Source organism: Neomonachus schauinslandi, chromosome 6, assembly GCF_002201575.2.
Source record: "Neomonachus schauinslandi chromosome 6, ASM220157v2, whole genome shotgun sequence".
NCBI classification, from domain to species: domain Eukaryota; kingdom Metazoa; phylum Chordata; class Mammalia; order Carnivora; family Phocidae; genus Neomonachus; species Neomonachus schauinslandi.
In genome coordinates this window covers 107529403-107673581 of record NC_058408.1, presented here as the reverse complement: position 1 = coordinate 107673581, position 144179 = coordinate 107529403, and the positions used below count along the sequence as shown (strand labels likewise).

The 144179-nt window shown below is 47.8% G+C and overlaps 2 protein-coding genes across 4 annotated transcripts in view; both read right to left on the bottom strand.

Moving 5' to 3' along the window:
* Positions 1-33769: 33769 nt before the first annotated feature.
* SH2D4B (SH2 domain containing 4B) lies at positions 33770-118075 on the bottom strand. Of its 2 annotated transcripts, XM_044916505.1 has the most exons (8): positions 117878-118075; positions 93587-93750; positions 92364-92511; positions 77555-77702; positions 62253-62469; positions 60031-60158; positions 38075-38295; positions 33770-33862 (listed from the first exon to the last, which is right to left on the bottom strand). In XM_044916505.1, the coding sequence occupies exons 1-8, from the start codon at positions 118073-118075 to the stop codon at positions 33770-33772; spliced, it is 1317 nt and encodes a 438-aa protein (XP_044772440.1). The 2 variants fall into 2 exon arrangements, with proteins under 2 accessions (XP_044772440.1, XP_021555782.1); XM_021700107.1 differs by lacking the exon at positions 38075-38295 and having other exon boundaries at positions 33774-33862; positions 60031-60155.
* Positions 118076-135308: 17233 nt separating this feature from the next.
* The window catches only part of TSPAN14 (tetraspanin 14), a 53551-nt gene continuing 44680 nt past the window's right edge, over positions 135309-144179 (bottom strand). For both annotated transcript variants that reach the window (XM_044916504.1, XM_021699597.1), the window contains exons 5-9: positions 143643-143813; positions 141585-141710; positions 140453-140497; positions 138025-138144; positions 135309-137031 (exon numbers count right to left, since the gene is read on the bottom strand). In XM_044916504.1, coding sequence (XP_044772439.1) covers positions 136960-137031; positions 138025-138144; positions 140453-140497; positions 141585-141710; positions 143643-143813 — 534 coding nt within the window. In that variant the 3' untranslated portion in view covers positions 135309-136959. The remainder of the gene's footprint in view (positions 137032-138024; positions 138145-140452; positions 140498-141584; positions 141711-143642; positions 143814-144179) is intronic.

The following is a 144179-nucleotide window of genomic DNA, read 5'->3' as shown; positions in this document are numbered from 1 at the left end:
TGGTATGTGAGTCCAGGTTCTTTGCTCCTAGTTGCTGCACTTTTCCAATCCAGCTTCTCTCGGAGGGAGGGAACGGCGCCTGATCAAGAACGCGCTCTCTTCCAGCTGTCTTACATGCTTCATCTCATCTAATCCTTGCAGTGGCCCCAGGAAGCAGAAGTCATCACCCCCAATTTGTGAACGAGGTGACTGAGATACAGGGAGGTCAAGTCACTTGCCAAGATCACCCTACAAATAGGTGATGAGAGCAGTATTCCAGTTTAGGTCACCGGGATCTGAACCTCATGACTTTGCCCTTCACCACGTTGCCCTGCCATGTAGAAAACTCGATGTCTTAGGACTGCCTCATTTGAAAAACAGCCCTCACGCTACTGCAATCCTCATAAATAAATTACCTCCCCAATCAATGAAATAACGAGCAGCAAAGGGTGCTTTAACTCTCAGACTTCCAGCCAACCAAGTAGAGCCCTCAGTGTAGCTGATAGGTGCTGTCCCTGTGTAATGTCGCACCAATTCCCAGCTGAATCACCACAAAATTTCAAAAGTTAACAAGTGCATTAGCCCAAACAGAGACATCTTGAGACAGGACTGAATGCCCTTCCACATCACCGAAGTACCTGAAATCACCAAACTTGTAGGGGTTTGACTGGAAATTGAAAGGGTCATTGTGAAATCGTATTTGGAGAAACTTTATTAAGACACAAATTATGCCCGCTACAAAAATTATGCCTGCTACAAACTCGGATTTTTGAGCTCATTTTCCAGATGGGCAGTAGCACAGACTTTCTTAGATCTTCCCTCCCACAGTCCCACTGGGAAGAGAAACAGGGGAAGGGAAGTGGCGGGTGAGGCAGACTTGAGATCGGGGTGGGCACAAAGTGTCTGGGTCACGGGGCAGAATGCGCCAGGACCTCATCTGGGGTGGTTCCCAGCAGACACGGCCTTGCTCTTCTCCTCATGTTTCCACCTCTCACTCTTCCCACCCCTGCCCTTGTCCTCTGGGCCAAGCGGGGTAGTAAGAGGACATTGAGGACACCAGCCCACCTGGGTGCTGGAAGGAGAAATGAGTCCTCTACCCCTGGGGCCGGCCTCCTCCAGGCATGAACAGAGGCCAGAGTACCCCCACCATTTCCCAGTGCCCTCATGCTTGGGCTTGTCCACGCTTCCTCCCTCATCTCTTCGGACGTGTCTCCTGCAGGTTCACTTCCTTTCCCTATAAGGAACTCCCTGAGGATTTGAGCACAGACTCACAGCGCACTGAGTCTGCCTTCTCAAACTCCTACATCGTTTCTCCAGCTTTCTCCTGGGGGTGCCAAGTACTCTCCCTCAAACACCACACGCCTGAAACCAGGCTGCTGTTACATGCCAACAACAGAGGCGGGTAAATGAGAGCCAGCTTCAAGAAGCATCCTAGAAAAATCAGGACAGGACTTGAGTGGCCAAAGGTTTCTGAAAAGGCAGCACCATCTTATCATGCCCCAAACTGAGCTTATTGTCTTCCTCTGCTGCCTTCTCCTCACAGGTGCTCTGTCCTGGTTAATGGACTCATCAGTCAGTCAGTCACTCAGTCCAGAAAGCTAGGGCAGGGGGGCAGGAAGGACAGACAGCCTTGAACTCCTACATCCAATCGGCAGCCAAGTGCTGTCAATTTTATCCCCTTGATACACCTCAAACTTGTCCCCTTCTCTTTATCCCTAGCTGATATTACCTGACTTCAGCCCTTCTCACTCCCCGTGTGGATGATGGCATTGGCTTCTTCTCTGGGCTGCCCCCTGAATAAGCCAATCCTTCCCCAACTCTGCTGCCTCAGGGGTCTCTGGGAAATGCAGACTCTAACCTCGGTAGCTTTCTGTCTATCCAGCCCCAGAGTGGCACAGACTCTAAGCATTTTGCCGCCCATACTCGACAACATAGAGCCACACCCAGGCGCTCAGGTGGCCGTCCTAGTTTGCACCCATATTCCTCAGCGGGGTCTGTTCTCTTCATCTAAATCCCCCTGGCCAGATCTCCCTAAAACTTTGCCAATCACCTGCAGGGAAATCCCTACTTCTCTTCAAAGTCCACTTCAGGTACAGTCTGATATATGAACACTTACCTGCCACCTCCAATCTCCCCTTAGCATTAATTAGTCCTTCCTCTGTGTGGTTCATATCCTTAAGCAAATGTGCTTACCTCCTGTCTGTCTCCCTGAACCACTTGAGAGCAGAGGGCTTGCTTTCTCTGTCACACATCCGGAGGGCCTGTCCCACTGAACGACCGGAACTCAATTCAACCCACCAACTCACTGCAGAAAACTTGAAGTTCATCACTTTGTGTAAAGGGTCTAAGTATGTACCTCTCTATCATCCCTGAAAATGATATTTAAAGGTAATAGATGGTGACATATTTTTAAGTTAAGGCCATGTAGAGAACTCCCATCCTAGGCACTGGCAAATGGCACAAGGTACCCTGAGACAAACAGGGGAAAGCTATTGAGTGGATCAGCTGTCAGGGAAACAAGTCACCCGGTGCCAAAATATAACAATTTTTATGGGAATTATTTTGGAATATTATTCTGTGGAGCAGGATATGACTCCGCAACATGGGGAGTAAAGAGGACAATGACCAAAAAGACTGCATCAGGTGGCTATTATAGGACAAGCATTTTGTGAAACATTTTATAAACATTGACTCCCTCCACAGTCATGCAAGATGCATGGTATTAACGATTTGCAAATAAAGAAATGAGGTCAAATACAGAAAATAGTCCTAGTTTTTGGCTAACAAATGACAAAACAAGAATTTAAATTCAAATCTGATTAGTTCGAAGACCAGCTTCCCAGACCAAATGTCAAATCAAAATAAGGAACATAAAAGTCATGATACGAAATGATGGGCAATAAAAAATGAAGACCCCAAAATCCTAACTATAGCGGTTAGGATTAAGTTCAGCTTCAGTTAATAGTGACACAAAGCGACAGGGACTTAAAGCAGGTAGGTGTTTATGTTTGTCTTATTTCCAAGTCTGAAGATAGGCAGGCCAGGGCTGGCTTAGTATCTGCAGAATCGTTGGTTACTCCCATTCTTAGGGGACAGCCCTTCTGCTCAAGTCCCATCATGAAGCTCCAGCCATCCCATCCATATTCCAAGAAGCAAGGAAGGAAGGAGAGGAAGAAGAGGCAAAGCACTCCAAAAGCTACTATAAAACAATGCCATTTAACCCTATTGCCTGGAGCCTAATTACATGACCTCACCTAACCGCAAAGGAAGACAGGAAATGGAGTCCTCATTCAATGCAGCCATGAGCCCTGGTAAAAATCAAAGGTTCTATGAAACAGAAAACGGACATTAGGTTAAACACATACTTCCCCTGCCACAAGTACTTAATATTAAATGTATTAGAAATACTGCTATTGTATGAATGCACCACTGTTCCTGCAAAAGAAAATGTGTACATTTATATATTAATGTGTGCTCATTTGGAAGGACCCCAGCCTTTATTAACAAGCCTGGCAAGGAAGAAAGTATGAAAGCGAATGAGGGTTAAACTTCTCATGCCTTGGGGGCAAGTCAGGAGGCGGGAAGTGAGTTTTACCATTAATTATGATAACAGAAAAAATGTGGTTATTCAGAGCACACATCACATTTAATGCAGAATTGCTGAAGGCGTTGGTTACAAGGCAAGGACGCCCATTTTTACGACTCTTACTTAACACTATGAGAGATGATAGCCAATCGATAAGACAGGAGGAGGAAACCGCAATAAGAGCAAAATAGGATGTATGGTTTTTACAACAGAGAAAAACTCAACCTACCCAATGAACAACAGAAGAGAAGAAAAACACACAAAACAAATGGAAAATAGGACATAAGATGGCAGAGATAAGTTCTAATCAAATAATAACAAAAAGGGGCGCCTGGGTGGCTCAGTTGGTTAAGCGACTGCCTTCGGCTCAGGTCATGATCCTGGAGTCCCGGGATCAAGTCCCGCATCAGGCTCCCTGCTCGGCGGGGAGTCTGCTTCTCCCTCTGACCCTCCCCCCTCTCATGCTCTCTCTCTCTCATTCTCGCTCTCTCAAATAAATAAATAAATCTTTAAAAAAAAAATAATAATAATAATAACAAAAAACCCAAATGGGTTAAACTTACCAATTTAAAATGAGAATCCCACATTGATTAAAGAAAACAGTATCCACCAACACATTATCTTAGACACATTTCAAGCAAAGAAATAGAGAAAAGCTAAAAAAAATTGTGAGAGGGGAGAGATACACCAGGCAAATATGAAGCCAAAGAAAGCTGGGAGAGTAGTCCCAATACCTGACAAGATGGAATCCAAAACCCAGAGAATAATGTTACCTATTGATCAAAAGAAATAGTAAAAAGTACATATAATTATGAATATTTATGTACCTTATGATATAATTGTAATAATAATTCAAAATATATAAAGCAATAACGACAGGGCTGTGGGAAGAAATATACAAATCAACAACTATAGATGAGAATTTAATATCCCCTTCTCAGACAGTGATAAATAAAGCCATAAAAATTGAGCAAAAATAGAGACTATCTGAATAATGCAATTATTGAAGACAGAGGACTTCACACCAGATAAATACTGAGTATGCATTCTTTCTAATTACATATTTAACCTACACCAAGAAATGACCATCTATAAGACCATGGAAGTGTCAATAAATTCTAAGAGGTATGTTCTACTATCACAGAAGTATGTATGTTCTCTACTCATACTCCAATAACATTAGAAATTACCAACAAAAAATTAAATTCAAAATTCTATGTACCAAGAAATAGGATTACACACTAATAACTTTTTTTAAGATTGTATTTATTTATTTATTTGACAGAGACATAGCAAGAGAGGGAACACAAGCAGGGGGAGTGGGAGAGGGAGAAGCAGGCTTCCCGCTGAGCAGGGAGCCCATTGCAGGGCTCGATCCCAGGACCCTGGGATCATGATCTGAGCTGAAGGCAGACGCATAACGACTGAGCCACCCAGGCACCCCCTACTACTAATAACTTTAGAGCTAACAAATCATAACTTAAATTAATAAATTCTCTAAGACTCAGCAACATTTAAGACACTCCACTTCAAAATTTGTGGGAATAGCTGAAGCAGAATTTTTTGGATACTCATAAGTTCATCAAAAAAATAACAGAAATTGAAAACATTCAATTCAAGAAATTGCAAAAAATATAACAGAGAAACTAAGATAAATAAAAAGCAAAAAAAAAAACCATAAAGGCAAAAATAAGTGAAATTGATAATTAAAAATAAACATTTTACAAAACCAAAAGGTAGTTCTTTTTTTTTATTAGATTAGGAATTATTTTTTAATTTTATTTTATTATGTTATGTCAGTCACCATACATCATTAGTTTTTGATGTAGTGTTCCACAATTCATTGTTTTCGTATAACACCCAGTGCTCCATGCAGTACGTGCCCTCTTTAATACCCATCACCGGGCTAACCCATCCCCCCACCCCCTTCCCCTCTAAAACCCTCAGTTTGTTTCTCAGAGTCCATCATCTCTCATGGTTCATCTCTCCCTCCGATTTCCTCCTCTTCATTTTTCTTTTCCTTCTCCTAATATCCTCCATGCTATTCCTTATGTTCCACAAATAAGTGAAACCATATGATAATTGACTTTCTCTGCTTGACTTATTTCACTTAGCATAATCTCCTCCAGTCCCATCCATGTTGATGTAAAAGTTGGGTATTCATCCTTTCTGATGGCTGAATAATATTCCATTGTATATATGGACCACATCTTCCTTTATCCATTCATCTGTTGACAAAAGGTAGTTCTTTTTTTTTAAATTTTTTTTTTAAAGATTTTATTTATTTGCGAAAGAGAGAATGAGAGACAGAGAGCATGAGAGGGAGGAGGGTCAGAGGGAGAAGCAGACTCCCTGCTGAGCAGGGAGCCCGACGTGGGACTCGATCCCAGGACTCCAGGATCATGACCTGAGCCGAAGGCAGTCGCTTAACCAACTGAGCCACCCAGGCACCCTAAAAGGTAGTTCTTTAAAGAAAGTGACAACACAGAACTTTGGCAACACTGCTCGGGACAAAAGGAGAAAAATTAAAATAAACCAAAGACAGAATGAAATAGGAAACACAACTACACAATAATAAATCTCAAAAACTGAGATAAAAGGAGTAGATTTCTTAACATGCTTCTGGCAGGAGCAGAACGTGGGTCTGACCCAGTGAGCAGCATAGCCCACCTCCCCAGATCCCTGCCCCACAGACTAAGGGTCTGAGCCCAGATGCCAGAAGTCCACCTGTCATCCTTTATACCCTGAGGCTCATCTCTGAGAGGACACCTACCTTCCATCACTCTAGTCCCAGAATTTTCCAAAGCTCAAATCTGACCAGATAGCACCCTTGTTTAAAACCCTTTGGTGGCTCTGAGAAATTCACAGCCAGGGGGAGCCTAAGGAGACATGACAACTAAATGTAACATGATATCTCTGATGAAATAAATCCTGACACAGAAAAGGGACCTTAGGTAAAAACTCAGGAAGTCTGAATAAAGTGTGGGCTTTAGTTTCTAATAATATATCAATATTGGTTCACTCATTGTGATCAATATACCATATTAATATAAGATGTTAATGATAGGGGAAACTGAGTATGGGGTCCATGGGAATACTCTGTTCTATCTTGGCAATTTTTCTGTAAATCTAAAAACTACTGTAAAACAAAAAGTTGTTAAATTAAAAAGAATCTAGTAGAGGGGGGGGAAAAACCCTTCAGTGATTCCCCAACACTTCTAAATTCAAGTCCCTTATCTTGGGAAATGCTGCCCTTCTTTGTGCACTGGCATTCCTACAGGGTAGAGACCAGTGGCCAGGGCACCAAGAATAGAGAGAGATGGGAAGCCTGCTTCTCATCATTTACCCAGGCTACAGAACAGAATGTGGGTGGGAACACTTTAAGACAGGGCTCAGGAAAGAAAGAAAAAAGAAATGGCTTTGGCTTGGGACGGGCCCTCATTTTGATCAGCAAAACATTCCCCAAAAGGAGCCTTGGCATGCCTTGGGAACATATTGTCCCAGCTGTTGGGACATCTGCTGCCCTACACCCCCAGTTTGAGACCTACAGCGTTGCAGCAGCCCAGGTTGGAACCCCAACATTGGCCCAACAGGGGGTCCCTCCACCATCCAAAGCATCGAGATACGGTCAATCATGGTTTAGTCATCTTTAAAGAACCTGCCTGGATCAGATGCTGCTCCCCATGGCTGCAGCCCCAGATCATTTTCAGATCACCCTCTACCCTTGGGCTGGCCATCCCAAACATAGACAATAGCCATGGGTCTTCATCCAAGCTTGCCCATTTCAGGTCAAGTTCCCAGGGCTCGGTCCAAACTAACTCAAAGATTGCCACAGTTTTATAAGAGAGTGCTGGAACAGAATAGATGACTTCTACAAACACTTTCAGCTCTAAAAAAAATTCTCTGAACTTTGGGGCACCTGGGTGGCTCAGTCGGTTAAGCATCCAACTCTTGATGTCGGCTCGGGTCATGATCCCAGGGTCCTGGGATCGAGCCCCACATCGGGCTCTCTGCTCAGTGGGGAGCCGCTTCTCCCTCTCCCTCTGCCTGCTGCTCTGCCTATTTGTGCTCTCACTCTCTCTCTTTGTCAAATACATAAATAAGATCTTTTTTAAAAAAAAAAATTCTCTGAATTTCTCCATCAACTCTACAAAGATGGACTCAAATCTCCTTCTCCTTCCTGTTTCAGACTCCTCATTTTCAATTCCTCTGCAGTTCTGTTGGAAATGAATGAAACCCCCTAAGAGCCTCCAGGTTTCTTTCTATCCAGACCCCACGAAAAGAGAATTCTATGCTTGAAAACCCAGTGTGGGCTACAGGAGAAATGCCAGGCGGCCACACATAGAAGCTACTTTGCAAGTTACATTTCATCCACATCCCCCTCATTCATCTTTTGGCAAAGAGCAGAGAGAGGATTAAGAATGAGGAGGATTCCATCAAGTCAGGCAAAATTAATTAGCTGCAATTTCACTGCTGAGCTGCCAGGTAAATTTCACAGTGTAATCACTCCAAGCTCCCACATTAACACGACAATAACACCTTATAAGCATTCAATATCCCATTTCCCTCCATCCATGATCAAGCCTAAGAATTAGGTACTAACCCAGCTGCCATGCTTGGTTTGGATCTGGGAAGAATCAAATTTTGTAGAATGATTCTCGGAAAGAAACACAATAGCTGCTATCTCCACTTTTCCTCCTCCCCACTCACCTCCCCACTCTGGAAGGAGGTTGGACTCCCATCTCTGGGCCTGTGGGCAAGGCTGGCTGGCAGCGTGCTAGAGCAGAAAGCGGGTGGGAGTTGGCCATGAACCCACTATGTAACTTGGGGCATTTCGCTCCGGCTCTCTGGGTCTTATTTTTCTCACCTGTAAAATGGGAACAATAGCAGTCTTGTGTGCCTCCAGGCTTAATAGGAGAATCACTTGGGATTATGGAATATTGTTTACACTTTGCTAACTCAACAGCGCTCCAGTCACAAAGCATCATAGCAAAAAAACAGCATGAGTGGGAAGACTCAGTTATTTATATATGAGCGCTCACACACCCACCCTGCACATCCACCTCCCAGCCTGATATCTGGCTGAGTGTCAAGGTCAGCAGGAAAACTGGGGGCTGCAGACATGGGCGGGGTGTCTATCCCCCACGGCCCAGAGCTGATGTTCAAGGAAAATCCACGTTTGTCCTCAGCTAATATTCCTTAGCTATTGTTCTTCAGAAAGAGCTGACATATCTGCTGTTGGACCTTCACCAAAACATCGATAGCTAGTTGTTTTTCTCTAATGGCTTAAGGGAAGAAAAACAGCAATCCCATAATTAACCAGTGAGGTTGACAAGACAAGTTGCACGGGAGTCTGGACAACCACAAGGAATGTAACCCTGGCATCCGGGCAGTTGTATACAGTTACATGGATAAGCTTTGGGGCCAGGCCAGCTGGAGTTTGAATCCAGTCTCTGCAACCTCATCTTTCTGTGGTCTCCTCACCTTTATATGGGAATGATAATACCCACATTACTGAATTATTGAGATGCACCTAACACAGCACCTGGCACGTAGTTAGTGTTCCGTGTAGCCTTACGCAGCAACAACCATGTGGCATCCACCCGGCTGCAGCTTATTGATGGGCTGATTTCCATTTAAGAAAACTGAAGATACAGGAAGAAAAACTGAAGGGGTTTGGGGGCATGTAGTATTTGGACTACACTTAATGGCCCAGAAAGCATAGAGGGAACTAAAGCTTGGGCGTCAGGAGTAGCCTCGCACATCTGAGAAGAAGCAAAATGAACTGGAAGGAGGACATCCGTCCACCGTGACCGTGGCTCATCAGCCTGAACAGGTGGCTAACTCAGAGAACACTAGCTGCTGGGAAGTCTCCCCTGTGTCAAAGGGAATCTTCCTGGTAGACCAGTGTAGGCTCTGGGTCTGCCCTCTGCTGCTACACAGAGCACTTCTACATCTGCTTCCAAATGGTGGCTCTAGAGAAAGCACCTCTCATCCCCACTAAGGACGCCCCATTCCTTCCTCAGTCCCCAGTGACCAGACAGAAACTGTGTGGCCCAGGACTTAATTGCACAAGCTCTGAAGTCAGATGGGTGTGGAGTGAATCCAGTTTGGCCCTGGTCCAGCTAGTTTACCTTCCTAAGACATAATGCCTCTACTGTAATATGGAGAATTTAATAGAGAAGACACCTCACAGAGTCTGGTGCATAATGTGAACACTGGTCTTAACTCATATTAAGCACTTACTAAATGTTAGTAATTTTTATAAAATGGAGCATTTACAGGAGAAGATAGCTCATAGAGTTTTATGCCCAATGCAAACATGAGTCTTAATGCATATTAAGCATTCCATTAAATACTAGTAATTATTCTTCCTTCAAACTCTTTTGTATTTATGATTCTGACACCTTTTATATATATATAATAAAATATGTATATAATATATATGGCTCCCTGTAAGTGTCTAGTTTCCTCCTACCTCACTGGCTGATACCACTCAGTGTCCTTTGTTAATTCAGGCAGTTTGGACGTCTCCAAGTGGTGGGTGCCTGGACTTTGTCCTAGGCCCTCAAACCTCCTCTATCTACCCCTGGCATTTAATAACATCCTTATGTCTAAGACTGCCCCCAATCATGTTAACTCTAGCTCAGATATTTCCATTGAGCTCCATACTCATATATCGAACTATTTACTAGACATTTCCATTTGGATATTGTGTAGTAAAAAAGTTAACCTTGCCCCAGAAAAGGTCTAGTCTTTGCTCTTCACTCCTGGGAGCTTATCTGTAAGTGCTTGGAATGTCCTGACTGATAGGAGTGTCTGTATTTGCCCGAGAGCCTTGGATCACACCAACTCGTCCACCAATGTGATTGAGATTACAGGGTATCAGCACAACCAGAGAGACTGGAAATTAAGATCGGCCACATGAGTAGTCATCCACACCTATGTGATGGAGCTCTGAACGCCAAGGCCCAGCTGAGCTCCCTGGTTGACAATACTCCACGCATACGGTCACACAATTGATACTGGGAGAGACATGCTGTCCTGACTTCACAGGGAAAGGAGAATGGAAACTCCATGTCTGGTGCCCCTGGACTCTGCTATGAGCTTTTTCTGTTGGCTGACTTGAATCTGCATTCTTTCTTTGTAATAAACCATAAACATGAGGATAACAGCTTTCAGGGAACTCTAAGAGTCCACCTAATAAATTACCAAATATGAAGGTGGTTTTAAAAGTCTCCAAACTTGCAGGTGGTGTCACTGTGCACTTTCTAACTTCACAGCGGGCAAACTCTTGTGGCTTCTAAATAGCATCTCTAACCTAGTGTATCCAAAATAGGAATCATGACCTGTCTTTCCAAAAAGTAAACTAACAATGTATTTTGTTAAGTCTCCAAAACATGGCACCTAATACCTTGCTCATCTCCATCAAACCAGCAGAAGGAAACGGGACGTGAAAATAGGCATGGGGGTTTTTTACAGGCTAGGACTGGAAGTGGCATCTATCACCTACACTCACATGCCATGAGTTGAAACTTAATCAGATGGTCACACCCAGCAACAAGGGTGGCTAGGAAATATAGAAGACTTGGGTGCCCAGAAGAAGAAAGAGCTCAGTTAGCCATCCCTGCCATGGTTCCCATGGATTTAGGACTAGCGCTCAATTCCTTATTTCTGTTCTTCAAACACACTAGGTTTATTCCTGCCTCAGGCTGCCCACTGCTATTCTCTTTGCCTGGCTCTCTGCATGGCTGGCTCCTTCTCGTCATCCAGACCTCAGCTGAGACGTCACCTCCTCAAAGAGGGCTTTTTTGGCCACTCAGTCTAAAGGGGTCTCCACTCACCAGCTGCTTTCTGACATACCCCACTGTTTCAGTTTTGTCATGCACTTATATTGGTATCTGAATCCACCTTGTTATTTTTGCATCTGTTTATTACCAGTCTCTGCATTAGATTAAGAAATCCATGAGTGCCTGGCACTGGCAGATGCTCATGAATATTTCTGAATAAGTGAATGAATGAATGCTTTTCTTCCACTTTTCTCTCCAGTGAATATCGTTATGAGCATTACTTTGAACTCTTTATCAGGCATATTGCTTATCTCTGTTTCATCTGCTTCTTTTTCTGAGGGTTTTAATTTGTTCTTTATTTGGAGCATATTCCTCTGTCTCTTTGTTTTGCTTGACTTTCTGTATTTGTTTCTATGAATTAGGCAGAACAGCGACTTCTCCTGGACTTGAAAGAATGGTCTTGTGTATGGTCATCCCTTGTGTAGACTATAGGCGCCTGGTGACTTTGGCTGGCTGGCTGAAGCTGTGGTTGGCATGAGCTGGGGGTCCCATGCACTTTATGCTGGGGTTGTCCAGGCGGGATGGATGGGGGTGAAGCGGGAGTGGGCCGGGGTGTCCCAGGGCTCTCTGCATAGAGGGCACCCTGCCAGGTAGCTGGATCCCAGATGCGTCATGGGCTAGGGGGCCCCAAAAATTATCTGTGCAGGGAGCACCCTGGCAGGACAGCTATAGCTAAAGTGGGTGTAAGTCAAGCTGTCCCAGGATGCTCTATGCAAGGGACACCCTGGCCAAGTGGCTGGAACCTAAGCCGGTGTGAGCCAGGAAGTCTCAGAGTGCTGTGTGCCAGGGGTGCCCTGGCAAGCCACCTAGAGCTAAAGTGGCATGGGCCTGAAGTATTCTGGAGTACTTTGCCCCTGTGTCACCTTGGCACAATGGCCTGAGCTGTAATGAGTGCTGACCAGGGATATGTCCCACTGTACGCTGGACTGGGGTCCCTTTGGTGGGATGGCTGGGCTGGTGGGCCTAGGGGCCCGGAGCTCACTGAGGTGGCCCTCAGGCTATGGTGCCCAGAACTTGCTCCTGTCTGCTCTATGGAGGCCAAGGGAGAATGTGAACCATGGCACTTATTAGTCCCTCCACCCCAGAGAGAGTTCCAGCAGTTCCTCCATCACCTGGCAGAGTTCTGGAGCTGGATCTTTAATATGCTAGTTGCTCTTGTAAACCATAGCTTTTTTCCTGTGCCTCAGAGCAGACAAATGTTCTCCTTCCCTCAGTGCTATCCCTCCCCACTGCAGTTCCCAGTGTCAGAGGAGGGGGGTCACTTCTCTCTTACCATTCTATTTTTTGTTGTACAGAAGCTGTTCAGTCAGCCCTCAGATCCTCTTCAGGAAGTAGCTCTTTATTTTATTTTTTTAAGATTTTATTTATTTATTTATTTATTTGAGAAGGAGAGAACGAGCAGAGGGGCAGAGGGAGAGGAAGAAGCAGACTTCCCGCTGAGCAGGGAGCCTGACATGGGGCTCGATCCTAGGACCCCAGAATCATGACCTGAGCCAAAGGCAGATGCTTAACTGACTGAGCCACCCAGGCGCCCCTAAGAATCACTTTAGAAAGAGTTATAGATTTGGTGTGACCATAGAGGAGGTGAGTTCAAGGTCTTCCTATATCGCCATCTTGGACCAGAATCTGAATGAATGTTTTGATTGACCAAACACCATCTGAACAGTACAACGCATCCCACAGGATGAGATCTCCATAGAGCAAAAACACCTATCTTTTTTCTGGTTCTGCTATATTTCTCCTAGCAGAGCCCATGACCTGATGAGCACGGAGATTAAAACCTTTCAGCCTTTTTTGGGTAGAGCCTAAACTCTGCCTTTTCTGACTGACTTGTACCTGTCTAGTTGATGTCAAGGACCGAATAGTGAACTTGGGAGTTATTCATGCTAAAACTCATTTTATTTTATCTAAATGATACAGTTTGTCTCTGAGCGTCTGTTCAATGATCCGTTGTATTGGTTCTCCCATCCAAACTGGGTCAGTACATGAACTGATGCTCCCCACAGAGAGAGAAAGCAAACTAGGGCTCTTTCAGTCCATCTATCAACCTTGCCCCAAACAGCAGGCAAACCATGTCCTTGTTCAATTAATTCCAGACAAAATTAAATAGGCCCTTGAGCCCACCTGCTCTTGGCATCCACTGTGAGTCTCAGATTCTCAGGGCTCTGTTCACCCTGACACTGCCTTGCAAGACCAGGCTCTGCCTCTGTGCCCCTCCCCCCACCCTTCCTACACGTGCCCTATGGAGCCTCAGGAATTTCTGCAGGGGCTTCTGATGTCCATCACTGGGCTTGGCATCACAGGCCAAGTTTTTAGACATGGCTCCTTCACCTACTAGTTATATGACTCTGGGACTCTGTGTCCTCTTCTGTAAGATTAAAGAAGACAAAATGTGTAAAGCACAGAGCCTGGCACAGAGCAGGACCCCAACAAGAAAGTTCATGTCCTCGAAATAATACATGCTTCATGGGTTCACCGAGTCCTTTACGGTGCTAGCATCCTGCACTGTCTGGGTTGAGGGAGGACAGCCAACTGTCCCTCCATAGAAAAGTTCAGTGTTGCCAGACCTCACCATCATCTCATGCACTCACTACCTCAAACAGGGGCAGAGCACTGACTCCTCTCCAGGGACGGGCTTCTGGTTCATGACAATGCCTAAAAACAGGGTTCGGTGGGGTCAGTCCCTGCCGAGGCAAGGGTCAGGGGTCAGAGATGAGAGCTGATCAGAATGTAGAATACACCTGCTGACCCAGGGGTTCTTACTGAATAGTTCACCCCTCTGTCCATAGACCTGAAAGACATCAGGTTCTGGAAGCTTCCATAGGGCAAGCAAGAGAGCCTGCCAGCCACCCAAGACATGGTCCTCCAAACAGGCCTGGGTCCCTAGCAAAAGGCAGACTGTGCCACAGGGTGAGAAGGCTGCAGGGCTGCACGCTGCTTAGGCACGGCTGGAATGAAGCCAGGTGAGCACGGGAGTTGACAAGAGCCACCTCACACCTTCCCATCTCTCTCCCCTGGGGGATGCCCTCTGCACAGGTTAAAGAGAGAAGGCCTTCACAATGATGGAATAAAAGGCAGCTCAAAGATCTTTCCTCCAGGAATAAAGGTAGCTGGATAAGAATGAAAGAGAGAAATCTTAGTCCTTTCATTGTAGCATTTTTTTCCTTCTCTGATAAATTGTATCTGAAAGGTCACTCTTTGAGATTGATGGCTTTCTTAGGAATGTGCTTTTTCTCCCCTCCTCAGTCGTGGGGTCTGCATATCACAAGACAGAGAGGCTGATATGCAGTGGGTCCTCTTACAAAAACTTAGACTGCAATGACATAAATAGCTAAAATAAAACTTTCCAGGACTCTGAGATTCTGGCCTTTTTAAGATTTGAATTTATGGGATGCTCTGCTTTCAGACCTCCCTCCCACTCTGGCTTTTGAAAAGAACCATAAACCCTGAGTGAGGGGCTGGGTCTCCGGAGCCTCTCAGGAAGCAGTGATTCTGGTTCTTCCGGCCATATACTCATCATGTCCCCACCCACCCATCCGTCCATCCATTAAGGCATTCATCTCTTCTTGCAACAACTGGTTGAGCACCAGGTTCTGTCCTATAAAGGAGGGATATAGCAGCAAATTCCCAGACCTGGTCACCAGTCTCAGGGGAGTGCCGCTCAAGGCGCATACAGACAAGTAAACTGACGTAGCAGCATGCTTTGTCAGAAATATACTATAACCTGGTTTAGAAATAACTGTGTCTTATTCCCCCAAAGAGACAGCCAGGGCTTTCTGTCTGAAGCCTCAGGCTTCCTTTACCCACCAGATGAGTGTATGAGTAAGCTTTTGTGTCCAAAAATCTGGGCAAGTGATCTAACTCTGATCCCTGCGGGCCAGCCTGCACCTGCTGTCACAAGCCTGCACAAAGCTTTAAAAGACACCGGATCCGGGCAGGTGGGAGCCTTGGCGTCCTGTGTTGACGGTAACCACTCCCTCTCTGCCGCCGGGTTTGTGAACCTTCTCCATGCTCAGCGAAGAGGAATTGGGCTGGCAGCCACTCTCAATCTTGACCACAGGTTAGAAGCACCTGGAACTCTTAAGTCACTATGCCCACACTACATCTAAGCCTATTAAGTCAGGAAATCTGGAGGTAAGAGCCAGTCACCTGAGTCCAGGTGAGAACAGCTAGTCTAAGGTGAGGTGTTGGCCCCGTTGAACATTAGGGATTCGAGATCGGCTGCATTAAGGGGAAGGGTTTGGGTTTTTCCTTCTGCTGGGAACTAGAACATCATCACAGCAGACTTCCCAGGGAAGCAGCAACGTCATTAGCAGATGAAGCAAAGAAGCAGGGGCGCCTGGGTGGCTCAGTCGGTTAAGCGTCTACCTTCGGCTCAGGTCATGGTCCCAGGGTCCTGGGATCAAGCCCCAAGTCAGGCTCCTTGCTCAGTGAGAATCCTGCTTCTCCCTCTCCTCCCTGCTTGTGCTCTCTGTCACTATCTCTCTCTCTCTCTCTCAAATAAAATCTTTCGGGGGGGGGGTGGTTTTTCTGGCACCCTTCAGTCCTCCACAGGTGCCTTGCCCAGCTGCCAGCCATCCCCACCAGGTCATATCCACGTGGCAAGGACTGGCAGTGGTACAGAGGGGCATCAGGACCCCCAGGGAGAGGGAGACTTTACCTCGAGGTAGAGGGGAGTGGAAGGTAAGAACCTTGGGCTCCAGGCAGCCGAGTCCCCCTCAGATGACCAGAGTTCTTCCCGTGACTACAGATCCCAGGGTAGATGCCATTCGCTCAGCTCCCCTGCCTCCTGCCCTCTCGCCCACTGTCCTTCCCACCCCCTGCTCCAGCCTCCCTCCCAGCACAAGGAACTTTAAAACATCAGTAATGATGGCTCAGCCCCTTTTCCTTCTGCAAAGAGACTTCCATCCCATTCTTCTGAATTTCTCCACTTGACAGCTAAGCCCAGACCCCAATTTTCTCCTGAAGCATATGGCTTTAAGAACCTTCCCTTATTTACCATTGGGACTACTGACTGTATTTTATAGAAATAAAAAACTCGAAGCTTGTTCTCTCTGTTGGCACAGCCAACAAGGATCATCTGGCAGCTTTGTAAATGACTCCATTAAATCCCAGCTCTCTCGTGGGGCAAAGAGTCCCACAGCCCAGGGCTTCTTAGCCTCGGCTGCAAATGGAATCACCTGGGTGGGTTTTTAAAAATAAGAAGCCTGGGTCCCCACCCCCCAGAGATTTTGTTTTAATTAGTCTGCAAGAGGTGAGGCACGCCATGCATGAGGATTGCCTTTGAAGACCCCCTCCATGGGATCCTGACACGTAACCAGGGGTGCAAAGCACTGCAGTAGAGCAGATCAACGTCTTCTCTGCCAGGAGTCTTGCCTCTTCACTGAGGAGCGCATCTCGGAAGTGCCAGTGTCGGGGGGGAGACATGATAAAAGCCACGTTACTCATTATCCTCCAGGGTATCTGCAGGTCCCCACCTGGTGTTTTCATTGCCGCCACACACCGCTTCCGTTGGTTACAGGCACTGCTGGGGCCAACCCCATCTCTGTGCACATGCATTTTCCAGGATAAATTGTCTTTGCCTGGTGTGTTTCTCAGTCAGCAAAACTTTTCTGAACATGCACACTAGGAGGGATGCATCAGACCCTGCCCCCAAGTTGGAGAAGAGCAGGTGACCAAGGGCTGGCCTGTATGTCCATGCCCGTGAACTCAACGGGAATACAACGGGCTTTCAGAGAAGGGGCCGACGGTGGAGGAAGCTCCCTGGAGGAGGCAGGCCAAAGGTGGGATGGGATGGAATGCAGAGAAGGGTAAAGCCAAAGAAAAGGCTTCCAGGAAGAGGCAACACAGTAAGCAAAGGCTGAGGGCAAGAAACAGTATAACCTTAAGGGGAGGAGACGATGGGTGAAAAGGAAAGAGAAAGTGGTCCTACGGGTCATCCCTTCCCACTAACCCTGTGGCCACCCCCTTGCTGGGGCCGTCATGCTCTCCTCTCTGGATCTGTGCATCTGCCTCCGCCCTCCCTGTAGATCCCCTACTGTTGGGGTGATAGGGGGTAGTAGGAGGTGACCATTTGCTGACCCATCATTTACACTATCAGCACATCTAGCCTGATTAACAAAACTTCCTAGGCATCAACTGATCTCCTGACTACATCCAAATGTCCCCTCCGTGTGTTTCACAAATACCCTTTTCATAGGTGATTTGTTCAGCTCAAGATCCAAACAGTGTCCACACATGGCATCCGGCTGATCTGTCTCTTAAGTTTCTTCTCCTCTAAAACTTACTTCCCCACCCCAATTTTTTACGCCGTTTCTTTTTTGAAGAAGTCCCATCATTTGTCCTATAGAATTACCCTCATTCTGAATTCAGCTTACTACGTCGTTATGGAAGGCTTAATTAAAAAAATAAATAAATAGGCAAAGAATCACCAGCACAGGTGAGAAGCAGGAAGACCTACCTGGGAAATACTCTTGAGAGGAACGGAATAACCAAAAACATTGGCTTCCTTTTATACTAATCCTTCAAGTTGTGGTTTGAAGAGAGAGGGAAAGTGGGATGCAACTATTTCTATCCCAAGCCCAAAGCTGCAAAAAGAAGCTTTTCCAGTGGCCCCATCCTCCACTGGAACCTTCCCTGGGGAAGATCAAAGCCTTGCTCAGCCATAGCCAGTGGCCTGCCCTGTTCCCTCAGCGGACTTTCTTCAGCAGTGATGATGGAATCTCAGCCTGGATTTCATCCAGAACCTTGGAGAAAGCAAGAGTGCAAGAACGGCTTCCAGAATAGTCTACATGCTGACTCAGGTGACATCCTCTCATGAAGGTGGAGGACCACCCGTTCCATCACCCTGTGAACATGTCCTACTGCACCTGGCAGCAGACATCAATGGAGAATGGAGGAGAAACAGGTCTGAAGATGCTGAGCCAGAAGTCAACCTGTGAGAAAGTTCTCGAGCCATCACATGTATACAAGTGATGCTGGAAGAAGCCAGAATGCTCACCGACATTTCCTCAGAATGGAAGTTCTCTCCTTTCAAAAATATACTCAAGAGTGTAGCGTATGGCATTATAAATGCACCATACATTTTCTCTGTGTTGATGGGAATTGGGTGAAATAACATTTTTGGATTTCCTGTTTGAAAAGCGCAATCCTGTAGCAATACTACGAACAATGAGTATGTGAACATCTGAAGTCACGTGGTTGATACAAAACACATCTCAAGAATACGCCTTAAATTTTGATCAACTCTGTTAGCAGAAACAATAGATTATCCTATTAATTCTTTGTATGAGAAATGACAATTCTACGGAGAGATGATCAAAGAATACGAAGCCAAAAAAAAAGTAGGAAGATGTTAAGTACTATAAAGGTGTGTTAGGCAATTATTTAGTAAACATTATCTGGTATCTGGCACAGAATACCATGTTTGTGGTATTTGGCCACTTACTCAAATTTGTGTTGTGTTGTGATCTTTTTTTCATATTTTAATACTCACTTTTGTACCTGGAAAAAAGGCAAAAAAAAAAAAAGCGAAAGCTATAAAAATCGATGAATTAAGGAGTGATAATTAGCTTCGCACAGTTTCATTTAACAAAAAAATTCCTTCAAATAGAGAGTGTGTTCTCCCAGGGCTTTTTGATTATGGCTTCATAGAATGTTACAGCTTGGAAAGACCTTCGAGGTGAGTCCTCAGAGAGCTGGGGGAACTGAGGTGGAGAAAGGAACCAGGAACGAAAATCACACTGTGAGTCTGTGGCAGAGGTAGAGTCAGAACCCAGGCCCCTTGCCCGCGACCACAAGCTGCTGCCTCCGGGTGCGCGCGGATTTACAGCCTTTCCAGGAGCGCCTGGACTCATCCGGGGCTTAATCCCATTGTTTACTCGGAAACACACATATTGACAAAAGTCCCCCAACACCTCTGCGCCACAGAGCCAGATCCCGAGAAAGCGGAGAGCAAAGATTTTCCACCTCGGCCTGATCTACTCCACACATGGCACTCCATGTTACCAGGGTCTGAGCCTCCGGTCTGTCTTCCCTGCAGCTAGGGAAGCTGGCAGATGCGGCAGGCGCCCCCTGCTGGCGAAGACGAATAAAACAGGCCTGGCTGCCCTCCCCATTGCTGATTTGGCCCCCACCCTCCTTGGTTTAAAACCTATACATAAGGGGGGCGCCTGGGTGGCTCAGTCGTTAAGTGTCTGCCTTTGGCTCAGGTCATGATCCCAGGGTCCTGGGATGAAGCCCCCCTCATCGGGCTCCCTGCTCAGGGGAAACCTGCTTCTCCCTCTCCCACTCCTCCTGCTTGTGTTCCCTCTTGCTGTCTCTCTCTCTGTCAAAATAAATAAATAAATAAAATCTTAAAAAAAAAAAACTATACATAAGGGACGCCTGGGTGGCTCAGTTAGGTGCCTGCCTTCGGCTGGGATCATGATCCCAGGGTCCTGGGATGGAGTACTGCATCGGGCTCCCTGCTCAGCGGGGAGCTTGCTTCTCCCTATACCTGCCACCCCCCCTGCTTGTGCTCTCTCTCTCTCTCTGACAAAAAACAAACAAACAAACAAACAAAAACCCCCTATACATAAGCTATGGGGCTAATGTGGAACAATTCTCCACATGAGGGGGAAGGAAAAGTTCCATGAGACTCCGTTCTGTTCATGTTCGGTTGAGACAATGGCAATCAGAATTACATCCACAAGACCCTGAAAGGATGACGCCCAGGTAGCGTAGCCCAGAGCAGTGCCTTAAAATTTAATGTGAACAGACATGTTCACCTGGGGGTCTTGTTGAAATGCAAATTCTGATTAGCTGGGTCTAGGGTGAAGTCTGGGACCCTGCATTACTAACAAGTTCCCAGGTGATACTGTTGGTGGCTCAAGGACCTCACTTTAAGTAGCAAGATTGTGGATGAAGAAGGTGCATGAACTTTGGAGTCAGAAGGAATGGTCTGAGCCCCAATTTTCCCACTTACCAGTTGCATGGCCTCAGACAAAGGACTTAACCATCTTGAACCTTGAATTCCATATTTGTAAAATGGGCATGTCCACACCTACCTCGTTGCACTTTGCGTGGATTATATGGATACCATATATATAAGTACCTAGGATGGCATCTGGCACAGAATGGTCAGGCGTTCAGTAAATGGTGACTATTACCAGTACTAGTATGTGAATTTTCTCCCAACAGTTTCATGTCCTCAGCAGCTCACTGCTCAGCGATACTAGTAAAAGGCTTTGATTTACGCGAACATGGAAATCATAACATCTCACTCTTATGGGTGATGTCATTGTCATTTATCAGCCCCCTCGCTGCCAAGGTTAGATCCACCTGTAACCACGAGCCCTGAGGCTTTGGGTCAGTTAGAGCTGGATCCTTAACAGTGGTCTCAGGTGTCCCTGATGAATCTATGCCTTCTCTCACATCCAAACTGGAAGGACACAGAAGAAATAAGATTGATGCCTCATCACCACACTGCAGGTGAGCCGTATTTCACACTGGACACTGGAACGTGACCTGCAAATAAAATCTTCAGTGAGCCCGTGGGGAAAGTCTCAATGCGGTGGAGCTAGAAGGTCTGGGTTCACATAGCAGCATTCGTGTTCTGTCATTGGGCCACCTCAAGAAAACCTTTAAGTCATCTGAGCCCCATTTCCTCATCTGTAAAATTAGATGATGAACATAATATGTCTACATTAGACATAAAATGTGGACTGCTTGAAAATGATCATCCCCAAATAAATTTTTTAAAAGGAAGAAGAAGAAAAAGAAAAGAGGAGGGAAAAGAAAAGAAGAAAGGAAAGAAAAGAAAAGAAAAGATGAACCCCGTTCCATTACCTTGGCTCCTCTTATGTCAGAGGGATTGGAATTCAAGATAAATCAGGGCCTTTTCTCCACAGTTAGTTCTGGAACCAAGGATCCAGGAAGTTAGAGGCAGTAGATGTGACAGAATGTTCTTTTGAAAATTAAAGATATTACAATTTATTTTATGGCTAAAGAGTTTAGGTCACTGAGTATTGAAGGCCTATCTCCCCATCTGGGTTACATTTGGAAGAAAAAGCAACAGAAACATAAGGCCGATCTCCATGGCAGAGCCCATGAGATCCTTCTGCACTGACCTCTGCAGCTCATCCCTGACTCCATCCCCAATAAACATCAAACTTCGTAGCTCCTTGTACCCTTTCTACCTCCGTGGCTCTTCACACGTGGCCCCCATCCTTTCCCTCCATCCTCCCCAAACTTTTGACCCAAAGACCAGTCAGGGCTCTTGGCTGCAACAGAATCTGCCTCCAGGTGACTTAAGCAGTAAAACAGCCTATCAGAGGGTGTCAGGGAACTCCCAGCATCACTGAGAAACATGAGCAGGTGGTTGGGAATGAAGGAAAGCACAGTCAGAACCATGGCCACGATTGCAGTGCAAAACAGTGCAGGGGTGACCCCTCTGCTGCCAACACCAGGCACCAGAAGCTACCGCGGTATGTGCTGTCAATACCACCACCAGCACCCTCCACCCCCCACAGGCTGACTGTGCCCCCTCACTGTCACCATCACCAATCCAAGAAATGTGACTCATCAGCCACAGTGCCAAGTTTCAGACAGATCTGCCCAACTGGGCAAGTCTGGGGGACTTAAACTGAGCTTTTCAATTTCCACAGTGAGACCTGCAGCCTGAATTCTAGCCAGACCCACTCAGGTAAAGGGCTCAGACACCGGGCAGCCAGAAGACAAGAGACACAGCAACTCTTCCTGAACATCATGGCGGCACCAAAGCTTCCCTGACGCGCTTTTCTCCCCATGTGTGTCACACACACGCATTCACACACAGTCCCTGATCTGTGCTCCCAGCACCCCTTAAACTTAATCATTTGGTTTTGTCCTTTTCTGACTAGTTTTCGGTGACTGCCTTAGGACGAACTCCCCAGAAGTAGACCTGAAGAAGAGGAATCAGGTACCAGTGTTTTATGAAGGCAGTTCTCCTGGGAAGATCAGTGTGGGGAGAAGGGAGGAGCAGAACAGGAAGAGGAGGATGCTGAGCAGGGAGGAGATCGCAGGCAAAGGTGAAGCAGAGGGGGGTTTCAGGCTGACCCCTCAGGGGAACTCAGGAGGGTAATCTACACCTCAGAATTGTCCCAACCCAAGACAAAGGGCTGGGGTCCCACACTCCATACCCAGGGAAGCAACAGGGATGAGCACAGACCCAGACAGGGGGCAAGCGAGCACAGGTCAGGGATTCCAATCTGAATTTACATTCCCTTTATTATCTTGCAAGTCCTGGCCACACTGTCTCTGTCCAAGGGAAGTTTCCAAGGTCAAAGGACCCCTGTCATTAGAAAGGATCCAGTGTGGAGTGAACATTTGTCTCTAGAAGGTGAACAAGCATATGGACTTCTCAGACACAGCTAGCCTACAACGACCCATCCTCTTAGAAGGAGGATAGAAGCTGGAGCTAATGCAGATGGCTTCCAGAAGTCACATAAAATACCCAAAGGACACGGGCGATTTGCTACAGCAGCTCACTTCTCTTTACCTACTAGTGAGTGGAAGGCAGGACTGGACAGGCTCATAAGCCCCTGACAGATGTGCTTTCACGGAAGAGCCCCCAGAGGAATTCATCCAGACTGACTCTGGAAAGAGGGCTGTTTTTAATCCTATGCCTTTGAATTGGCAACCTCAGAGAAAGAGCAGAGCCCCACGGCAATCTCTCTCTCCCATTTTAGGATGAAGAAGCAGGGTGGGGTGATCTAACAAAGGCACGATTCAGGATGCTAGAGAGATCTGGGTCCTTCCAGTCTGAGGCATAGATGTGGCAGACCACCAAGAGAGGGAACCACAAAGTAGGGCCCTCCTTAGGGTCACCATGGCCCAAGTCATGTCATCAGCAAGTCAATGCTTTTAACACTGCCATTGGCTTCTGGAGTTCAGGGCCACTGTGATGGTTATTTTTATATGTTAACTGATGGTAACATATAACAGTGCCAGATATGTGGTCGAACATTATTCTGGATCTTTCTGTGAGGGTGTTTTTGATGAGATTAACATTTACATCAGTGGACTTTGAATAAAGCAGATTGCTTTTCATAATGAGGGTGGGCCTCGTCCAATCAGTTGAAGGCCTGGATAGAACAAAATACTGACTTCGCTTGAGCAAGAGGGAATTCTGCAGCAGACAGTATTTGGACTGAACTGCAACTTCAGGTTCCTTCCAGGTCCCCCAGCCTAATGGCAAACCCTGCAGATTTATATAGAGAGAGGCTACATGAATGTACTTAGAAGGATGGACCCAGGAGGTTGCACAGAGTCTCCACGCATCTGGATATAGAGAACTCAGAAAGCAGACAAATTTTTTCTTGGGTCTTTGAGAGAAGGTGGACCTGCTGGGGCTTTGAAGCCAGAACAAGACTATCAGTAGGGGCAGTGTGAATCTCACGGCTGGGAACAAGATGGGAACTTCCACCAGGGTCCAGCAGGGAAGCAGGAGAGATCCCAACATCAGATGGGGCTACATCCGGTGGATGTGGACTGGGAAAGAACATCTCCCACCAGCCCCATCCCACACCAGGAGTAGTCACCAACCCCCTGATGCTGTAAATCCACCCAATGAAGAAGACAGGATTGTGAATTGACTAATTTTAACCTGAAATAACCAAGTTTAACTCAGCAGAATGGGAACTTGACAAACTAGTTTTCATTACAGAAAATTAAAGTTTCATTGCTTGCTCAGCTACCTGAAGTTATGAAGACTGTAAATGGCATCATCCCCACCAAGACAGCATGTCCACACTATCCTGTGCCCCACAGAGGGGACACTTAACCTCTGACACATAGAGTCCCTGTTTCCTTAAAATACACTGATACAGAGACCCCAGCCCAGACCAACAGTCTCAGCATCTCCAGAGCAGGAACATAGCTTGTCTGCTTGCTTGCTTGTTTGTTTGTTTGTTTGTTTTTAAGATCCCTGGAATATTGTCATGCGATTGCCACTGGAGACTATCTTAGACCTTCCCGTTCATGCCTGGCATGTAATCCTGCATATTAGACCACTCACTGGATGGACAGACATAAGCAGACAATTGAGGCTCTTTCTCCTCCTTGCTGGTGTGTTTTCTATCCTTCTGTTGTGGCCCAAATTTCACACACAGCCATATCAGGCTCAGCCAGAAGTCCAAACTATAGTTAAATTTCACTTCTTTCTAATTTTCCAGAAATCACACTAGTGATTCATCCCATGCTCAGATGAACATTCCCAGTGAGGAAATGACAACTGCCATTTTGCATGGCCATCCCTTTGTCCTGCCAAAACTGTAAAGCAACTGCATGGAGAAGGTGGACAGAGCTGCCCGGTGGGTGGGTCCATCTTCATGCTCCCCCAGCAGCAGGGTCTTGAGGGACCTGCGTGGGAACCCTCAGCCGCAGGCTCAGCTGAAGAACCTCTAGAGATGCTCAGAGGGTACTGGCTCCCGGTGTGTACTTCTGATGATCCTCACAAATCTCCCGTTGTTACTCTGTCTTTGTAGACCCCTAAAGTGGTCAAATGGCCACAGCCAAGACAGAAATGTACCAAGAATGGGTTCATTACTAAACACAAAATTCACTGGAAAATCCATCAAAATGGGCAGGTCAGAGTATGGAGGATGAAGCAGCCCACCATCCCAGGGTCCAGTAACCCCTGCCACACTGCCTGTCTCCTCAGGTACGGAGGGCAAAGTAAGGGTCACTTGCACCCGAAACACGACAGCCAAGTTTAAAAGCCAGAAGTTAAGTAATGAGATAATGGCGTCGGCCTTCAAGATGAAGAGGCCCATTAACAGACTCTGCAAGAGGAACTGCAAAGGTGACAGAGGCGGATGGAACAAGAGAGCAGGCAGAGATATGATCTCTGAGTATGTGAGAGGACGCAAGGTTGGCAAGGAAAGCTGGGACAGTGTTGGAGTAACGTTGCCCCCCTGGTGCACCTATGGCCCCCTCTACCTCGGGAGGCCTACCTGGGTAGATTTCACCAAGAATTTCAGACCCTCTGGCTTGGCTTTAGGCCAGTTCAGCCACTGGGCACGCTACAAAGAGTAGAAGGAGGAAGTAGGGTGAGGGCAGGGTATTTATTTATGGTGGCCTGCCCGGCTCTGTCCCTGGACACAGTCCTGACTCTCTCAAAATGGCCATCTGCATGTGTATCTCCCTCCTCATAGTGCAACTGCTTCCTCCCCTGTCATTGGGGCGGGGGCGGGGGGGGGGAGGGCGTAGCTGGGAAGCTACTAAGCCACAGGTCACTGCACTTTCCAGTACAGCTCCTCTGCACCCCCACCTTTGCGAGTGAACCTCATCAAATGACCCTGCACCCCCACCTTTGTGAATGAACCTCATCAAATGATAACACCAAAGAACCTCATCCTCTTCCTTATTAGGGCTCTGACTAATATAGACACCAACAGCCCCTAGATCTTTTCCTGGCCACTCTCAGGGTCTCTGGACAGAGACAGATGACATACTCACTGGCATCGAAAAATGATTCCATCTGAAGAAGTAACAAACAGAGACAAGAGAAAAAGCCCATGAAATGTGTTTCTAACTTTTTCTCCCTTTTGAGCCACCATCGTACTTTTGAGTACAATTGGCTAAAAAATTAGTGTTCAAGGCTTTTTAAATTGCTGGGAGAAATGGTCCCTCCCTCAGACCAATAACTGAACTGCTTAATTGAGAACATAAATCTCTATTGTGTTTACTGACAGTTTCTCTTTAAAGGCTCTGTGTGCTACATCGTCCAGCTTGGGCTCCATTGTTTTATAGACGTGTCAGGTAAGTGCTTTAATGCAAAGTATTCCTCCCCTGGTATGCACTAAGTAATAAAAGTTAAGTCGTTCCTAAAATGATCTTGCGTTTCTGTTTCAGCTATGAGTTAGCATCTGCTTTTTAAGGTTAAGAATGTGTCTAAAGCAGAGTGTCATTAATTAGTTTCCCGATGGCCCATTTGTTCAGGGATTCCATGCCTCTTGAACAAATTGCTAAGCTGTTAATGGAAAACGATATTTTGTTAGGCAGACTTGGGGAGGTGTCGGATTTATTCCTAAAACAGTATGCTAGAGTCAGACTCTGGGCTACTAGCTCACAGATGTTTTTTTGGATTTAGTTATTTATTAGAATCTTAATTTTTGTATTTCGTTGCAATATTTTGGCTCCGTAGAAACTGGAGATGAGGGGAGAGGCTTGATTACCCCAAAGAACTTTCTGTAGTTGTGTTCAACAACCGACAACCAGTAGAAATATGACACTGTAAAGAATACCCACACCACATATAAGAGGGTGGGTCCCTCCTCTCATCAAATTGCCGAGCAGCTGCCCCGGGGGAAAAAAAGGACCTTCACGAAGGGCAGTCATCTCAGCCAATCAGAAGAAGCCCAATGGAAAAACCCACCAAAACTCGATGAAGACGTGAGAATAAATGAGAAATTACCCAGAGACATGCTAGCAGAGGACATGAAAGGTAGTCAACAATATGCAATATTGATGAACAGATTCAGGAAGACAGATTTAAGGAAGGTCTATGCTGAATTTTTGGTCAACACAAGTTTTAGGTACAAACATCTGTTGCCCCATAGGCTTGCAGAAGTGTCCAAGGCGCTTGGCTGGTGGCTGAGAATCTGGGCAGAATGTGTCCCTTGTGAGGAACTTGGTTGTGCAAATGTTTAGTTTGTATGATAAAGGAGGGGTGGAGGATAGGATGCTGAAGAGCGCCTATTAGGACTTCTTCATTCACACACAAACACACACAGCCAAGGTCTGGGTCTGAACAACCTCTATGGATCATATTTAAGGCTTTTAACCTCACACACACATGCACAGACACTTATGCACCTTCCTGCCTCTCTACCTTTGCTGATGCCCCTTGTTTCCTCTTTGCGGCAGCCCCTTCTGTTCTTCTTCTGCCATTTAAATTCAGATTTACATTGATAACACCAAAGAATTACTCTTCCCACTAAACTTTGCAATCTCCTCCTACCCACAGGGCAGGAGAGGGAAGAGCAGGGGAGGTATCCAGGGAGAGAAGAAGCCCCTTAGCAAATGGGTTAATGGCTCACCAGAGATGAGCTCCGCTGGCCTCCCCATTCTACAGAGCATGGGGGCTCCTGAAGCCTCCTCTCCTCCAGCTTCTCTCGAGGGGGTCACTTTGCTGGGCCTCTGACATTGGGTGCCCCTGGGGCAAGAAATTTCCCTTCAAAAGAGCAGCAGGTGCACCATTTCTGAGTCTGCCTCTGGCCCTGCAACCTCACCATCCTCCGCTTTACGGTCTCCTAGGGGGTGAGCTCGGAGTTCAGGCAGGCGTGAGCTCATTCTCTGAGATGAGGCTGTAAATGCACATAATACCACTCACGAGAGGGCCTTACGCAGCCGCTCCCAGCGTGGTCAAGGGGGAGGAGACATTCAGCTCTATTAAGTGCTTATCATAGATCCCATGCTTTACAGATACCATCTTTCTAAAGCCCACCTGCTAAAGGCCACCCAGAACACACACGTAACCAAAGTTAGGTTTATTAGCTTGTTGCAGGAGGGAGAGCACATACCAGAGGAATCGTGGAACATCTCATAAGGTGGGAGTTAAGCAAGATTACTTATTGAGATCAGGAATGGTTTTGGCAGGGATTGGTCAGAATCTGTAAACTAGGGACTTGCAGAGCACACAAATCATACAGACATACACCCATGTTCATAGCGGGATTATTTGCAATAGCCAAAAGGCAGAAGCAGACCCAATGTCCCCTGATGGACGTATGGATAAAGAAAATGTGGTGTGCACATACAAGGGGATATTATTCAGCCTTAAAAAGAAAGACAGTTCTTACACATGCTACCACTTGGGTGAACCTTAAAAAAACATGCTAAGTGACAAAAAGCCAAATACGGAATGATTCCATTTAAATAAGCTACCAGGAGTTATCAAATAAATACAGACAGAAAGCTGAATGCTGATTTCCAGGGGCCAGAGGGAGGGGAGAGTGGGGAGTTCTTTTTTTTTTTAAGATTTTATTTATTTATTTGACAGAGAAACACAGCGAGAGAGGGAACACAAGCAGGGGGAGTGGGAGAGGGAGAAGCAGGCTTCCCGCCAAGCAGGGAGCCCGATGTGGGGCTCCATCCCAGGACCCTGGGATCATGACCTGAGCCGAAGGCAGACGCTTAACGACTGAGCCACCCTGGCGCCCGGGAGTTCTTGTTTAATGGGTACCGAGTGTTAGTTTTGCAAGATGAAGTGTTCCATGAACAGGAGATGGTGACAATTGCATTAAAATGGTCAATTTTCTATTACATATATTTTACCACAGTAAAAACCAGTCCTGCAGAGTTACTGCCAGACCAGCTCGTCTGATGTCCTCTGAGAACACACGGGTCTGCACAAACCGGCAAGAAGCGTTTGAGCTCAGTTTCTTGTGCCTGCTATGGCTTAGCTCAGTGTCTGTTTTGCGAGTCATAGAACAGCTTTGCCAAGATGTGATTTCTGTTTCAATTCTCAGCTCACACATCTCACGTTAGCTGGTAGCAGAGCTCCCTCTGACGTCTGCAGTCTCATTGGCTTGTTTGTTTGCTTGTTCCTCTTAACGACTGAAAGTAGAGGAGTCGAGATTCCAACCCAAAGCAGCCCTAATGCTCAGCCTGGGCTTTTCGGCTGCAGGGCTCCTGTAAAGGGTAAAGCAGGTCTTTGAAACCAGCAAAGTCCATTTGTCCCTAAGCTGTAACAAACGCAACTCAACATCCACTGCTCCACGCGTGATAAAACACACCAGTAAATACGGCATCGTCGGACCTCCAGGACCACATAGATTGAAGAGCAAAATGGATAAATACACAGTTAAGTGTAGGAAGCATGATAAATTCTAGAAAGCAAATGACTCTGTGCCCATATAAAGTATCTATATAACTGTGATAGAACCAGCTTACATTTGGTTAAAATCCTCTGACCAAAAAAAAAGCCTCCTTTGTGGTTACTTGAGAAGGGGTGAGATGTATCATATTTAAAAGGGAATTCTACCGGAAATGTAACACATTCACTTCGGCTTCTCTGAAGTATAAATATGGTGTTAGAATCCCTCCTAAGTAGATTTAGATCAAGCAGAGCAAGACAGCAAAATAATTCCTAACATACGCACATAATTTAAAACCAGGGTCAGCAAGCTTCTTCTGTAAAGGGCCAGATAGTAAACAGTTTAGGCTCTTGCAGGCCCTACACAGCCAACGACTCGGTGTCAACAAATGAGCGTGGCTATATTCCAATAAAACTTTCTTTATGAGTGCTGAAATTTGAATGAAATATAATTTTCACAGGTCATAAAATATTATTCTTCTTTTTAATTTTTTCCAACCAGTTGAAAATGGAAAAACCACTCTTGGCTCTCGGGCTGTGGAAACACAGGGCAGCAGACCAAATTTGGCCGGCAGGTAGTTTGCCTCACCCTGCTTTCAAAGCTTGCTTCTCAAAGCGTGGCAGACAGGCAAGCAGCAGAGACAGCACCCGGGAGCTTGTTAGAAATATAGGACCTCTGGAGTGCCTGGGTGGCTCAGATGGTTAAACGTGTGCCTTCAGTTCAGGTCATGATCTCAGGGTTCTGGGATCAAGCCCCACATCAGGCTCCCTGATCAAAAGGGAGTCTGCTTCTCCCTCTCCCTCTGCTGCTCCCCCTGTTTGTGCTCTCTCGCTCTGTCAAATAAATAAATAAGGTCTTTAAAAAAAAGAAAAGAAAAGAAATACAGAACCTCCAGCCCCACCCCAGATCCACTAAAGGAGAATCTGCATTTTAAGAACACCCCCTCTGTGTCTAATGTGCGCAGCCCTGTTTGAGAAGCATTGGTTCAAGGTCTACACAGACTCCAAAGCCAAACTGGCGAATCCCAGTTCTATCATACGGCTTCCCCGAGAGCTGACGCTGGGGAAGTTTTAAACTTCCCTGTGCCTCAGTTTCCCCATGCACAAGGTGGAGAGGATAGTCTTGTCTCCCTCGGCATGATTGCGAGAATTAGACATACACACACACCCACATACACACAGCTTAAACAGTATTTGTCACTACGATTACAAAATCTCACATTATGTGACAGTTGACCCTTGAACAACATTTGGGTTTGAACTGCGCGGGTCCACTTAGGCATGGATTTTTTCCAATAAATACGGTACAGTACTGTAGATGTATTTTCTCTTCAGTATGATTTTCTTAATAACATTTTCTTTTCTTTAACTGACCTTATTGTAAGAATACAGTATGTAGTACATAAAACGTACAAAGTAGGTGTTAACTGACTGTTCATGTTATCCATAAGGCTTCTGTCAACAGTAGGCCATTAGTAGTTAAGTTTTGAGGGGAGTCCAAAGTTATATGTGGATTTTCGAGTGCACCCCCACATAGTTCAATTTCCCAGCCACCGTCTGAGACAGGCATGGTTTTACCCCATTTCATAGAAGAAACTGTGGCCCAGAGAATTGGAGACACTTGCCTAGGGTCACAGAACAAAAGTCCTTCTGGCTCTAAATTTAGTCCTGAGGCTAATGAAGGGTTCAAGGGTACAGAAGGGGGCCACACTCCCCAGGAGCCCAGATCTTCATGTCCAGGGCTCCCTTCTAACCCCAAGAAGCCACTTTGCAGCCTATGCCCCTTAGACCCTGGCACCCCAGGTGTCCAGCTCTCTGGCTCTGCCACTTGGGGCCCTCCCTCATCGAGACCCCAAGTTACCCTTCCGTTCAGTGACATTTATCTTCCATTAACTTGCATAGTGTTTTTCACAACTTCTCTTTCTAGTTATAGACTGTAAATTTTCTCTTTGCTGAGTCTTGTAAGCTGACTGACTATTTTTCATTATATTTGTAGGGCTCAGGGAAAAAAAAAAGGCAATCCCTTTATTTGAGAATCCTGACATTTATTAGCATAATAAAACTCTCAAGATGAAAGTGCAGTTTTCCAGACAGTAATTTCATTTGCAGGACAACTTACAAGGAATTTATTTTAAGGCCAGGTAAAACCTAAAATATATGAGACATGCAGAAAGTGCAGGCCCCAAATAAAATGAAATAAATGTGTTAGGCATAGAAACCTCAGCTGTTGTCTCTCACATATTAATTAGGGGTGACAGGAACAACAGCTCAGGGGTTCAGGTTCTCAGCCCAGCCTGCTCGGCTCTCAGAGCTGCTGCTAGTGCTTGGAATAGGAAGTTTCTTCCAACACCTTGAAAATCATCACACCATATTCCCCTGCCACATCACTGCTAATCCCAAAATAATTGTTGCTGTTTCTGTGGTTGTTACCAGCAATGCTTCTCATTTAGACAGAGCTTTCATATTGCTCATTTAAGTGACCCACCAAAAAAAAAAAAAAAACTAGTGGCGGCCACACAGAAATTCCTCTTCTCGGGTAGACTGAACCTTCACAAGTTTGAACGTCTTGAACAAAGTCACATAGTTTGTAAGTAGCATGGCCAAAACCAAAATTCGGTCCCTCTGAGGCTCCTAGAATGGAAGACTATTACAAGAAAATCTAACCATAATCGGTGAAGGTTTTAAAGCATCTTAGCATTCAAGAAGCAAGTTTCCGCCTTCTCTTTTATTAATTCGGGGGCTCTGGGAGAGAGCAAGACAGAAGCCAGGTTGCGAGGCTGACATTATTGAACACATTTATATGATGGGTCCTTACCCTGGCTTCCCTCAAAGGCAGAGCCTGTAGCAAATGCCTATATGCTGCCACTTAATTCAGGGGTGGCCAGCCCAGAGGAGCTGGAGAAGGAGGCAGAGGAGGAGGAGGGACAGACAGGAGGGGGCGGACCTCATCTGGCCACTCCTTGGTTTCATCCTGACGAGTTGCTCCATCTTGCAGGACTGTCTTCTCAGAGGTCGTCAGAAGAACTGCCTGTCCGAACAGCCCCCCAGCAGGAGGAAGGGGGAAGAAGTAATCTACCAGCTGCTGTCTCCCATTGATCCAAGGTTCGCTGCACATGCAGAGTTAACTGCCCTGCTCTTGATGGGTGCACGGTGTCTTCAGCAACTGCAGCAATAGATGAGGGGCCCAAAGCACCACATGGGGCAAGGTGGCATTGGCTCATCTCACATGAAGCTGATGGCCCCCGTAAGGAAGAACAGAGTCCAGGCAGAACGCCTTGCAGTGGTAGTGACCAGGGTGAAGCAAGTGGCCAAGAATGTGAAGAGGAGGGGAAGCAGGAGGTGAAGGAGAGCGTAAGTGGTGTGGGACATGACTGTCAAGTAAGGTATGGCTGTCCACTGACAAGGATCAGAGCCCATCCACCCTTTCGCTCCCACCAATATGATGCTGCCAACATTAAAATACTAGTAAGTCCAGGGTAGGGAGTTGAACACAAGTCTGCTTGATTCCACTAAACTATTCCCACCATAACACGCTGTCTCTGATTGTCCATAAACGTGAGAACCTGAGTACGCACGAAGACACTATCCCTGAGAGTTACTGACGAGTCGCTGGAAGAATCTCATTGATATGAAAACCATACTCAGATTAAGTGAACACAAGGATCAGACTCAAAATGACCAGGAAGGCAGAAGTAATCATTTGGGTAACCTACATCAAGAGGGTAAACTCCTAGAGAGCAAAGGCTTTCTTGAATTTATAATTCATCCCAGGTTTTGGGCACATCTATGCAAATAAACGAAACCACTGACTCAATATTGCAAAACCAGGGTCAAGATATGCTTCCAAGACCAAGGATGGGTGGCAGAAGAAGAGGCAAATATAGAAGGCAGGGCAGTATCAGCCGCCTATTCTGGAAGCTGGGTCTCAGAAGCCTTAGGTAATTATTCCAATGATAAAATCAATGAGGGCAATAATGTACATCATTAAAGATGTAGCATCTATATTTTCCATATAAATCCTTTGCAATATTTCTTCTATACTCTCCATGACTTTATAGACAGAACAGGTAGGAAATAACTTACTAGAAAGCATTGCTGATTAGTGTTGGAAGACTTTCAGAAGAATTGCATTCATTCAACAAACATTTATTAAATGTCTACCATAGGTTAAATTCAGAGTTCGGCACTGGAATTATTTTGGATTATTAAAACATGACCCATGTGCTCTAGGGGCTCAGCTTAGGGTGGCCATGGCAAATAGGCTTCATGAAGTCATAACTAAACTCTTCATGAAAGAGTTGCATCAGCTATTAGCAATTTCTGTCCTGGGCATTGGGACAGGGTCCAATAGCACATATATTTCATATCCCTTGAGACATATTAATCTACTTAATCCTCTGGATGGTGGTAGATCTTCCAGAAGGCCATAAGGATTTGAGCTGGGAAGTTCTTAAGTTGAGTTCAAAAACTGGATGCCCAAAGAAGTCCAATTGATAAGGGAGAGGGGGGAAGGAATCATTCAAACAACAGATGGTAGTCTGGTGGGCTGTCCCTCTGTCCACAGGGTTCCTGCAGCAGCTCTCCCCCTGAAACAGTGATAATTTCCTCCTAAAAGGAAAAACAAAAAGGAAGAATTACTTATAACCAAGCAAGGGAAATAAACATCCACCAGAGAGAGGCCAGTTCAAGATAGAAAGTCTATGAATATGTATCTGCCTCCTCCTCACTCAAATTTATAGAAATGACAGAAAAAAAATCTGCGTTTAAAAAAGAAATAGAGCCATATTGGGAAAATGGAAATAAATCCAATATGGGAAAATAAGAAGGAAGGCCATCAACAAAGCCAAATGTTAAAGAATACTTGAAAACCAAAAGACCTACAGGATGAGATTGTCAGAGGAGTGAAGGTGAGGCAGGGGCTGGAGCAAATATCGGAGGGACAGGCTGGGGAGCCCTAGACAGTAGAGGTCTTTGCCTCGGGCAGATGGGAAGTGAGGAGAGGCACTGCCCTTCGTTGGGAGGCCAAAGAGTCCACAAAAGCTCAGACATTCCCATGCCCAAAAGATGAGCTGTCTTTAGGGCTGTCAACTCCAACCCTTACAGCATGGAGAGAATGGATTCGGGAAACAGGCACTGTATCCATTGATGGATAAATAGGAAATTCAAAGTTCAGACACCACCTCATAACTCAAAATGTATACATACTTAAGGAAAATCACACCCATAAAAGAAAGATGCCAACTCAACAATAGAACTGACCCCCAAGAAAATATCAAGTTTATAAAACAAACTGAAAGAGCTTTTCAGGGATGGGTATGCATCTCCTCAATGGAATAAGAAGATAAATCATTCATGAAATAAGAATGGGCTATTATTTATGGGGCATCTGGGTGGTGCAGCCCATTAAGCATTGGACTCTTGGTTTCGGCTCGGGTCATGATCTCAGGGTCGTGAGATCGAGCCCCGTGTCAGGCTCCACACTCAGTGCGGACTCTGCTTGGGATTCTCTCTCCCTCTCCCTCTGCATCCCTCCACTCGTGCTCACTCTCTCTCTCTCTCCCTCCCTCAAAATAAATAAATCTTAAAAAAAAAATAATGGGCTATTATTTTTTTTAATTAAAGAAGCTGCAAATGAAAAGAGTGCCCATTAAATAAAAATAAAAATTTCAAAAGAAGACCTGAGAAGCAGGATAGACATAACTAAAGCTCAATTTAATTGCTGAAAGAACTGACAAGTCAGTAAGAAAGGAGACATCTAAGTAGAAAATGGACAAAGGACAGGAACGAACAATCCACAGAAGAAATCCAAGTGGCCATTAAACATATAAAAAGATCCTCTGTGTCAGTAGTAATTGGAGAAATGCAAGCTAAACAACAGTGAGATAGAGCATCTGCCCGTCTGATGGGAAAAAATTAAAATGACTGATAATCCCCAGTGTTGGCAACAGTGTGGGGAAAAAGCCTCATCAGTTTTGGCAGAAGCACAAACTGGCGCTATGTTTTTGGAGGGCAATCTGGCAGATCTTTTCAAATTAAAATGTGCATCATCTTCTATCCAGCAATTCCAGTACGATGGATCCATCCTAGAGAAATACTGTGCCCAAAGGGACCTAGACAAGCAAAGCTCTGGGGCCCCGTTTGTGATCATGGAAACCTGGAAGCCATGTAAGTGGCCATCAAGAAAAACCATGGGGCACGCGTACAGATGTGGTTGGTACATGTACTCAATACAAGCATTTCAGTAACAGCCAACGTCCTGATAACTTACAAATGTCAGCTGTACTGTTTCAGGACTTTACACAGTGATATCTCAATGAAACCTCCCAGGGACCCTAAGGAGGGGAGTGCTATTTTGAAACCCATCTTACTGATGAGAAAATCAAAGCACAAAAATTTCAGTAGTTTGCCCAAAGTCACTCACAGTAATGAAGTTGGGATTTAAAATTCAGCACCCCACTTCCAGCGACCATGCTTTGAAAAAAAACACCATATGCTATCTTGATCCTGCTAAAAAATCAAATTGCTGAGCTATTGGTACAGAATTGTCCGGTTTAATCTTACCCCACTATCCTTATTTTTCAGAATTTCCCTGGATAAACTGGTACATTTCAGTTTTTTCTGGAAAATCCTATCTTTTTTTTTTTTAAATCTCTATCCTATTGGTATATTTGTTGGGTAGAGAATTGAATTAAATTTTTTTTAAAGGTTTTATTTATTTATTTGACAGAGAGAGAGAGACAGCGAGAGAGGGAACACAAGCAGGGGGAGCGGGAGAGGGAGAAGCAGGCTTCCCGCCGAGCAGGGAGCCCAATGCGCGGCTCGATCCCAGGACCCTGGGATCATGACCTGAGCCGAAGGCAGACGCTTAACGACTGAGCCACCCAGGCGCCCCTGCATTAAATTTATAATTAGAAAAAAAAAAAAGCATTGTCTGGTTTATGTAGAAAATAACAAAACTATGTACTTCCTTATGTACATAAATTTCTGTGTTAATGCCCGGGAAATATTTGGATAGGTACATGGCAAACTAATACTTTAAGGTGGAGGATGGAAATGGAGATTTGAAATGGACAAGGCATTCACCTTGTATTGTACTTCATTATTCTTAGAACATAATCATAAATTAATTGTGTAATTAAAACTTTAATTTCTATACACTGACCACCAGATCTCCACATGGGCATAGATGAACCCCCTCTTCAGTGTAAGAAACTACATTGGAAGTCTCCAACCCTAGATTTGGAAGAGAATAAAGACCTTCAAAGACATCTGTTCTAACCTTCCAATGCAAGAACAATAGCATAGCTTCTCTGAGAGATGGACTTTTTTCCTGTGTTTGAACACTCCTGGGACAAGCAGCTCATCACTGCTCAAAGCAGCTTATAGTGGGCAGGGAAACCAAATATCATGGTAGAGAGGAAAAAGCCCAATCTTTAGAGGCAGACGGCCTGAGGATTAACTCTCAGACCTCGTGGTGCCAGCCATGAAAACTTAGGGAAGCTATTCAAGCTCCCTGGCTTTGGTCTCCTGATCTGTGAAATGGGACTAGTCTACCTCCCTCACGGAGCTATCATGACGAGGAAGCGAGAACATGGATGGACAGCACTAGGCATCATGCCTGACACAGAGAAGGTGCCAATATCCACACATGCCCTCCCTTTCTCTTTCCTAGAGTTGTTAGAAAGCTCTTCCCGACACGGGTAGAAAACTGCCCTGAACCTGGTTAGTCCAGTTTTCCAGGAGTCCTATCCACCCAGCGTCTAGGTATTTGTAAATAGGTAATTTTCTATGTGCTTTACTTAGAAGGTCAAGTCAAGAGCTGTCCCTAGAGCCCTGGGGACATCCATGAAGAAAAAACAAAACCAATCCAAGAGTTCCTATTACAGCAAAAACCCAGTGAGATGTGAGTCTGTGAACGTTGCTACAGCTGCAAAGCTCAGGTAGATGGGGAGCGACCACGACTCTGTCTCTCAGAATCCTTCTCCCACCCTTGTGGCTCACCGAGTTCCACCTTTGGCTTTCTCCCAGTTACTACTGTGCTGACAGTCACATTAACACAGAAGTTGCTTCTTTCTACATATATCGTTTGGAAGGCAACATCTTTCCTCATGAGAGGTCTACAGTAGGGGGACAAATAACAAAGAGAGTTCTGGAGAACAAGAACTTCCACACCACTTCACAGTTACAGAGTGCTGTTATGGACATTTCCTCATTTAACAATCATGGGATCTGAACTATTATTTACATCCATTTGCCTGGTTAGGATGGTCAAGTTCAGTGAGACTAAGGAACCTGCCCAAAGTCACACACGTACCACACACGTATGTATCCTGGTAGTTGGAACAAGAGGCATGGTAACTCTACTAGAAAAGCTTCTCAAGCCACAGGGTTGACAGCTAGGCTTCAGCTAACTCTACAAAGCTGCCAGAGGCCCGGCTAGTATGTCCTCAAGCAGGACATCCTGGGGATGTGTCGCAGGTAAGCTGCGGGCTTGGACGGAAGGTGCATCAACTAGTCCCTAAGTGTTGACCATAGGGAGAACTCGGATACTTGAGGTGAGAAGAGGCTTAGGGACCAGGGCTGGAGGGGCCTGCATTAGTCAGAGGGTAAGCCAGAGAGAAGAACAGCAGGCCCCAGAACCTGTCTAGACCATCTCTGCTCTCTCCCACCCCGATGTCCCATATCCCTGTGATCCTGCAGACCTTCTGGGGCTGCCTGCTCTCTCTCCACCCCATCTCTTAGAATACCTGCAGCCTGGCGCTCCTTCACCTCAAGTTTCTCCCAGTCCTATCTCCTGACCAGCAGCTCTGTGAAGGATACCTTGTGGAAATCAATGAGATCGGTGAGCGTTGCGTGGCGATTGGGGTCCACTCCCAGGAAGCTGTAAAAATCCCCAGAGGCGTCCACAAGAAAGTGCTTGAACCCTTTCTGCAGGCGATAGGAGAGGGTGTAGCCCCAGATTTTCTCACTGACCCGGACCAAAAATGCTCCCTCCGTCATGTTCTTTAGGAGATCTTCTGCATCTTCTCGGCTAATAATTCCTGGTTTAAAAAAGAAAAAAAATAAGTCTGTAGGTTCAGCAAACTTTTCCCCTGCCACTCTCCCTGACTCACCCCTGCCCCTCATCCTCCTTCCATGGTGTCAGGAAAGAGGGGGCCTCAGGAGCTGTCCAGCACTTACTTACCTCATTCCACCCAGAACAACCAGCTGTGAGCCTGGGGGCAGAGTTTCTACTAGCACCTGAGTTTAGCACGCTTTCCTCCAAATTAAGCCACACTAATTTGGATTAATTGGGTAAGCAAAGAATTAGCAATGAGCCAGAATTAGAGCATCTATCGATTACAAATACAAGTCAGCAAGCACTGCCCCGTGGAGAGCCTTAAGAGTCCTGCTTTAATGACAACAGCAGAGTGACTCAAGATTACTACCCCAGTTATCTTGCTGGTACCCATGAATGAGCACCTGAAAACAGTAGGTCCTCTTAAGAAGTGAAAAGACTTCCTCCACCCACCTGTGGGCATTGGGAAACCAGCTCAAAGGACAAAATTTTCTCAGGTTCTGTGGTCCTTCACGAGGATGTGGTTTCACCACAGTATGGAGGTCGGGTCCAGCCCTGAAGTTACTGATTACTTGTCAGTGGCAATCCCCAGAAGGGCTTTTTGGGAGCTGCTGTCCTCTGGATAGAGCATAGGAAGCCGTGTGTGGGGGGACCAGTCTCGCAGGGCAGGGCAGCGGGAAGAGGGTGGGAGCCAGAAGGCCTAGGTGACCTGTTCAACCTGCCTTCGTCTGGGCTCCATGATGGTCAGCCAACTCCTCGACTTCTCCAATGTCCTCTGACATTAAAGTGAGCATCTTAATCCATCTACATCAAGGGCACATTACAACTTTCAAGTCAGCTAAAGAATTTGAAAGCATTTCATAAACTGAGAAACACTGTGGAAATGTTGGCTACTGTTATCATCATATTTGGGGAGAGAAGAGAAACGCATGGTCCTTTTCACACACCCACTTACCCTGTGCATACACTCCGTGGGATCTTTACTGACGGTCACATAGCAAAGGGGTAGAAGGAGCCGGGCTGTTGGTCCCTGTGACCCTGAGAGGTACTGCACACTTGTGACCTCTCCCCTGCTGCACCCTGGTGCCTTTCTCAAGCTTTCCTGTATGTACTCCCTGCTCCCCGCCAAGCCCCTGCCATTGCTCTCCTATTTATAGGAGGTGCGGCAGGACTTTCCTTGTGCCCAAAGCAGAGGACATAGAGGCCACCACACTGTCACATGTCCCCCTTTTAAAGACAGCCAACACAATTGGGGGTCACCTCCGTCCTCCTTGCCCAGACTTATCAAGAGGCAATCAAGTGAGCCACCCTCTCCCCAGCCAGGCTATGTAAGTAGGAAACTAGGGAGAGGGGAGGGGGAAGGAAGTGGGGAGCCCTTCTACCACAGGACACCTGAAGAATCGCACACAATTCCCATGTAGGCAGGAGGAAGCACCGGGAGGATGTTAGTGCCTTCAGCCAGGGAAGCAGTGACAGCCAAAAGAGGACCAAAATGGCTACCTGGAATCTGTCAGAAGACTCAGCACCGTCTCTCACCCACCTCCCTGCCCCAGTGCCAGAAGACCTAGACCCTAAAGGTGGCTGGGGCAGGGAGAAAAGTAAGAGGAGACAGAGTAGAGCCAAGGGCCGGGAGGAAAAAGGACCAGAAAATGTCACCCCCATCTCCACTCTGCCCACCTCAAGCTAAAGCCCAGACCAGACTGGAAATTGGGGAGGAGAGAATTGTTGCATTGGGCAGGAGCCTGAACAGTCAAACTTGAATAGGACTCAACTTTTTAATATCTGAAAGCGACCAATAACACCAAAAGGACAATGTCATGTGTCTGCCATCTAAAACCTTTGAATAGCCTCCTTGGACTCTGGCAGACTCCAGGCTTGGGAATGACAGACACAGGGCTCTGGGACCCCACCCACCCACCTCTCTAGGCTCATTCACTCACTCACCTTGTGCACCATTGCTGCTCCTTCCCACAAGCCCCCTTGTGCAGAAGTTTCATGCACGTCCCCGACCCCTTTGTCCCAGCTAACCCTGAATCCTCCTCTTCCCTCCTGGGAAGCCCATGCTGCTGGTCACCTACACTCTACCTTTGTGCAAGTGAGAAACAGATGTCCCTCTGAGTGGTGGACTTTGAAAAGGGTGCCTCTCTGGGCCAAAATGGCCAAGCTCACATTTCCACATTTCAACCCCTCCTGCTCACAACCAGCCCCCTTGGCAGGGTCCCTTTATTCAGTGTGCAACCTGCTCCATCCTGTCAGGAAATCATCGCTATCCCAGGAGGCTGCACGGGATATCCACCTTTGAGCTTTCATAACACCTGCCCAGATGCTACAGTGTATTAGTAAACAGGCTGTGAAGGGCTCGAGGGTAAAGCTTGTGGCAACCGTGGGAGCGCGCTGCTCGAGCCTCCCTCAAGAGAGACTCTGCTGCAAGGAACAGTGTCCAGAGCTGACAGCCCCCAGCTGCTGCTCAGGATCCACCGCTGAAGCGTGTTCTGCCCCAGCTGCTTCAGGCACAGAGGGTACAGGACCCAGTGCCCCTGACTCAGAGCACAGAAGGTTCTATGAGCACGAGGCTATGGAAGCTGCCATTCTACCCAGTGTGGGACTCCTCTAGTGAGCAGTCACTGCTCAGGGCTTCCCATCAGCCGGAGCAAGACTCTCCCTGAGCTGTGCTCCAGTAGCAGGCTCTTCCTCCCAATGACCCTTCCTTCCCACCCTCCCTTCACGGGTGTCAGGCCTGCACCTCATCTGAAGACTCTCCCCACCTTCTCCTGCTCCTTCTCCCCTTTATCCTTCATGGGCATTTCTTCCAGGAAATCGCTTGTACTTCTGCTTCCTGGAAGACCCAAACTGACACTGAATGCTGACCTTTGTGCCCCAAGCATCTGGAATATTGGGGGGCTTGTTTGGAGCAGTAATCAAGAGCAAAGACTAAAATCACAGCTCAGGTGGATATCTGGGTGGCTCAGTCAGTTAAGCATCTGCCTTCAGCTCAGGTCATGATCTCAGGGTCCTGGGATCGAGCCTCGCATCGGGCTCCTTGCTCAATGGGGACTCTGCTTCTCCCTCTACCTCTGCCGCTCCCCCCTGTTCACGCTCTCTCTTGCTTTCTCTCTCTCTCAAATAAATAAAATCTTTTGAAAAATAAAAATAAAATCACAGCTCAGGGATTTGTTCAATGGGTGACCTTGGGCAGGTTACTTAAGCCTCTCTGAAACCCAGGGCAGTGTCCTCATCTATTAAGTGGTACCATTACTCTTACCTACGTCATAAGGTTGTTTGAGCCTATGTTAAATTAATGTGTGAGCATGCTTGCCACAGTGGCTGAGAACACAACGCCTATCTAATACACATAACTAGTTTGTCTTGGCTACACCAAGCGTATCACTCATGTGCCAGGGTTGGATGTCACTTCATCCTGGGAACAGCAATGGTCATAGCACTGCCAGGCTATGCTGCCCACACCCACGCACCCAATCCCTCCAGACAGAGGCTGTGGCGGGTGACCTCTGATGGGGACTGCTTGGGTCCCTGGGCCCCAACCTGCATCATCCCTGGCAGACTCTCCAGGTGTCTGGGATAATAAACATCTGCGAACTCTGACCCCACTCTTTGAAACTTACCTAGAAATCAACAGTATAATTTGGCCCAAGACCAAAAGTAATGCAGCCTCATAGTTCAGGATGGCATAGACCATTCCATAGAAAACCTGACCCCCAGGAGAATTAGTTGGTGGCTGGGAGGCCTGTAGGACATTTACAAGGAGAAGCTGTTACACTTCTCTGCCCACTCATACTCTGCACTCCTCGACTCCCTCTCTCTCTCCATGGATCACCTCTAAGCCAAGTGTACTGGGAACTTAGCACTAATCATACCCCATCCCATCCCACCTCTGCCCCTTCTAAACACTCTATAACCTCTTGGCTAAGGAAAGAAGGGAGGGCCTCACCTCACCCCTTCTGACTGTGGAGCAAGCACACTGCTCCCCAGGGATCATGGAAACTTTCTGCGTCTGCCAATGACCAGGGCTGGCCGAGGGATGCGGCCTTACCACACAGTGCTCCAGGGTAGCTGTTCTGGAATGATGACTGCAGAATGCAACTGTAGATCCCTTTTGAGCCAATTCTCACCTGCCAACATTGGGAAATGTAGCTTTTCCTGCAATTTCTCTCCTTCCTCCCTTCAATAACTATGTATTAAGCACTCTCTAGGAGCCAGGCCCCATGCTAGGCACCTGGGGATCAGCACTGAATGAAAAACAGTTCCTGCCTTCCAGAAGCTTTGACTGGACAGAAATAAAGATCGACAGGATTTTTTTTTTTTTTTAAGAAAAGGCTCACTGTAACCAGTGGTGATCAAGGCCCCAGATGCTGCAGCTCTGGTGCCAAGGGTGGAAGCGACAGCTAGACTGAGACCAGAAAGGTGAAAACAGAGGCACGAGGCAAGAACTTGTTTGCAAAAGAGATTAATTAGCACGTGGCCTGAGGGAGGGCCAAAGTAGGAGCTGGGCAACAGCAATGGTGAGATACGTAGAGGTCGGCAGGGGCCAAGCCCCCAAGAGCTCTCTATACCATTAGAAGGATTCTGGACTTAATTTCGAGGGCCATGAGAAATGACTGATGATCTCTAAACAGAGAAGAATGTGAGAATGTTCAAGGATGAAAAGACAGCTCCAGGGGGTATGAACTAGAGGCACACAAGCCAGGGATCTCAATGCAGTGAGGGCTTCATCATGTAGGGATTGCTTCATAGCTACATTTCCCCAGTTGTAGCACTGGACTCCAGCTCCCGGACTGAGTGTCTGCCAGAGATGGCTTCTATGTTGAGGCAGGGGGGGCAAAAGGACACACCGGGGGTTACCTAAGAAGGCCCCTGTCACAGCCAGCCCTGGGCACCATCCAGGGACTCTGTGGCCCTCATCCCCTTCGGTCCTCCTAACATCCCGATCATCATCAGTTCATAACTGAGGACGCCGAGGGTCAGCAAGAAAAGTGACCTATCCCAGGTCACAGAGCTAGTAAGTGGTGGGGCCAGATTTTGAACTCAGGTCCTCGGACTCCAAGTCCAGTGCTCTTTGCTCTACACCATGTTTTCACATGCACAGGACAGTAAGAGCTGCTGTGAAAGACACAGAAGGAGGAGATTAATGTGACCTGGAGAAGTCAGGACAGACCTGAGAGCAGCAACGAAGGGAGATGTGAAGCAGGCCTCTGGGGCTGGGTAGATTGTGGGTACAAGCCGTAAGCAGAGCTGATGACGTGGGAGGGGAGCAGGAGGGATGCAATGAGTGCAGAGTCACAGCCAAGACTAAGAAGGACACCCCCATGGCATATTTATATAAATGGAACATTAGAGAAGCTTAATCTAAGTCTCAGGACAGGAAGGAGACACAGAGGATGGGCTGAGAGGTCTAGCACATGTGTGATCCGGATCCCAGAGAATACAGGCGAGAGGGAGAGGAGGCCATATTTAAATATTGAAGGATTGGGGATTCATCAAAGACACGTTGCAGTGAACCTGCCCAAAGCGACTTAGTGTCTTCTGTCAGCCAGAGAGAGAAGGCAGATTATCTTCAAAGAATGAACCATTAGACTGATGGTTAACTTCTCAGTTACAACAGTAGAAGCCAGAGGACAATGGGATAATATTTTCAGTGTGCTGAGAAAAAAAACATAACAGTGTTTAATGAAACTATCTTTCAAGGAAAAGGACAAAATAAAGACATCTTCAGAAAAAAAAATTGAGAAAATCGATTATCAAAGACAATCTAAAGGACATACTTCAGGTGGAAGAAATCTGATCCTGAACAGAGAATCTGAGGGGCTAGAAGGAATGATAAGCATAGATCCTGCAGGTGAATTTAAAAAGATATATTGACTTACAAAACAATACTAGTAATGGATAATTTGAAGATTTAAAGAAAGAACTGTCATACTGACAACATCTGATCAGTTGAGAGTAGAATCACTGTTATGTGTCTTGAGGGGGAGCCTGTGTCTTGAGGGGGAGCCCGGCTGGCTCCAGCAGAAGAGCATTAGCCTCTTGATCTCAGGGTTGTGAGTTGGAGCCCCACGTTGGGTGTAGAGATTACTTAAATACATAAAACTTTAAAAAAATAATTTAAAAAATTCTGTGTGTCTAGAAAGAGGGTAAAGATATATAGCAACTCGAGAATATGTGAAATATGCATGTTACGCCCTCTCAATTAACCACTGAAAGATAGGCATTGAGAGCGGTGTAGCCTCCGAAGAGCAGAGGTGGACAAATGCAACAAGGAGAAGTTTTTTTTTCAATGAAGCGTGAAACAAGCTAATAACTAAAAAATAACTACACTATAGTTCCATTGGTACTAAAGTGAAAAGCTTACAAAGCTAAAGGCTACAGTGCTTGGAGATTAATATACAAACAATAAATGAAGCAAAGATCTGATAGAGCAGATATTCGGGAGAGAGATGGCGTCTGATGGAAGGACCAGGGCAACCAAGGTCAGGGGCACACAGGTGCTTCCAGGATGGCTCGTGTTTCTGCTTCTGAAGCTCTCTTCATGCCCTTCACATCTGTATGTGCGCACACTGTATATATTCGATGTTTAATATTTTAAGGATTTAAATATCATGGCTCTGCACCTCCCCACACATCATGCTATGACATTCATTCAAAGTTGGTCAATGTCCTTTGAGGGATGGGGAGGTTATCACCCAGAAAAAAAAAAAGGATCACTAATGAGCTTTAAATGTCAGTGTTGGCTGTCTTGGGTCCCTAGAGCACGGTTCTCTGCCCTGGCCCACTCTGACAGAGTCTTACTTAATTCATTTTGGGTACAACAGACATGAGTAACATTTACAATCTTCCCAGGTAATTCCAATATGCAGCCAGGTTTGAGACTGACTGAGCTAGAGTGTAAATGGTCTTGCAAACCAGGGCTGGCAAAGATGTAAAAAGTGGATTTTTACATTCTACAAACTCCCTCTATATTTCTAGTAGTACTTGGAGATCTGAACACAGTTTTATAGACCTACTCTAGAGGGGACAGAGGTAGGGCCTGTGAGAAGACCCTACAGACGGAAAAGAGCTTTTCCTGGGCTGGGTGGTATCCCACCTCTATCCCCTCCACCGAGGGGAAGAAGGACTAAAGGGAGGGCCCCCACTCATGTTCCTGCATCCCACAGAGAAACTAGAAGAGTCCCGTATCCCAATTTTGTGGAGAATCTAGCAGGAGCCGTGCGTCAGCATAATGTAGCCACAATTAGGCAGAACGACGGATTTGGAGACAGAACAGCCTGAAGATGATGGCTGCCAGACTCCCCAAATTTCTGTGTGTCCTGGAGGGGAGCCAGGACTTCCAACACCTTCTGGTGTGGGATTTGGAAGATGGAGGGAGAGAAACCATCATGTGTGGCTGCTGGGAATCGGGATTGGGTCAGCCTTCCGGATACCCCTAACCAGATTAACTGCACATTTACCCTCTGGTCCAACAATTACATTTCCTGGGATATATTATAAAGAAATCCTCACACAAGTCCATAAGGGTCCAGGGCAAGAAAAGTAATTGACTCTTAGATTAATCTGTGGTGGTGATAAGTTGAGGGCAATGTGGGTGTCCAGGACTCGAGGAGAGGGTAAGCAAAATTAGGTAGATGCAGCCTGTGGAATTCTGTGAAGCAATTAGAAATAATAGGCCAGAGGTAGAAACAGCGTGGCTCTCATAACAAAGTCCATGGACTAAGTTTCCAACAAAACTAGGTGGCAAGGTAGCCCCGTGAACCCCAGATACAAATGGAGGTAGAACAATCAATCAACACAAGACTTTTGTGATACCAAGCGTTTCCACAGGAAGAAGAAGAAAGAAACAAGGGTGACCAATGGACCCGAGAGCAGTCAACAGGAATTCACTGGAAAGCTGGAGGCCAACTTAAGAACAGCAACTGAAACCTGGGGAGGATCTGCCTTCCCCAATCCTGGGGAAGGGCAAGAGGCCCATGGTGACACCCTCTGGGGCCACCTCTGATCACTGGGAGTGGAATCAAAACTGAGCAAGGTAGGAGAAAAGAAAGGGATGAAGGAGAAGGTCCAGACCCACGTGGGGGAGGGGAACAGAGCCTAGATAACCCAGGAAGCAAGCTGCGCTTTTTGTGGACACATCACAAAAACAGCAGAAGTGGGGCGCCTGGGTGGCTCAGTCAGATAAGCATCTGCCTTCGGGTCAGGTCATGATCTCAGGGCCCTGGGATCGAGCCCTGCATCGGGCTCCTTGCTCAACGGGGAGCCTGCTTCTCCCTCTCCCTTTTCCCCTCCCCACTCATTCTCTCTCTCTCTCTCAAATAAATAAAATCTTTTAAAAAATTAGCCACAGAAAAGCATCAAGGTCAAATCATATGTAACGTTAGCTGAGAAAAAAAGAAAATGAGCAGAATAACTTCCCTTGAGTGATATATACATAATATATATACAAGAACCCTTTGAACAGATACTCATTATTATCAGGAAGGCTCCTTATTGAGGAGGAAGGGGAATGTGGGTGGAGCATAAAGGAGAGTAAGAAAATAAACAAATAAGGGACAGCCTTGTTTCTTTCCATAATGATAATAAAGTATGAGGACAGGGGTGGAAGAGGTGGCCAGTGAACTGAATCTTTAGGACTGAGGGTTTTTTGGAAAATAAACATCATTAAGAGCATAGCCCAGAAGAGAGGCAAGGTCACCCCAGAACCTAGGCTTTGGGGTAGATGGTCTTCTCTAACAGTTAACTGATGGCAGTTGTTGAAACTCAGAAGGCCCAGCAAGAGCCAAGGTAGGGCCAAGTCAAGTGTGGGGGATAATCAGTGTGGAGAAGGGGACCCCCAGACCCCAGCTATGCTCAGTATCCAACACTCATAGATGCTTCCAGCAGCGGTGGACCATCAGATTCGTAAAAGTAGAGAACAAGGTCCAGAGATGAGGGGCCAACCAGGGCCTTTCTTTGACTCCCTCCCAAGCCATGAGCTCCCCCTACACTCAGACACCACCTGGGGAAAAGGAGTGATGTTGGAAAGATTGAATATTTGTTAGAAAGTAACTGAGTTAAACTGAAAGAGACTCTTAAAACCAAAGGAACTGGAAATGTTGAGGGTGATTTTTTAGGCATTAGCAGGAAACAGAGGTCCTGACAAGGTAAGATCACTTATAAAAACAAATAAACAAGAAATTACACTTTTATATCTATCTTTCTAGCAACAATTCAAAAGTTTGATGGAAATGTAGAGACAGCCAAAAATGTCTCCAGACACTGTTAGCTGCCCCGTGGGGCACAATCATCCCTGGCAAGAACCGCTGACATACAGATAGACCCGAAAGATCTCTAACTGATAACAACAACAACAAAAGTCTTAACAAAATAGTCCACGGCTCCTCTGGGTGCTGAACATCAGAGGCAAGCCAACTAAGTACAGCGCCCTCTGGGCCTCTGCAGTAAAAACCATGGCCAAGGTCAGGGGCAGAAGCCTTCCAGCGCCCCCTTCCCCCCACCCCATCCGCAATTGCACAGCGGGAGGGTAAGAAGCAGGGAATGCAGAAGCAGAGATGGCCAGCGTAGCCAAGAAGTCCAGGCTTGCTCTCCCTGCTCCAATTCCCGCACATTTATATCGCATTTGGAGCCGGCAGCCCCGCGAGGTGTGGCCAGCAGCTCCTGACTCCCTTCTTACTGTATGGAGCACAAATCCCGGTGCCATCTTCGCTAAGCCTCACCTAATCATCTCCCTGCATCCCATGAAGATGATGCTCTCAAACACCACCAACAACAACCTCAAGTTGCTATCAAAATATTGATTCCATCGGTGCTAACTGGCAGCAGCCCCAGGAAAGGAAAGGCACTTTAAACACACCTCCAAAAGACGCTGGGCTCTAAGGGACCCATAAATCCATATGTTAGCAAATCCTGGATTCAGTTCCCAGCCCCTCCTCCACCTCCATCCCGGTCCCTGAAATCACTGGCTCCGAATTTAACCTGAGTAACCAAATGGGTTCCTTTTATTTCTCTGTTAGGGTTTCTCTCTGAAAAGAATGAAATGCAGGCAGGCCAGACACGACGTTTTACTTTTTATGGGTCTCAATTTATCTGATGGGCATATTTCTTACAGCTTTCACTGTAGCTACGCCTCACCAGCCGGCAACTCCTCCATCAACCGGTTAGCTATTTCTCATTCATTTTTGTGACTTTCCTTTCTTATTGCCATACTTTCCAGACGGTATCATTAAAGAGGCTGGAATTATTAAGCTCTTCATTCTCAACAGTTTCTTAAAGCATCCTAAAGCCACAGAGATTGTGATGAATGAGTTCACATGCCTTCATTTTTTTATAACTCCAAATGAAATTTAACCACGGCTAACTGCTGAGACAAGGGTTTCACGGGAAGAGCTTCTTGGTTCCAGATATCGCCATGCACAAGAGGCAATATCCCATGCCCACGACCGCCTGCTCCAAGTTGACATGCCAGGTTCAAATCACTAACGCCACTGTTGGGACAGAGGATGGCAACCACGCAGTAGAATGACTTCTGAAACTGGCTACCCAAGGATCCTGTGTAGCACTAACTTCAGCTGAAAGTATAAAACGACTATTTGTTTCAGGTCAGTCTTGCTGAGTGGACTGACAGTTTCACGAGGACAAAGAACGGGCTTTTTCCTCTCTATGGCAGACATCGTTTGGTCTTGCCCACTCGGGACCAGCTGCCCATCTTCTGGCAAGGGAATGCTGACCTCCTTTTGGGAAGCCACGCCTCTCACTCACGTCTACACTCACGTCCATGCCCTTGTAATGGGATGGATTCTATGCCTCACCCGGGATGGTCATGTGACTCACGCCTGGCCAATCAGAGAGGTCTCGTGCCTCTGGCCATAGTGACTGGTTCAGGAGAGAGCACGTGACCAAACCAGACCCAACACAGCAGCATGTGGGGACTAGTAGTGTCCGGAATATTGAGAAAAAAGCATGTCCTCTGTCTGCTGGACTTCAACCTAAGCAAAAGGGGACGTGGCAGCCACAAGCTGGTGCATTGCTTAGGCAAGAAATCATGGTGTAGAGCAACAGAGCTGAGAGATGGAGAAAGGCCAGATGCTGAAACCTTAAGTTCCCTGGATCAAGCAAAGCCTGAAGCCAGGCCTACCTTTGGATTTTTCAGTCACATGAACAAATAAGTTCTTTTTTATTATATCAGGTTTTTTTTTTTTTCTGTTACTTGCAAATGAATATAAGTTCCATGAGGCAGGGAAGCTGTCAGTTGAGTTCACCACCAAATGCCCTGTACTTAGCACAGTGTCTAATACAACAGAAGCTTAATAGTAATTACAAAATTACAATAAATTAATTACAAAAATGTCTTATACAGGGAGCCTGCTTCCTCATGCCCCTGCCCAGGTAATTCGACAATTCCCAACACTGACAATTCCCTGTTTTACTCCCATTTATTGCATGAGGACTTTGAATACTGTACGAGACTTGGAGGTCACCCTTCAGGCTTTCTGTGGGGGGGTGTGCCGGCCTAGGAAGGAGCAGACACTTGCCTCAGCCAAGAATAAGGCATGACAGCTGAAACAGCTGACCCCACGACCCACAATGCTGCGTGTCTCCTAAGGAAATAGCCATCTCCTCCTCCTCGAGGAGCTGTTCTGGACTGAGAAGGAAATGGCTCCCCTGAGTCCTGCCTGCCCCCCGGGGAAGTTACATAACATAGTCCCTCACCTGTGAGATGGTGACAAGGCTGCTTTGTATCACAGGGGCATGGACTCTAGAGCGGGATCTCCAGGGTTTGAGCCCCATGGCCCCCACTTACCACGAGTGAGCCTCAGGCAAGTGGCTTCAATTCTCTGTACCTCAGCTTTCTCGTCTGTGAAATAGGGCTAATGCTAGCAGGAAGCACACAGCGATGATACAAGGATTAAATAAGTCCATGAACGTGAGCCAGCGTCTGGCCTATTATAAACACCGTGTTCCTACCTAACTGCCTGTATTCCTACCTCTTCCAGAGAGTAGTGTGAGGAGTCAAGGAAATGTTTCCTTGGCATAGCCAGCACAAAGTAAAAATTTCATAAATTATCTGTTAAAACATAAAAGCCAGCATGACCCCATAGGGGAGGCCAACCAGCCACACCCCCTGGAGAGCAAGCTGCACCCCTGAGAACCAGTACAAGGTTAAGTGCCCCCTTTCCAGGGACGCCCGCGATCCAAGCAGTGCTTCTGTGCGTCTCCAGATGGACATAACTCCATACACCATACAGGGCTTGGCCGCAGAGACCCAGGGGTCAGCCTCTCTTCTCCCTCAGCCCCCTACCCTGATGCAAGACAAAGGCCGAACATCTGCATGGCAACCCTGCCCCCAACAACCTCCTCACCCTGGAGAGAGGCCCCAGATACTCCGATGCCTTCTTGGAGAGAAGCAGACAGGGGAGAAAATCCTAAAGACCTAGCCTCCCGAAGAAGATGACTCCACTGAATAGGACGAAGTTAAACAAAATGGACTAGAGTTTATTTTTTTCCCCTACTACCCAGAAAGGAAGAAGGGGGGGCAGTGATAACTTCACGACATGGGAGAAATGTAGAAAAATAAAGGAATTCCACTTTCTTTGTACGCTGAAGCTTGCAACTTGACTGCGCCAATGTTGGTAACTCCCCACTACCTGCAGGGGGCTGTGTATTGTCCCCATTACCTGAGGAGCCGTAACATTGATTGCATATGCAAGCCATGTTGTTCCCCTCCAGGAAGCATTGCTAGATTGTCCCATGGGTAGAGGACACCCTCCTGCCCCAGGCACCCTGGTGAGAGGCAGTGTGAATCACAGCACCCAAAAGCAGCATCATTGTTTGAAATGAAACCTGTAAGCAAATGCTCTGGCATGTAAATCTATAAAGAACTTAATTATGGAGCAGAAGGTAATTTCAGTCTGATAAACTGTTAATAATTATGCATAAATATTAATGAGTCTTCATTTCCAGAAAGGCTTCTCAACTACTATAGTGACTAGACTTTATTCTCTAGCAAATGTCAAAGCCACCATATTGGTCTCTCAGATAAGCAGAGAGAGAACAGCTCCTGGTGGGAAGGTGAGGGGAGAAGAGTCACGCGATCTGACCTAATCGCCATCAGACGGGACCATCCGTGCTCTCACTGTTTTGACTGAAGGGCTATCTGGCTTCTGTTTACACACCCCAGCAGTGGGTGCTCAGGACTCCTGGAGGTAGCTTATTCCATCTCAGGACATCAGACTGTGCCAAAGTCAGCCCTTGTGATTTTCACCTCGTGCTCCATGTCCTGACCTTGCGGTCTCTCACAGGTTGGGGGACATTAGTGGTTTGAAGACAGCAGCTGTGCCCCACCCCCCACCACATCTTTCTGTTCAACCCCGTGCCTGCCCTCAGGAAAACGGGAGGCCAATGGCTCTGGCATGAGCTGGGGTGCTGGATACCAGGGCTGGAAACAGGTGGGAAACTAGACTACAGAGCCTGGAGCAAAGAAAACCCCAAAATAGCTTGCTGGAGTTGAAGAAGGGTCTAACCTATGATAGGAACCTCCCAGAGTTAGAAAGATAGGAAGCATCTTTTGTCACCACCAGAAATATGATGGGACTGTCAGAAGAATATCAAATCAATTACATCAACAGACATCATGGTTTGTGGCTACTCTGCTTTTTTAAATCCAAATAGAAAAAAGAAAAAATTCAGTTCTCTCAAATCCAACTAGAAGTCCAAGCCCTGTCCCTTCCCACACATTTCAGTTACCCTCACCTGTGGATCAGAAGACAAATATCTCAGCAAAACAACCCAAATAAAAGTGTTAGGTGGACAAGACACAAAAGGCTGAAATCAAAAGCACAGAGCTACAGAGAGCCAAAAGGAAAGAGTTCAGATCTTGAAAACACCATTACAATCTATGCTTTCCTAAAGCAGAAAATAATGTTGCTGTTCTCTGTAATCCTTTTTTGGGACTTTATAGCCAGTGCACAATTTTTTTTAAAAGAAGGAAAAAGATTCCTTTATTTCCTAGTTGGAACAGCTTAAGCAAGAACTTAAGAGGAAAGTAGGTCAACTAGCCTACTTTTTCCCTCTTTAGAAATTTTTGCATTTGGGATCCGAGTTGGTGGAAAATTTCCACTCCATGCTCTGCTCAGGAAACTTAGCAATCTGACTTGACATGATGGATCTGCCACATGCCAACTATCCTTCCAAATGACCCGTGTGTTACTCTCACAGCTTTCAAAACACATTTCAAGATGGGGATCAGAGTCATGATGTAAGAAAATTCAGACTTGTGTTTTTTGGGGGGAGGGTGGAGGCTAAATAAGTATCATCTTTCTTTTATGCAATCATTTGATGTCATCTTTTTCTTTACTTCCAAGTGACAGCAGTGACCTGGCCTCAGGGTCAGAGGCCACCATTTACATATTCAAATCCTCATATGCATCTCCAAAGGCTACCATGTTTATTTATTCCATATAATAAATGGAAGCATTTATTTTACGTCAGGAATGTTCTAAACACTTTATAAATATCATACACTTAATCCTCATAACACCACTACAAAGTGGGTATGACTACTTTCTCTGCAGTCAGTCCTTGCTTAACATAGACTTAGTCCATGGGTCATAGTTGCCCGGGCCCCCTGTACTGGCTGCCACTTCTCGACAGCTTCCAAAGCCTCACCATGGTTCCCTCTCCTCCCACTGATCTTGGACACCAAGGACAGGGCCCGAGCTGGCTCGTTCTTTCCATCTCATCCCCAGAAATGCTAGCTTCTGAGAATAATGTCAGAGGCCAAACAGGGCATTCCCAGATTTTCCCTCCAGCTGGGCCAGGAGACCAGTGGCAGCTCCACTCCACAAGGTCACAGAATGAGCAGGGGTAAGATTTAAAATAAAGAGCTCAGGCTGCATCTAAAAGAGGTTCAGATGAAGGGCGCCTGGGTGGCTCGGTCGGTTAGCATCCAACTTCTGGTTTCAACTCAGGTCATGATCTCATGGTTGTGGGATTGAGACCCACGTCAGGCTGTGCTCAGTGCGGAGTCTGCTTCAGATTCTCTCTCCCTCTCCCTCTCATTAACTCTCTCTCTCTCAAATAAATAAATAAAATCTTAAAAAAAAAAAAAGAGCTTCAAATGAATATACAGTAAGGGACAGTGAATCCAGAGGGAAGACTTTTGGGCCCCAATCTCTCTCCCTTGGTAGCAGTATATTCAAGGAACCTCCAAAATGGAGTAGGAAAGACCAGGATCCAGAAGCCAACAGGGGTTGGTTTCTCAAGCTCTCTGGGCCTCAGTATGGTCACCAGTAAAGAGCGAACCATGACTGGGTCAAGAGCAGTTGAGAGTTCCCGTGAGATGATACCCATCAAGCCACCCTGTACATCTACACCACCATGCAAACACGCAAGACTGCACAGCCACATCATGCTAGGAGGGTCACCTACGGTCGGCCCATTTAAGTCCTCCCTGCTCTGTGCAGCTCAGAGAAGAGGAGACCTCCCAGTGCATGCCGTTGGAGGAGCTGAGTCTAGACTCCATTCCCACTCAGCCTCTGCCTTCCAAGCACAATCTTTCCCACTTCACAAGGAGCTGCCTCCGGACAGGACGGCCTGGTGAGTCTGTCTTTCGCCTGCAGGACTCCCAGAAGAGCCATCCAAAGGAGGAGGTCCCCACTGCCTGTACCTCAGCTCCTACGCCAGAAACACCACCAGCAATAGAGAAATGAGCAAGGTGAAGAAACCAACAGTCACCCTTCATTCTTAGCCCGCAGACTCCCAGGCGCCCCCTAGTGGCCCCGTGCCCTGGCCATAGTTTCCAATGCACCTGTGCACCAGAGAAAACTCTAGGGGCTCAGCAGGAGCAGAGCCCCTGGTCCTGGAGTGATGCCAGCAGAACATGCACTCAGAATCACACTGCACCCTGGGCGCTAAGGACGGAATGCTTAAAGGCCCCCAACTCCCCATCCGATGAGTCCACCAGCCATCCAGACTGCCCAATAGTAAGCTATAACCACCAGAAAGCTCTTTCTTCAAGAGAGGAGCTTGACTCTCTCTTGGGATCCAACTCGAATCCCAATGCTAGGACTCTCTTCATAAGTCCTAGCCCCCAGCTCTGGTCCTATCCTCTTAGAATAATCTTCTTTTCTCAAGACAGAACTCCAGAGATTGAGAAATGGTGGCTCTATTCTCCCATCCATCCCACACCAAGGCTTTTCCAAAACAAACATCCCCCTGGGTAGTCACTGAAAATGACCACAATGACCTCTATTTCCTTCCCTTCCCTCAAACACATTGAGATGCTTGTGATCAAGGGCAAGGTGAACAAGGAGTCTGAAGGTTTGGGCCCATTCTAGAACCTCACAGCTCTAGGACCTTCAACATTCCTGTCCTCTAACTACGCTCTGAAGTCACAGTGTGGAAAGATAGGAAGCAGTGCCCATTCCACTTGGGAGCTCAAGCTTTGCATGGAAAGCCACCCCCCACTGCTGGGGTCCCTGCAGACTGCACTGTCTATGTGGGGGAGGGAGTACCTCCTCCCTGGGGAAGCCCCCACTTTGTGCTTGTCTGAAAAGGCAGGACAATAACACCCCACCTGAATGCAGGTGAGGCCGTGCTCAAGATCCACTCCCAGGACCTGAACAGGGTCCTGTGGGAATAGTTTACCAATACCAACTACATCAGCCACTGCCTAGCACCCCCACCAAGCCCTAAGGGTAAGTGGCAAGACAGCCAGTGGGTTGTTGCCAAGACAATAAACCATGGATCACACTGTGACTGTTTTTCTACAAGTTAAGCACAGAAAGAGAAATGGGGTCCAACTGAGCCAATGTTCAGACAGAGGATGTTCTTAATAATTTTAGATACATGTTGAAGTCCAAAAATAGATTTTTCCCCCAAAGCCAAGCTCATATGCACGAGCTTTTCTTGGGAGTATTTTTGTAGAACTAGAAGTCTCTCTTATAACCCCCGGAACATGACAATGAACAAAGGAGAAAGGAGGAATAACTTTACCACTTTCTTTTTAACAGAGGAGACTACTGAGAACTCCTTGGTCCCAGCAGGAAGCCAGTTCTCCTTCCCCTCCCCGCCCCACCTCTGAACTCTGTTTCCCAGAGTGGGTGGCTTCTCTTGTGGCCCACCTCAGACTCCAAGAGACATCAGCACTCACACCAGCATGGCTCATTATGGTGGACAAAGCACATTTGTTGGCTTGATCTTCATAAGTCCTGTGAAACCAATGTTAAAATCTCAGTTTCATAGATGGGGATTTAAAGGACACGCCCAAGGTCACAGAGCTGCTAGGTTCTAGAGTGGGCCCCGAATCTTCAGACTCCTCGTCCACATTACTCTTTGGAGCATACAATGCATCCAAATGTGTTTGAGGGTAGAGAAGGAACCAGGAGTCACAGTGGTCATTTTTAATCTCCATCTAAAACCCAGCTAAACTGGGGCGCCTGGGTGGCTCAGTCAGTTAAACAGCCAACTCTTGATGTCAGCTCAGGTCATGATCTCAGGGTCATGAGATCAAGCCCCACATCGGGCTCCATTCTCCATGTGGAGTCTTCTTGAGATTCTCTCCCTCTCCCTCTGCCCCTCCCCTCTCTTGTGCGCTCGCTCTCTCTCTAAAATAAATAAATAAAATATTTTCTTAAAAAAATATTTAAAATCCAGCTAAAATAATAAGGAATGTTTTACCCAGGAAAGAAAAGATTTATTTTGGGGTTGTAATAGTTTACATTATTGGCTCAAATTCTCTCTCCTTCCCTGTCTTCACACCCTTTGACACACAGCTTCGCAGTTCCTCACAGGAAAGGAGCAGGATATACTTTCCCACCCTGAACTCTGTGACATACTGCGGCCAATGTTATGAGGTGAAAGTTGACAGTGTCCTGCTTCAAAGACTAGATTCACAAGCCTAGAATGCCACTTGCTCTCTGGTCGCTGGGAAGAGCATGCCTGGGCTAGCCTGCTGGTCCCGGGGGGAGCGTGGGAGATTCGGGGAGCAGAGCCACCCCCGCTGAGATGTCCAACCAAGAGCAGTTGAGAGCAGAAGCCCCCAGCCAACCTTGGCAAAGACTCCCTCACAGTTAAATGGGTGCAGGCTGCCTGTGGGCAGTATGGACAGTAGCTCACTCTCTGGAAGGACATGGGGGGCGGTGTGCACTCAGGGATGCTGTCAGGGAATGCCTCCATTGGGGAAGAGGTTGGACCATACCAATAGTTCCAGACTTTGGGATTTTAGGTATGAAGCAAAGTTATTCTCAAGAGTTTAGAAACCAACATGGGGCTGCTAGCTTTTTGCTTTTCTGAGCAAAGGTAATATATAAAAATAACTACCACTTACTATCACCACCCATTCATAAAAGATAGAACATTTTCACACTACAATAGAGGAAAGGAGATCATCTTAGAATACGACACAGTCCTTTCCAAGCAAAGACGGTGGGCCACCCTCCATCCATGAGCCTTTTTCTTTTCATTCTGTCACAGATCAATAAAAACTTTGTCACTAAATAGCTCCAGTCTGTGTATTAGCAACTTTCCCGCATGCTTTATGATAGAACTGTCAAGAGAACATGAAATCAGTTACATAAATTATGAGACTTAAATCATGGTTCTGTTTGTTCTGTGACAATATAAAAATTACATTTTTTTCATCAGGATAGAAAATAAAGCTAGAGATGAATTGGAGCACCTCTGTTGTGCCTTCTCCACCGGCTGCGGCAAGCACTGCAGATCCCCCGGGGCCCCCGCCCCACCCCCTCCTCCGCAGACCTTCAGAGCTGCACTACGCAGGCGCCTAAGATGCTCCTGATGTCCTTCTGTGCTTCTAATGGATGAATGAAAAGGAAAGCAGCAATTCTCAGGGCTACATAACTGGGACCGAAGTGAGAAGCAGGGAATCCCCTGGGACCAGCTTGGGGGATGTGTGCCTCAGTCACCCGTGAATGTTGACTTTTTTCTTTCTGGGCCATAAGGAGCCTCTCCATCCTACATATCCTACAGATACAGATACCTGGAGAAGGGGGCAGGCTACAAGTGGACGGCTCCCGCTTAACCTCACTCATCAGGCCCTCAGGAGACCCACACACCTACCAGACCTACCAGGGCCCAGTGTGGAGAAGCAATGGCTATTCTCTGGGACTGGGAAGACTGGATCTGATCTGGCACTTGATTCCCACCTTCACCCATTCTTTAGGCATTCAGAGAAAATGAACAAGGACCTTAGTTTCACAGGCTTACGTTCAGGTAGGAGAACAGACAAAAGCAAATAATAAGATAAATATCAATTGGGTGAGCACTCTTAAAAAGATGAGCATAGTGAGTTGAGAGAAACTGGCAAAGGCTTCTTTAGGTAAGGATTCAGGAAAGGCCTCTCTGAGAAGGGGATATTTGAGATGAGAAATAAGAATGCATCGTCCGGGCACCTGGGTGGCTCAGTTGGTTAAGTGACTGCCTTCGGCTCAGGTCATGATCCTGGAGTCCCGGGATCGAGTCCCGCATCGGGCTCCCTGCTCAGCAGGGAGTCTGCTTCTCCCTCTGACCCTCCCCCCTCTCATGTGCTCTCTCTCATTCTCTCTCTCTCAAATAAATAAATAAAATCTTTAAAAAAAAAAAAAAGAATGCATCGTCCATGCAAAAAGCTAGGAAAAGAGCAATACCAACCAGATTAAAAGCAAGTGCAAAGGGCCTGGGGCAGAAAAGAAAATGGCTTGTTTGAGGAGGAGGGAAAAAGCCAGAGTTGTGGAAGCAAGGTGGACAAAGGGAGAATTTTGGTATGAGGCTGGAGCAGGAAGCAGGACCCATCATTGGGGGCCCTGCAGGCCCCAGCATGGCGTTTGAAATTCATTGCAAATATAAAGGTATTAAGCAAGGGAGTGACAGGATCTGATTTATATTTAAAATATTCGCAGGATGCTGCGTGAAGGGTTAATTGTAGAGGGGCCAGAGTGAAACAGGCAGACCAGTGAAGACATTCCTGCATGAACTGGGTGGTGCCTCTGTGCCCTTTATGACCTTGGACAGTCCCTGAAAAATGCTACATTTCAGCCATCCCACCTGTAGTATGGCTACCACCTACACTCAATAGTTCATAAACTCTTTGGGCTCCTGAAGATGGGATGAAGGTGCACATGGCCTTGCTCACCCCTGCATGATTTCACTCCAGCGGCCTTTCCTAGAGCTGGAGCCACGCCCACAGCTTGCCTGTGAGGGCCTCCCCATTAGCCCTTAAGAACACACGGTCTCTCGTGCCCATCATGGCACTGAGGGTCATGCTCTCCATCCGGATGGAACTGAGAACCTGTGGAGGCTGCTCAGGAAGCAGGTGTGTAGTTCGCATTGCAAGAGGAGACAGAGGCCAAGGTGGAGGCTGGCCAAGCTCCCCGGAGGCAGGCAGAAGTGAAGCAAAGGCAGGTCAGGGTCTGATGGATGCTAACTGCAGCCAAAGAGACCCATTCTGACCAGGGGAGTCCTCAGACAAACCTGGGCTCAGTGCTGATAAGGGAGGGAAGACTCCGGGAGCAAGGCCAGCATGCAACTTATCCAGAGAAACCTGGCAGCCTGGCCAGGCTGCTGGAGAATAAGAAACCATACGGAGCAGAGAAGAGATGTCTCGGGCAAGTCTGTCCTGGATAAGTCAGCACCCAGCAGACCAGCCCGCTATCTGGGGACACATGAGCAAGCTCAGCTCAGATCATCTGAGCCTGGCCCATCCCAGAAGAACTGCCTAGTCGATTCGGAAATTTACGAATAAACAATAAATAATGCTTATTTGTTTTCAGCTCCTGAGTTTTGGGGTGATTTGTTATGTCACAATAGCTAACTGATACAGAAGAGGTTGATGGCCAGTAACGACTCCTAGCTCACTGTAGCAAGTCTCTGCTGAAATTACAATCCGGTTTCCCAGTTTGAGGCCTCTCCAGGTTCAGATCACTGGACTGGGATCATGAGCTTGAGATATATTCTTGAACTTGACTTTACAAGGCTATCGGTGATATAATGAAAACTTTCTCCCCACTCTGGACCTGTTTCCTTATCTGAAAAATGAGGAGTTAGACACTTCCAGGGAGCCTTCTGCTTGGGTGACTCTGACCTCTTCATTCAGCCATTCTGTCATCTAATCAACAGGTATTTGTTCAGAACCTGCTGTGTGCCAGTCTAAGGCCAGGACCTGGGATGCAGGCTCAGACCACAAGATGCAGGCCCTGTCCACCAAGTGCAAGGAGAGCTCCCTGTCTTGTGAGTATAGAGAAGACGCCTCTGGATGGCCAAGGAGGCTGTGAGTGGGGGCAGTGGGCAAATCGTGGTCATCCTTCCCCAGCAGACAGAGGGGAACGAATGCACATGCAGAATCCCTGGCACCTCCAGTCTCCTGGACTCCTGCTCGGAGATGTTTGCCTTGGTCCCTAAAGCCTTGATGAACGCCACTCAGCATTTCAGCTCATGCCCTGGGGAAATCAAACTCTGCCTTGAGCTCAGCACATTCAATGAGCAAACAGAGGGCAGCCATGGGACCTGTCTCCACGCCACTGTCGCCCAGGTGACCCAGGAGAGCCGATCCTTAACACTGGGAGACTGGCCAGTCTCTGTGGGGGCAGCGCAAAAGTAGCCAAGTCCAAAGTCCTCCACTGCCCCTGATGACAGCAGTCCCTCAGGACCTCCTCCCAACCCCGGAGAGAGGCAGACAGGTGGAAACTGTCTGCCCCAGGGGCCGAGAAAGCCATCCCACCATGGAACCAGGGGGCGATGGACTCGGTGTTCCTCTCAAAGCCAGCTCTGCGAGGCAGCTGCTCCTCCTTAAACCAGCGGACTATGACTTCTCTGGAGACAGGTCTCAGTGGGCGCTCCCAGGTCCTGCTGAGAAGAGAGATGAAGTGTGGAGAGTCGGGGAGGGAGGGGAGGGGAAGGAGGGGAGGGGGAGGGGAGAGGGGAGGGGAGGGGAGGGAAGGCCTCTGTGAGAATGAATCAGCACGGTGCCCACGCTCATGCCTGTGGAGAGAATTAAATGAGTCCAGGTACATGAAGGCACTTTGCAGATAATAATGCACCAACTAGTATTATTTTTCCCAAAAGAGCACTGTTATCCCTTGCTTCCAAAAAAGCCACACAGGTGGGAATGGAAAAGAGGACAGGAGGGGATGTTTGAGGGAGAGAAAAGGCATTTTTTTCCCCTCTAGAATTGCAGAGCACAAACAACAGCATCCATGAAGGAAGACCCTCATGTACCAGGAGCGGCAGACCCACGCACCCAGAGAGGCCAGCCATCAGCCTCCCTCCCGGGGTGGACCGTGTATAAAATGAACGTCTACAGCGTTATTCATTAAGGGCACTGTTGGTCATAACCAAGGATTTCAAACAACTCCAGTGTCCATTAACAGAGTTTTTGATAAATAATTTCTAGCACATCTGCGGAATGAACACGATGCAGTTATAAAAAAAGGAAACTAAACCAGGGTGCCTGGCTGGCTCAGTCAGTGGAGCATGGGATGCTTGATCTCGGGGTAGTGAGTTCGAGTCCCACATCGGGTGTAGAGATTACTTAAAAAGAAAATCTTAAAAAAAAAAAAAACAACTAAATAGGGTGCCTGGGTGACTCAGTCGTTAAGTGTCTGCCTTCGGCTCAGGTCATGATCTCAGGGTCCTGGGATCGAGTCCCACATCGGGCTCCCTGCTCTGTGGGAAGCCTGCTTCTCCCTCTCCCACTCCCCCTGCTTGTGTTCCCTCTCTCACTGTGTCTCTCTCTGTCAAAAAATAAATAAATAAATAAATGACTAGCTAAGAATTGACATGAAAAGACCTCCAAAATACAGTTAAATGGAAATAAAAGTCAAGATGCAGAGCCATGTGTGTAATATGCAACATTTCTGAAAAAAAAAACAAAACAAAAACACAAGACAGGGCTACGACTTTTCATGTCATCAACTACACAAAGGGACTAGGGGGGTGGTGCATAAAAACACTGAGGACAGTGCTCCCCTGCAGGGTCAGGGAGAACCAAGTAGGTGGAGGTAAGAATGGAAGGCAACCATTTTCCATATTTTTTTTTAAACTTCGTGGTTTGTGAATCATATAAATGACAAGGAAGGGAGGGAGGGAGGGAAGGAGGGAGGGAGAGAGGGGGAGAAGAAAAGGAAGAAATGCAGGTATGGTCAGCCCTCTCTAGCCCACAGGGAGAGGGAGAAGGGAGTTATGAATAATCCTAAATCCCAATTAAAGTAAAACTCAGAATGGACTCTTCTGCAGATTAACCAGGGTTCGGGGACCCAGCAGGCACTCACCACGCACCCTCATGGGGCAGTAGTTGCTCAGCAAGGATGGAGGTGTGGGGCACCAACCTCGGGGCTGGCCTAAGGTGGGCACAAGCAGAAAGCGGAGAGGCTCCAGGCAGCCTCTTGACCTTGGGTTCTGGCAATGATGGGCAGTCACCTAAGTGCCCTTGCCAAGCCACTCCAGAGACACCATTGTGTGTGAGGACCCTCAGGACTCAACCATGCTCATCTGCAAACCTGTTATCAGAACCAGGGATGCACCAGCACTACCTATGGTTAGAAAAAGCAGCCAGCCCTGGTTTCCAAGCAGCTGGGCCATATTTAACCCATCTGAGGTCTTATACTACAAGTTCTTGGGGTCTGTGGACGTTTAAGAGCTTGAAATTATATGCAAACATTTTTGGGTATTTTCATATGCACATCTTGGAGGGAAGAGGGTACACAGCTTTCTTTAGATTCTCAAAAGAATCCTAGACCCCAAAATGTTAAGACTCCCAGAACTCTGGGGCTATTAGAAATCTCCAACCAGACTCCTCAATGCCCTGCTCTGGCCCCATTACACAGACTTGAACACTGAGGCCCACAGCGGGGAAATGACTAGCTCCAAATTTCATAGCTGTTGGAGCAGAGCAGGGACTGGATCCCCCAGCCACGCTGCATTTGCAGAGTCCCCCAGACCCACCTGACAGGTATGGCAAGGCGTGGTGGAGGCCCGGGGCCTGGGAGGTGGTGGTAGAGTCTGGCCTCCTGCTCATGGCTCTGGCCAAGCTCTCGGAACATGGAGCTGAGGCCGGCGACTGTGCCCTTCTGGATGGCGCGGAGGGAGTGGCGCCGGTACTCGTCCCTGGCGCGCTGAGCTCGGCAGCTCCTCTCCTCGTCCGCGGCCTTGGACCTGCGCACTGGAAAGGGGTGGAGAGCATGTTCACCCAGACCCACAGCCCAGGCCATACACCCAGCAAGCCAGGACTGGGCCCGGAGACCCGGGACTCACCCAGAGTCTCATGATTCACCTGGATTCACCTACATGGGCTACATGGAGGTTCAGAGCCCAGGAATGGCAGGGCCGGGCCAGCCCAGCTCCGGCCAGCAGCTCTGGGCTTGCCTGTCACCGTGGAGGTAGAGACACTCATGACAGCTGAGGGTCATCTGCCTGTTCCTGCAGCCTTGGTCCAGAACGCGCAAGCAACCTTTGGATGGAAACATACATCTCTATATGTATTTCTTTCTGGGAGTACCCTGCTTAGAGCAGCTTCTCAAACCATGTGCCCACCGGCCAGCCTCAAGGGCACCTGTCCAGGTGGTCAGCATCTCCAAATACCACTGCCATCCCCAACAGTGACTGTAGGCTTTCTCTGTGCCACGCCCTTGTTCCATGCTTTCCCTACAATATCTCGTTACAGATGATTCCCCCAACCACCCAGGGTGGAGGGCCCATCACTCTTTCTACATCAGAAACTCAGCCTCCAGAAGGTTACATAACTTGTCCCCAAATAAAGAGCTAACAAGGGGCAGAGCCAGCGTGGGAACCCGAGTGTGGCTGGCTCTAAAACCCATGCAGCCATTCCTACCACCTGCACCCTACCTCTCAAGCTCCCTTCCTTTGAAAACCAGGTGTGCCTGACACCAGAGCCCCTGCTCCTTCCTACAAAAAGCCAAAAGAGCATTTAAGACCCCCCCCCCCCATCCAACCTCCTCATGCTGCTCATGTGGAATCTGAGGCCCGAGGAAGGACAGTAACTTGACCAGCTAGAGCAATGGCCAAGCCAAGCCTGGAGCCATCCTTTCGGCTACCACAGGCTGAGTTGTTGGAAACCCTGGTGTCCTGGTTCTGGTGCCCTTTCTCTGGTTTGCGGTGGCCTTGACCCTGGGTGAGTGTGTTGGAGAGAGAGGATCCTCTGGGAGCTCTGTCACTCACAGACCACAAACTCCAGATGCCCCTCTCTCCAGCCTTCCAGCTTTCTGTGTTTCCCAAGGCAGGGCCTGGTCTCGGCCAAGTGGCCTCGGAAAGACATCTGTGTGTTGCTGCTTCTAAAACTCAAAAGGGAGTCCTGGAACTGGGGAAATGCCAAGAGAGGGAACACAACCTGTTGGAGGCAAGGTCTCGAATTAAAACCAATTCTTTTGCAGTCTGATTGCATCTCGTCAGGCTCCTATCTGCCTCTAAAATCTAATTCTTTTTGTAGAGAACTCTTGGAGCTGGACATGTTCTAACTGTGCGTGACTGGTGACTGCGTGGGCCCGGGCAGGTCCCCTGCCCCCCACCCCCGCCCCGGAGTCAACTCTTATCCAGAGTCTGTTCCTGCTCCAGCTCCATTCCACACGTGTCGCAAACACCTACAACCGACCAACATCAGAGAACTGTGTTCTGTCAGTGTTTAGGAGGATACAAGGTAAATAGCCCTTGTCCTGAAAGAGAGCACTTCTACCTCTCAAGTTATCAAAGACCTTTTCTTATAGTAGAACATTTCCCCAGATCTGAGGAAGGCAATATAAAGTCTGTCCCTCAGAAAGATTTATGGAAGTGGAGGTCACATGCAGAGGATCCAGTAGGCTGAGCCCCCCAAGGGCAGGTGGGGGACTTGCTCTGCTTTGTTCACGGCCATATCCCAGTGCCTACATACACAGGTGTCAGTGAATAGACAATGCCTATTCTTGGATGACTGTGCCCAATCAAGTATTTAACTCTGAGCTGGGTGCAGACATAACAAAGACCAGACCCTTCCCTCAAGGCACTCAGAGCCTACCTGGGAAAATAAGACAAATATCTCTAACAAAAAACAATGAAATCTGGGACAGATAAAGTACTGTCAGGGTTTAGGGGCAGCAGCTCTCATATTCTGTGAGGGAGCCAACAGCGATCCCAGGAGAGGAAGCATCTGGAAAGGTCAGTAGGAGTTTTCCAGAGAGAAGAAGCCATCCCAGGGAGAAATCTAGGTTTGGTGCCCAGCTGGTTCATCTGTACATTCCAGACACTAAGAAGACCATAATGCCTGCCCCACATTGCCATGGGAGGGTCAAAGATAAGGCCAGGATGCCCGGGCGTGAGCTCTGCAGCCACTACCAGCAAACTAAACATGCAAGCTGGTGACCTACAAAAGCCAGCGACCTTTGAGAGCTTACAGCCCCTGAGAGACAGTGACACTCAATGACAGGTAGCAGAAGGAAGTCACAGGCAAACTAGGAAGGCAGGCTGTTGGAACTCAGCCAGGTGAGGCCCTGAGCCATCGGACACACAGAGACCAAACCCAGCCTCCTAAAGGCCAGCTCTAACCCGGCCATTCTCTTCCTCAAACGCCTTCAGGGGTTCCCAATGCACACAGGATAAAGGACAGCCCCCCTCTCTCCCAGCCCTTAAGAAGCGTCCTGCCTGCCCCACTTTTTCCCCCAGTCCAATGCCTTCTGAGCTCCTCCCCACTCTGCGGTTCTGGCTCCGCCGTGCTCCCCACGCTCGGCGGACTCTCCCCTGTGTGGCTGTGCTCAGCCACCCAGACCCGCTGTGACGAGCGGGCAGCCAGGGCAGCCAGAAGGGCCAAGCGCCGACGGCTCCCGGGGGTGAGCGAGCAGCCGAGGCTGAGAGCGGGAAGCAAGCGGGGGCTCTGCCGTGGCCTTGGCCAAGCCTACCTGCTGCCCAGCCACACACGCGCATGCTCCTTATCCACTTATCCCATGCAGACCCTGAGGTGGTTTCCATATCTCCGCCGCTGTGAATGATGCCGCAATGCCCGTGGGGTTGCAGGTTATCTCCCCAGGAGCCTGCTTTCATTTCCTTCGGCTAGATACTCAGAAGTGGGGCTGCTGGATCATAGGGTAGTTCTATTTTTAATTTTTTGAGGAAGCTTCATACTGTTTTCCACAGTGGCTGCACCAACTTACATTCCCACCAACAGCGCACACCGGGTCCCTTTCCTGCACGTGCCTGCCACACGCCATCCGGCTTCCCTAGGAAAGTCCTTGAATGTTCAGCCTCTAGGCCTCAGTTTCCACCTCTGGCAAAATGAGAATGACACAAATGTCTGCCTCACAGAGTGGTCATGGAGGGTAAATGGAACATAAAAACATATGAAGTATTCTGGAAAGGCAGTGTCTTATTCGATCAGGCCCCTGACGTTGATCCTTTCTTCAAATGCCCCATAGCCTGGGTCTGGAGCCAGGCTGCCTAGATTCAGATCCCAGCTCCACATTCCAGCTGTGTGACACTGGACAAGCTGCTTCATTACGCTGGGCCTGCGTTTCCTCCTACGTAAAATGGACACAACCATAGTCCCTACCTCATAAAGCGGTCGTGAGGCTTGAGAGAGCTAATAATGTCCACTTAAAACCATGTCAGGGACATATTAAGCACCATGGTTAAGTGTTAAAATTTTTCCTTTTTTTTAACAATTTTTTTTTAGGATTTTATTTATTTATTTGAGACAGAGAGATACAGAGAGAGAGAGAGAGAGCTACAGAGAGAGAGAGCATGAGCAGGGGGAGAGGCAGAGGGAGAAGCAGACTCCCCACTGAGCCAGGAGCCCGATGTGGGGTTCGATCCCAGGATGCTGGGATCATAACCTGAGAAGAAGGCAGACACTTAACGATCTAAGCCACCCAGGTGCCCCTAAAATTTTCCTTTCCATTAGCCCTGGTATTGCCAAGTCCAAACCAGAGTTCATGGCCGGTCCAGGAAGAGACACCCTTGCTGGTCGATCACAGGGAATCTGCTCTGGGTCAAGCAGCTTACCCTAAATTGCAAGTTGAAATCTTAAAAAGGTTGCTTTAGTTCCTTCTCAGAATCAGGAATGGATTCAGACTGTATCCCGTGAATCTGCCGCGAAAACCCTCAGCCAAAACTCATGGGGTTTCTTCCTTCTCACCCAGTGAAAATAACCAAAACTCAGAGGAGGAGCCACATTAGGAGCGGCCACAAGCATCTTTTGCCCTGAGCCAGCAAGGGTCAGACTCTCCGCGTGGCCCAGCGGACCCCCTGGCGGAGGAGGTGAGGACCCACACCGAGTCACCTGCTCCCTCCCCCCGCCACGCTCTAGCCCAAGATGATGCCCCACGGGCCTGTCCAGCAGACACTGAGAGGGCCTGCACTGTGCACAGGACAAAGGGTGAGCACGGCCACCCCCACTTCTGAGGCAGGATCCAGAGTCTCCTCTCTCCTGCTTGTGGGAGATTGAGGCTCATCTCCCAGTAACACCATAAAGACAACTGGGACCGCGGGAACACACTGAAGACTTCAGAAGCAAGGCTGACTTGAGAGATCCAACAGTGGACCAAGCACAATAAGACACCACTTCACACTCATGAGGGTAGCTATTTTTTTTAACTTGTTTAATTAGAAAAAATAGAAAACAAGTGTTGGCAAAGGTACGGAGAAAGTGGAACACTTGTGCATTGTTGGTGGGCATGAAGCATGGTGCAGCTGCTGTGGAAAATGGGATAGCAGTTCCAGAAAAATTAAACATACAATTACCATGTGGGCCAGCAACTCCTCTCCTGGAGATATATCCAAAAGAACCAAAAGAAGGGCTTCGGACACATTTTTGTACAGCGATATTCATAGAAGCGTGATTCACAATAGCGAAAAGGTGGAAACAACTCAAATGTCCATCAAAGGACAAACAGGTAAATGCAGTAGGGTATATACACACAGCAGAATATTATCCAGCCCTAAAAGAAGGGGATTCTGGGGTGCCTGGGTGGCTCAGTTGGTTAAGCATCTGCCTTCAGTTCAGGTCATGATCTCAGGGTCCTGGGATCAAGTCCCACATCGGGCTCCCTGCTCAGTGGGGAGCCTGCTTCTTCCTCTCCCTCTGCTGCTCCCCCTGCTTGTGCTCTTGCTCACGCTTTTATCAAATAAATAAAATATTTAAAAAAAAAAAAAAAGGAAGGGGATTCTGATCCCTGCTACAACACGGATGAATCTTTAAGACAGTTTGCTAAGTGAATAAGCCAGACACAAAGGACATCGTATGATTCCACTGATACTCCACGTACTGTACTTACAATAGTTAATTACACAGCGAAAAGTAGAATGGTGGTTCCAAGTAGCTGGGGACAGGGTGGATCAGGGACTTACTGTTCAATGGAGGCAGAGTTTCAGTTTGGAAAGATGAAAAAGTTCTGGAACGTACTCGATGCAACTGAGCCGTACACTTAAAAGTAGGTAAAGTGGTAAATTTTAAGTTGTGCATCTTACCACAATTTTTTTTTTTTTTATTTGAGAGAGAGAGAAACAGCATGAGAGGGGATAGGGTCAGAGGGAGAAGCAGGCTCCCCGCTGAGCTGGGAGCCTGATGTGGGACTCGATCCCAGGACTCCGGGATCATGACCTGAGCCGAAGGCAGTCGCTCAACCAACTGAGCCACCCAGGCGCCCACCACAATTTTTTTAAATGGACATTCTGTAACATTCTGGTTGGTGAGCGCTGGGCTGAGAATGAAGAAGCCAGAGCATAGAGGCGCCTGGGTGGCCCAGTCAGTTAGGCGTCCAACTCTTGATTTCAGCTCAGGTCATGATCTCAGGGTCGTGGCATCGAGCCCTGGGTCAAGCCCCGCGTTAAGTCCCATGTGGAGTTCTGTACTTGGCAGGGAGTCTGCTTGAGATTCTTTCCCTCTGCCCCTTCCCCTGCTCATGCTCACTCTCTCTCTCAAATAAGTAAATAAATCTTGAAAAGAAGAAGAAGAAGAAGCCGCCAGAGCATAGCTAAGTGTCGTCATCAGCTAGATGTGTACCCAACTGTGTCCTCACCTCAGCCCTCAATTCTCTCCCATGCAGATAAGGGAGTAGGTCCCTTCCAGCTCTGACCCCCTATCTCAGGGATGCACCCACACCTGCCTGGCCTGGGGCCACCTCCCCAGAACTGAGACACCACTCTCCAGGACTGCCCAGGCTGGAACCCTCCTGCTCAAGAGGAAACCAGGAGTCCCACAGGTTTTGGAGTCCAACCTCTCCCATATCAGACCGGGAAACTTCAGCTGCCTCAGGCTCAGGGATGTGGAGAGAGCTGGGCATTTGCTTGGCTTTACTCCTGTCTGTCTAGACGGGAACAAGTTTTCATCTCTCTGGGTCTTAGTTTTCCCTCCCTGGAGACAGTACCATCCTTTATCCAAGGGCTACCAAACTGCCAGACTGGTCTGGAATCATGTCCTTACCTGTGCTCAAGATAACACTACTCAGTTCTCCAACACCGAAGAGAAACAACAGAAGTTGGTTTCCCCCCTGGCAGAATCTGCAAGCAGTTACATAGCTCCAGACGTTGAGCCAGACTAGTCACTGCAAGAGGCAGAGTTCTTAACACTCTAACACAGTCGGGTAGGGTGTGCGCATTTATTCAGCACATGCGCACTTAGTACCCGCTCTGTGCCCGCTCTGTGCTGCACAGGACCAAAGCTGCGCATTGCACACCTCCAGAGAGCACAGTCCCTGCATGATCATCATAGATTTGGACACATGTAACAATTTTCTGGCAGCTGGTGGTGCAGTGTCTTTTTCTAATTTTCACAAGGTCAGCATAACAGCTGGCTGCCAAGCTGGTACAAGGAGACATGGGTACAGCAATGAGCAAGACATTGGCCTTGCTCTCAGAGAGCTCACCATCTAGCAGGGGGACCACGCCAGCAAACCGTGGAGCTGAGTTGGAGAAGGACCTCTAAACTGATGCCTGGTGGACACGTGGGAGTCAACCAATGGAGGCCAAGGAGAGGGTCTTCTGGGCAGAGCAGGCTCAGGGGCAGAGACCGAGGGGCAAGAGGGAGCTCAGGCCTCCCTCCTGGAATGGGTCAGCATGGCTGGAGGGCAGCTCTCTTACAGACCGGGCAAAAGGTGAGGATGCAGAAACAGAAAAGGCCATTTAGGAGACCAATAAATACTGGCTAATTAATTTTAATGCTTTACCAAAGGGTGACTGGAAGTCACTGCCATGTTTTTAGCAGGAGAGCAGGATGCTGTTTCCACCTCTCGAAGATTGGTTTGGCTGCAGTGTTGGGAATGAATCTGACAGGAACAAGAACGAAGGCTTGGAAAATAGAAATATAGGTGGAGCCATGGGGTCAAAGTTCAGATGGTACCAGGACAATGGGGTGGGAGGGTGTAAATTCAAAGAATAGTAAGGAAGTAGAATCCTTACCACTTGGTAAGTTTGGGGATTGATAGTGAGCCAAAAGGAGAGACCAGAATGACAGCCAAGCTTCTGCCTTTGACAGCCAGCTGATAAAGCTGGTTGGGGGGAAGTGGGGGCTTGTTTTGGACGTGTTGAAGTGGAGGTGTCTATGGGATCCCAGGAGGACATGAGGTTCTGGAAGATCATTAGCTGCTGCTCGTCATGAGACCCCTCTCTAGAGAACCTGCCCATGGTTCCTTGGGCGCTTTCTACCTCTGCCCAGATAGAAAAGAGTACTTTATAGAATTCAGATGATCCAGTTACATCCACAGAGAAACCCAATGCTTCAAAGCAATACCAATTTGTAGTAACGCCTTGGATGAATAATATATAATGTCTCTGAAAATTGAATCATATATACATATATGTATACATACATTATATATATACATATACATATATATATATACGTATATATATATATATACATATACGTATATATATATATATACGTATATGTATATATATAATGAAAAAGCAGCCATAAAGATTTAAACTGTTTGTGGGCAGTTGTGTTTAACTTCTGCTCCATTTTCTGCTCCATGTGACATTGGACAACTCGAGTTACCATATCTACACTTTATCCCCTCATCTGTAAAATGAGGGGATAAATCATCTGACTTCAGAGGGCTGCTCTGTAAATGAGGTAATGAGATATTACACAGAAGGGTCCTGGACAGCTCTGGCACAGAGCAGAAGTTCATTAAATATCATATATTGTTGTTACCTCTGTCTTCACTGTGAGGTAAGGGGACTGGAACGCCCCTCTAGAAAGGGCCCATCCCACTTAAGGCAGAAAGGGGTGGAGGCAGGGAACTGGTGTAGGGGTAGGGCTGAGTAGTGTCAGGAGCTCTGGTTGGGCAAAGGGGGAAAATGAAAATTTTGTGAAACGGGGAGTCTTCCTGGCCCCGGGGGGAGGACAACAGGCATTCCAGATATTGAAGGCTATGCACACAGGCCCCTGAGGACTCAACCTACTGAAGCAGCCATCACCTGGGGAACGGGTGGGTTTGGCACCAAGAGGATGGACCCTGAGAGATGAGCCTCAGGGAAAGAAAGTGAGGCTCCCCCACAGCTAAATGTAGCCCAAGGGAAGGAGGGCTCTCTCCTCCCTGACTCCAATGCCTCTGAGATCACCGTGAACCGAGTCCCGCTAGCAATTCCTGATGGCTGCCAACAGTGACCCCCCCGTGGCCACCGGGTGCACCCAGGGGAGAGGTTCCTTAAGACCAGAGTGCTCCCCGCACCAGGGTGAGCCCGGGAAGGACTCCTGGGACAACAGAAAGCCTCCAGAGATTCTTGAGCAATTCAAGAGGAGAGAGAAGCCCACGCAGGATACGAATCGAGCACATGGGGACTCCGGCAGGCATTATTCTGAGTAGTAAAACCAAACCTACGTGGCCCTCGGAGCTGGAGGAACGGCCAGTACTGGTTCTGTGCAAAGAGACACTGCACCATTTCCCAGGCCATCAGTGCATAGAACAGGCCCTGCTTTGTGTCAGCTTCCCTCCAGCCCCACATCCAGCTCTGCCCCACCCCATCTCCCGACCACCCGGCACCTCCCCTTCGGGGTCTGCCTGTCTCCAGCACACGGCATTGTAGAATCACCCATGTTAAACCCAGACTCCAGAGCACTCTCTTTTCTATGAACAAAGAGAACAGAACCAACATAGCTGGACTCCGTCCTGAGCCTGAGCACACATTTTTCTCCCACGGCTCTGAGCACACAGCAAAGGGTGAGACAAGCAGAGTATAAGGCGCCACCCCAGAATGACATGGTTCAAGGGAAGAGGGGAGGGGTTCATGAGAACACAGTTCCAGTATTCGGAAATAGTATCACTGACCAAGTCATGCAGGCTCTTCTCCAACTCTCTGGGCAACTAGACAGCACCTAACTCCACACTCCTACATGTTTGCAGCTGAGAATTAATTAAATGAATTTCTGCCTGGATTTTCAGAGCTTCTGAGAGGCCAGAGCCTGTTCTACTATTTGAACTGAATAACGAATTCTGTATTCAAGTGATACTAAAGGAAACAATGCCCTTTTTTTCCCTAACTCGGAGAATTTAATTTAGGTGTTTCATCAAAAACGGCTGCTCCCCGTAGATTAATGGCCCACTATAATCTTTCATATTAAATTAATTGAGGGCAGAATGGCTTTGCTGGTTTTGAATGACAGCCTCCAGAGTTTAGCTACATCATTCTTTAAGAAAGCATAAAATAAGGAACCAAAATCGTGAGGCTGGCATTATCACCTTCTCACTGTCTTTTGGAGGTTTTTCCACTTTCCGTTGCCACACAGCGCATTAATTAGCAGTCAGGCAGCACTTGGGCCAGATGATCTCCAGGCTGCATCCCTAACGAAACACCTGCCTGGCCCCTAACGGTCCGCCTCATCGTGTCGCTACAAAAAGAGGAACACTCTTGGGTGGCGCTTCCTTCCTCCTACTATACCCTCCCAACAAGCCTCAACTCAACACGATTACCCCCATTTTCCACAGGAAGAAACCGAGCAGCTGAGCAAGAACTTGCTCTCGGTCACACAAGTCCGTGGCAGAACTAGGGCAGGACTCCCAGTCCAGTGCTCCTTCTCCCACACTAGAGTGGCTTCATGTGACCTCATTTTGTAATTGTTCACTATTTTTTCAGTATAAAGCTTTGTCCCGCCTTTTTTTCCCCCTATCTCTTCCATTCTGAATTTAAATGAATGAATTCTTCTTTAGCTCTTATCCATCTTGCCTTTCCCACTTTCACCATTGTTCACTATGAACCTCAGGCTGCAGCCACGGGGAAACACATCCTAGGCACCCGATGACCTTGCTTTTGCTCAGTGCTGCTCCCTTGGCTGTGATGCCCTTCCTTGCTTCTTTACTTCCCCACTTTTCCCAAACCAAATGCCATTTCCTCCATGGGGCCTTTCCAAATGCTCTATACACCATGATCACGTGTGATTGATTCCTGGGATGCCAGGCTAGCTCAGCACCCGCAAATCAGTAGCTATGACATGCCACATTAACAAAAAGAGTAAAAATCGTATGATCATCTCAACATCATCTCAACAGACGCAGAAGAAGCATTTGACAAAATTCAGCATCTTTTCATGACAAATGCTCTCAACAAATCGGGTATAGAAAGAATGTACCTCATAATAAAAGCCGTATATGACAAGGGCATAGCTAACATCACACACCACAGCGTAAGGCTGAAAGCTTTAGCTCTAAGATCAGGAGCAAGACAGGAATGCCCACCGTCACCATTTCCTCCACCATGATACTGGAAGTCTTAGCCAGAATAATTAGGCAAGAAAAAAAAAAATAGTAAAAGGCAGGGCGCCTGGGTGGCTCAGTCATTAAGCATCTGCCTTCGTCTCAGGTCATGATCCCAGTGTCCTGGGATCGAGCCCTGCATCAGGCTCCCTGCTCCGCGGGAGGTCTGCTTCTCCCTCTCCCACTCCCCACTGCTTGTGTTCCCTCTCTCGCTGTCTCTCTCTCTGTCAAATAAATAAAAATAAAATCTTTAAAAAAAAATAGTAAAAGGCATCCAAATCAGAAAGGAAGAAGTAAAATTGTCTCTGTTTACAGGTGGCATGACCTTGCATATAGAAAACCCTAAATATTTCACCCAAAAATTGTTAGAACCAATAAATTTGGTAAAGTTGCCGGATACAATATCAACATACAAACATCAGTTCTGTTTCTATGCAGCAACAATATATATACAAAAAAGAAATTAGTAAGACAATCCCACTCACAATAGCACCAGAATGGGTGAAATAGGCAATGGGTATTAAGGAGGGCACTTGTGATGAGCATTGGGTGTTATATGCAAGAGATGAATCACTAAATTCTACAACTGAAACTAATATTACACTGTATGTTAACTAACTGGAATTTATTTTTTTCAAGATTTTATTTGTTTATTTGAGAGAACAAGAGCATGAATGGGAGGGACAGAGAGAGGAGAGAGAGAATCTCAAGAGACTCCATGCTGAGCATGGACACAAACACGGGGCTCAAGCCCAGGACCATGAGATCATGACCTGAGCTAAAACCAAGAGTTGGACGCTTAACCAACTGTACCACCCAGGCACCCCACTAACCGGAATTTAAATAAAAACTTGGAAAGGAAAAAAAATTTAATAAAATACTGACAAATAAATTTAACCAAGGAGATGAAAGACTGGGACACTAAAACTATAAGACATTGATGAAAGAAATTAAAGAAGACACAAATAAACAGAAAGATATCCTGTGTTCACAGATAGGAAGAATTAATATTGTTAAAATATACATACTACTCAAAGCAATGTAGAGATTCAATGCAATCCCTATTAAATTTCCAATGGCATTTTTCACAGATAATAGAAAAAATAATAATCCTAAAATTTGTATGGAACCACAAAAGATTCTGAATATAAAGCAATCTTGAGCAAGGAGAACAAAGCTAGTAGCATCTAACTTCCTGACTTCAAATTATATTACAAAGCTGTAGTAACCAAAACAGTATGGTGCTTGCATAAAAACAGACACATAGACCAATGGAAAAGAATATAGGGCTCAGAAATAAACTTATGCATATACAGTCAAATAATTTTCAACAAAGGCGCCAAGAATACACAATGGGGAAAGATAGTCTTTTCAAAGAAATGGTCTGGGAAAACTGGATATTCACAGACAAAAGAATGAAACTGTACCCTTATCTCCTAGCAAACACAAAAATCAACTCAAAAGGATGAAAGATTTAACTGTAAGACCTGAAACTGTAAAACACCTGGAAGAAAACATAAGAAAAAAGCTCCCTGACATTGGTCTTGGTGATGTTTTTTTGGATATGACACCAAAAACAAAAAGAAACAGGTGGGGTTATGTCAAATTAAAAACCTTCCGCACAGTAAAGGAAACATCAACAAAACGAAAAGGCAACCTGCAGAATAGGAAAAAATATTTGTAAACCACATATCTAATAAGGGGTTAATGTCCAAAATATATAGGAATCCATACAACTCAATAGCCAAAAAGAAATAACCCAATTTTAAAAAATGGGTAAAGGACCCAAATAGATATTTTTTCAAAAGGATATACAGATGGTCAATAGGTACATGAAAAAGTGCTCAACATCATTAATTATTAGGGAAATGCAAATCAAAACCACAAAGAGACATCACTTCACACCTGTTAGGACGTCTATTATCAAAAAGACAAAAGATACCAAGCATTAGCAAGGATGGGAAGAAGCTGGACGATGGCATGGAATGTAGCTAGCTTCCTTCAACCACTACGGATTTGTTTGTTTGTTTTGGCTTTGTTTTGTGGGGTTTTTTTGTTTGTTTTTTTAAATTAACATATAATGTATTATTTGTTTCAGGGGTACAGGTCTGTGATTCATCAGTCTTATACAATTCACCATAGCACATACCCTCCCCAATGTCCATCACCCAGCCACCCCATCCCTACCACCCCCTCCCCTCCAGCAGCCCTCAGTTTGTTTCCTGAGATTAAGAGTCTCTTATGGCTTGTCTCCCTCTCTGGTTTCATCTTGTTTTATTTTTTCCTCCCTTCCCCTTTGATCCTCTGTCTTGTTTCTCACATTCCTCATACCACTGAGATCATATGATACTTGTCTTTCTCTGATTGACTTTTTTCGCTTAGCATCATACTCTCTAGTTCCATCCACGTCATAGCAAATGGCAAGATTTGGGGGGTTTTTTTGATGGCTGCATAATATTCCATTGTGTGTGTATACATATATATACATATATATACATATATATATATACCACATCTTCTTTATCCATTCATCTGTTGATGGACATCTTGGCTCTTTCTACACTTTGGCTATTGTGGACATTGCTGCTATAAACATTGGGGTGCACGTGCCCCTTCGGATCACTACATTTGTATCTTTGGAGTAAATATCCGGTTACTACTACGTTTTTTTGAGCTTGCATTAATGTTTTAAGAGGTGCCAGGGGTACATTTTGCACTGAAATCTAAAGATTTCACTTAAATCTTCACTTAAAAAAACACTTCACAAAAATAGTCTTTGTCACTGCATTATTTACTCATGTGTTTGTACATTTCTGCTAATTTATGAATGATTTTTTTCAGTAAAAACACACATATTCAAGAACCACCAAAAAAAACCCCATATGTTCACAGCAACATTATTCATAATAGCCCAAAAGTAGAAACAACCCAAAGGTCCATCAACTAATGAATGGATAAACATCATGTATAATCCTATTTATAAGAAATATCCATAATGGGCAAATTCATAGGGACAGAAATTAGATTAGTGATTTCCAGAGGTGTGGCAGGAGAAGGAAAAACCAATGGGGACAGAGTTTCTCTTTGTGGTAAAGAGATCTCTGGAAGTAATAGTGGTGGTGGTTTGCACAAGGCGGTGAGTATCCTAAAAGCCACTAAACTGTACTCTTTCAAAGGATGAATTTTATGTTATGTGAATTGTATTTCAATTTTTTTTTTCTAATCTATTGAATGAATCTGGCATGTGGTTGAAAAGGCTGCGGACCAGAGGGCTGGCGAGTAGCAGTCATGCAGCATCTGTGCTCCCCCTGTCGTGGCCCTGGCCCCAGTCATCTCTCGGGGGTACCACTGCAACAGCCTCCTCCTTTCTCTCACCCCCAAACCCACATTTACAAGTGTTGCACTGCCCACCTGCAGGAACCACGCCTTTTTATTTTCTCCATGTTTTGACTTCTGGGACCTTGCTGAGCCGAGAGAGACTGGCCCTCCCAGGGATGGCCAATTCCTAAAGATACTAAAGGACTCACCCGCAAGTGTGCCTTTCATTTGCAAACCAGCCAATCCAAAATACTCCGATCACTTCCTCTATCTAGTTCTGACTGTCCACCTGCCCTCCTCACCCCAGGGCCAGGCGTCAGACAACTAGAGAGCCCCTGTGCCCCAGAGCCTGCAGACTTTATTCAAACCAGCCGATCCTACCCCTGCGCTCCCTGTCTGGCCTTACCTGCCCCGGGGAAACCACAATGCCAGCACTGTGCCCTGGCTCCCTCCGCCCCCTGACGGGCCCTGGTGCTCCTGTAGCCCCACCTGGCGTGTCCTGCTCCCTGTGAGTAAAAACTTCTTGGGGCAACGTCATTTCCACATTATCCATATGATCCAGGTGTTACCGCACCCGATTCAAACGAAGCCCGAGCACATACTGAAACACCACCCTTCAAATCTGCTTCCGCCTCCCCTCTCCCCACCCTAAAACTTTTCTCCACCCGACACTCTCCAAGCTTTGTAGCCTCTGTAGCCCGCCCCATACATCTCCACCTTCCTACGCACATCCCATTCCCATCACCATGCCCTTACGTATGCTGGGGCCTCCGTCTTGGGCACCCTTTCCCTCACCCGCCTCTTCGCCTCCGTTGTTCCTGTGCGCGCATCAAGCTTCGCTTCGTCATGCTGCCTCCGGAAGCCCACCGGGATAGCCACTCTGCACTCCAACAGGAGTGGTACTCTCTCCCTCAAAGCCGGGAGCCTGCGTGTCTGTCTGCCGCCCGGCCCGGGAGTTCCTCCAAGATAAGCACGGTGATCCCTCAATTCTGGGTGCCCAGAGCTTAGCGCAGAGCCAGTAAAGTACTGGTAACGCAATCAGTATTTTTTAGTGTAAGAAATCTCCTCCATAGGCGTATAAATAAGCTCTCGGCGGGCGGAGCCCTCACCCTCTGGGTCCTTAGCAGGGCCGCGTGCAGGGTGGGTCCTGGGTAAGCCCTGGGGCCGAAAGCGTGAACGGAAGGATGACGGAGCAGACAAGCGGGAGGAGAGCGGGGGGGGGGGGGGGGGGGGGCCCTAGGCTGGTCTACTCACGCTGTTCCTCCCACTCGCGCTCCTCGTTCTCGCGGGCGTGGCTCTGCAGCTGGGCCTGCTTCAGGGTCCAGTAGAGTTCCTTGGCCCTCTGCTCTTCCCGGAGGCGAATCTGCTCCTCTCCTCGTCTCCTCTCCTCTTCCTCTTTCCTCTAAAATATCGTGGGGACAGAAGGACGTTAGGTCAAGAGAGAGAAGTGCCCCTGTGACTCTGGGGCAGGGCAGTGCTGTGGCGGGGTGGGGTGGGCCAGGGCTGGCGGCTCAGGTGCATTCTCTGACACAGGAAATGGCCATAGGCAGGCCTGATCACAGCTGCGGGGAAGGATGCAACGGGTTAAAATCCGGGGAACAGGGGCGCCTGTGTGGCTCAGTCGGTTAAGCTACCGGCTCTTGGTTTCAGCTCGGGTGGTGATCTCAGGGTCCTGAGAACGAGCCCTGTGTTGGGCTCCTCACTGAGCGTGGAGTCTGCTTGAGATTCTCTCCCTCACCCTCTCCCTCTGCCCCTCCCTCCCTAAAATAAATAAATAAATCTTAAAAAAAATATGTGTGGAATAATGTGTAGACCCCAAAGCTTTCTGCAAAGATAAGAGGAGCCTGGGCCATCCTTGGCCATACCTGCATTCTGGGGGAGACGGAGGGTAGGTACCATTCCTTCTGGAGGCCAATTAAGCAGGATATGATCATGTCTTAACCTTCTGTCTGGATAAGATATTTTCAAGACAGGCAGGTTTCGGGGGACCCACATCTCCAATTGTCACACTTTGAAGCTCCAAAAAGCTGTGTGTGTGTGTGTGTGTATTTCCCTCTACCTTTGTTCACATCAAAGTAACCCACAGGTGTCAAACATGCATTATATGCTATAGGCTCATTTTCAGAACCAGCAATTCTCCAGACCACATCACCCCAAACTACCCACCCTCACCCGGTGCCCAGGGGCCACCATTCGCAATTATTTTAGCTGTTCCTTCATGTGGTGACATCTCTGTCTGAATCATGCAGCTGATTTTTTTATTTATCAATTCTAGACATTAAACTACTGCCTTTCCTTTTTGGTACATGAGTATTTGACACTTATGTTTGCCACACAGGTACACGCCCAGACTTTTCCTCTCCTCATCCTTACCGTGCCAACATCAAAATTTGTGGTGAAATCAATAATCAGTGTAAATACGGTTCACTGCAAAGCCAAAGTAGGGCGCTGTTTTCACCAATGATAAGAAGTACGTTTTGTAACTTTCTAACATAATGTGGGTATGAAATGTGGGTATGTCTCAAGACTTGCAAGTTGCCTTTTTAATAGGCAACGGTTTTTTCTTTCTTCTTAAAATAATGATTAATAAATCAATACTTAACTAATATGGCATTTTATATTCAGTAAAATATGATAGTATGATGGCTTTTTCTTTCCTGGGTTCATAATTGTTTTATCCTGAAGTTGCATATTGAATTTTCCCAACTTCTCTAAGCTCTGTCGTAAATCTTTCTCTGTGTTTATTATTATAACAGGTAAACAGCAGTTATCTTTTTTCAGGGGTCGCCACTGTCCCCAGATGCCAGCCTTCTTTCTTCTCCCATCTCAGTTGGTTGTTACCCGGGTCTCCTGTCTGTCCATCCACCTGGGGACTCATTTCTCAGCCCTCCTCCAGTTGAAGCTCTTGTTTCTTTGTTCCATGTTCTTTTTTGGCCACTTCATCATTTTGCAACAACATAGCTAGCAGGACTTCTCAAGTATGGACGCACAGGGAGACACTCTGAGTCTTGTCTGAAAACATCTATATGCTGCCTTCAGATATAACTGCTAATTTGTCTGAGCATAGAATTCAATTAAAAATCACTTTCCTAAAGCAGAATTTGGAAGACTTTACTTCCCAGCATCCAATACTGACACTTGGATTCTCAATTTTCTGCATGAGACATTAATTTTTCTCTTTATCACTGATGTTCTGAACATGGTTAAATGATGTGCCTTGGCGGGGATTTTCTTTCATTGATTGTGCTAGGCACGCAAGGAGCTTTCTGCCTGAAGTCTCAGATCTTTCCAGTCTAATACACCTTGTCTTAGAATTTCTTGGGTAATTTCTTCTCCTCTCATTGTTTTTCTTTCTAGAACTTCTGTTTGTCAAGTTCTGGACTCCTTGACTTGATCCTCTAGGAGGCTTAGCATTTCTCTCTTATTTTCTCTCCCCTGCCTTTGCTGTTCTACTTCCTGATTGATTCGCTGATTTTATTGTCTAAACCAAATGCTACATTTTTTATTACAGATTGCATTTGTAATTCCTAAAGCCCTCCTTCTTATTCTTTGGTTGTTCCTTTTTGCTTCATTGCACCCTGTCCTGGTTTCAAGAGTGTAATGTTTCATCTCTGAGGACTTTAGAGCTTTCTCCCCACCCCCCACCCCCATATTCTGATTTAGGTCTATTTCCTCTGTTTTTTGCTTTTTTTTCCCTTTAAAGTATGTTTTATGTGTTGCCTGTCATTGGTGTTGAGGCTTTTCTCAGATGTCTGATGTTTCCTGGCTGTCCATATTCAAGAAAGGAAATAACTATCCGAATGGGAGACTCAGAGTGTGTAGACAGGACTTCCCTGGGAAGTGGGCTTCACTCTAGGATGACTGGATGAGGAATCAGCCATTTCATTGAGGAAAATACTCAATACTCCAGTGTAAATATCTAGAGGTCCTTTGACTGAGATTATTCCATGTCTTCTCCTCTATCCTACTAGGTGGTATCTGAGCACCAGCATACCGAAGTCTGTGGGGGAGGCAGTCTGCAGGCAGGACAGCCCTGAGACCTTAGCTAACAGAACCCCTAGCTTGCGTCCCACATTTCATAGGAACACCATGCCTTGAAATGCCTTCTTTGCAAACATCCCCCTCAGGTGTCCCCCAGGAAAGGCCAAAAAGAGTCCTCCCAGGATTGGCAGGGGCAGCAGTGGTATCCAGGTAAGGTACCCTAAGTCCAGACCAGGTCCCACATGAGCCCTAGTCCCTTGTTTCTCCCCCTCAGGGTGTTCTTTGACCCTCTCCTTCATGAAAGGGGTTAACCATATGGCCCCAGGAGCTCCAAGATGCATATTTATGGAATCATCCTGAAGTCCAGTGGCCAGGCCACGTTTCCAGGGGGGTGGCCTAGCAAGCCTACAAACCCTGCCAGTAGGCACCGTATTTTTATCGCAGCATTGCATGAGATTGGGTCACCAGAAAAGACCTAACAGGCTGATTTCATGTGGCTCAAATTGATAATTTATGAGAAACAAAGACACCATGCAAAAATACTTGCTGGCCCTGTGCATCCCAGAGGCAACCCAGGCTGCAGGTTCCATGGCTCAGGTTACTCACTGCTTAAAGTAAGACCCTTCCTTAATCTTCCTGTTTCCCACCTGCCCCTCGCCTGCTCTAGACACTCAGCCTGACACACTGAGCTCTGAGCCTCTGCCCACTCCCCATCTCCTTCGGCTTGGAGGGAGGGATGTAGTAGCCTGGGTGAATATGTGGACATGAGGGTCCAGCCATTCCGCAGAGAAACTGGTCGCAAACCTGAGCTCCCTGCTTCACAGTCCCTGGTGTCTCCAGGTCCCGAGCCCATGGGGACCCAGACTGAGCCAGCTCACCCACCCACCCCCTTCCTGCAGGCGCCCCACTGAACCTCACCACTCTGTCTTCCAGCCTTCAAACCTCAGCAAACATCTTCGTATCTGTTCCCTCTTTTCATTTTCTCTCTCCTGGTGCTTTGGAAATTTTTCAGTCCTTTGCTACTATTTAAATGGATCAACAAGAGTTGGGGTGGAGAGGAGGTAACTGAGTTTTTAATCTCTCATTTGGGATGCCTGGGTGGCTCAGCCAGTTAAGTGGCTGCCTTCAGCTCAGGTCATGATTCCAGGGTCCTGGGATCGAGTCCCGCATCAGGCTCCTTGCTACTTGGGGAGCCTGCTCCTCCTTCTGCCTGCCGCACCCCCTGCTTGTGCTTGCTCTCTGTCTCTCTCTCCCTCTCTCTCTCTGACAAATAAATAAAATCTTAAAAAAAAAAATAATCTCTCATTTAATAAAAAAAGACAAAGTTTTTTGTTTCTTCTGAAACAGTGTAGATTAAGGATTTTTTACTAATTCAAAAATCTTTTTTTTAGCCGGAAAAAATAGGCAAAATTCCCACTTCCTAAGGAGTCACTCTCAAGAGTTGGGCATGAGGACAAAAGAAGCTGAGTGGCTTCACACAGTCACTCACCAAATACTTACAGAGCACCCAGAGGCTCAGGCCTGCATCGGGCTCTGGGGACACAGCTGTGGCCAAGACACATGCAGGCCCCACCTCCGCGCTTGCCTTTCCAGGGGGCAAAACACACCAGACAAAAATCAGGAAATATCAGAAGATAATAACCAGTGTGCAGAGAATTAAAACAGGAGAAAGGACAGAGAGAATTTAGGAGGCTACTTTAGGCTGGGTGACCAGAAGTCCTCTCAGAAGGGTCGATGTGATCTGACAACTGAACAGTAAGGAAGAATGCCAATAAGTAAGTTTCGGGGAGAAGAAATTTCCAGGCAGAGAAAACCACGAGCACAATGGACCCAGCATTGCAAATGGGCTTGGCATGTTTGAGTATAGAATCATCCACTGTGGTTGGAAGAAGAAAAGTCAAAATTCTATATTTGATGAGTTCAAGATGCCATCTGACATCCCAGAGGCCTGCCATTAGTAGTGGGACGCGGGAGCCTGAGGCTGAAGGGCAAGTTCAGCTGAAGGTATTGGTTCAGAAGTCATCTGCGTAGGGATGATGTTTCTCAGCCACAGGACCTAATGCTATCACTGAGAGAAAGAAAGCAGATCCAGAGGAAACAACCAGAAATAAGGTATGGAGATGAAAGTACAGCATAGGGAATATAGTCAATAAAACCATAATAACCTTGTAGGGTGACAGATGATGGGTGACTCCACTTACCGTGGTGAGCATTGCATAATGCAGAGAACTGTCGAATCACTATGTTGCACACCTGAAACTCATATAACGCCGTATGTCAATTATGCTTCAACAATAACAATAAAAGAGAGAGAGAGAGAGACAACCAGAGTGTCTTGAACCACTCCACCATTTAAAAGTTGAGAGAAAGAGCAGGAACCAGGAAAGGAGGCTGAGAAGGAAATCCAACAGATAAGCTAAAAACCCAGAAGAGGTGATGTCTGTTGGGAAAGCCAAGAAAGAATGTTTCAAGTAAAAGGGAGTGGTAAACTGAGCTACAGGCCCTGAGACATCACAGAAGATAAGTCAGAGAAGTGACAAGGGACGGCAGGCAGGTCGTGGCCTCAGGACATGATGGGAGAGCTGCCCGGTGGGGTGGAGGGGCAGCCGTCCAGGAGACATGGGGGAGGGAGTGGAAATGACCACAGACAGCCCTCTGGGGACATCTTCTGCGGACATGAGCAGAGATAGGGAGCAGCAGGTGGAGGGGAACGTGGGGTCAGGAGGGACATGGGCTCGGATGGGAAATGCTAGAGCTGAGAGTTGATGACGGATGCAAAATTGGAACCAAAGTCTGTCTGACCCCAAAGCAGAAGTTTTACCTCAAAGCCATGAAGAAAACCTCACCTTCAGCAATCACCGGCATCTCAGCAGAGCAAAAACCCACCCCACCCCAGCACAGCACTGCAGTGTATGCAGCCGGTTTCCCATGCCCGCCGCCTTCACCTCAGCTCCCTCATCTCTGACCCAGGTTGTCACAGCACCCAATACACGGGGCACCCACAAAGACAGCGTCCACCCCAGCTCTTCAGATCTGGCACCTGCCCAGGGCGGGTCTTCCAGGCAGGAACAGGTCTCAGGGAAAATACAGTCAGCCAAGGCCTGTCCGAGCAGAGGGTCTTCAACCTCCCTGGTCCTACTTTCTGGTACAGAGGAGGAGGGCACTGGCTTGTTCAGGCTGCCATAACAAAGTACCACAGACCAGGAGGCTGAAGCCACAGAAGTTTATGAGCTATCGAGGCCATAACTCTAGAGGCAGGGTGGCTCTTTTCTGAGGCTTCTCTCCTTGCTTGGTAGAGGGATCATCTTCTCTCCGTGTCTCACACATTCTGTCCTCTGTGTGTACACACGTCTGTGTCCAAATTCCCTCTTCTTCTAAGGACACCAGTCATGCTGAATCAGGGCCCACCCTGAAGACCTCTTCTTAACTTATGACCTTTCTAAAGACCTTACCTCCACATACACTTACATTCTGAGATAGTGCCGATTAGGTCTTCAACATAAGAATTTTAGGGTGACACAGTTGAGCCCATCGCAAGGAGACAGCACCCCAGGGAAGGGTCATGACTGACACTTAGCATAATGCTCTCCAAGTTCATCCATGTTGTCAGAAATGGCAGGGTTTCCTTCTCTATTAAGACTGAATAAGGGGCACCTGGGTGGCTCAGTCGTTAAGTGTCTGCCTTCGGCTCAGGTCACGATCCCATGGTCCTGGGATCGAGGCCCACATCGGGCTCCCTGCTCAGCGGGAAGCCTGCTTCTCCCTCTCCCACTCCCTCTGCTTGTGTTCCCTCTCTCACTGTGTCTCTCTCTGTCAGAAAATAAAAAAAATAAAATAAAAAAAGACTGAATAACATTCCATTATATATATATACACATAATACATATATAAACATTATAGATACATATACATTATATATACATACATTATAATATATACATTACATTATGTATACATTCTATATATATACACACATAATATATACATACCACATTTTATTTATCCGTTCATTGGTCAGCAGACACTTAGGTTTTGTTTGGCAAATGAGCACAAAGTTTCAGTCATACAGGATGAATACATTCCGGACTTGCTGCATGGTGCCTATAGTTAATACCATACTGTCTACTTGCAATTTGCTAAGAGAGCAGATCTTAAGTGTTCTTACTGCACACAAAAGAGGTCACCAGGTAAGGTGACAGATGTGTTCATTATCTTGACTATGGTCACCATTTCGCAATGTATACCTATATTAGAACATTGTACATCTTCAATATATACAATTTTTGTTTGGAAATTGTAGCTCAGTAAAGTGGAGTGGGGGGAACTACCCACAAATAAATAAATCAACAAATGGCAGAGCCACACTGTTCAGTCAGTCCTCTTTGCCCGAGTGAACAGCACGCTGGGAGCCGGGAACCCGCCGCCTCCTCCATCCCTGAGGAAAATAACCAGCCACTTACTGTGACAAAGACAAGCTTCTCACAGGGCTGGGGACAACAAAAGAAAACACTTTGCAGCCGTAGATAAAGAGCATTGCATCTTTCCCTCCACGGTCTTGCTGAAATGCCTCACCCCTCACCGCTGAAATTGCCTGGAAATGTCCCCTGTTGCAGCTGCTCTCACAGTCCTTTGGCTCCCCTGCGAGCCCTGAGGAAATGTCTATCTTTTCCAAAGATAAGGCGGCCAAAGGCAGATGGGCAAAGGCCAGCACGGCCAAAAGGCAGATGGGCACTCCCTTCTACCTTAGGAGTCGATGCCTCTTTCTGGTGGGCCCAAAGCCCTCGGAGCCGCCCGCCTTATTCAATCCCCCTTCTCCTGATAACCCATCAGTCACGCCACCCCGTGGGAGCCCACGCCCCACCCCCATGGAAACTGTCACCGAGACAGATGCTTTTCTGGAAGCAAAAGAGTCGTTTTTGTTGTGGGGAGCAAGAATGCCTGTCCCCTTCAAGGGTCCTTCTAGCTGGACTAAGAATCAAATTGACATGAGACAGATTAACACTAGAACATCAGAGGTCATAGCGTACATACGGGGAAAGCACGCAGATATGGAAGACTGTCAGGCAAAATGAGGGATATGTGTCATCCTGAACTTAGGAGAAGGGGAGTAGGGGCCTGGGATTTCAAAAGAGAGGAACGCAATTCACAGGGCAATAAAGAGAAGAGCAGGTGTTTGGTAATTCGATGTTGGCCCTGCCATACAGCTGGGTCACTCAGATCAAATATATCTCTGCTAATAAACCCCCATTCTTGAAAAGATCCGTCCATTTAGATTCTTCTGTGTAGTTAGAGGGTGGGGCAATAGTTTCTCTTGAACCCTCGGGGTCTCAATTGCCTTCAGCTCAAAATAGTCTGCTGGCCAAAGTGGCACATTCTGGAGGCAAGAGGGCTGTCCCGAGCCCCTTCAGTTAGTTGTTCATTTGGCCCGAATAATACCATCATGCTTTTCGAGATGATGTACTCCAAAAGGGCAGGGCCATGCCTGTGTCCGTCCTTCTCCCATCGACAGCCCCCAGCACGGGGCCTAGCAGAGAGCAGGTTCTCCATAAATGCGGACCGGATGAGTGAATGAACTAACGAACAACAAGAAGGTAACACAGGGTTTGTGATGATCGTTGAGAGGGGAAGGGTAAGCCACATCGTGCTGTCTTGTTGAGGCCAGCCTCATCCAAGAGAAACTGGGAGCAAGCCTCTCATCTTCGAGAGAAAAGTGGAAAGTGTCCCCACCACTGATAATCCTATTGGAAACAAGGTGGGGATTGTTTCTATAGTCGTACAAGATGGCATGAAGGGCCAAGATGAATTCCAGCCTTAATGGAGGAAAAAACAAAAAGAGAATGAGTGGCCTTGAATTGGAAATGGTGCAAAACCAGAGGACAACGTAACTATCAACTGTGCATGTTCCTTATCAGGAGCACTGGGAAGGGAGGGAGACTAAGGCAGAGGGAGAGAGCAGGATCCTTATCGACAGTGTTCTGTGGTCTTAAGCAGAGGCAGAAGCAGCCAAAAGCAGTCTTATGAGTTAAGAAAGCAGAGAAAATATGCAAATTCTGTCCGGCCTCATGATCCCTTCCTTCTAAAGGAACACTTTCATATGCATGTAAATTGCATCCAAACAGCGCCAGACACAACAGAACGGGTTTTTAAAAAACAGGTCTCCAACTGTCTGCACCTTCTATTTTGAACTTCCCTCTTTAACCTTACACAAGATTCTTGGATTTCCCCCCATTTCCTCAAAGGAATTTTCACTCTTATCTTTCCTGTGACCAAGAGAATTCACAGAACCTGCCTGCATTCTGGACACAGCCAACCCGTCCCCCCTCCACCAGCCGGCTTCCCATCCAGCTTCCCACCCTCCTCCAGCCCCCACCCCAAAGTCCGCTTCTGGTGGCACAAAACACAAACCCTCTGGGCCCAGCTAGCACATTCCCTGCCCCCCAAGCCTACCCGCCCCTTTCCCAGCTTGCCTCTGCAGCAGGGTGGCTCCCTCTCCCTACTCCTCAGCCTGGGTTCCGGTGCATCCCCTCATCCCAGCATCTAATTGACACCAAACCTTGCTGATTTCGCCTCCCATTTCTCTAACCATCCTCAGACTCATCAGTGACCACTTCGAGGACCGCAAAAATCTCCTCACTGGCCTCTTCCTCCCCCGACGCCTTCATCACCTGCATCACACCATGGCCACCAGTCATTCTCATAGAGGTTGATCTAACCATGTCCCTCTGTATCGAGATCCTCACAGCACTGCTCTGCCCACAGACAACGGTCTGCCTCTTTATCGTAGCATCAAAGGACCCCACAGCCTATCTTGCCAGGTTCCTGTCTGGCTTCCCCCATCACATGCTTTTCTCTCTCCCCCTAGCAGACCACAGTCACCATTCCACATATCTCCTGTCCATTTCCTGCTCTGATCATGCCCAGCCTCCTGCAGGTGCTCCTTTGCGCTCCATGTAGTCCCCCAGGCGTGGTGGGGGCTGAGGGGTGCTCACAGAGCTGTCTCTCTCTCTCTCCTGGCACCCTGTAAGCTTGTAGAGAGTAGGGAGTTTATTACTATTACCACCACCCTCCCCCTAAACAACCTGCACTTAGGTTCTCAGGGAAAGGAGGAAAAAATGTATGAAATTAAATGAATTCTGTTGGTGCATTCCCGCATGCAAGACTCACATCAGGTTAGAATCTTGATGTTGAAAGACACAATGAAAATGATCTAAGCCAATCTCTAATCCAATGCATAAATCCCTTTGATGAAGCTGTTCCCGTTATCTATTACCGAGTAACAAACTCCCGGAACACATAATGGCTTAAAACAACAACCATTTTATTTGCTTGTGGTTCTGTAGGTTAATAATTTGGGCAGGGCTTGGTGGGTGGCCCTTCTGCTCAACATGGTTACATCTGAGGTCAATCACTTCACTGGGGTCATTCCACAGGAAGAATCCAGGCTTCACTCACGTGTCTGGTGCCTTGCTGTCCTCCACACAGCCCCTTTCCCTCTGCCTGGCTTGCCCGGCTTTCCTTACAGACTGGTAGTCTAAGGCTGTAGAGCTTCTCACGGGGTAGCTTCCAAAAGGGAGCATTGCAAAAGGGGCAGAAGCTGCAAATCTCCTTTAGCCTGTCCTCAAAAGTTACACAATCATTTCTGTTGCCTTCTACAGATGAAGGCTAGGCACAAGGCCAGAGCCGACTCAAGGGAAGGGAAGTCAACCTACCTCTCAAAGAGAGACGTGACAAAGAATTTGCCGTCAGCCATATTTAATCCACCACAGCAACTTCTCAGATCTCGTTTCAGCCCATGCTAAGACAGTTCCTGGGATGAAGAGTTCATCACAATATAAGGGCAGCCCATTTACAGAAAACACCCCAGCTTGTAAGCCTGGACCTTCCCACCCCCAAGTCCATGAGCTGACATTCCCGGCAGACACTGCCCTGATGAGGCCCACCCGGGCCTCACAGGAGTTGCTTGCATGTCTGAGGCTCCTCAAAATGCAGACATACCAAATCAGGATTACTGTGCGTATTAAAGTTTAAATGTTCACATGCAGCAAACTAATTTTGAAAGCAAAAACAAACATAGCATTACCATAGCCTTCCTTGTAAATAACACCCAAAGCCTGCATGTGGGTCCCTTGGTGAAACTCATGGCTTTATTGAGCCCCCCATGAGCCCCAATATGGAGCACCCCACAATTTATCATCTCTGTCTCACTGAGGTTCTCAAGGAGATCATCAACCAGAAAATCTCTGGGAACTCAACCCCTCTGTAATCTCCTTGTGAACTGAGCCCCAGGACACCAGCTCCATGGAGCCACCTTCCCAGCATCTGGGGCTCAGCTCACCTCCGGGGAGGAGGGAGGTCAGAGATTAGAACAGGGGATTCTTGCTGTTAGAGATACATAGGAAGTATTGCTTGACTACTGGGTATTTACCCCAAAGATACAAATGTAGGGATCCGAAGGGGCACGTGCACCCCAATGTTTACAGCAGCAATGTCCACAATAGCCAAACTGTGGAAAGAGCCTAGATGTCCATCAACAGATGAATGGATAAAGAAGATGTGGTATATATATATATATATATACAATGAAATATTATGCAGCCATCAAAAAATGAAATCTTGCCATTTGCAACGACATGGATGGAACTAAAGGGTATTACGCTAAGCGAAATAAGTCAATCAGAGAAACACAAGTATCATATGATCTCACTGATATGAGGAAATTTGAGAAACAAGACAGAGGATCAAAGGGGAAGGGAGGAAAAAATAAAACAAGATGAAACCAGAGAGGGAGACAAGCCATCAGAGACTCTTAATCTCAGGAAACAAACTGAGGGCTGCTGGAGTGGAGGAGGGTGGCAGGGATGGGGTGGCTGGGTGATGGACACTGGGGAGGGTATGTGCTATGGTGAGTGCTGTGAATTGTGTAAGACTGATGAATCACAGACCTGTACCCTTGAAACAAATAATACAGTATATGTTAATTTTAAAAAAAGAGAAAGTATTGCTTGTCTTCTCTAGCAGACTTAAATAATTGTATGCAAAATCCAACGATATAAACCAAACATCTCTCCACTATGGGTTGATTGGATTTTTATACTGTTATAGAATTATTGTTCATTTCAACAGGTATGATAATGATTGTTGTGGCTCCAGAGGGAATGGTCCTCAGTCATGGGAGATGCACACTGAAGTACGTAGGGTTTGATCAGGAGTCGGCAAACTTAGGCTCCCAGGCCAGATCTGCCCTCTATTGTTTAAAATAAAGTCCTACGGGGGCACGTGGGTGGCTCAGTTAAGAATCTGCCTTTGGCTTAGGTCATGATCCCAGGATCCTGGGATCCATCCCCTGCTTCTCCCTCTCCCTCTGCCCTTCCCACTCTTGCCATCATTGTTTATTATATAATAAATATATTATTATATAATAATAATATTATATAATATAGAAGAGCTTGCGCACTCTCTCTCTCTCTCTGTCAAATAAATTTTAAAAATCTTTAAAAAATAAAATAAAGTCTTATTAAAAGACAGCCACACCCATTTGCTTACATACTATCTGCAGCTGCTTTTGTGTTGCAATGGCCTGGTGAGTAGTTGTGACAGAGAGGGTGTGGCCGACAAAACCTAAAATATTAACTATCTGGACCTTTACAGAAAAGAGTTTGGTAAGCCCTGGGCTAGAGTATATGATATCTACAGCTTCCTTTCAAATTGCTTCGCAAAACAATTTCGCAGTAGCAACAGAAATATACATATGTATATATGTGTGTGTATGTATCCATGTGTGTACAGATAGATACAGATATAGAGGAGAGGACAAAAGAGACAATGCAAATGTGACAAGACATTAATAATTGGTGAATTTCAGGGGAGATTCTACGAGTCCTTTTTTCTTTCAATTTTGCTGTAAGTTTGAAATTACTTTAAAAAAAATGTTTGGAGAGTAAATATTGCTTCCCTTAAAAACTCAAGAGAATCTCCTAAATATATATATAGCTCAAGGGAAAATTAAATAAGATCAATAACAATATAAATATGTAACCAGCAATTGCATTAGGTTTTAAAGTAAAAAGAACAATCTTATTCACAATCACAACAAAAAATATTAAACCTATGGTTTAACAAGAGAAGAGATGTGGAGCATTTAAGTAAAATAATAAATTTCACCAAAGTCCAAAAGATGGAAGCACAACATTATGTACAAGTTATTGTGAATGTTTGGGATTGGGTGGCCAGTGCATTTACAGGTGTTTAAAAACAAAAAATAACAACAACATCAACAACAAATCACTTCACTAAAGACAAAAAGAAGCTTTGAGTAACCAGGAGAATATACCATATCCTGAGCAGGAAGACTGAATGATTTAGTATTGGAAAAAATGTCTATCCTCCACAAATACATCTATAACATTGATGTAATTCCAATTAAAATCACTGTGTGTTTTTTTTGTTGTTGTTGTTTGGGGGAGGATAGTGACATAAAGATTCAAATGTATCTCAAGTAGAAAAAAAAAATGGGTAAAATCAGCCAAGGGCATTTTGAAAATGAAGAGCAATGATAGGTTCATACCTTAGCAGATGTTAAAACTCATTTTAAAAGCTACGGTCATTAAATGAGCAAATCTGGCTCAGGAATAATCAAAGAAGAAAAAACCCATGAAGAGGTGCAAAAGTCTGTAAGAAGAATTGGGACAGCAGGTACAATGAGAGGGGAGAGGACAGATTATATAATAAACAATGATAGAACGATGTGCCCACCATGTGGAAGGAAAAAAAGTTATAGCCCTGTATCATACCACACTCCAAAGTGCAGGAAAATTAAGTATAAAGAAATAAAATCATGAACGATATAGAAAACAATGTAGATTAATATTAGTACAAGCTTGTGGCGGCACAGATCTTTCTTAGCATGAGACAAATCATTTTTTTAAAGCTTGATATAGTTGGCTAATAAAAATTTTAATCTTCTATACACCTGAAAGCACTATAACCAAAATTAAGAAAAAAAACAAACTGCCGGGCACCTGGGTGGCTCAGACAGTTGAGTGTCTGACTCTTGATTTTGGCTCAGGTCATGATCTCAGGGTCCTGAGATGGAGCCCTGCACTGGGCTCTGCGCTGGGTGTGGAGCCTGCTTAAGATTCTCTCTCTCCTTCTCTCTGCCCCTCCCCCTGCTCTTTCTCTCTCTCTCTCAAAAAAAAAAAATCCTCTGAGATAAATATTTGCAACATAAATGATCGTAAGGGGCCACTATCCTCATTGTCTAATCATTATAGGAAAAAATATTATTAAAACGTTTAAATGTGCAAATGCCATGAATATACAATTCATAAAATAATATAATTGTTGGGATTCAGCATGGTTATTATTTTCTTCTTTTCATTTATATGTATTTTCTGAGTTTTCTACACCCCCCCAAAAAATGTATTATTCCTATAGAAAAAAATAAATTCAAAAATAGGGACCAGAAAAAAATTTTTCTTCAGGCAATCTAAGCTTCTTACCAGAGAGCAATAAAAAACTCCTTTACCAGTTCTGAACTTTCCCAGAATGAGTAGGTATGCAAGGTTCCCAACAACTCCCTTTCCAGGGCCAGAAAATATGCATTTTTCATCTCCTTGAATCTTCCAAAAATCTCAAGTTGGGTGTTGTTATTACCCTAATATTATAAACAAGAAAGTGAAGGCTCAGAGAAGTTCAGCAAGCTTCCCAAGTTCACACAGGACCAAGCAGGAGAATTGGAACTGGATCCCAGGCTGGTCTGACCACAAACTCAGCACTTTCTGGGCCCCTTTTCAAGCCCCTTGGGTTGGGAGGCAGAAGGTCTGAGTCCTGATCCTGCCTCTGTCCCCTCCTGCACGATGTCCTCGGCAAGTCTCTCCCTCTGTCTAACACTTAGTTTCCTCATCTGTCCAATGAGAAGTGGATCGGCTCAAATGGGGTGTCACATTCCTCCCTGCTCAGACATTCAAGATTTCTGTTCTCATAAAGCACTCAGTACCAACCAATGGCCAAACCAGAGATGGAAGCCAGTAGCCTGGGAGCTAGCATTGGGGGCTGCACACGGATGCCCCATGCACTGGCTTACCTTGAACTCTTCACGGATGCGTTCCTCCAGGACCTTGGCAGCCTTCCGGTCCTCCATCTCCACTTTCCACTTCTCCGCCAGGATCCGGGCTTTCTCATTGGCCAGAGCATCCCTGAACTTCTTGGTGATTTCTGCCTCCTTCTGTCTCCTTGAAAGAGAACACCAGCAGGAATGAGCTCATGTAGGCACATAACAACAGGACTTCAAATAAATACCAGGAGCAATATTTCTTGGTCTATCAGAATGGAAAACATCTAAAAGCAGCAAAACTCAATGCTGGCAAAGGTGGGGGGAAATAGTCACTGTCCTGTAGGGTAATGTAAATCAACCGAATTTTTCAGGAAGCCAGGAAAAAAAATAGACTCAGAAATCCTTTTTCTCGCTTAAGATCACAAAAGTGTAGGTAGAAGATGTTCATCAGAGGATTTTTATCATGTAACAATTGGCAAACAACCTAAATGTCCATTAACAGGACCAATAAGTTGGGTTTCTCATGTAATAGGATACCATATAGTAATCTTAAATAACATTGTGAATCTATATTAATCAATTTGTCTGAGAAAACTCAGAAAATACATATAAATGAAAAGAAGGTGTTGCCAAATGCTCACCGTGATTATCTTAGGTGGTGGGTGTTGAGTTGTTATAATTTTACAATTAAAATACTGTCATTAAAAGCTGGGTGGGAGGGAATGTTGGAGTCAACTTATATGGATTTCCAAGTTGGGCAAAAAAAAAAAAAAAGGTTAAAAGTTGTTTATGAAAGAAGGCTGACTCCAAATCTTACCAGGGGCTCAACTATCCACATTGTGTGTGAAATGCAGCTAAAAGGAAGAGAAATGAGCAGACAATAGTGAATCCAAATTCCTTTATTGTTGCAGGGACAACTCAGTGAGGAATAAAGGAAATGCACGTCATCTGTATTATCTCAGTGAATCCAAACTATGTCCAGATGGAAAGGGCGTTATGCCCACACCACAGATGCAAAAACTGAGACCCCAGACCAGCTCACTACTCACTGGTGAAGCCAGGATTTGAACACGCAAGATCTACCTGATGAAGAAGACTCTGATGCTTTGGTCACCTAATCTTAGCTGAGCTCAGCAGGGTCCGCCAGCTGCCTGGCACCTCCTCCCTCCCACCCACCACCTGTCGTCCTTCAGCTTGGACCCAGCCTAGGCTCTGTGTTCAGACCCCACCCAAGACCCATCTGCACCTCTCACCAGAGCTCCTCGGCCTCCCTCTGTGCCTGCAGCCTTGCCCTCTCTGCAATCAGCTCCTCAGAGATCTCTTCGTAGGGCTTGTCACCAGGACCTTCTCCCATGATCCAGACCCAGACTTCACCATCTGCCCCCAGGAGCCACCGGATGTGTTTGTCGCTCGCTGCCTCACAGCAGAAGGAGGAACAGGAAGGAAGAAGAAACAGGTCTGAGTTCTAATTAGTCCAGGACGGGCTAGGTTGGCCAATGGTGCATCACGTTGTCTCTACAGAACATTGTCATCTACAGAAAGCATTCCAGAGAGATATCAGCCTGAGTGCAGGTCCACCTCCACCTCTCCTCCCACTCCCTCCAGGGAGCAACGCAGCTGCCAAGTCAGCCCGTTGAAGCAGGTGCCCAAGGCTGGAATTGGTGTCGGCGCCCGAGCACTGCGGAGATGGACCGTCAGCAGACAGGAGAGCAGGAGACAGTGCATCTGGCCTTCTCTCCCTCCCTCCTGTCCACTGGCTGCAAACAAGGAATTGGAGATAGTGTTCCAAGATACAGAGCCTAGGCCCCTGACCCGCATCTGCCTGTAACATGAGCAAGAAATAAACCTGTGCCGTATTAATCCACTGAGATTGCTCAGTTTGGCTGTTGCAACAGATTCCATTGATTACCAGGACGAAAATGGAAATCTGTGGGGCACCTACAGTCGTTAAGCATCTGCCTTCGGCTCAGGTCATGATCCCAGGATCCTGGGATCGAGCCCCACATCGGGCTCCCTGCTTGGCCAGGAGCCTGCTTCTCCCTCTCCCACTCCCCCTGCTTGTGTTCCCTCTCTCGCCGTGTCTCTCTCTGTCAAATAAATAAGTAAAATCTTTAAAAATAAATAAATAAAAATAAAATAAAATGGAAATCTACTCCCAAAGCAGGGTAGGGCCAGGACAGAAATAGCAGCTGTGTGTCGCTGCCTTAGCCAGGTGGCAGTCAGCTGCAGGCTGCATGAACGGCTACGGATCCATGTTAACACAAGAGCAAAACATCTGAGAAAACGGTCAGACGCTGTAACTGGAAAGGCAGACCCTCACGCCTTCCAGACCTGCCACTCTGCCACTCTAAGGCAAGAGACTGGAAAACAGAACATTCCTAGTGCCTGTTGTGTTCAGCAAGGTGTTAAGAGAAAAGAAATGAGTTCCAGGAAGAATTGAGTGCTTTGTAAGTAAAAATAAGAGGGAATAGAGAGAACACAGAAATCTGGGACTTTGTAGGACTGGAAAAAACCACCTCCTTCTAGGGCCCAAATTACAGGAGAGGGGATTTTTTTTTTTTTTAAAGATTTTTTATTTATTTGACAGAGAGAGACACAGCGAGAGAGGGAGCACAAGTGGGGGGAGCGGGAGAGGAAGAAGCAGGCTTCCCGCGGAGCAGGGAGCCCGATGTGGGACTCGATCCCAGGACCCTGGGATCATGACCTGAGCCGAAGGCAGACGCTTAACGACTGAGCCACCCAGGCGCCCCGGGATTTTTTTTTAAAGTTTGCATGATAGAGCCCAATAGGACTTCTAAGGTGAAGAAGTGACCTAAGGCACAGAACACCGTGGCTGCCATGAGAATGTGCTCCACCGACATCCAGCTGCAGGGGGCAGAACCGGGCAAGCCCTTCAGTTCCGGCGCTCCTGTGTTTGCCTGCTGCCATGCTTCCCAGAGGTGGCTCCCGGCCTTTGACTGACCATGGTGGGCCCACTCCTGGGGGACAGCAGACTCTTCGGATGGGCAACGTCAATGACTTCTTGACTGCACAGCTTGGGCTGCATGGCTACCTAGAACACCTCCGCCCCCTACCAACCTCCCCCCTGCCTAGAACACCTCCTCCCCCACTTCCCTCCCCCCTGCCCAGGACAGCTCCGCCTCCCACGCCTCCTTCGCTCAAGGTCAGACTTGTGTTGCAACACAACGGCTCTCCCACACTCCTCCAGGGTTCTGCCCCTTTTCTCCCATGAGGAAAATTTTATTTCCTGAATAAAGCCCTTGTTTGTGTAACCCCATCCCTGTCTCCACTCCTCAGAGGAGTCAGGCTAACACAAGTGCATTAAGACTGCAATCTCTTGTGTTATTTTTCAAAGAGCCTGAGATAGATAGATGCCCTTCGGTTGAAAGGAGAGATATAGGGAAATAGAGGCAGAGAAGTACAGTCAACTCGCAAAATATGTCTAGAAAAGAAATTTTAGATGTGGTTACAGGGACATGGAAGCAAACAGATCAGAAGCCTCCTAAGTTTTTGAGTCTGGACTAAAAAAAGCCTTTGATTGTTCAAGATGTCAGCCACCCTTGGATACCTAACCTCGATGAAGGAACAGGAGGCAGGTTTCAAAGGCTGTACTGGTCAGGAGGGCGGGGTCCTCAACACTCACTTCAGAGAAGGCTAAGGGGAACAGTGAACAAAGAGGAGGCTCCTCAAGGGCACAGTCCTACACTTATCGAAGGCTGTCCCTTCACTGCCACAGCAGGAGAACTGCAGAGTCTGACATGTGGGACCGCAGGAATGCTATCAGCTAGCAACTGAGGGGGGCTCACCCTCTCTCCTCCTCCATAGTGGACATTCTCGACCCCCACTCTACCACTGTGTAGTATGTCGTAAAGGTGGGGGGTGTTTAGAAGACATGGCTTTTCAAGCCACATCCAGACATTAGAGAGATCAATGCAGAACCCATGCAGACTGTGGACTTTGGGCTGGAGGCAGTGACTGCATGGGACTTGAAGGTGTCCCCCTTAAGGAGGTGGTGAGTGTATTTATATGGAAGAGGAGAACACAATGTGGGCGGGACCAGAATGACCATCTGTGACCACCACCATGCTGTCTGGCACCCTTTCCTCAGTTCCATGTGGCCATGTGAATGAATTCTAGACTATGGATGATGTCAGAGGAGGTGATTTGTACCTTTTCAGGCTGCAACTGTTGCGGTTGGTGTGACTTTTCCATATTCTGTCCCTCACCCACCCATCTCATCCAAGATGGCGGCACTGCAAGGAAAAAGCAGCCTGATCCATGAGTCACTGTTTGAAAGCCAGTGACACAGAAGAGCTACCCAATCCACATCAAGAAATAAACCTTCTTTATATTAATCCACTGAAATTTCAGGGCTTATCCATTGCCCAAGGCAGCATTAATTCCGTGATTAATATAGGAAGATACTGTTACTTTTTTGCATGGTAAAAGCAACATTGTCATAGAGAAACACAGGCTTAGTTATGACTGGTAAAACACTATTAAGATTATAAAACTTCCAGAGTAATAGTGGGGGGAAATAAATGATAAGAGGCTTACCAATCTTGCAAAAATCTGTAAAGGGCAAGAGAAAACAAACATGATGCAGCTGTTAGAGCAGACAATGTCGGTGCCCAGCCGCCGCCCCTCCACCCCACCTTCCTCCCTTAGGGGATAACCCCGATCTGCCAGGGTGTATAGAGATCTTGCAGCATCAGGAAAGGCAAGTTTCTATGCCAGCCTCAAAGGACAAGCAGAATTAGTGAGGGATCAATCTAGGAGAGACCAAAAGTCCCCATTTCCGACAAAATAGATGTAAGAAGAAGTCCAAATAAAGGGCTTTCCGCTCTGAACCGAAGGGGAAGACTCCTTAGGAAAAACCCCTGCACCCTTCCTCTTTTATTCCCTCCTTCCTCGAACTCCCTGAAATGAAGACATGAAGCCTGGAATTGCTGGAAGACTTTTGCCACCGTGAGGAAGAAAGCTGCAGCTAAGGGCGAGTAAGCAGAAAGAGAGAAGGAGGTGGGGCCCTGCTGATCTTGCTGGGCAGCTATACCGACGTTACCCAAGCGGTAACCTCCAGAGGCCTCGCCGTTTGAGACAAATAACGACCTTCGAAGAATACAGTGGTATCATTAGCAAATGAAATATGATAATATTAATTTGAAATGAATAAATAAATCTCATTGTCTCTCTGTCAAATAAATAAAATCTTAAAAAAAAAGACAAAGAATATTGTGTGATAATAAAAGATGCACCCCGCAAAGAAAATATAAAAGTCATAAAACTTGATACCACATACAACGTAGCAGACAACTGCATCAAACAAAAACTCCTAACAATGCAAGGAGAATTTGAAAGTGTATCTATGGTGGGGAGTTTTACTATATTTATTTCAGAAGTTGGTGGATCATGTAGATTTTAAAAATTAACAATACAGAAGATTTAAATAATACGGTCAAAAAAATTTTATTTAACAATTATAGAACTTTATTCCTTAAGCTTTGAGATTATACTTTTTTTCCTTTTGAGCTTACGATCATGAGAAAAAATGTATAGGCCATAATCTCTAATAATAATATAAAAATTAGAAATTGATAGGGAAAATAGCCATTTTTAAAAGCCATTAATAAATTAATAATTAAGAAAATATCTCCTAGTGGGCACCTGGGTGACTCAGTGGGTTAAGGGTCCAACTCTTGGTTTCAGCTCAGGTCACGATCTCAGGGTGGTGGGATCAAGCCCCGCATCAGGCTCCGTGCTGAGCATGGAGCCTGCTTAAGATTCTCTCTCTCCTCCCTCTCCCCTAAGTCCCTTCCCCACCCCGCTCGTGCTCTCTCACTCTCTCTCTCTCAAAAAAAAAAAAAAAACGGAAGAAAAGAAAAGAAAATATCTCCTAGGTAACCTAAGAATCTTAGAAAAAATCAAAATTGCAATTACATTTTATGTAAGGGGAAAATGTAGCCAAAAAATATAGGTACACATAACAGTGAGCTCAGAAGTATAGGCATAAACGCTTTTCTTTTGGATGTCCTGGTGAAGATGTACATCTCTTCTCCAAACACACAACAATAATAGATACAAAATAGCAAGACAAAATGCATAGGAATACAAGAAACACCTCCAAGGAATCTATACCGAATAGGAATGTGAAGCAGAGAGCAGGGCTGAAGCCTTAGACTCCACTTGTTCCTGAAGCATCAGCGGTCACCAGGAATGTGACTTCTACTGGTGAAGGGGAACAAAGGTTCTCTGGGCAAGGCAGGGGTCTGAATAGGCTCGTTACTGAAGCCAGGTGCTGGTGATGTGCTTGGTGAGTTCAAGGAACAGCACGGAGGCCACCGTGGCTGCAGTCAATGGGGGCAAGAAGGAGAGTGGGAAGGAAGGTGGAGAAGGGGCAGCAGCCCCAATCATGGTGGAGGAGGCACAAAGCGGTTAAGATTTAGGACATATTCTGAAGGAAAAAGCAAAATTTGCCTAAATTCTGGATATGAATTGTGAAAAAAAGAGAACGAGAAAAGTCCAACGTTCCAAGCTTAAACAACAGAATGAATGGGCTGGCACCATGGAAGAAACAACTTGCAGAAATAGATGATTCTGGGGGCGCCTGGGTGGCTCAGATGGTTAAACGTCTGCCTTCAGCTCAGGTCATGATCCCAGGATCCTGGGATCGAGTCCCGCATCGGGCTCCTTGCTCCTTGGGAGCCTGCTTCTCCCTCTGCCCCTCTCTCTCTCTCTCTGTCTCTCATGAATAAATAAATAAAATATTAAAAAAAAAGAAATAGATGATTCTGTTTGGGCCAAATTAAGTTTGAGATGCTTATTAGACATCCAAGAGTCAGCTGAATAAAACAGAGTTGAGAGGAGAGGCTAGAATTAAGATACACATTTTTGCAGTCATCAGTGTATAGATATTTAAGCCACAAAACTGGATGAGAACAAAGAGAGCATGAAGATAGATAGAAAAGAGAAGAGGTCGAAAGTTGGAGGTCCAGGACACTTCAACACTGAGGAAGAGGACCCCCAAAGGAGGCAAGGACAAAGAAGCCTATGAGCAGGAGAATAACCCTAAAAGAGCGATATCCCAGAAGCCAAGGAGAGAAAGAATTTCAGGAACTAAGGAAGCACCGATTGCGTCGAAAGATGCCCATGAGACAACAGGATGAAGACAGAGGACCGACCACAGCATTTGGCACCATGGAGGTCATGGTTATCTTGACAAGAGTGGTTTCATGAGCTGGTGAAAAGGAATACTAGGAAACTCGGAAATTTTTAGAGGGAAATATAAAAGCACATCATTATAACTTTGGGGAAGGGAAGAATTTCTTCTACAAGACATAAAAAGAATAAACTATGAGAGACAATGCTGATAAATTTGAATACAGATTAAGGCTTAAAATTTCTACACAAAAAGGCACACCAAAAAGACAATTAAAAATCAGGCCACCAGCAGAGAGAAGATATTTGAATACACATAACTGTCAAATGATTGCAACAATTAATTAAAGCAATAATAACTGCTCACATCTACAGAGGGCTTATCTGCTAATCACGGTTCAACATATTTTACATCTATTAACTTATTAATGTCTGGAACAAGCTTACCCTCCTGGGGTCCTGTGAGAAAAATAAGCCCTATAAAACATAATTTGAATGATGATTTTTAAAGATGGTACATAGATAGTGCTAGCCTCGATGCACTGTAGAAAAGTTAACCCATTACATACAATGGGTCCTTTAAGGAAGCTGTTCTCAAATAATTTGCTCTCAGGACCCCTTTACATTCTTTAAAAATATTAAGTATCTCAAATGCTTTTATTTATTTGAGTCATATCTACCAATATTTACCATATTCAAAACTAAAACCAGAAAAAATTGAATGCTTATTAAAAATAATGGCAAATCCATTACATACTAACATACATGGCACAAAAATATTTAATAGGAAGAGTGGCCTTGTTCTACATTTTTGCAAATCTATTTGATGTCCAGCTTAATAGAAAGCAGCTGGATTCTCATATCTGCTTCTACATTCACTCTGTTGCAATATGTAATTTTAGTTGAAATATATAAAAAATTTTTACTTCACACAGATACATAGAAAAGAGAAGAAAGGAGAAAAATTGATAGTTTTTCAGAGAGTTTTTGATAATCTTTGATACTACAGTGAAACTCAAATGGTAGTTCTTAAAAGTTAGTTGTAATGTGGAACCTGAAAAAATGCCGATGAATTTACTGCACTTTGTTATCTTAGGACTCATTGGTCATGGTATTTTCTTAGTTTTGATCAATGGACCAAGGTAACATAAGATGTTACCATTCAGGGAAGCTGGATGAAGGCTACATGGGAATTCTCTGAACCACTTTGCAACTCTTCCCTGAGTCTAAAGTTGTTTCAAAATAAAAAGTTTAAAATTTTAAAAAGCAAAATAAAATAAAAATCCATTGGTTTATTTTGTGCTTCGAATGAATCATGTACTAATGCATGATCTTCCAAAGTTATCCATTGGTCCTTTGGAAAATATTTGTTCACTGAGTCAAGGAGATATTCCAAATGTGGATGCATTTTATTTTATAATATCAGAAAATCATGTTTGTTAATATCACTATGAATCTCATGAGAAAAGCCTTTATGTATTGGGAATTGAATAAATTGTTGGTGACAGAAGTTTTCCCAAAATTCTAATTTTTTCTTGAAAGCTGGGATTTTATCGTTGGCATAAATTCTATCAGTTGTTTTTCTTGAAGTGACAGATTCACTTTATTCATTTTCAAATACCCAAGTCTTACAAAAGATGTAGCTTGTCTGTCAGTCTTCCTTCAAGTAAAAATGGCATTCTAGGAATAAAGAGGCTAGTGTAGCACATGACTTAAGAAATCCCACAGTGCTTTTCCTGAAGACACTTATCATACTTGAATATGCAATGGAAATGTTTTATGCATACTTCCCATTTTGTCACATGATAAAATGAATAAGGTTTACTGTTTCATCAAGGAGTGAAACCATTATTAACTTTACTGTAAGAGTGATGGTGAAAAAATACAATGACTATTGCTCCTAAGATACTAGCACATTTACCCACTCTTGGTTTTGCATCATTAGTACAAGTGTAAACATGGTGAGTAGGTCAGAGAATACCTCAGTATTATTGTGAGAACAGTTTTAATCTTGTTGACGTGGAGAGTCTCACACCTCCAGGAATCCAGGGACCACACTTCAAGAATCACTGCTAAAATATAGAGGCTTAATTTTTTTCACAGAATCTTGACTGGAAAAAAAAAAACTATCTGGAATAGGGGCACCTGGGTGGTTCAGTTAAGTGTCTGAATCTTAGTTTCAGCTCTGGGCTCAGTGGTGAGTCTGCTTGAGATTCTTTCTCACCCTCTGCCCCTCCCCCTACCTGTGCTCCCTCATGCTCTCACTCTCTCAAATAAATAAATAAATAAATAAATAAATAAAATCTTAAAAATAATAATATTTATCTGGAATATACAAAGAATACTTATAAACTAATAAGAAAATGATAAACAACCCCACAGAAGAAAGGGCAACAGATATTGTCCCAAATGCCTTCAGTTACCTACCAGTTACCCCTCAACCCTCCTTCCATTGCTTCCTTGCTTTTAGTATGCAGAGTTTAATCAAAACAGCAATAGGTTTGATTAAAATTCTCATTTTCTGTCTCCCTTCCAGGGAAGGGCGGCCATGTGACAAAGTTCTGGCCAATTATTATAAGTAGAAGGTAGTGAGAGTGCTGTGAGAAACGTTTGCTGTCCTGACACAAATAACACCCAGTCTTTCTTCCCCTATTCCTCATGTGATGCTAAAAAGCACAAGAGCCACCTGAAGATCCAAAATACTAAGCCACCATCTAAGGTCATGAAAGAAGAACCAGCAACATTAATGACATCACAGGACCAATTACCCAAGTCAGGTCTGCCTATTTCTAGATTTTTTTTCCTTGGGTGGAAAACAAACCCTACCTAGGAAAGTCCCTGGTGATTGGATTTTCCAATCCAAACACATTGCTGTCAGGTTATTGATATGAACAAACGTTTCACGAGAGAGGAAACATAAACAGTAAACTAACATATTAAAGAGACTTAACTTTATCACTAATTAAACACAAGCATATAAAAACAAGAACGAACAGTTATTTCACTCCTACAAGATTGGAAAGAATCTTGTAAAAAGTCTGATGAGACAAGTGTTGGAAAGGATATGGAGCAACAATAGTTGTTACAAAAATTGCTGATGGTACAAGGTGCTGATACAACCACTTTGAAGATCTTTGGTAATATTCAGTTACGTTGAAAATGCTATACATCATTACTAAGGAATGACACTTTAGGTACATAACTTACAGAATCTCTTTCACATGTGCTTGGAGAAAACTGAATGAGAAAATATTATTCAAATTTAACACTGTTCAAAATTTGAAAAATTAGAAACAACATAAATACCCAATAAAGAAAAACAGACAAATAAATCATGATATGTTTTTATAATGTAATACTCTATAGCAAGAAAAAATATATTTGAACAATATAAATATATGCCTTTTAAAAATGCAGAACCACAAAATTAAATTCAGGTTGCATATAGTATAATGTCATTCATATAATGATTAAGTAACATAGTGCCTACAAAATATATATCACAGTATGGCAAGGATATAAGTATGATATGCATTGAATTTAATAAGGGTTGCATATTGGCAGAGAGATGGGGAGTAAAATTTTAGGAAGGCATTAATGTAGGTCTCTACTCTATATGAAGTATTTAAATAAAAACCAAGACGGCACTAATGTCAACATTTAATAAAGACATTATGGGTCCAAACACAAGAACCAACAAGTGTTGCAGAGGATGTGGAGAAATAGGAGCCCTCAATGCCTTTTTGGTGGGAATGCAAACTGGTGCAGCCACTGTGCAAAACTATATGGAGAATCCTCAAAAAGTTAAAAATAGAACTACCCTATGATCCACTAATCGCACTCCTAGGTATTTACCCAAAGAAAACAAGAACACTAATTCAAAGGGATACATGCATCCCTATGTTTATAGCAGCATTATTTATAATAGCCAAATTACGGAAACAGCCATGTGCCCATCAATAGATGAATGGATGAAGAAGAGAGGTGGGGAGGAGGAAGGTTATTCAACCATTACTCTTTTTAATTTTTTTTAAAGATTGTATTTATTCATTTGAGAGAGAAAGAGAGAGCAGGAGCAGAGGGGAGAGGCAGAGGGAGAGGGAGAAGCAGAGTCCCCACTGAGCTGGGAGACCGACATGGAGCTCAGTCCCAGGACCAGATCATGACCTGAGCCAAAAGCAGATGCTTAACCATCGGAGCCACCCAGGCGCCCCGCTATTTAACCATTAAAAAAAAGAACAAAATCTTGCCATTTGCAACAGCATAGACAGAGCTAGACAATATAATGCTAAGCAAAATAAGTCAGTCACAGAAAGACAAATACTGTATGATTTCACTCATATGTGGAATTTAAGAAATAAAAAAAATGAGCAAAGGAAGAAAAAAAAGGAAAGAGAGACAAACCAAGAAACAGACTTTTAACTATACAGAACAAACTGATGGTTACCAGAAGGGAGGTGGGCGGGGGGATGGGTGAAATAGGGGATGGGGATTAAGGAGTGCCCTTCTCCCGATGAGCACAGGGTATTGTATGGAAGCGTTGAATCACTATATTGTACATCTGAAACTAATATAACCCTGTATGTTAACTATACTGGAACTTTAAAAAAAAGATATTATGGGTCTATGAGTATTTATTATATTATTTTCTATTTTGCCTATATGTTCAAATATTTTTTAATAAGAAATTTTTAAAGCTTTATTTTTTAAAGATGTAAAATGAGGGGCATCTGGATGGCTCAGTCAGTTAAGCGGCCAACTCTTGGTTCCGGCTCAGGTCATGATCTCAGGTTCATGAGATCTAGCCCCGCATCAGGCTCCAGGCTTAGCTCAGAATGTGCTTGGGACTCTCTTTCCCTCTCCTTCTGCCCCTCCCCGCTGCACTTGTGTGCACATGCTCTCTCTATCCCTCTAAAATAAATAAATAAACCTTAAAAAAAAGAGAGATGTAACACGAATAAAGTAAGTTTTCAACCTAAAACATTTTTTAAATAAAATAAGATAAAAGAAAGTAAGGGAAAAGAATTAATGAAGAAAAAAGCTAATATTAGTGAAATGAAAGAAAAAAGCTAATATTAGTGAAATTAGTGAAATATAAGTCCAAACATTTGTTATTTGAAAAATGTAATAAAATGAGAAATCACCTAGCATGCCTAATTAAATAAAAAAGAAATAAGACAAAAAATAGCATTAGGAATTATAAAGATAACATAAAACAAGGAGTGATTACAAGAGAATATCATGTGCTATTCTGTGTCAATAAATTTGAAAAGAGATACAGATATAGGCACAAATCTTCATCACCTTAAGTTAGACAATGATTTCTTAGCTATGACACCAAAAGCACAAACAACAAATATACATATATATACGCAGACTTTACTGAAATTTAAGACATTTGTATTTCAAAGGACACCATCAAGAAGGTAAAAAGGCAGAGCACCTGGGTGACTCAGTCAGTTAAGCGTCTGGCTCTTGGTTTTGGCTCAGGCCATGATCTCAGGGTTGTGAAATCGTGCCCGAGTTAGGCTCTGTGGAATCTGCTGGAGATTCTTTTCCCCTCCCCCTCCCTCCCCCTCTGCTCCTCTGCCCCCCCAACCCACGCTTGCACACACATGCGCAAGCACTCTCTCGAAAGAAAGAAAGAAAGGAAAGAAAGAAAGAAAGAAAGAAAGAAAGAAAGAAAGAAAGAAAGAAAGAAAGAAAGAAGGGCAACCCAAAGACTGGGAGAAAATATTTGCAAATCATACATCTGATAAGGTACATGTACCTAGAGTATATAAAAACCCTTACAACTCAATAGTAAAAGACAACCCAGTCAAAAAATGGGCAAAGGATCTAAATAGATGTTTCTCCAAAGAAGATATACACATGGTCAATAAGCACAAGAAAAAATGCTCAACATCATTACTCATCAAAGAAATGAAAATCAAAATCACAATGATCTAACACTTTGCACCCACCAGGATGGTTTTAATCAAAACCATAGATAATAGCAAAGGTTGGGGAGGATGTGGAGAAACTGGAATTCTCATACTGCTGGTGAGAAGGTAAAATGGTGCAACTATTTTGGAAAACAGTCTGGTAGTTCCTCAAGTGTTTACACATAAGGTTACCAAATGAGCCAGCAATTCCACTCCTAGGTACACACCCAGGAGAAATGAAGACATATGTGCACACGAAAACATGTACGTTCAAGGTTTATAGAAGCATTATTCATAAGAGCAAAAAGGTGAAAACAACCCTAATGTCCATTATGAGATGAACAGATAAAAAAATGTACATCTGTACATGGAATATCATTTAGCCATAAAAAGGAACACAACAGTATGGATGGACCTTGAAAACATTATGCTAAGTGCAAGAAGCCAGTCACAGAAGTCCACATATTTACAAGATTCCTTCCATATCAAAGTCCAGAATAGAGAAATTATAGAGACATAAAGTAGACTAGTGGTTGCTAAGGACTGGGGAAGGGAAAAGGGGATCTAGAGGAGTGACAGTTAAAGTGTATGGGCTTTTCTTGAGGTGATGAAAATATTCTAAAATTGACTGTGGTGATGGTTGCACATTTTGGTGAATTTACTAAAAATTATTTAACTGTACACTTTATATAAGTGACTTACATGGGGGATGAATTCTATCTCAATAAAATTTTTTAAGAAAAAAATTGCTCCTGGTAATTTATAAGTAGAGGAAAAAATCAGTTAGGGTATAAGAGGTTGTTAAACAACACTGTCAACCAACTTAACCTAATTGACATTTATAGAACACTTCACACTGCAGCAGAACCCTTTCTTTTTCAAGTGCACACAGAACGTTCACCAAAGATAAATCATATTCTCAGCCATTAAAAAAAAACAAATTTAAAATGTTTGAAATCATCTATGGTATAACACTGACAACAGTGGAATCAATCTAGAAATCAATGACAGAAAGATGTCTGGAAAAAAATCCCTTCAGGTATTCAGAAATAAAACAATACAATTCTAAACAACTCATGGATAAAAGAAGAACTCACAAGGTGAATTAGAAATTTTTTTAATTGAAGAAAGATGAAAATACAACATGTAAAACCCATGGGATGTTACTAAAGCAGTGGGCTAGAAGAGAAATGTAGAACGCTTATATTTTTTTTAAAAGAGAAGCATCTCAAATCAGTGGTCTAAGCTTCCACATTACGAAACTAGAAAATAAAGAACAAATTAAATCCAAAAATAAAAAAAGAAATAGTAGAGATTATAGAAGTCAAGAAAACAGAAAACAGAAAAAATCAGTGAAATAAAAATTGGTTCTTTGAAACCACTAGTAAAATTAATAAATTTTTTCACCAGACTGATCAAAATAGCAAGAAAAGACACAACTTACCAATATCAGGCAGAAAGAGGGGCCATCGCTGCAGATCCCACAGACACAGGAATTTACAAAGAACTTAATGCCAATAATCTGGTAATTTAGATTAAATAAACAAATTCTTTGAAAGACATACCAAAGTTCACTCAAGAAGAAATACACAACCTGCATAGCTTTGTGTCCATTAAAGAATTTGAATTCGTACTTTAAAATCTGCCCACAACAAAAGCGTGGGCCCAGGAGACATTACTGGTGAATTCTACCAGATATTTAAGGAAGAAATAAAACCAATTCTACACAAACTGTTCCAGAAAATGAAGAGAAGAGAGTATTTTCCAACTCATTTTTATGAGGTCAATATTATCTTAATATTAAACTAAAGACATTTCAAGAAAACTATAGACCAATATCCCTCACAAACACAGATTTTTTTTTTAAGATTTTATTTATTTATTTGAGAGAGAGAATGAGAGAGAGAGAGAGAGCACATGAGAGGGGGGAGGGTCAGAGGGAGAAGCAGACTCCCCGCCAAGCAGGGAGCCCGATGCGGGACTCGATCCCGGGACTCCAGGATCATGACCTGAGCCAAAGGCAGTCGCCCAACCGACTGAGCCACCCAGGCGCCCTCACAAACACAGATTTTAAAAACTTTTAATAAAGTATTAGCAAACTGAATTCAGAAATATATAAAAAGAATAATGTATCATTACCATACAGGGTTTATCCCAGGAATTCAAGGTTGATTCAACATTCAAAAATCAATCAAAGTAATCTGTCATATGATCAGACTAAAAAAGAAACAACTATAATCAACTCAACAGATGCAAAAAAATCTTTTGAAATATCCAATGTCCATTCCTAATAAAAATTCTCAGCAAAACAGTAATAATGGAGAAGTTCCTCACCCTGATAAAATACATCTAGGAAAAATCTTTAGTTAGCATTATGGTTAATGACCAAAGATTGAGATTTCACCCCTAAAATTGGGAACAAGACAAGGTTGTCTGCTCTCACCACATTTATTCAACATTGTACTGAAGATCCTAACCAGTGCAATAGGCAAGAAAAAGAAATTTACAATGTACACGTATTGGAAAGGAAGAAATAAAATGGTCTGTGTTTGCATATTGTATGATCACCATGTATAAAATCTTAAAGAATCTACAAAAAAGACTATTTGAACTAATAGGTGATTTTAGCAAAGTCGCAGAAAACAAGGTAACCAAAACACAAAAATAAATTATATTTCTATATTTTATCAGCAAACAGCTAAAAATTAAAATTTAAAAAACCATTTACAATAGCATCAAAAAACATGAAATAGAGATAAATTTAAGAAAAGGTGTTCTCTAATCCATAAAACATTGCTGAGAGAAATAGAAGACCTAAATATATGGAACATCATACCTTTTTCATGGATTGGAAAACTCAACTGTATCAATATGTCAACTCACCCCAAATTGGTCTATAGGTTCAATGCAATCTCAAATTCCTAGCAAGCTTTTTATAGAAATTGACAAGCTGATTCTATGTGGAGAAGCAGAAGTCCTAGATTAGCCAAAACAATGTTGAAAAAGAACAAAGTGTGCCTCAGACAATTCAGCTTCAAGATTTACTACAAAGCAATAGTTTTAAGATTTACTATGAAGCTACAGGCAGTGTGGTATTTGTGTAAGGGTAGGTATATGCATTCAGTGAAATAGAACAGAGTCCAGAAATAGACCCACACATATATGGTTAAATGCTTTTCAACACGAGTGCCACAGTAATTCAATGGAGAAAGGATTTTTTTCTCCAGCAAATAGAATCTAGACCCTTACTTTACCTCATGTATATGTCCATGTTCTACCTGTCAATGAGTGGGAAAGGTAATATCATCCCCCTTCATCTTACAATTTCTCTCCAAACAGAAAGGGTGTGCCAAAGATAGGATGACCAAGAGTCCCAGTTTGCCTGGAACTGAGGAGATTCCCAAGATGCAGAAATTTCACTTTTAAACAGGATAAAGGCTGGGTTGACCAAGAGAAGAAGGTTTACCCTAAGTAGATATATTACCAGTTTACCCATCACATCCAACTCCCCTTCTAGCTCTGCCTTCCATAGCTCATAACTCTGAAAATCAGCAGCCTTACCTTCTCCATGACCCCAGCTCCTTTGCTCAGAGAGGTGAACCAGAGCTGGGCCAATCAGACACCCACTGAATGGAATCTAAACGGAGGGACAAAAAGGGTGGGGTGATAATGGATCTTGAAAACAGAAGGCCACCTAGATTCAGATCTGGGGCAGTATTAGAAGGGCTGTGTCTGCAGATGAATAGCACTGGGAGCTGGCCTGAAGGAGCAAGTGTGCCGAGAGAAACACCAACAGAAAACCAGGAGAAAAACATCTCTGGCTGCAACTCTCTGATTCCAGATTATACTTGCCGTTCTTGGATTCTGGGAGGTAGCTTGGAAGAATCCTCCTTTACCCCACACGTCCTTACCAAAGGACGTGTCTGGCCACCCCAGCCAGATAGAGGACTTCTAGCACCTCTCCCAGTAGATGCACACAGTAGGTGCTTACTACCTGTGAGTAGGATCAGTTATGAACTGTGATGGCCAATTTTATATGTCAATATGACTAGGCCATGTGCCCAATTATTTGGTCAAATACTAGTCTAGATGTTGCTGTGAAGATGTTTTGTAGATGCGATTATCATTTACAGTTGGTAGACTTCAGTAAAGCGCATTACTCTCCATAATGTGGGTGGGCCTCACCCAATCAGTTAAAAGACTTAAGAGTCTCCCCAAGAAGAAGGAATTCTGCCTCAAGACTGGAACAGAAATCCCGCCTGAGTTTCCAGTCTGTGGGTGTGCCCTACAGATTACAGACTTGCCAGCCCCCATGATCATGTGAGCCAATTCCTTAAAATATAGACAGACAGACAGATAGCTATCTCCTAAGGGGAGGGCCACTTCTGATGAAATGGTGCTTCAACAATCCTGCAGGGAAGTGGCTGCCCCAACGGCTGGTGTGTTCTCTTAATGTAAGTGCTTTTTGTTCTAAGTTGTGAACTTTAATCTTCTGGGGAAAACAAACAGAAAAGAACTCCTCTAGGTGAGAAATATGCTCTTGCTCAGGTTTATCAGATACTTAAACATACAGGCTCGACTGGGAGCATCTCGTTCAATCTTGCCCACAGATCTGGGATAGGACCTACCTATTGCCATCATCCCCAATGTACGTAAAAAGAAACTGAGGCTCAGGAAGGCTTGAGCAATTTGCTAAGGTCAAATTAACACGTGGAAGACACCTACAGCTAGGGAGTGGTCAGAGCCAAAACTTGAACCCAGGCCCTCTGACCACTCACTGCATAAGCCACCACTGGGGCAAACAGTGTGAAGCTTGGCACGGTGTGGCCGTAAGGCACACGGTCAATAAGGCCAGGCTGTTTTATGCTGTATTCAGAACTGTCCTTGCTGTGGGTCAGCGACAGACTTGGGGTTAGCTCACACTAAACCACCCTCCCCCAATACTCATTTTAACCTTGTGAATGTAAAATGGCTCCTCACCTGGCTCCCCAAGCTCCATGCCACATCTTCTCAGAAGGCTTGCCCTCTCCTGGGAAAATAAGGGACAAATCTGAAATCTGCCACCAAGACCATAATGCCCCATGTGTGTTGGGACCTGGGTGTCATTATCACTGGGAAATCTGCAACACCCCACCTTTGACCTCACCTCCCCTCAGTTCAGGCACAGCCCAATCAATGTGCCAGTCAGTGTCACTGGTGTTAGCCCAGTATGTTTATCTGGAACAACATCTGAGGCACAAAATAACTTAATCTGTAAAATGAAGGGGTACACATGTACCAGGACACGGACCGACTTCCTAAATCTTTAGCATCTCACAGAGTCTGACTGTGAGAACCCAACTGTGGTGGCCAGAAAATGAACAAGTCAGTTAAATGACAGGATAAAAAAAAATGACCCCAGGGGCGCCTGGGTGGCTCAGTGGGCTAAGCATCTGACTCTTGGTTTCGGTGCAGGTCGTGATCTCAGGGTTGTGAGGTCGAGCCCCACGGAGGGCTCCGGACTCAGCAGGGAGTCTGCTTGAGATTCTCTCTCCCTCTTCTTCTGCCCCTCCCCCCCCAAAATAAATAAATCTTTAAACATAAATAAAATAAAATAAATGCCCTTGAAGTAATCATGTAATTTTGCAAGAACATGGGAGAAATCAGTGCGAAAATGCTCCCCCCCCAAAGAATTTAGACCCGGAAGTCAAATGCAAAATCTGGTTCCAAATGGGAAAACCCCAAGAAGCGTTGCTAATTTTTACGTGAGAAAACCCTGGAAAGCAGTAATGCCAGCCTCTCGGAGAGATGAGCTGAGGGACAGGCAGCCATCTGCAACCTGTTACTTCAACACACCCTGAGCTGGAGCTGAGACCTGGGATCGGGTTACAGGGAGTCAGGAGATAACCAGCGGGTGGCCTTTCTCAGAAACTGCCCCCTGCTGACCTGCAACCTGGAATGGCAAGCAGGGAGGTGGAGAGGGGAGAAGCAGGGAGTGGCAGTCATGGTCACCCCTGTGGCAAGGGGGCAGAAATTAAACCTGAGCACAGCTCACCAGGCATCCCCCTTGCAACAGCGATGAGGAGGGCTTCCCTCCATCCAGAGCTGAGCAAAACTCATCAGCCCAAAGTCCTTGAGCTTTGGCAGCGGTGAGGAGAGGACAGGGTACTACCCGGAAAGTCAAGTTCTCGGCTGGGCCACCGACCCCTGGCCGGCTTGTGTGCCTCCAGGCACTGGCCTTCGCTACCTGCCCAATCCCAGTGGGCCCAGGCTCTTCGGGAAGCTGCAGGAATACCGGAAAAAGACAAGCACTCTGCCCCTCTTGCGATGTCCCCGTCAGCTGTGTAGGAGAGAGTATCTCTTTCCCTGGATCATCATCAACATGACTACTCTCAAACATCTTTGACATTTGCCTATCTTCCTGTTATAATTTGCCCTGTTGTGCTTTCCTAGTGACGTTGGACTTTTCACTTTCAAAAGTGCTGGCACCGGACATGGGGAGCCAAGGACCCCGGCGCCCTTGGCCAGGCGGGGCTGCCTCATGACTGAGGCACCGTAGCGCTGGGCTTGGGGAAGGCGGGAAGGAAAAGGGGCCAAGGTGGCGGGCTGCAAAGGAACCAGAGGCCCCCACAGCCAGGGCTGTGCATGCAGCATTGGTTCGGAACTTGACACAGTGGCCGCTGCATCCTCACAACCACTCCAAAATCCTGCCCCCATTGCCGATGAAGGAAGGGAGCTGCGAGGAAGCAGAGTGACATCACCCCAGGAGCTCCCCGGCCAGCGCAGCCGGCCCACCCTGCTGTCTGCCACATGGGGGCAGAACATGACGCTAGCAAACCAGAAAGTAGGGCCCCAAAGTCAAGTCCGCAAAGCTGGGTAGAGCATCTACTGGTGGAAGGCCCACGTTGGGTCTCACAGTCCAGGCGGGTGGGACGGGGGGTCTGGCCCCAGCCCCCATCTCTATGCCCCAAAGTACCAGCAAAATGCATACCACACACACGTACACGCACACACGGCTCTCAGAGGCCCCTCACCTTTATTCCACTGCCTTGCCCGGGACTAGACCCCACACCCAGCCGCACAGTCACAAACAGGGTGGTCTCAGGCACACAGTGCCGTGCCTCCAACAGTCAGCAGATCACAGCAATTCCCCCTCGACTAGTCCTGCATTCCCTGTGTCACACCTTTGCCCAATCCATAGGAAAGGTGTTTATCAGGATAGCCTTTTAGTGAAATAACTGAATGTCCTCCCAATTTATCCTAAAAAATAAGCCACACAAGGAGTGATTTGACAGACACAGGCAAGACTCCACCCCCTTATGGCTGAGGCTCCAGAAAAACAGAGGTTGGCCAGGCCAGGAGGCAGCTGGCCCCCCAGCCACCCCAGGTCTAGTGGTGGAGCTCTCAGGAAGAGGCTGAGCCAGGCCCCAGACGATCTGACCCCAGAGTCGGGGGGAAGAGGGAGGAGAGGAAGGAGAGGCATAGGACTTGGCTCTTCAACGCCCCTCACGCAGCAGGAGATTTTCCCACTTGCTGAAGAAGCTTTATGAATCCTCCCAACGACTGTTGAGAAAGGGTGGTTATTCCCATCGCACAGGTGACTTTCAAAGGTCAAAACGGAACCAAGATGAAAATCAGGAGACCTGGTTCCATTCCACCATGCTAGAGGCATTTTGAAAATAGCATCGACCCAACCAAAGGGTGAAGAATTGGTCGGTGACTGTTATTTCCCACCGTGAGCACCTCAGAAAATGAGCTAATAGAGTATCCCTTCCGGTGTGAGAATCTAGAAGAATGAACATGGTCTGCCTGTCCCCAAATATACCCCAAGAGCTGCAGGTGCCTATCTCCAAGTCATGGGTCCTAGGACACCTCTCTGGGCTCAGGTAGACAGCCCTGTGTCACCACAGGTACACTTCTCATGATGTTCTTCTTGCCTGACTTCCGGGTTCCCAGTAGGAAGCCGGTTGCTCCCCCACTGCTCATCTGCTACCCTAACTGACCCCTCAGACCCACACTCAGCCCCAGTTTACCAGCCAGGCACCCCCTACAATAAGTTTTAAAACAGCATATGCTCTTTAATATGGCACCAAAAAGATGGAAGAAAAAAAGGTAGAGGCAAATATACATTAAGAAGGGGCACCTGGGTGGCTCAGTCGTTAAGCGTCTGCCTTCGGCTCAGGTCATGATCCCGGGGTCCTGGGATTGAGCCCCGGGTCGGGGGTCCCTGCTCAGAGAGGAGTCTTCTTCTCTCTCCCCTCCCTGCTCATGCTCTCTCTCTCAAATAAATAAATAAAATCTTTAAATATATATATATATATACACATATATGTGTGTGTGTGTGTATATATATATATATATGTATATATACACATACTAAGAAGATGTAAGGGAGAGATGCCTGGTGGCTCAGTGGGTTAAACATCTGCCTTCGGTGGGGCTCATGGTCTCGGGGTCCTGGGATCAAGCCCTGCATGGAGCCTGCATCAGGCTCTGTGTTCAGCGGGGAGTCTTGTTTCTCCCTCTCCTTTTTCCCCTCTCCCTGCTCATGCTCTCTCTCCCTCTTTCAAATAAATAAATAAAATATTTTAAAAAAAAAGACGCAAGGGGAAAAATGTTATATTGGTCAAACTCACATCCAAGTCAAAAATCCGAAAATGAGGAAGGAAGCTGAAATGAAGTATAAGCCTGAGTGAAAAGGTGACAGAATCGCTGTGACTTATATGTTGTTATACATTGTAGTTCAGCTTCTATAACCCATCCCCCAACACAACTATATTGGGACTTCGATACTTTCGATGCAGATTTTCAAGGTCTAGAGGAGGGGTCACGCTGCAGAGCGCACAACCATTCACTCAATAGCATCCTATTTTCTCTGAATACAATGGAAGCCACTGAGGCAGGGAGATGAAGGAGCTAATCAGCATGTTACAAAGTTTCTTTACTACTCGTCCCTTCCCCTTCGGTCCAGCTCCTGTGACACAGCACGTGTGTGCAAGCTGCGCACCCACGCTCACGCCCCCACCCCCACCCCGCATCCAGACATCCAGATGCTGCCACAGAAGCCAGCGATGCTCCCCGCTCCAGGCCTCGCAGCACTTTCAGGCTAATGGAGGAGACAGACAACAAACAAGCAAACAGTTACATTAAAAAAAAAAAAAAGGTAGCAAATCCATAGAGAACACAGACCCGCCTGGTTGCCAAGGGCTGAGGAGGCAGGCGGGCGGTGGGGGGGGGGGGGGGGGGGGGTGGGGAGTGAGTGCTTAATGGGTAAAATGAGTTTCCTTTCTGGGCTGAAAATGTTCTGGAACTAGATGGTGGTGGTGGTTGCACAACCCTTTTTTTTTTTTAAAGAGAGAGAGCACGCGAGCTGGGGGAGGGGCAGAGGGAGACAGAGAACCTCAAGCGGATCCGAGGGAGTGCGAGCTGGAGTCCTAGAGCCTCAACATAACAGCACCAATTCCTGTCAGACATTGAATCTTAGAAATGTGACAAAACAGCAAGCATGATGGTAGATGGGAAAACACAGCTGAGGGTCTGTATCTTCCACAGCAGGGTAGAACAGCAGAAGGTGCTCACCAAAGCATAAGGTGAAAACAAAAGACATGCCCGCGTGGTCAGGGGAGTGATGTGTGCCCAGCCATGACCATCATCTTTACCCCAGCTCACTTCTGCAAGGACCTCAAAGGTTTTGTTCAAGGATCCGTAAAGCCCCCGAGTTGCTATAAACTAGAATGATCCGTATCACCAGTGTTCACTGCTACCCTCTCCAGGAACGACTGGATAGCAGGAAAGTTCTCACGGACAAGGCACACCTTGCCCTGCCCCGTCCTACAGGGGCCCTCGGGACAGCAAGGTCAGATCTGCTAGGAGCTGGGAAATGTCCCCAGAAAAGAGACAGTGGGAGAGAAGCCTTAGGGGACAGGACAGGACTGGGGGAATGGGCAGGAGGAGGCAAAGCATGATTCCAGGCTCACCAGGACTGAGTAAGTTGTGCTCAGGGACCCCAAGGGGCTGGCACACACCTCAGCAAAGCATAGCAGATGCTTCCTTCCGGACATACTGGGAATGGGATGGGGGTGGCGAAGGCAAGGAAGAGAGAGGATCCAGCCAGTAGAGCATGTCCCCACTTACTCCTGCCCTGAGCCACCATGCAGCTGCTGCTGGCACTCCAGTTGGCTGTGGCCCCTGTGATCTGTCTACCCACAGTCTCAAGGGCCAAAGCTCTGTCCAGTTCACCAAAGTCTGCACTTAGCAATGTTGCACATGGGAAGGAATAAGTGAAGAAATGAACAAGCGAATGCACGCACAGATCATTTGTGGAATTCAAGTCTGAGTTCAGAAGCTAATGAATAGAAAAACATCAGTCACCAGATCTAAGGTCAAAGTCACGAGCTGTGCTTCCCGACTCTACTTCTTAGCATTTAGGTGACTTTAGGTGGATTGAGTCACTTCGTGGCCCACGGCTTCTCGTCTGAAACAGGGTCTCAGCACACGGTGCATCCCAGACCCTGCAGCAAAAGCTCTGCTAAGCCAGACACCCCCCCCCCAACCAAGGCTTCCCCATGGTCCACCCAGATGCTTCCACAGGCGGGGCTGAAGCCAAGAGCTGAGATTTGAAGGAGATCCTGACCTGAAATGCACACATTCCTCAGTGTGTTTCCTCTTTTCCATTCTTTATAAATCAGAAAACTAATTACCCGGAAAACAGTCTTCTGCACCAGAAACCCAAATGAGTTTAATGTATAATTTACACATGAAAATATAGATGTTGGTGTGTGACAAATTGCCATAAAAATGTTTTTGGCATTAAAATTTTGGGCATCTGTCTTCCTCCCAGAAGAGCCACCATACAGACGGTGTGAGGCCCCAGGGCTGAGGCCGGGCGGGGCTGGAAAGGCAGCCTGTCATTTTCACCAACTAGGGAGGCCCCAGCCTGGACACCAGCCATGCCCAGCCAAGTCGGAGCTCTCCCCCATGGGGTCCTGTTGTGGGTCTCGTTCAAAACACAGATTTAACCGTGTGCCAGCTCTGTGCTAGACCAAAGGATGGAAGACAGGATGGAGTATGGTCTCATGCTCCAGTGGCTTTGAGACCCCTGGGAGAGCCAGGCAAGCAGACGATAAATGACAGACAGTGTGGGGGCGGGGAGGGGCTCCCTGCACCAGGAGCACCCACCGAAGACTCCAGGGGGCAGGGACTAGTCCTGGGGGAGTTTGTCAGGGGGAGCAGGCAAGGGGACGTTCCCCATAGGAAGAACCACTCGTGCTAAGACAGAGGCTAGGTACAACAAGCATGTCCAGATGGGTGTGAGTGTGGCCAGGACGGCCCAGCGGGGAGCCTGGAGGGGGAAAGGAGCTAGGTCACCAGGGGGCCTGCACGCCCAGTCCAGACATAGGACTTTGTCCTGGATTGAAACTTTAAACAGATCAAGTCTATACTTCACTCTGCTGAACTGTATGGAGGCCAAGAGGAGGGTTGTTGGGGGGAGTGAATGAGAGAGAAGATGAATGGGCTCTGCATGCTGTCAAGTGCAGGAGCCACAGAAAGTACCATCCCTCACAGGACCCAGAGTCCTCCACCAGGTCCTGACTACTTCAGTGTATCTTCATCCCGGGCGCACCAGCCCGCGGGCATAGGACTGCATATACACCACCTGAAACGCGAAACGCAGGCCGGGCCCCTGCTTCTTCTTTGCACCTGCTACTGCCATTCGGGGCTGCTCATTCTCTGTGCAGGACATTCCCTGACACCCTCGCTCCAGATGCCTGGCAAGGCGCCAGCCACAGCCCCAGGCTTCCTCTCACACACAGATTGAGAGCGGCGGCCGGGTGCTCTGTGCTGGCCCTAGCTGAGAACCACTGTGCTGGCACGCACAAGGGAGGGAGGAACTGCATGTCCTCCTTACACGCTGGCCCTCCATCCTAGAACCACTGGCGAAGGTCAAGAATACACCCTCTCCCTCACCAAGGGATCATCACCTGTGTCGGAGCCCAGTCGGAGATCCCAACGGAGTCTTCCCAGAACTTGGGTTTCTCACAAGGCCAAGCAAGTCCCCATTCCCTCACCCCATCAGGAGCCCCCTCTGCAGCCTTGGAGCCTCACAGACCTGATCAAAACATAGAGGCCGGGCCAGTGGGGCCAGACCCTCCCAGAACAAGGGTTTCGAGTCCCCAGCCCTCATCACACTTGAGCCCCTTTTAAAGAAGACAGCCTGGGGATGCCTGGGTGGCTCAGTCGTTAAGCGTCTGCCTTCGGCTCAGGTCATGATCTCAAGGTCCTGGGATCGAGCCCCGCATCAGGCTCCCTGTTCAGCGGGAAGCCCGCTTCTCCCTCTCCCACTCCCCCTGCTTGTGTTCCCTCTCTTGCTGTGTCTCTGTTAAGTAAATAAATAAAATTTTTTTAAAAATTTTTTTAAAAAGAAGACAGCCTGGCATCAATAACTTTTCCACCTCCTGGGAGGCGAGGGACCGACCCCTTGCTGACTCCCAGCCACATACCTCGCTTGACTTTCGGGGGCCTGAGGCCCTCCGCCTGGGCCACGACCTCCCAAGCCTCGCGCTCCCTCCAGCGCCTCAGCTGCTCCTCTCGCATTTTGTAGAAAAGAATGTGCTTCTGCACATCACTGAGCTCGGCGAGGAGTTCGGGGTCGATGTACATGTCGTGCAGGATCTGCTGCAGCATGATGTCAGCTGGGGTGCACCCACCAGAAGGGCAGCCAGCCAAGAAGCCCTGCCAGGTGGGACACCCCGGGCTACTCCTCACCCCCGGCTCCTCACTGCAGGGTCACTTGGGATGTCCCTTTGTGTAGCATCGTCATGCTGCCTCAGCACCCAGCCAGGGACAAACGCATCTCCTCTGCCCGGGACAGCAACAGGGACCAGGCAGCAAGAAGCGAAGAGGCAGCTGGGCCCCGGCAAGGGGTGGGGGGCAGGCATCAGGAGCAATCTAGGCCTTCTGTTGGGTCACCAACTGCCACATCCCAGCAGCGCCTGTGTCTTGGCCTCCCCTGGGGTTCAAGGACAATGGGGAGGATCAAAGCCTCCAGCTCTGCAGGGCAATGTGCAGACCCAGCCCTGCCTGGACCAGCAGGTGTCGAGTGATCTGTTAGTGGAAGGTAACGATGACACCAGCCGTATCGATGACACTGCCCGGGCCAGCCAGGAACTGATCTCTCCTCTGCAGGTAAGAGGAGGAAAAGGCAGGTCTGCCTACGCATTCCATGACTTCTGAGCCAACTTCAAACCGGCCAGAGGAGCCAGCCAGCAGTTTCTAGGCTCCTCAGCCTCTCCCTCTACCTGCTCCCATCTTGCCAGCCTTCTTCTATTCCAGGACATTTGGCATCCTGAGGTAATGCTTTTAAAACTCTGCCTCTCACTGTGTTAGTGCCCAGAAAGGACACACGATAGAATCAATAGGGACCAGGAAGGGGCATTACCGTGGATGGAATTCGAGGACACACAGGTGGCCGACTTCCTCTCTCCTTTCCCTATCCTGAGCTCCGAAAGCCAAGCATGTCCTGACAGATTAACCCTCCAGGGCTCAGTTTTGGTTGTTGCAGTTGATCTTTTTTTTGTTGGTTGCAGGTGTCTGGAGATCACCAAACAGAATGATACGGTTTCTCTGTGCCCTGAATCAGAAGCACCTGGGACAGAGTGGGATGCTGCTTTCAGGTGGATAGGACCGGGTCTAAGAGGTGCTCACAGCTACTCACAGCTGCCCCTGTATTCCGACAAGGCAACTGGGCTCCAGAAGGTAAGTAACCTGCCTATTGCTACCCAAGCCCAAAGTTGCCACCTTGGGACTCTACTTTCAAATCGGACATCCACTGGCAACTGTGAATCTTTTGATGGTTTAAAAATGTAACCCGACCAGGAGAAAAACAACAACCGGTGTGGGTCTGGCACTGTGATGTGGTAGGATTGGTGATCTTCAAGTCCCCTTCTCTCCCCACGAGGGCCAAAGGTGGATCAGACACCCGAGGGTGATGGACCGCAGGTGTGATTGGGTTCTCTTCTCCCGCTGCTGGGTTAGCACCAACGGGAGAATAATGAAGCTGTTGGGATGAGTGTCAAGCCACGGGGTCAGAAACAAGTGTGGAGGGCCAGGCTGCCCCTCCCCTCGGCCTAGCTGGCTTGCTGCCGCGCGACCGAGACCTTGCAGCCTCCACACTGAGGCTCGACCACCCAGAGCCGTGGCCCTGGACTCGCCACGCCGTCCTCTTCTCTGTCCTCCCAGCTCAGACGTTCCAGTGACTCCCCTACTTGTGTGCGGGTTCCCTGTTTCTTACAGCGAGGATTTCCCTTGCCTCGGGCACAGCTCTCCGCGCCCTCCCTGGGGCTGGGTGGGAGAAGGGCGTCCAGAGCAGAGGCAACAGGGGCACGAGGCGAGTCCGGCCTCCTGCGGGCAGCCTCCTCCTTCTTTCTTTGGGCGGGGAAGGGGGCGGGCGGGGAGAGACGCCTGCAGGGAGAAAGGCCGGAGGGTACTGAGAGCAGGAACGGGCAGGCTGCACGCGCGCCTCGGGCGGGGTGATGCCGATGGCACCCATGCGGTGGCCCCTCTGCCGGGACAGGGTGGGTGGGCAATCCCAGGTCGGTGGGGCGGGAGGCCGAGCCTTCAGCCGAACGCAGCGGGACGCCACCGGGTCCGCTTTCCGGAAGGACGCGCTCGCCGGGCACGGGTGGGAGCCGCTCTGCCCGCTCGGCGCCACCTCCCGCCCACCCTGCCCTGCGGAGGAGGCCGCTCGGCCCGGCCTGGGGCGCCCCCTGGCGGCCGGTGTGGGCGCCTCGAGGAGCCCGGGAGCCCGCCTGCCGGGAGGCCCGGGGCACCAGGCGCTGAGAGGTGGATCCGGGCGGGGAGGACACCACCAAACAGTGCGGCGGGGACACGGTGGCCGTCAGCGGCCGCGACCCCAGCGGCAGGGGCCGCGCAGACGACAGGAGTACTGGCGAGTAAAAACGAGGCGAGGGGGCCCCTGGGTCTGCAGATGGTTGTCTGCCGCTTTTCAGCTGCCCTTGTTTTGTTTTCATTTTTCATTGGGCGCGTGACTGGTTTAATTCTGCACGCTAACGCAATTGCTTCTGGGGTGGGAGTACACGCCAAGGGACTGGAGACCACCTGAATGTCCCTCTGTGGGCTGGGGGGGCTGCTCAGTACCGAACACTACACCTGTCACAAAGGATGGGTGGAACTGTCTGCTTTGGCAAGGGAAGATATCCATGGCAGATAAAAGGAAAAGGTGACCCACAGAATACTGTGTGCAGTGTAATTCATTATTTGAATTTGTATCTGATTACTTTTATGTAGACAAAGGACAAATATGGAGCACACATGGCTTTTTTTTTTTTTTAGATTTGATTTATTTATTTGACAGAGAGATAGAGAGAGCACAAAGTAGGCAGAGAGGTAAGCGAGGGAGAGGAAGAAGCAGACTCCCTACTGAGCAGGGAGCATGACTCGGGGCTCTATCCCAGGACCCTGGAATCATGACTTGAGCCACCCAGGCACCCCCACACATGGCTTCTTGCTTTCTTCTTGGAAGGGGAAGGGAGACCACTATAGGCAATTCTGCATTGTTTTATACAATAAGATATAGAATACATACGACTGAGGCAAAATGTCTTTCAAAAGTCCTAAAATGTGATTCCAAATAATTGGCCTCCACACCAGCACCCACCCCCAGGGAGGGAGGGAGATGCAGGCAAAGCCAGAGCTCCCTGGCCAGGAAGGCTAGAGTGTCGGGATGGATGAACTGTCCATGTCATCAGAGGTTCCTAAACCAGAGAAGGGCTTGGAGGCATTTCTCAGCTCTCGCGCTGGTGCCAAGAGGAGGCTGGAAGAGCAGGAGGCAGGCAAAGCCGGCCGACTTTGGCCAAAGGCTAGGAGAGAGGTGATAAGGACTGTATGGGAGCTGCCAGTGGGGACCAAGGAGGGGAGACTTGGGAGACATTTCTTATCCCAGAGTCTCCTATCAGGTTCTCTCTGCATCTGTTTAAAATCCTTTTAAAACTTGGATCATGGCATTCTCTGCTCAAAACTTTGCCATGGCTCCCATTTTACTCAGAGTCAAAGCCCAAGTCCTCATAGGGGCCCACAAGGCCCTCCAGGATCTGCCTCTCTCTACCCTCACCCCCTCAGATAAGCCCTCCCAGCCCTCTCCCTCCACCTGTGCCCCAGCCTGCTGGCCTCCTTGGCTTTCCACAAACACACCAGGCATGCTCCCTCCTCAGGGCCACCCCTGGGCTCTTCCCTCCGTCTGGAACCTCACCTCCTTCAAGTCTTTGATCTAACTTTTAACTCCTCTGTACTCCTGATCCTCTCTTACTCTGCTCGACTTTTTTTCCTTATTACTTGCTTTGTAAAACACCATTTTACTTATTTTGTGTTTTTCTGTCTCTCTCCCTATTAGATAGCAAGCAGTGCTTCACTGATGTTCTCTATGCCTGCCACACTGCTTAGGCTGCAGCAGGTGCTATTAGATAAAAATCTATTGGAAGAGAATGAATGAAGGAACTTGCAAGGGGGAATTGATTGGAGCCTGTGCAAATGCTGGGGAGGCATCCAGAACAGGACTCCGAAGTGAGGTTGCTGGAGACTTGGACGTAGGAGTCATGAGGAGATAAGCTAAATCTCTGGGGCATTAGGTAGACTGATGGCCCTGCTGTAGGACCCTTGCCCTGGCTGCCCCCCCCACGCCCCCCCACGCCCTCACCACACGGTCCCTTGAAGGCTGAATCAAGTGACGACCAGAGAACCACATCATCTTGGCCTCGGGAAAGCCTGGGTGCAGCCACCATGTAAGGATCGGCTACAGGAAGGCTCTCCTGAGATTCCATTCACCTCCCTTGGCGAGTCACTGGGGGAAGCTGCTTCCAAGAGCACACTTGGGATCTCACCTGGTCTCAGTTTTGCAATCCGGGGCTCAGTGAAAGTCTGGAGTAATTTCTGCCTTGTCACCAGTTAAGCTGCTCTGAAAAATCATGGCCGTGAAAATCAATAGTGTCCCTGATGAGTACAACAACTATGTAGAAAATACAACGTGAAAAAGGTCCCACTCACAGTAAGAACCAGATATGAAATACTGGGAATACATTTGGCAATGTGGGGACCTGTGTAAAGAAAAGTAAAACTCCACACTGAGAGCCTGCCTAGGATTTCAGGTGGCATAGGAACAAAACACATTCACAATCAGAAAGATCTAATGCCAGAAAATGTGTAATCCATCTGTGTTCGTGGGCAACCAACGTGGCCCCCCGTGATTCCTGGTATTTGTGACCCCCCGTGTGTCAGGGTTTTTCTGTGCCATCAATAGAAAATGCTAGAATGGTGATCTGTCACTTTTGAGGTTAGTGCATAAAAGGCATTCTGCTTCTCCTTTGGGTTCTCTTTCTCTCATCACTTTGGGGAAGCCATGTGAGCCCCACGTGGTAAGGAGCTGACGTCTCCTGCCAACAGTCACGTGAGTGAGGTGGGCAGAGATCTGGTCAGGTGAGGCTGCAGCCCTGGGCCGGCGGTTTCACTGTAACCTCCCCAGAATCATCCAGCTAAGTCATTCCTAGATTCCTGACCCTCAGAGAGGGTATGAGATACATATGTGTTGTTTTAAGCTGTCAGACTTCAGGGTAATTTGTTATGCAGCAATACAATATCAAATTAATGTATACATTTAGTGCAATTTCAGGCCAAACCTGGAAATTAATTGGGAAGTGGGGGAGAAGCTTGATAAAATGATTGCCAAGTTCGACAAAAAAAAAAAAAAATGAATAGATGAGAACAGCCTAGAAAACGTACAGAAGTACAGAAAAAGTACAGAAACTCTGTACTGCCCAATTCAAACTTATAAAGCAAACATTTCAGTCCTGACACAAGAACAAGCAGACTGAAGTGAGAAAGCCCAGACGCAGATCCCCAGACATATACGTAATTATTTAGTACATGGTCAAAATGGCAGTTAATAATAGGGGGGGAAGGATGAATATTCATTCAATAAACAGACCAGAAATAGTTAGCTAGATCCTTGTCTGTCACCTGTGATCCTACCAGGACATCCTTACCAGTGGCCGTGAACTCTGGAGTCTGTGCAGTATTAGTCATGAGAGCGAACATTTCAAAGTAACTGATGCGTTCAATATATGAGGTATGGGTTAGTAAATCATGGCAGGTTTATAGGATAAAATGCTTTACAGCTATTAGGATTGCTGTTGAGAAGAATATTTGTCGACATAAAAGGGTGCTCATTATGTATTGCTAAGACAGAAAGCGGGTTGTGAAATAGTATGTGTAGTAAGGTCTCAGCTCTGTGAATGAGGAAAAGACTATTTTAACCCCTACTGCCTTTGAAGGAGACTAAGCAGGTCCAATTAAAAGGAAAAGCCTAGGGGGGCCTGGGTGGCTCAGTCGGTTAAGCGACTACCTTCGGCTCAGGTCATGATCCCAGGGTCCTGGGATCGAATCCCACATCGGGCTCCTTCCTCCGCGGGAAGCCTGCTTCTCCCTCTCCCACTCCCCCTGCTTGTGTTCCCTCTCTCGCTGTCTCTCTCTCTGTGTCAAATAAATAAATAAAATCTTTAAAAAAAAAAAAAAGAAAGGAAAAGCCTAGGGGGGCCTGCGTGGCTCAGTCGGTTAAGCACCTGCCTTTGGCTCAGGTCATGATCCCAGGGTCCTGGGATCGAGCCCCGCGTCGGGCTCCCTGCTCCGCGGGGGGAGCCTGCTTCTCCCTCTCCTCCCTGTTCCTACTCTCTCTCAAATAAATAAATAAAGCCTTTTTTAAAATAAATAAATAACAAGAAAAGCCTGTGATCTGGAAACCTTGCTAGGTCTGGATGTGCCCCTTTGGGAGGCCGCGCTGGGGTGAACTGAGCAGCTCCATGTAACCCAGGCTGGACATCAGGTTCCAGAGTGGCAGAGATAGCAGGGGAAGGAGAGAGGGAAATGACAGATGACCACACAACCCAAGGCTGTTCCAAATCTTCATCAAAATGATTTAATTCTCAAAAGGTTTGCTATGAGGAGATTTCTTATTTACGGGAAAAACAAAAAACAAACCAAAACCGAAACAAACAAAAAACCATCCTTAACCTTTATCCAATTCTGCCAGGACAGAGGAGGACAAAACAGAGACCACTAAGGGGCACAGGAGTTGGAGGCCCGTGGGAGCGTGGGTCCCTGGAATGAGCGGAAATCGTGGGAAGGGCTTGGGGCTCTCCCCACCATGGAATTGGTGGGCTCCAAGGACCCCTGAAGGGCAGGACACCCACGCTGACATGTGCAAACAAAAAGATAACGGTACGGACACACTGCGCATTCGTGATAATAGCAGCAGAGCCCAGGCCTGCAGCCCACCGGCCCTAACGTTTCCATGACTCATGTTCCTCTTCTGTACATGCAGAAGTAATCGTGGCACACACGGGGCTTCTGTCAGCATTAAACAGGTAAGGTAAGTCATGTCAGAGTCGGCCAGGCACAGAGTAGGTGCCAATGTGAGCTGTCTCCCCGCTCCTCAGTCTGGGACCTGGTTCCTCACTAACTTGGTGAATCAAAATATGAGGTGGGGGTGGTGAGCTGTGGCAGCTAATTCTGTCTGCCCAGAGAGCTTCCCCAGACACACGTGGGACGCAGGCCTGAGATGGACATGCCCTCACTGGGAGAAATCGGCAGATGTTCTACTACAGTTCTAACTGCTGCTGACCCTCCTATCTCCCCACAGGGGAGAAGGTCTCTGGCGTGCAGCAGGAGAGAACAGGGCCGACATGCAGAGAGAAGCAGACACTGATGGAGGGAACACCCCAGTAGTGTGAGGTCCCCTCCCAAAGCCCCGCTCCCTCTCTGTCTAGGAATGTCCTGCTGTCCCTCCCTGCCCTAGGAACTGATAACCTTGCTTGAGTTAAGGTCACCGCCAACCATGCATCCTGACCACCCCAGTGGCTTGGCTCTCTCTCCATTTGTCTTGCCACGGATGCTTCAGAGGTGGACAGGACACCAGGAAGGCAAGGCACCCGGGGCAGGGCCTCGCGAAGGGCTCTTCCTGAGGGTCCATTTCTCACGGGAAGTCCTCCCAGACCCCAGGTCTCTCTCTGAACACAGCCGTCCCACCTCCTTGCTGCCCCAGTCCCACTCCCTCTGTCTCCCTCCAGGAAGCCAGGACCACAGCAAAGGAAGAGCAGTTCCTAGAGGAGGTGAGCCCTTCGTGCCTGTACACAGCTAGTGGACGAGGAAGCTCTGGGTCCTCGGGGTGGAGGAAGTTTTGAGCCAGTTGCCACCTCCCCACCCAACATCTGACACAGACAGACGACTGACACTTGCCTGCGCTCCTGCCCCCCAAATCTCTCCTAGAGCCCTAGTCCTGCTAATTAGGAAACACTCTGCTCCGTCCAAATTCCCCTGGAACAAGGCCACTCAGCACAAATAGAACAGATTGGCTAAGTCTCAGCCCAGGACTGACTCTTACTAACTCAGAGGGCAGGAGGCAGCTCTGGAGCCCCAGATGGCAAACAGGCTTACACCACGGGCAACTGCCCACAAAGTGCCCCCCCCCCAGGTCCCCTGGTACCTGCTGAGGGCCACACAGCCTGTGAGCCCAGCCTGTGGCACCTCGCAGCTGTAGACACGGTCACATCCAAACCGCAGGCCCAGCCCTGCCAGGCCCCGAGGCCGTCCTGACCCCTGGAGAGAAGCAGTGCCCTCGCCTTGCAAGCAGCTCAGACCCCCCGGGCCAGGTTCTCAGGCACCAGGGGAACCCTGAGCCCCCATCCCCCTGTCCTCCTCCTCCGAGCAAGCAGGGAAGAGCTGCTATTATCTCTTACACACCCACCGTGTGGCAGTGGGCACTGTGCCAAGGGCGTTCTTCCTCTATCTCATTTAATTCTCAGAACAAGATTATGAAGCAAGAGATTCTATTATCCCAAGGTCAGCTTTATTGTCAAGGCCAAACAGCTGCTAATGGATCCAGCACTTAAACCCATCATGCTGAGCTAGAACAGGTCCCTCCCCTCCCACCCCACCCCAGCCTAACCTCCAGCCCACTCCCCCCACCCCTACTCGTGTTCTGAGTTGGACAGTCCTTCCAGGGCCATGGAGCCATGCCCACACCTCCCCAGTGGCCAACCTGAAGGGCCCTGAGAGGAGTTCCGTGTGCCACGTGCCCCCCGATCTGCTCGCAGACCACATCCCTGGCCCTGTGGAGTCCACAGTCCTGCCCAGCACGGTGAGGTGCCCAGCGCCTCCAGCCAGTCTGTGGAGCCATGACGTGGCTGAGCAGAGACCGTAAGCTAGGCAAGCCAGCGCCGCGCAGACGGTGCCCTTGGTTCCTTGCAGAGGGAGATTCTGGAAGACAGTAAATCCAGTTCCGGTCTTCATTTCCCTAAACTGTGGGACTTGGGGCACAGACCACTGGTGTCCTCCAAGATCAGACCTCTCCTCTTCTTCCTGGGCACGCGGCTAGACCTTTGCCAGCCCCTTGTGATTCAGTGTAGCATCTGTGTTCCGGCCAATGGAATGGGAGCACGAGTAGTGTGCCCGCCACCCAGGCTTCGTTCCTAAGACTTGCCCTCCTCCCCCTTCTTCCCCAACCACCAGCAGACTAGAAAGGACTCCAAAGACCTATAGTTATTTTTCAAAGCCACTCAAGTTTAGGGGATGCTTGCTGTAGCGGCTAGTCTATTCTGACTGTACCCTCATGCAGTGGTCCTCACACTGGAGCATGCCTTAGAATCTAAGGACTGGTTAAAGAGATGACTGCGCTCCATGCCAGAGTTTCTGACTCCAGAGGTCTGGAGGGGGGAACACAGAATTTGCATTTCTTTTTTTTTTTTTAAGATTTTTATTTATTTATTTGAGAGAGAATGAGATAGAGAGAGCATGAGAGGGGGGAGGGTCAGAGGGAGAAGCAGACCCCCTGCTGAGCAGGGAACCCAACGCGGGACTCGATCCCGGGACTCCAGGATCATGACCTGAGCCGAAGGCAGTCGCTTAACCGACTGAGCCACTCAGGCGCCCACAGAATTTGCACTTTTGACAAGTTCCCAGGTGATGCTGCAGCGGCTGGTCTAGGGACCACAGCTTGAGAACCTCAGCGCTACCCCTAAGCTGTGGGTTGGAAGAACTATCCCCATTTTACTGAGGAAATGGCACCAGGTTCCTGGCTCTTTCTTGAGTGCTGTGTTGCCAGCGCGGATCCACCACAGAGCGCCCATCACAGAGTCTCTTTCATATGGGAGAAAACCACTGAAAACCGTCCCCCGGCCGCAGCTTCCAGGAGTCACTTGGCGATCCACAGGGAGGGGAGGTAAACTCACTTCAAAATGCAATTATGCTTGAAGAGACTCGAATGCACACGTTACAAACCAGGGGAGTCCCAGGAATCGTGCGGCAGGACGAAAGGGAGGACACCGAAATCTGTCACGTTGGTTGTCCCAGGGAGTGAAGGGTTAACGATCTCCCAATCTCCCAATCAGACGAGATGTTTCTTTGAGAACAGACGACCTGGCATTCTGTTGACCACGGAGGCGCTGACGGCATGCTTGGAACCCAGATGATGCCACCCTCCTGGATTTGGCTGCTGGGTGGATGGCGGGGCCCTCAGCTGAGATGGGACAAAATGGAGAGGAAAAGTTTGGGGTGTGGGCGGGATTTGGTACCGGGGGAAGAGAAGACAAATTCGGTTTTGAATGTAGCTCCTGATGGGTCTGCAGGGGTGGCCATGGGGCTAAAGCAGCTTGGCTGACACCCAGGCTCTCGACGCAGCAGACACAGCCTGAGGACCTAAGGCATCGGTCCATTGCTAAGGGGGCAGCCAGTGCGCCCAGGACGCCTCCAACAGGGGCTGACCTTTACTTAGGGCACCTGGGAGATACACTAACCCCCAGACTCCATTTTTCACAGTAAGAGATTGGCTCCTTTGGATTCCCTGCCTGGGTCCTATTTATTAAAATTAAGCTGTGGGACGCCTGGGTGGCTCAGTCGTTAAGCGTCCGCCTTCAGCTCAGGTCATGATCCCAGGGTCCTGGGATGGAGCCCCGCATCGGGCTCCTTTCTCAGCGGGAAGACTGCCTCTCCCTCTCCCACTCCCCCTGCTTGTGTTCCCTCTCTCACTGTGTCTCTCTGTCAAATAAATAAATAAAACCTTTAAAATAAATAAATAAAGTGAGCTGTGGCCAGAAAGATGAGAGGTGGAAGGAAATCTTTTTTGGAATAACAATGCATTGTTTAGAGCACGCTCTTCCAATGATCTGATTCTAGGCTTTCGTTACCTTTGAGCGGCTTTACAACTAAGTTGTAGAGTTAATGCCAAATACTTCTTGTCTATGGACCTGCCTAACTGTACATATCTGAATGAAGCCCAACTACCCCCTCTCCCCCTGAAGAAAAAGCCAGTCTTCACATTCCCTTACTCCATATAGATTTATGTGATTTCTCCTTCGAACTGTTAATCTTACCAGCTCCCTCACTTAATTAATGAGTTAAATAAAATTTTTGACACATGCATATGTAATATTACATAAGTAATGCTTTTTTGGGAGGGACATAATCTCTAACAAAAGGCACACCAAAGACCACTGCCTGTCAGAGATGGGAAGGAAGACTGTCCGTGGTCCACACAGCGCAAAACCGGCTCCCAGCCCCACCTGTATCACCCCCACCAGGAGATGGCAAGCCTGGGCTTGCATACCTCCAGAGACGGGGTGCTCAGTCCCTCCCAGAGGCTACTCCAACTCTGTCCAGATAGGCCCACAGTTGTGCTCATTTTAAAAAACAGGAAAAAGAAAAATAGGTCTAAAACTAAAAGAAAACACCAGGCCTGGGCCCAGTTCCTGCAGACAGATGAATGACTGCATCCAAACAATCACCTACAAACAGGGCCCGCAACCCTGGGCTCTTTGCAAAGGCACAGCTAGGCTGAATGGGCTGGGCAGGGAGGGCGAGAAGGAGAACCACGAGCAAGACGGAAGCAGTGAGTACACGGGTGAGACCACTGGATTCATAGTGTCTTAGAACCTCGACCCGGCAACCTTCCTGACCCTGGGGCTCCCACAGGTTTTTAGACACAAAGATTTTCTCCTGGGAGCAAGCACAGTGAGGGCCCAGGCACCTGTCTTACACACACACACACACACACACACACACACACTCGTCTCCCTGGCTCCTGGCTTCTGTCCTGCTGAGGCTGCCCCACCACCTGGAAGGACACCCTCACCTGTCAGTGGTGGAAAGAACACAGAAGGCCTCCGGTCCTCAGCCCCGCACTCAGGCCTCGGCGGGTCCCGGCACTTCCCTGCGCATCTGTGCTCCTGACCAGAGTGGCACCAGATGGGGTCCACCTTGTCCAAACATGATGTCCTGCCATGTCTGGGGCTTTGTCTCCTGCAGCACCTGGTTCCCATCCCAAGCTCCTCAAACCCCTTTCTCCCCACCTCATCCCTCCTGAGCCCCTTGAAGGCAGGCTGTGCCGCTACGCTGGTTCCCATGGGCTGGCCTCTGCGGACAGCCCTCGTCCCCTAGGAGGACGAGAGCCACTCTGCTTCCTCCAGGGGCTCCAGAGACTTCTGGGGTTGTGCTGGTTTCCGACAGGACCCAAACTCCAGGCGAGAAGCGACACCCTCTCCTGCCTCCCCACCTCTGTGACACAGAAAGCAAACAGACCTTGAACTCCAAATGCCTGCTGAGTCTCCCTACAGACCTCCAAGCCTTGTTCCTGAACGGACAGAGAAGTGGGGCGTTTGGCTGGGCTCCCAAGCTGTGACTTGGAACCCAGTCTGGCCGCCACCACGAGCTGCTCTTCCCTAATCTTATCGGCAGTAACTTGGGAGGCACAGACTAAGTGATGGGTAAACCACCTCAGCTCATGTAATCCTCAAGACAACCCCATGTGGGGCCATTATTGTCCCCATTTTACAAAGAGGGCTCAAGGAGGTCAAGTAACTTGCCAAAAGCCACACAGTTAGTGAGGAGTAGGTGGCTGGGGAGTCATGGCTCCCCGCGTTCTTTCATCTCTACTAATGAACGGAATATTCCTGGGCACCTTGTGAAAGAAAGATAATTAAAATGAAGAAACTGAGGTACTAAAAAAAAAAATTTTTTTTTTTAGCCCAAACTCCAGCTCAGGCTCAGGCTTCTTCCCACCACAGCACAGGTCCTAACCCAATCGAATCTGGGTCCAGACTCCCTCTCCTCTCACATAATGACTCTGGTTTCCGCAGCCTGGTGCTGCAAGGGGAGTGGAAGAGGCCGCCACAGCCCATCCCCGTCTCCACTGGGGCTGCACCCCCACGGAGCCAAGACCTCCTCTTCTCCCTTCCCAGCTTCTCCTCCCACAGGTACCTGCCTCTTTGGGGAAGTGGCCCTGCCGGCAGGCGGAGCCCAGCGCGGGCGCCTCCCTTCTCCAGGAGCGCCCAGCCGCCAGGGGGCGCAATCAGGCCGTGTGAGCTTGTCTGCACCCCAGAGCCGCATAGCAAGGAACCAGGGCCTGCGGGGAGATGGGGCGGCTCCTTTTTTAAAAAATTTTTTTATTGTTATGCTAATCCCTATACATTACATCATTAGTTTTGGATGTAGTGTTCCATGATTCATTGTTTGTGCATAACACCCAGTGCTCCATGCAGAACGTGCCCTCCTCAATACCCATCACCAGGCTAACCCATCCTCCCAGCCCCCTCCCCTCTAGAACCCTCAGTTTGTTTTTCAGAGTCCATCGTCTCTCATGGTTCGTCTACCCCTCCGATTGGGGTGGCTCCTTGACTTCACAAGTGTCGCATCCTAGAGCTTCAACCAGGCTGGCAGGGGCCAGGCTTGTGCCTGCCCAGACTCTGCAGCTCCCTCCCTATGCAACCTCAGGGGAAGCACTGGGTCTTGAGTGCTTGTCCTCACTGATAAACAAGGATGCCACCCAACACTGTTCCCACGGGCTAGGGCTCCCCTGCCCATCTTGCTCAGCCCCTCTGTGGAAGCTGTGCTGTTAGAGAGCCACAGGCTAGTGGGAGGGGTCCTTGGAGAGACATCGCCCCCCACCCATCTACCCCCTTGGCCCAGAACCAGCCCACACTTCCATCACAGATGCTCATGCTCACAGCATGCCCCAGCCCCAAGTACCCGATCATTACAGTGTCAGTCCACCGCCTTGGAGAACTCCTTTAAAAACATGTTTTTCTTGCAAACCCTTCTAGGAAGTCATTCTGACAACAAAATACCATGAAGTTTTTATAAGCCCTTGTAACAACAAAACACCACACCAACTAAAACATCCACTAAAAGCATCATGAGGGTTGTTGGCAGCCTCCTCAATGTTCACCCCCTTCCACAGGGGTCTGTCGCCCTGACGCGTGGTCTGAGTAGGAAGGACGAGCACAGGGGGTTCTGGGGCGGGGGTGGGGGGTAGCTTCCCTCAATGGCTTCGCTACGATGCCATTCCCATCACAGTTAAGGCCCCAGCTAGTCCGTGACGGCTCTGCCTTCCCTCTGCCTTGGCCCATGGGGACACTATGGAAGGCAGAGCAGAGAGAATAAAAGAAACCAGATCCTGTCGGCGTCGCTGAGCCACTTGGATCAAACCAACCCCGAAGCTCACCCCACCTCTGGACTTTCCAGTTTCAGGAGCCAAAAACCTCCCCTCATTGTATAAACCAGTTTGAACTGGGTTTTCTGTTACCTGCAACTGTAAACATACTCCCCTGAATAGAGCAAGGTTCATTCACTGGCTGGCCGGTCCTGCTGTGGGCAGTGTGACTGTGAAAATGCACCGTGGATGGGTAGGCACTCATGGAGAAAGATTTCTGAGATATACTAAGTAAAGTTAATTGTTGACTACTATGTAAAACATGACCCTCATTTGTGTGAAAAAGATATTTGAATATGCATCCACGTTTTCTGGAAGGATACTTAGTAGCGGTTGCCTCTGGGGAACGGGGAAACACGGGAAAGGTACTTTTTCACATTATACTAGCGCACGTTTAGATTGCTTATACGTATAAAATGACTAGTCTTAAAGTTGTTTGAGGGGATAAAATTATAGTCCGAGGTGATAATTTACTTTGGTAGTTATTAAACCATGCCTCTGAAGCGCCCACTGAAATATGAGACGCGGGGCATGGGAAGAAGGCGGAAGAAAGAATGGTCTCTGACCTTCCTGAGGAATACTTGATTTCCTCCTCCTCCAAAGCTGGGCTCTCTGAAATCGGTCACTTCACCAGAACAGCATCCACTTGAATGTAGGCTTGGCTTTTTCTTCCTGTCAAAGTCACTCCCCAGTCCTTATTCCACAGCGCCCACGGCAGGTTTTCTGGAAGCATCTGGAGACCCCAACAGCATTCTGAGAATGAACGTACCTTTTTACTGCCGTCTAGAGGAGGCAAAGCCAGGTCTTGCTGGGTCGGCGGAGAGCTAAAACAGCACTAAAGGTATACGGTTCTCTGGATTTTCAGAGTGTCCTGTCGGCCCTGGCAGGCCAGGCAGCAACCTCTTGAGTAACAAACACAAGCTTGTGGACGCATCTTTACCAAGATCCATCACTTGGGACAAGTTACCACAGTTTAGGGGCAGACAACCAAAAAACCCTGTGGCCCATGGACAGACACCATGCATGAGCCTAGAGCTGGAAATGCCCACCTGTGAAGGTCATACAGTCATTCTACTCATCTGGTACTGCTAAAGGCACTGCGCCTCTGGGTGGCAGGCCTGAGCACTTGCCACCTGGGCAGGACTTCCGAGGATGCTGGATCCTTCCTTGGGTGCTGGGACCACTGCAATAGCCCCTCGCCTTTCTCTGTGCCTCTGCAGTCCGTGCTCTGAGGCTGCTGACCAAGAGCGGTCAGGTGGCCCCTGCTACCGAGACTGAGGCTTTTCCTTCACTGCTGGACTCCTCTTCTGGGGAGCTCTCTGCTCAGGGTCCCTAAGATTGCAGAGGCCCACACTCAGATGAGTGCCCATTACCACCCTGGTGGCAGTCCCTTACATAGTATCCCCTGGAGAGAAGGCCATGTCCGATTCCTCACCACCTGGTGCAGAAAGACCTCTGTGGGCTTGCTGGGTGGAGGGCAGCTCTGGCCTTGCAGGGAGGTGAGCCTGCTGCCCAAAGCCAGGGCCTCACGGGCAAGGCTGAGCACCGTGATGATCTGAGCGCCTTGAGTAAGGCTGAGAACCATATTCTCCCAAATCCAGGCCCAGAGGCAGGAGTGAGCACTCCCCTGCCTTTTCCAAATGCCTGCTGATCTGCCACAGGGCTCGTTAGCGGGACAATCTTCAGAAAACTGCTTCTCCCCAGGCTTGCCCTTGATGTGGTTTTGCTCAGCAGGAGCCAGGCCTACTTTAATAGGTACAGGTTCTGGGATTGGCTCCCAGAGTTTGAATCTAGATCTTCCTAATCCTCAACAGGAGCTCCCCTTTCTCAGAGTCTCACATTTGGGCATGAAAATGGCTTCCTCTGAGCTGTTCTGGTGACTGAATTTAACTGTTAAGGACCCAGAGCACTTCCTATGTTCCAGGAGGTTCCATAGCCAATTCATTTTTATTGTTATTCATGTGGGGAAACCTAGCACTGGCTTCCTGTGCTTGGGTGGTTTTCCTGCCCAGCTCACAGCTTTGCCCTTCAGGCAGGGGGCACCCCGGAGACGGGTGAGCTGGGCAGTGGCAGGCGTAGCTGGAGGCGTGACAAGGACGGGCGGGCGAGCGCCCGAGACCTGGCGAGCCTGGGCCACGGAGGCAGAAGATAGTTCAGAGTGTTGGGAGCTGCAGAGGCCAACAGGGCTTGGTGAGGGGGTGAGCAGCTTTCAGGCAGGGAGGAGAGGGGTGGGCTGTGGCAGGGCTGGGAACAGAGACCCAGACAAGGAGCCTCCCCGGGAAGGGAAGGAAGGCAGGCGAGGGGGCCGAAGCAAGCTTTCGGAGATGGGGCAAGATGTAATGGTGTGAGTGGGCGAGGACATGGGAGAACAATGATGCAGCCGAGTCCTTCGAGGAGGGGGCAGGAGGGGCGCGGGCAGGATAAGGGGAGAGCCAGACACGTTACAGTGAGCGTATGTGGGGGCAAGGGGGGGACGTGCACAGGTCACACTGGCCTCCACCCGGTCTGGGAGGGCAGGGAGTATGGGGGCTGCGCAGGGAAGGGCCGGGACGGCTGCACTGTGGCTCCAGAGGTGGGTTCACTGGAGACGGCCACACGTGCACCACTTCCGCTGGGCCTCCTCTCTATTCTCCAACCGCTGAGAGTCAGAGGGGATGGCTCCAATGGCCAGAGTTTTGGAAACTAATTGAAAAACAAACTCAACTTCGAAAAAGTCATAGCTAGTCTTCACCCGGAGCTGGGCTGTGAGCTGTCAAGAGACTTGCAAGGGGTCGGGCCACCCAGTCGAGCTCGAGAGATGGGCCAGCAGGAGCGGTGCAGGAAGCTAAGCTGTTGGGGGTCCACGCACCAGCAGCGCTGGGTCTGGAGCCACCATCTCCCCCGGGGCAGGATGGGTCAGAGGCACACTAACCCTTCACAGATGGGCGAGCAGGTCCAGACACACCCGTGTAGCAGCAGTGCCCAGATCCCGACCCAGTGTCCCCAAGCTCTCTTGCCTGGATCATACCGCCCGGGGCTGGACAGAGGTAGCCTAATGCACTTCCTCCCGGCCTGCAGAGTCAAAGCTCTGCCTCGTGCTTCTGGCTGAGCATGACCAAGCCGCAAGCCCGCTTGGTCCAGCTGTAACCGCCACACAAAGGATAACTGAAAGTGGCATGCAGAATCTAAAACAAATCGCCTGATGAAAGTTACTCCGGATTGTGCCGACCATGATTGCCGTTACCCTCCACTGTCCTGTTGGGTCGAGTCACACACAGTCCCCCTGGTTCCCTTGGCAGCTGAGTTTACCCCTGCAATGCTTAATGCCATCTTGATGTCACTCAAAATAAAAACCACCAGGACAACAGCATTAATATAAAGATATATTCCATAAAAGAGTTTGGCAGTCAAAGAAAAGCATCATACTTCCTGAAAACACAAGCATTCTTCTTCCTCTAGTCTACAGAGAAAATTGTAAAGGAAAAAAAAAAAAAGAACAAAAACAAAAATCATAACATCATCAACAAACACCCACCAGTATACACCACACTAGCATGTACACTTCGGCAAGTCAGTGAAGGTAGCACTCAATCCCTGAATGACGAGGACAGAACTGGTACAAGATCCAGAGAAGCGTTAAGAGAGGAGCCCAGCCAAAGACGCACAAACCATTTGGTACATAAGACAGACTTCATTTCCGAGAGCAAGCCCCAGGACAGCCCTGCCAGGGAGGGTGGACATGATCACCACAGACATCCTGACTGGGGACAGCGGAGGGGGGTCATCACAAAGGTTAGCCAAAAAAAAGAACCATCCCGAGCTTCTACACAGCTGCAGGCTGGGGTCTCCGGCTCCACACAGGGGCCCAGCTGCAGGTCCGCTCTCCAGGGAGAGGCAAATGCCAGGCCGACCAGCGGCCCTTAGCATGTGGCCTCGACAGGAGCCCTGGTCACAGGTTCCAGGCTGGCCGTCTCTGGCCCTTGCCTTGGAGGGGGGGTGGTGTGTGTGTGTCAGGATTCAAGTTCCGGGTGGCGGTTTCAGTAGCACCAAGACCAGAAGCCGGCGAGGCCAAGCTGGGGAGGGGAGTGGGTGCATGTGAGCTGGGGGTACACAGAGGAAGGGGGAGCGCACGTGTGCACCTGGGCTGTGAGGCATGAAAAGGGGAAGTGATGGGGTTGGTTCTTGAGACACTCAAGGGAACTGAGAGGGATGGCTTCAGTCCCAGACACCGTGTAAGGCTGCTTGGAGGGAATGCCAGAGGAAATGAAGAAACGGTGTGAGAACATTCTTATCCCTATAAATAAACTATTTACACACTTTCAGAGAGGGAGAGCCGACTCAGGAGAACCCTGCCCACGCCCCCCTCCCCCCGTGCCATCGGGCACATCGCTGTCGAAGCTGGAGGCGGGTCTCGCCCTGGTGGGGCAGCGGAGGGGGCGCTCCGGGGCACCGTCCACACATGGCTCAGGCTTACTTGGACATGGCTGAGGATCCTGCAAACATCCCCCGACTTGTGCAGACACCACAGGCTCTGCTGGCACGGTCCATCTGTGCCCCTTCCCCTCCCCAGGTCCTTCTGCTGCTGGGAGAAGCCTCGTCCATGTCTGCTGGGTCCCCCCGCCCCCATGTCCCACCCGCAGCAGACGAGGCTGCCCTCCGGGCCAGCACCAGTGACACGAGTGGGGAGGCCAGGGTGCCCTGCAGACACGCTTAGTCTCCAGGAGAACCAAGTCAAGCCCTTTTCACAGCCACGGGAGCCTTCTGTCCCTCAGAGTCACCACCCCTGCTTAAAGACATGTTCTCTGTCTCTGGGTAGACCCCGGGGGGGGGGGTCTCCGTCCCAAGTCCGTGCAGGTCAGAGGGGCCCTTCGGTCTTCAGCACCAGCAAACAGAAACAGGGAGGTCGCGGCACGCTGAGGCCGAAGACAGGGTGCTGGCTCTGGCTGGGTGCGTCCACTTCTCTCCCTCTGGATGTAGACTTGACAAGAGTGAAGGGCTCTGGCCTCCATGGCGTGGCTCAGCTCTGCTTGCTCACCTCTGTTCCTCAGAAGTGATGGCCTGCCTTCACTGCCTCAATGTCCGAGATCAAGGTCTTCGCCAGGAAGATGCCAAAAATCTGAAACCAAAGCCAGGACAGGCTGTCAGCGCTGGGGCCCGACAGCGAGGTGCACGGGGAAGCCTGCACTGCACACCAGCCCCGGGCCTGCTCTGCACACTGAGGACGCAGCACACAGAACAACTGGGCCTGTGGCAAAACAAGACCCACCCACCAGGAAAAAGTAAGTCCTGGGGTCTGTTTTGCTAGATCCCTGGGGCCTAGAAGTTTGGGGCACACAGCAAACAGCACAGAAGGCCTGCCTCCGACAAGGCCATGCACGCCACATACCATGAGCTGGGGCACACTTTGCACCCGAAGTTAAACCAAAAATAACAGAGTCACCTGACTGGTTTCGACACAAAATAATAAATCTCGATGTTTCCTGTAAACCTGGATTCCACAATAAAAACAAGGTTCTCCCTGATTTTAGCTGTGCTGCCGTCTGACCTTGGTGACCAGCATCGTCATGTGGGAAGACAGTTTTTCTACCAGAAACAGACCAACGTGAACTCGGAAATCTTGGAATTTTATTTCCCCTTTAAATTCTTGTTGTGGTTTATATTTGATGAGCCTGTCCTTCTGAAGTCTGACTGCTCTGCCCGTTTGGCAAGTAAATTTGTTCTTTCCTTTTCTAGGTGCTTCTGTGTCTAAGCTTCCCTCAGAGATCACTCAACACACATTCGCGGGGTGAAGGAGGAAGGGGTGTGTGGATGGTGAGCAGACCCTGGGCCGCCGTCAGGAACCCTCTTCACAGCACCGTGTGGGAGGTGAACGATGCGCTTTCCGCACAGCGGCGGCGGCTGTCCCAGAGGCTGCTTGGGGGCTGCCGGCTTCTCCTCCCAAGCCCTGGGCACCCTGGAGAACTCCTGGTTTCTCGGATTCGCAGAGTTCTTGCCTCCCCTCCTCCTCCCCATTCTCTCGGCCACCAGTCTTCCCACGTGCCATCTGGTTCAAATGAACAGGTGCGACCCACAAGGACAGAGGAAGCCACAAAGGGCAGGGGGAACGAACCTGTAGCAGGGAGATGGCGATGAAGACGCCGGCCACGATGTAAATATTGCGCGGAAGCCAGCCCTCCAGTGCCTGGATGCAGCCTTTTGTGAAGATGGACTCGTCCCACTTGCTCTTCAGCTGCAGGGAAACACCACAGCGACCTGAGCCCAAGGCATGCGGGGCATCCCCACCCCAGCTCCCCAGAGGGTTCCCGCAGTGGGCAGGGTGAGGCTCGGTGGGAGCCAGGGTGCTGGAAGGTAGGTGCCAAGGACGGACAGAACTCTCCAGGAGAACTGCATCCACCTGCCTCGGTCTCCGCCCTCTCCCCTCTCCCTGGGCAGTCTGCATCTTCTACTCTGCCCCAACAAAGGCTCCCTGGTGGTGGTCTTTACCCACTCCCACTGGGCCTCCCCAGACTGAAAGAGGGACACACCCCCAGAGCCCACATCTGAAGGACAGGGAGGGAGGGGCCTCAGGGCTCAAGAAGGAAGATGTGCCTTTAAAGAGAGAAACTAGAAGGGCCTTCAGCATCTTCTAAGTCAGAGAAGTTGGCTGGGGAAGGAGAGGACAGTGGTTTCCCAGATTGTGTCCCCCACCCAGTTAAGCTTGGCTCCAGCAGCCAGGGTCACAGGAACGGTCGTAAGCCCACGGGCTCCTTCCAATCCTGACCCTTAGCGGAGACTCAGTAGGCACACAGGAGGTGCCCTCAGCACACACAGCCCACCTTCACCCACACACAGCCTCGCCCATGGCAACACTGATGGATTAGTAATCCATTTTAGCGGGGTGAGGGGCTGAACTGTGTCCCCCTAAAATTCAGACGTTGAAGTCCTAACCCCCAATTCCTCAGAATGTGACTGCATTTGGAGACAGGGTGTTTAAAGAGGTAATATAACCCATAACCCTAACCCTAACGCTAAACTCAATGCTCTGGAGAGATCTCTGAACAGCAGAATACCAGGCACATACCCATACCCTCACCCTAGCCCCTAACCCCTAACCCTAACAATAACCCTAACTCTAAAGTTATCCCTCCACAGAGGTCTCTGAACTGCAGGATAATAGGCACATACCTTCACACTGTCCCCAACCCTAACCCTAACCATTATGCTGGCCCTAAACCGAACCCAAACTCTAGATCTGTTACATATATACAACGGATTATTACTCAGCCATAAAAAAAGAATAAAATCTTGCCATTTGCACCGTGGATGCAGCTAGAGAGTATTATGCTAAGCGAAATAAGTCAGAGAAAGAGAAATACCATATGAAAAAAAAAGGTAAATAAATTAAAATGAGGTTATCAGGGTAGGCTGTAATCCAATATGACTGGTGTCCTTATAAAAAGTGATCAGGGGCGCCTGGGTGGCTCAGTCGGTTAAGTGACTGCCTTTGGCTCAGGTCATCCTGGAGTCCTGGGATCGAGCCCCGCTTCGGGCTCCCTGCTCAGCGGGGAGTCTGCTTCTCTCTCTGACCCTCCCTCCTCTCATGGTCTCTCTCTCTCATTCTCTATCAAATAAATAAATAAAATCTTTAAAAAAAAAAAGTGATCAGGACACCAAAAGACACAGAGGGAGGACGAGGTGGGCACACACACAGAAAAAGGCAGCCACCTACAAGCCCAGGAGAGAGGCTTCAGACCAACCCTGCCAACACCCTAATGTCGGACTTCTGACCGGAGTTCTGAGGAGAGACGTTTCTGTTGTTTCAGCCACAGTCTGTGCTACTTGGTTATGACAGCCCTAGAATCTAACACAAGTGGCAATGAGAGGACAATCCTGGTGCAAGCCCGTCCCATGCAACTGACGGAGGTCCCTGCAGAAGGGCTTTGGGCCTCCCAAACCGGAGGCACACATCCCTGATGTCTGTGGTCAACAGGAGGGGTACTCGTGGATTCCCCAAGTTCCCTCCTTCAGAACATCAGTCACTCACACCACCAAAGGCCACCGAGCAGTGCTGGCGGGGAGGGGGACACTCACTTCTCTTCACTCCCACACCCCCTGTGGCCTGAAGAAAGCCCTGGAGGACTGAGCCTTTCTCCCGCCCCAAGACCTGTCTCCCTGCTCATTGTCACCCCCGCCTCCATATGGCAGCTAAACCAAGCCACACGCTCCTACAGCTTCATCCTGAACTCCTAGAGAACAGACACCTCCTGGGACTCCAAGGAGCCATTAAAAATATAGCCTTTGTTCCCGAAACTTTCATCTGACCTCTTTCCACTAATGCAGTAACTGCTAGATTTTGTGACTGCAGTTCACAGAGCTGGGAATCACCCCCCTCACTGTTCCCGGGAGTCTTGCCACCAGCGGCTCCTACCCAGCTCGCTCCCAGCTTAGATGGCAGACTCAAGTCTTACCCACTCCAATTTGCACTTGCGCTAAATCAGGATGCTGGACCACAGGGAATAAACCTGACGAACTCAAAGTTGCATGCATCGGGTGCTCACCTGGGTCCTGACATCATATCCACACTGTGTGTTCACAACTTTTTGCTGTAAGAAAAGCAGGAAAAAATTAGTCATTTTTGATCTCTTGGGAAGCTAATGGTGGAAGGTTCTAGAAAAGTCCCAACCAAACATCAGCAAACACCTGTACAAATTCCATTATAGCTCACGTCCTTTAATCCCGATGCCAACTAACCTTTCATACTAGGACAAAGGTTGGCCAGCTGTGTGTGTGAGGGAGACCTGTCTACATAGCAACTATTCAACTCTGCTCTTGGAGCATAAAGGAAGACATGGATGATGCATAAACAAATGCACATGGCCATATTTCAGCAAAACTTCACTTATGGACACTGAAATTTAAATTTCATATAATTTTCACCTATCACAAAATATTATCCTTCCTTTCATTTATTGTCAACCATTTAAAAATGGGTGAAACTGTTCTCGGCTCAAAGATCCTACACAGAGGAGGCTGGATCCGGTCCACGGGTCATAGTTCGCTAGTGTCTGCGCTGGGAGATGCAAGTTCCGCTCGCTCAGTATTTCATGGTCACAGTGGGGATCTCAGGCCCTAGCTGTGCGGCCGCAGCAAACCCGAGCCTCTCCTGGGCTGGGGAGCGGGCCTGCTCGGAGCCCCGGGGCCCAGTACCGCAGCTGTAAAGGGCTCACAGTTCTAGCAAACATTCAGTGCCCCTTCGCAGGTCACCCCAAGAGCCCCGTTTCTGGAACCCAGGGACCCGAGCCATGGGCTGGGAATGAGAACAGGTGAAGAAGAAAGGCGAGAATCCTCCACCACCCCAGACGGTGAGTACCCCCACCGCCCAGGCATTCTCTCCAGAGGACAGTGAAGAGGGCGGCCCAGGGCTCACCGCGTTTCTAGCATTTCGTCCAGGCACCCTGCGTGAGAGCCCCTCAAGGGAGGGACACGACTGGTTTTCTCCTGCTTCACCCAGAACACTAGAGCAAGGGCAGGTCATGCAAAACCGTTCCTGGGATTTACACACAGAGGGTTTCGGCACTGCAGGAACCGGGCGGTGGTGTGCGGAGGGAGCACAGGGTGGCCCGAAGAGAAGCAGCCCGGCGCCTCCGGAGTCCGGAACTGCTCCATGAGCCCCGGGGCAGGCCAACTCACCGCGGGGTCCGGCACGCAGCAGGAGAAGGGCACCCCACACTTCTCGCGGCTGTAGCTGGCACCGCTGCAGTTGAAGTAGACGTTGAGGTCCCAGTCTTCAGGCCCATATGCCCCGCAGCACTGGTTCTGGGATCACAAAAGCCCAGAGCTGTCAGGGGCTCCGGCTCTGAGCCAGGGCTCTGACCACCCACAGGGGAGCGGGGACACGAGAGGAAGTGCTGCTCACGTACACACAGAGAAATCAAGGCCCCCCACCGACCTCCTGCATGCACAGAGATGCTGAGCATGGTGACCTGGGTAGCCTTTTAAGAAGGAAACCAGGAAACTCGGCCATGACCCCCACCCCCACCCCCGCCGGGTCCAGCAGGCAGGACTGGCTCCGAAGTGCCCCCTGGCCTCCGCTGGGGGTCGGCACTCTGGTCCAGACCCTCCTCCCCCTGGAGCTTCCCCTTCCTCCCCTCCCCTCAGCTCAGAGCAGATTCCTCACCCTCCTCGGAGGCCACTCAGTACCTCTGATACAGTTCTCTGGTGCCCCCGAGAACCCCGCCTTGTGGGCTGTGAGCGCGGCTCCCTCTCAGAGAAATTTCCAAGCTGGCCTTACTTCCCTTAGGTGCCTCCTTACAAAACACAGCTGCTGGACGTCTAACTCCCAAGGCCAGAATTGTGAGCGGGGTGGGCAGTAACACAATCATAGCTCTGCCCCCCATAACCTGGGATCTCTGCACCCCCCATTATCTGGTGTAGCTGCAAAGAGAATCGCCATTCATCTAAAACTTGTAAAACAGCCAAACACTGACAACAACACGGTGATGTCAAGGGCACCCCAGAGCAGGAGCAGACTCCGTTTTCACCCTTGTCCTGACTACTAACGTGGCTGTGGCCGTGATCACAACACATGACCAGGATTCCTGGTTGTCTTCTTTCACTTCTAAGATAAAATCCCATGCCCCTCCTTTACCCTGCCCTGTTCCAGCTGCTTTCATGATTCCCGAGTATTTCAGCGTGAGGAATCTCCACAATTTACCAAGTGCCTCTGGAGAATGTATTTTCAAGGGGAAAGGTGCCACTGAAGGAGAGCGCCCTGGCTGCGAGGCGGTGTGGGCAGGAGCACCCGGGCGCAGCGGGCCGCTGGGACAACGGGAGCCGCCGGCAGGCTCAGTGAGGGGCGGGAGGAAGTGGCAGCAATGGGGCTATCGCAGACGAGTGCCGGTCACTATTACGACACAGCGTCTCTGGTCACATAAGTGGGTTTGGCCGGATCCCCGACATAAGGGTAAACAAGTTTTCGTGAACATGAGAGCGGACCAGAGTTATTTTTAATGCTTTGCTTGCTTATTTTCTTCTCAGAACCCAAGCGTTCCACATGAAGTCCCTGAGGAAGCGAGGTTTTCTGGCAGTGCACAGACAGATCACACGACGGCCTTGCCCCAGCCGGTGGCGGGGAGTGGGCCCCCCCAGGGCAGGGATGGCTGTGGTCCAAGCCTCCAGGTGCAGACACACACAGGGGAGACGGGGGCCAGATGGAGTCAAAGCCAAGGCCTGGGATGGCTTAGACAGCCCCCTGGGGACATATTCCAGGGAGGTCACATTCCTCCCCATCTGGGGAAGCTTCCTCCAGGCAGCTCTGCCCTCTCGAACAGGAAGGGGAAAAGGTCCCAGGGAGGAAGGGGACAGGAATAGCCTCAGACGGTGAGTCACACGCTGGGGGCAGGAGACGCTCCGCCCCTGGGTACCCACAGTGCCTGGGGACCTGCGGCCACCTGCATGGCTGGGACCGGAGAGATCTGGGCCCGGGGGAGGGTGGCCGCGGGGGCAGCTAGACCGCCTGCCCCATGCAAGTGGGGGAGGACACACTGTGAACACGCCCACACAGCCAGGCAACCACGAGCGGGCAAAGCTAAACTGACCAGAGGCGGGAGCGGCACCTCCCACGGCCTCCCCGCTACCTGCTGTGCTGAGGAGGGACGCCCCGGGTTCCCCGCTAGCCGAGGCTGGAGCAGCGTCCCCGGCCAGGGAAGCCCACGCTCTACCCGGGAGGCCAGCGCCGGCGGTGCTTACGGCTTTCTGAAGGGAGTCAATGAGGTTCTGTAGGTCAATGTCGTCCCGGTAGGATCTGATGTTGCTCTCGAAGAACTCCCGGAACCGGTCCCTCACCCAGTCCTGGAAGAGGAAGGCCAGCACGGCCACGGCCAGCTCCAGGAAGAAGATGAGCACGATGGTACCGCAGAACTGCATGGGGCAAGCATGGGATTGAGAGTCATCAGACCTCCGGCCTCCGGCGGGGCCAAACCTCATCTGACCCGGGATCGGTGCCTGCCACATAGGGTGGGCTCCACACCCGAGAGACCAGTGCCGGAGCCCCCGGGGATCCCATGTTACTGGCTGGCAGCCCCGCCCCAACTGTAAATGCAAATGTGCACCCCCACCCACATCACAGCATCATTGGTAAGAGATGAGTGAAAGGACGAGAAAGCTCCAAGCCACTGTGTCACCCATTTCCTGTGAGGTAGCCTCCCTCCCCAACAAGCCCCATTCCGGGAATGAACGGCTAACCTACCCCACCAGGCCATCAGCTCCTTTAGGGCAGAGCCTGGG

Coding starts and splice junctions, on each gene's coding strand:
- SH2D4B (XM_044916505.1), bottom strand. CDS start 118,075: ATGCTGCAGCAGATCCTGCACGACATGTACATCGACCCCGAACTCCTC. Junction 93,751..117,877: donor AGCGAGGTATGTGGCTGGGA/GTCAGCAAGGGG, acceptor TTCTGCTGTGAG/GCAGCGAGCGACAAACACAT. Junction 77,703..92,363: donor GCATCCGTGAAGAGTTCAAG/GTAAGCCAGTGC, acceptor ACGATATTTTAG/AGGAAAGAGGAAGAGGAGAG.